General features: G+C 40.1%; 1 pseudogene; it reads left to right on the top strand.

Annotated features, from left to right (window-relative positions):
* The first annotated feature begins 10,951 nt into the window (after nucleotides 1–10,951).
* LOC145418131 (uncharacterized) lies at nucleotides 10,952–12,124 on the top strand (annotated as a pseudogene).
* Nucleotides 12,125–144,179: the final 132,055 nt, after the last annotated feature.

Here is a 144,179-nt window from a genome sequence, read left to right as displayed (position 1 = left end):
GTCCTCTTACTTCATGGCCAAACAGTAGTTCAAAAGGTGAGAAGCCCAGTGATTCATTTGGAGATTCTCTTGCGGCAAATACAACGAATGGAAGACCTTTATCTCAGTCTTTCTGATGTTCCAAACAGTATTTCTTGAGCATCGATTTGAGTGTTTGATGATATCTCTCCAACGCTCCTTGGGTCTGGGGATGGTAAGCTGAAGACGTGATCTGGGTGATGCCCAACTCTTTCAGAGACTGCTTGAAAACATTTGACATGAAATTACTTCCTCGGTCTGACTGTACCTCCTTGGGCAGACCAAACTTTGTGAAGAACCCTAGCATTTCCTTAACCACGTTCTTTGCTGAGATGTTTCTAAGTGGAATGGCTTCAGGATAACGAGTAGCCATATCAATCAGGGTCAACACATAAGAAAATCCTGAAGAAGTCTTAGGAAGAGGGCCCACAATATCCACCAACACACGGGTGAAAGGCGCCTCAAAAGGAGGAATGGGAACTAGAGGTGCAACCTTTTCGGTCTGATTACACTTCCCCACAACTTGACAGGTGTGACAAGACTTACAATACCAGGAAACATCCCTGAAGATACCTGGCCAGTAGAAGTGTTTCAAAATGCGTGCCACAGTCTTTCTCACTCCAAGGTGTCCTGCCAAACTGGAATCATGAGCCACTCTAATGATATCCTGCCTACAAACACGAGGGATGACAACTTGATGTACAACCTCCCATTCACAGTCGGCTGATGCTGTCGGGGGTCTCCACTTCCTCATAAGTACTCCTGACTTTACATAATAACAAGTAGAAGCACCGGCTGACTCTTCTTCACTGTAAGCAGAGTTAGCTAGACCTTTCAACTCAGGGTCAGCAACCTGCAACTCAACCAACTCTTGACGAGACAAATTATCAACACTACGGGGTACTGCCTCATCTGGTGAGTGGTCCAAATTAGCAAGAAAAGTGTCAGCTAGGATAACATCATCATCATCATTATCCTCTAAATCACCAGTAACTTTAGACTTAGCCCTAGTGACAGCACATGCAGGGAACACATCAGGGACATCACAATCCTGGGACGCAGCCACTGGCTCACTAGACAACTGAGGAGCTGGACACACTTGACTTCCACCAATATCATTTCCAAGTAAGAAAGTTACACCTGACATTGGGAGTGTCTCAACCAACCCAACCATAACAGAACCATTAACAAAACCAGACTCTAAATTCACTCTGCACAGAGGAACAGAGAAGTAATTATTCCCTACACCTTGTAAGATTACAGTTTCATCAGAGGAATTAAAATTAGAGCCTAGAACACTGGTCAGCATAAGGGATTGGCAAGCACCTGTATCACGATATATTTTAACTGATTTCCTGTCATTACTGTCCAGAGGACTGACAAAACCATCAGACAGGAAATTAGCACATGAACTCTTGAGAGTGTCACCCACGTTACTGCTCAAAAGAGGAGCTCCATCATGAGAATTTAAGTTACCCCTCAAAGCAGGTTCAGTTAACTCAGTTAAAGAATTCTGGGAACTCTCAAGAGTGGACACTAGACCAATTGAGTGAATATTTAAAGACTCCTTTTTGTTCACATCACTCTGTCTCCTGAAACATCTCTCCGTAGTATGACCAAGCTTACTACAATAAGTACATTTACTTTTCTGAACTCTAGAGGTGAAGCTGGTATTTACTTCCTGAGAAACATCATCCTTATTCTCTTTCCTGTTACCTGTACTCTGAGTAGAGGCAACGTACTTACTCTCAGCTTTCCCTTTTTCTCTAGAATATCTCTTGTGAGTGAGAACATACTCATCAGCTAAAACTGCAGCATCAGACAAATTATCTATTCTTTTCTCATCAAGATATAGGCTTACATCTTTACTAATACACCTTTTGAAGTCCTCCAGCAAAATCATCTGCTTAAATTTACCAAAATCAGAATCCACATTCTTAGAATTTAACCACTGGTCCAACAAATCTTCTTTGATTTTTGCATACTCAACATGGGATTGCTTATCTTGCTTGTAAGTTGTCCTAAATTTTACTCTATAAGCTTCAGGAACAAGCTCATAGGCCTTAAGAATCAAGCTCTTAACTACATCATAATTATCAGATTGATCCTGAGGCAAAGATGTATAAGTTACTTGAGCTTTACCGGTGAGAACAGTTTGAAGGAGTACTGGCCAATACTCCTTAGGCCAATTAAAACCTGTAGCTACCCTCTCAAACAACTGAAAATACTTTGTTAAATCAGATTCATTAAAAGGAGGGACAAGTTTAACATTTTTAGCCACATCAAAACCATCAGAGCAAGATGATCCAGTTCCACCTTGTTTCATGCGATACTCATGGTCTGCCTGAATCCTAGCAAGTTCAACTTGTGCCACAGCCTCCCTAGCACGGGCCTCCTGCAGGGCTAGCTGTAACTTCGCTAATTCAATCTGCGTTTGCTCATTTGGAGGAGTTACATTAAACAAGCTTTCATTAATCATGTCAACAATCTGATCTTTAGAATGATAAGAGCGAACAACAATTCCCAATTGTTGAGCAACAAGCTTAAGTTCATTCTTTGTTCTGTTTTCTATATCACACACTGTTTGCACATTTGACAAAAAATCTTTGGCTTCATCAAGTGTAGAAATAGTAGCCATCATGAATATATCACAGTCACAAAATATCAAACAATATCCTTATGATAATATCCTGAATATCCTGATATGAGGTCGCCAAATTTATGTTACGGAACAGAGAAAGATAATGTACACTTTAAGTGAGAATACGAAGAGTCACTACGGTCCCGTAAAGTTCCAGGTTCAAAACAAAAGAGTTAGGTAAAATTACAAGTTAAAGTTTAATGCTCAAACTAACAACAAAACATTCAGGACTCATAAGGATAATGTAATGGCAAATAAACAGGTTAAATATATGGTTAACTGCAATAGCCTCTATTAACACGAAATTAGCAAGAGTAAATTTATCTAAGTCAGCCCTGATAAAATGAGATACCAGATAATACTCAGTGAATGCAAGATAAATTATTACAGATACAAACTATTATCAAAAATGACTGACATAAAACCCAACATTAATCACAAAGACCTCACTAGGCCTAAGAACTAACCCTATGCTACACAGCACAAGAAAAAATACAACAGTTATACTCAAATTACACACAGCTGCTAGATGGTTGGAGACTTCTTGAGCACTCACAATAATAATATCTGTACAGAGGAGGACAGAGATGTGAACAAAATGAGGAGCAGATCTAAGTGGCAATGATGCAGAGACTGAGCTCATTATATAGGGGCTGGCAGAGCTTGATACAACTTGTAAGAGGGACGCGCAAATGAAGCCATGGGGACAGAGAGCTGAAAATCCCGCAAAGTATAACAGAGAGAACGACTTACTCTACTATAACGGTAGAAGGGGGGGACTGAGGCAGAACACGCTCGTGATCAAACATGCAGCAACTGTGCGTTAAAATTACACAAAGGATGATGAAATCATAGGCTATGTAACACCTTCCCACAAAGAAAAAAGAAATTTACAAAGGAAATTTCTTATTACTCTAAAACAATCTGTTTATGGCATTACAGATCATGCAAAGGTCTTTCCTAATGTTACAAAAAATGAGATCTCCCTAGCACGTTCAGTCATAGGTACTTGCCAGTATCCCTTTAACAAATCAAACTTACTTATGTACCTAGCCTTTCCGACCTTGTCTATGCAATCTTCCACACGAGGGAGAGGGTAAGTGTCTGTTTTGGTTATCTGATTAACACGTCTGTAGTCGATGCAAAGCCGCTGCGACCCACCTGGCTTAGGGACTAGAGTGACAGGAGAACTCCACTCGCTCTGACAGGGCTCAATCATCTTGTGGTCCAACAGGTAGCCAAGCTCCTTCTGGATGAGAGGAACTTTCACTGGGTTCACACGGTAAGGAGGCAATTTAATTGGCTTTGCTTCTCCAACATCGACATCATGCATCAACACAGTGGTTCTTCCTGGAGTGGCACGGAACACTTGCGGGTACTCCTGCAGTAATGCCGAAAACTCCTGCCCCTCCCCGGGAGGCAGATGAGAAAGCTCAGTCTGGAGATCATTCACGATATCAGGACTCTTCCCTAAACCATCACTCAGGCCCACACTGCATGGGAGAGCTTCACTTGCAGACTCGGGTGGAACAGCCACAGTGCAGACTGGATCATCCTCGTCCCGCCCGTGACACAACCCCAGCACGCTGACGTGACACAGCCGCTTGTTCCTTCTACGATCTGGTGTGGCGATGACATAGTTGACATCACTGAGCCTCCCCTCCACGAAACAAGGGCCACTAAACTTGGGTTGAAGAGGTTGCCCATGAACTGGTAGCAGAATCAAAACCTGATCTCCTGGCTGAAAGTGGCGCAACCTGGACTTCTCATCACACCAAGTCTTCATCTTCTCCTGAGCAGCTCCCAAACTCTCTCTCGCCAGCTGCAAAGCAGCGGACAGCCGCTCCCTGAACTTCATCACATACTCCAGCAGGTTGACGTCATCTTCCTCCGACAGCCAGCATTCCTTGAGTAACTTAAGGGGTCCTCTTACTTCATGGCCAAACAGTAGTTCAAAAGGTGAGAAGCCCAGTGATTCATTTGGAGATTCTCTTGCGGCAAATACAACGAATGGAAGACCTTTATCCCAGTCTTTCTGATGTTCCAAACAGTATTTCTTGAGCATCGATTTGAGTGTTTGATGATATCTCTCCAACGCTCCTTGGGTCTGGGGATGGTAAGCTGAAGACGTGATCTGGGTGATGCCCAACTCTTTCAGAGACTGCTTGAAAACATTTGACATGAAATTACTTCCTCGGTCTGACTGTACCTCCTTGGGCAGACCAAACTTTGTGAAGAACCCTAGCATTTCCTTAACCACGTTCTTTGCTGAGATGTTTCTAAGTGGAATGGCTTCAGGATAACGAGTAGCCATATCAATCAGGGTCAACACATAAGAAAATCCTGAAGAAGTCTTAGGAAGAGGGCCCACAATATCCACCAACACACTGGTGAAAGGCGCCTCAAAAGGAGGAATGGGAACTAGAGGTGCAACCTTTTCGGTCTGATTACACTTCCCCACAACTTGACAGGTGTGACAAGACTTACAATACCAGGAAACATCCCTGAAGATACCTGGCCAGTAGAAGTGTTTCAAAATGCGTGCCACAGTCTTTCTCACTCCAAGGTGTCCTGCCAAACTGGAATCATGAGCCACTCTAATGATATCCTGCCTACAAACACGAGGGATGACAACTTGATGTACAACCTCCCATTCACAGTCGGCTGATGCTGTCGGGGGTCTCCACTTCCTCATAAGTACTCCTGACTTTACATAATAACAAGTAGAAGCACCGGCTGACTCTTCTTCACTGTAAGCAGAGTTAGCTAGACCTTTCAACTCAGGGTCAGCAACCTGCAACTCAACCAACTCTTGACGAGACAAGTTATCAACACTACGGGGTACTGCCTCATCTGGTGAGTGGTCCAAATTAGCAAGAAAAGTGTCAGCTAGGATAACATCATCATCATCATTATCCTCTAAATCACCAGTAACTTTAGACTTAGCCCTAGTGACAGCACATGCAGGGAACACATCAGGGACATCACAATCCTGGGACGCAGCCACTGGCTCACTAGACAACTGAGGAGCTGGACACACTTGACTTCCACCAATATCATTTCCAAGTAAGAAAGTTACACCTGACATTGGGAGTGTCTCAACCAACCCAACCATAACAGAACCATTAACAAAACCAGACTCTAAATTCACTCTGCACAGAGGAACAGAGAAGTAATTATTCCCTACACCTTGTAAGATTACAGTTTCATCAGAGGAATTAAAATTAGAGCCTAGAACACTGGTCAGCATAAGGGATTGGCAAGCACCTGTATCACGATATATTTTAACTGATTTCCTGTCATTACTGTCCAGAGGACTGACAAAACCATCAGACAGGAAATTAGCACATGAACTCTTGAGAGTGTCACCCACGTTACTGCTCAAAAGAGGAGCTCCATCATGAGAATTTAAGTTACCCCTCAAAGCAGGTTCAGTTAACTCAGTTAAAGAATTCTGGGAACTCTCAAGAGTGGACACTAGACCAATTGAGTGAATATTTAAAGACTCCGTTTTGTTCACATCACGCTGTCTCCTGAAACATCTCTCCGTAGTATGACCAAGCTTACTACAATAAGTACATTTACTTTTCTGAAATCTAGAGGTGAAGCTGGTATTTACTTCCTGAGAAACATCATCCTTATTCTCTTTCCTGTTACCTGTACTCTGAGTAGAGGCAACGTACTTACTCTCAGCTTTCCCTTTTTCTCTAGAATATCTCTTGTGAGTGAGAACATACTCATCAGCTAAAACTGCAGCATCAGACAAATTATCTATTCTTTTCTCATCAAGATATAGGCTTACATCTTTACTAATACACCTTTTGAAGTCCTCCAGCAAAATCATCTGCTTAAATTTACCAAAATCGGAATCCACATTCTTAGAATTTAACCACTGCTCCAACAAATCTTCTTTGATTTTTGCATACTCAACATGGGATTGCTTATCTTGCTTGTAAGTTGTCCTAAATTTTACTCTATAAGCTTCAGGAACAAGCTCATAGGCCTTAAGAATCAAGCTCTTAACTACATCATAATTATCAGATTGATCCTGAGGCAAAGATGTATAAGTTACTTGAGCTTTACCGGTGAGAACAGTTTGAAGGAGTACTGGCCAATACTCCTTAGGCCAATTAAAACCTGTAGCTACCCTCTCAAACAACTGAAAATACTTTGTTAAATCAGATTCATTAAAAGGAGGGACAAGTTTAACATTTTTAGCCACATCAAAACCATCAGAGCAAGATGATCCAGTTCCACCTTGTTTCATGCGATACTCATGGTCTGCCTGAATCCTAGCGAGTTCAACTTGTGCCACAGCCTCCCTAGCACGGGCCTCCTGCAGGGCTAGCTGTAACTTAGCTAATTCAATCTGCGTTTGCTCATTTGGAGGAGTTACATTAAACAAGCTTTCATTAATCATGTCAACAATCTGATCTTTAGAATGATGAGAGCGAACAACAATTCCCAATTGTTGAGCAACAAGCTTAAGTTCATTCTTTGTTCTGTTTTCTATATCACACACTGTTTGCACATTTGACAAAAAATCTTTGGCTTCATCAAGTGTAGAAATAGTAGCCATCATGAATATATCACAGTCACAAAATATCAAACAATATCCTTATGATAATATCCTGAATATCCTGATATGAGGTCGCCAAATTTATGTTACGGAACAGAGAAAGATAATGTACACTTTAAGTGAGAATACGAAGAGTCACTACTGTCCCGTAAAGTTCCAGGTTCAAAACAAAAGAGTTAGGTAAAATTACAAGTTAAAGTTTAATGCTCAAACTAACAACAAAACATTCAGGACTCATAAGGATAATGTAATGGCAAATAAACAGGTTAAATATATGGTTAACTGCAATAGCCTCTATTAACACGAAATTAGCAGGAGTAAATTTATCTAAGTCAGCCCTGATAAAATGAGATACCAGATAATACTCAGTGAATGCAAGATAAATTATTACAGATACAAACTATTATCAAAAATGACTGACATAAAACCCAACATTAATCACAAAGACCTCACTAGGCCTAAGAACTAACCCTATGCTACACAGCACAAGAAAAATACAACAGTTATACTCAAATTACACACAGCTGCTAGATGGTTGGAGACTTCTTGAGCACTCACAATAATAATATCTGTACAGGGGAGGACAGAGATGTGAACAAAATGAGGAGCAGATCTAAGTGGCAATGATGCAGAGACTGAGCTCATTATATAGGGGCTGGCAGAGCTTGATACAACTTGTAAGAGGGACGCGCAAATGAAGCCATGGGGACAGAGAGCTGAAAATCCCGCAAAGTATAACAGAGAGAACGACTTACTCTACTATAACGGTAGAAGGGGGGACTGAGGCAGAACACGCTCGTGATCAAACATGCAGCAACTGTGCGTTAAAATTACACAAAGGATGATGAAATCATAGGCTATGTAACAATACCTTTTCAAAATTCAGTAAGATTCCTAGGTCTACATTTTGACTAGGCTCAGTTGGAGAACACACATTAATCATTTGCTTCTTGTAGTAAAAAAGTTAACATCCTTAAGTTTCTTTCCGGTAAATCGTGGGGAGCAGACAGAACGTCTTTATTGATGGTGTATAAGTCCCTTATCCGTTCTAAGCTTGACTATGGCTCACAGGTGTATGGGTCGGCATCGGATGCTGTCCTCCGTAGACTGGATGTGTTTCAGAACGTGTGCTTGCGCATATGTCTCGGAGCCCTTCGATGTACTCACGTGGAGCGGTTGGAAGTGGAGGCTAATGTGCCTCCCCTCCGTCTACGACGTGACCACTTGCTATTTTCTTACGGTATCACCACCCACCGTAAACGCTCACTTGGCCTTCCGACTTGTCGGATCCTCCTACAATAATACCTGCTGTATGCGGCCCTCAAGCCGGTGGCTGTGAGGCTTCACTTCCTCTGTGAGGCGTTAGGGTACGACCTTTCTACTGGGGATCAGGTTTTAACATCAAAAATAGAGCCCTGGGAGTCTCTTGCCACCACATTCAACAGTGACTGGCTCCCCATCGCAAAGTACAGGGCGCCGGAGGTTGAGGTACGACAATTATTCCGGATGATCCTCATTAGACACCTAGCGTCATTCCACTTGTACACCGATGGCTCTAAGATAGATGAATGTGTGGGTGCGAGTGTGTGGTCTAAAGAGTGCCGCATCCGTTTTCGCTTGCCCCCCCATACGTCCGTATTCACTGCTGAATTATTTGCCATAGACTTTGCTATAGACTTTGCTTTGCTTTCAGATCATGACAGTTTTGTCATTTTTTCGGACTAAGTCCGCCCTTCAGGCAATTCATTCCTGTGGGACTGATTCACATGAGGTCCTGGGCCGCATTATTAATAAGCTTCACACATGTGCTAAATCCTTCTCTCTGATCTGGGTGCCTGGTAATTGTGGTATTTACGGCAATGAGCAGGCTGACATACTAGCTAAATCGGCTGTAGAATTCGAGGAAACTTGGGACGTTCCTCGTGAGCTACAGTCTAGTCTCGCTTTCGGAAAGAAATCAATTAATCTTCTGTGGCAAAGTCAGTGGACCGACCTGGCAATTCCATTAGTCAAAAAGACCATATGTGACTGGTTCAGTTCCTCCCGAGGAAACAGACGAGAGGAGGTCGCTTTAGCAAGCCTCCGCATGAATTCCATCCTAATAACACATATGTTACCATATATTAACAGAAAATTTCCACCGCGTTGTACCACCTGTGATGCGGTGTTATCTATCAGTCACATCCTTTTGTACTGCAGTAGGTATGCTGGGGAACGTACTTCTCTGGGTGCCTACTGTAGGACAAATACGCTCCCTTTCACACTTGATTCTGTCTTGGGTGATGGGGACGTTGGTGTGACTAATAAATTGATGACTTTCCTGAGAGACCAGATTACTCAGAGTTGTGATTTATTTTATGAACTTGGTTGTGGTTTCCTTATTTATTATATATATATTTTTTTTGTATATAGGGATATGGTTTTTGTACATATGTAAATACGTCAATACACTTTTATATATTTGTGGACCCCAGGAGGAGGTTACATTCATATAAATGTGTATTTTTTTTTTCTTTTGTTCAGGACCAGTAAATTTGAAATTGTTCTTTTTCTTTATAAGTATTTCATTATTTTGTAGTAGAATAGTAATGAGTCTACATATGAGGTATAGATGGAAGTATTTGTCCTGGTAATATCTATGTATACTGATGTATTCTTTACGAGTATTACTTATGTTTCATAATCATGAATAATAACTTAATATTGGTATGAAATAGATGCAAATATTTCATATCATTATTTTAGCTTTCATGATTATCGATTCTTGCTGGCCTAATGAAGCTTCAGGGTGATGGCCATTAAAAAAAAAAAAAAAGTGTGTATCCAGTGCTTATTGGGTAAGTAATATCATCTGTCTTTCTTGCAATTATTGAAACGGTGTGTATATATATATATATATATATATATATATATATATATATATATATATATATATATATATATATATATATATATATAATGAAATTTAACTATATTAAAAATGTTTCATTACTTTTCATTGTTTTATGCTATTTATGGTATGACCGTGTAATCTATAATTTGACTACCTGGCAGTTTTACAGGACAGCTAACTGCCCTTCCAACATACTTTTCTGTATATCATCGCAAGCAGTGACTGTTACAAACAACCGATTCTGTAAGTATATAGGCTGCTCCTGAGATAAGACAAAATAAGAAACACACTCTTCTTACTGCAAAACAAGACGTGGCCACACACACACACTTTGAACACACACATCCAACGCTTCACTACACCACAACGCCCATAAACACGCCCACACATTTCTACTCTCTTACACTCCATATCTGCACCGCCTCTTTGCTACTAGAGTTATTCTCCCACCTTAATGATCCTTTGGTGTTAGGCCTATTGTGGGGTTTCGATAATAAAATATCTTCTGATTTGTTAAGTTATTATTAAGAAGCAAAGTCCTACAGCTAAAAAATCTGGCCTTCTGTCGATGAGCAACTAATCCAGTAGTCCAACCATTATGATATATACAGGCAAGCTAAATGTGTAAATAGAGAAAATAGGCTGTAGCTTAATGGTAACAGGGTAACAGTACTCATACTTTGATATTCGACGATTTGAATGAACCACTCACCCTTCATAAACTTCTTGTGGCTTAAGCAACACTTTATTAAAATCTGATAAAAACTAACCAATGCATAGATGTTACATATTTCTATTTTATCGCTTTATAGAAACAGTAATGGATGTACAGCCACGACGTCGTGTGAGGCCACCACGAACGAGGGCTAACCGTCCAGAGGTTATCTCCCATCGCACCAGGATTGTTGCTTATCAGGAGGCAGGGAAGGAGATACGGGAGATAGGTCGCCTCCTCGGTATCTCCAGAGATACTGTTAGGCTTTGGCTGAGACGATATCAAGAGGAGGGTCATGTGCTCACCCGGCCCCGACCAGGTGGACCAAGAGTCACCACACCTGAGGAGGATGAACTGATAATTAGAGAAGCAGAGAGAGCACCACTATCAAATGCCGTGAGCATAACAAATACAACCGGACTTCACTGTCACCCGATAACCACCAGACGACGCTTACAGGAGAGTGGGCTACGGTGTTTCATACCAGCCCACAAGGAAACCTTAACAGAGGCGCAGCGAGAGGCACGTCAAACGTTTGCCCAGACATATGTGAATGTGGGGGATGACTTTTGGAAATCGGTTATTTTCACAGATGAAAAGTGTTTCACGTCTGTCTCGACAGCCACTCGCCAGTGTTGGAGATTGCGTAATACGAGGTATGTGCGTAGAAACATTCAGGAGTTATCAAAAAGTGGGCGTGTGACAACCTCCCTCCATGGATGGATGTGGTGGGGAGGTGTAGGTGAACTGTCAGACACTGAGGGGCACATGAATGGAGAACAATATATAGAGAACAATATATAAATATATTAGAGACCTCCTTTATCCCATCGGTACGAGCTTATGCAATTCCTGAACCACAGCCCATATATATGGTGCAAGACCGTAGCCCAATTCATGTATGTCGTACGGTCAGGCGTTGGTTCGAGGCTCACCCAGAAATTATTCTGTTTGATTGGCCTCCTAAAGGAGCAGACTGCAATCTAATAGAGAATCACTGGGCATTTATGGTTCAGGAATGGGGTGTGGAGGAAAAAACTAGGGAGGCAGTGAGGCGCAAGGTAAGATTAGTATGGGAGGGAATAAGAAACAGGCCGAACATATGTAGCAATTTAGTAGAATCCATGCCAACAAGACTACAGAAAGTCATAGAAGCAAATGGAGGCTGGACAGAATACTAAACTAAGTCCAACAGGTATTTCAGCGATAGAGGCCTTGTCATGTAACTATATTACACATGATATGTTTGATAATGTTATTGTGTTGCAGGGCTGGTAGTTGCACACTGCATACTGGTTGTTTCTATTTTATGTCTAAAGTGTTTGGGATACTTGTAATTATTGTCTAAAATTTTGGGGATACTTGTAATAATTGTGTAAAATTTTTGTAAACTATATTTAATAAACATGACAAATATGAATCCGGTATTATCTCATTATCCAACGCTCGTGTTATACAACACTGTCGATTCTATATAATGTGAAATAATAATTTATATCTGAAAACCATCACCATTTTAATGAGATTATAATACATGGCAGAATGACTGGAAGAATGAAGAATGAGTGTAAAGGAAACACTGAGCTTCAGGAGGAATCACTATCATAATGAACTTTCACTAACGTTAAGCTTACCAGATTTTCGTGCTACACAATAGATACGACTAATCACATTAAAGAAACAATTACGGAGGAAGAATCTTGATGTTACAGTACACACACACACACACACACACACACACACACACACACACACACACACACACACACACACACTGAATACCTGTATGTTCACTGGGTGGTATGGAAGTGCTTCGTTTGATTCGTAATTCTTAAAAACTTATGGGTATATTCCTTTGTGTCCTTGTTTAAGGTAAATATTTGAGGAATTAAAATGCAGTAAAGAAATATATTGATATTTTTGCACCCAAAATATTATTGCATAGTATAACAACAGCAAGAGTTGTACGGTTTACATGACAGTGTCAAGACTCTTTTCTATTTTTCGACGCATATGTGTTCGTGCGTGTCTGGCCTTGTGATTGTTTGAGTGGGCTGTCGTCCAGAAAGGATCCGAGCCATATCTCCGGCCCAAACTCAGGTGGGCTAGAGATTGTGGTGCGCGAGTGTACCTCTTCGTTTTTAGGTTCTTTTCACGGCTCTAATCAGAGGAAACTCTTTGACCCTAAACCGTCCAAATGAAAGCAATCTTTACATTTGAATAGATTTCTATCTATCTATCTATCTATTGCCAGACGCCTCAATCCCGTTTGGGGTGGCCACAAACAAATCGCCTCCAAGTCGCCCTGTCCCCCGCCATTTCACTGCCCTGCTCCCAACTCACACCCCCCTCTCTCATATACCTCTCCACCCCATCCCTCCATCTCATCCTCGGCCTCCCCCTCCCTCTTCCCCCCTCCACCTCACTCACATACACTCTCTTCGTCAGTCTTTCACCCTCCATCCTCTCCACATGGCCAAACCACCTCAGTGTGTTCCTCATAACGCTTCCTATCACATCCACATCCACACCACAACGCTCCTTTATATCCTCATTCGTCAGCCTGTCTCTCCATGTGACTCCACAGGCTCCTCTTAAATAACTAATTTCTACTGCTCTCACTCTTGACTTGTGTCCTTCCAACAATGTCCAAGCTTCACTTCCGTACGTCAGAGTTGGTATCACAATACTGTCATGTAGTAACTTTTTCACTTCCATACTTCCCTGTTTCTTATCACTGCTTTCAAAGAACAAGCAACCTTTCTTCCCTGCTGTACCCTTTCAAGCACTTCACCCTCCAAACCTCTATCCTTACTCATCACACTACCCAAGTACTTAAACGAACTCACATTTTCCAATTCCTCACAATCCAACCTCGCTGTACATTCACTAACTTCACCTCTCTCAAAGACCATCACAACTCTTCCCTACATTCACCTTTAGATTCCGTTTCTTACACACTCTCTCAAACTCATCCACCAAGCCTTGCAACTCCCCTTCGTCTTCACTCAACAACACAGTATCATCTGCAAACGACAGTACAGGGAGTTTCCAAACACTATCCTCTCTCACCAGGGCCACTCCAACATCCACTACCCTACCTTGTACCTCTTTTATTACCCCATCCATGTACAGATTGAAAAACCATGGAGTCATGACACATCCCTGTTTCAAACCAACTTTCAAAGAGAAAAATTCACTTAGTTCACCATCCACACGCACTGCAGCCTTCGCACCATCGTACATACTCTTCACAGCATTCAACAACTTCCTATCTACTCCATATATTCTTAACACTTTCCACAATCCTTGTCTATCCACCCTGTCATATGCTTTCTCCAAATCCATGAAAGCCGCATACAACTTCTTTCCCTTCTCTAGAAACTTTTCCACTAAAGATCTAAGAATGAATATCTGATCTACACAACGTCTTCCCTTCCTAAAGCCTCCCTGTTCTTCTCCAACTAATTTCTCTGTTCTTTCTCTAACTCTGTCAATAAGTATCCTACCATACACTTTTCCTATTATACTAAGAAGACAAATGCCCCTATGATTACCACACACTTCTTTTTCCCCTTTTCCTTTGTACAAGGGAATAATTATACCTTACTTCCAATCCTCCGGGACTCGACCTTCTTCCCAGGCCAATCTGCACATCTTCCACATCCATTCTACTACTATCTCTCCTCCATGCTTCAGCATTCCACCACACACTTCATCAATTCCTGGGGCTTTCCCCGATTTAACTTTCTTCATTGCTTCCACAACTTCTATCCTACTGATTTCTTCCTGTCTTCTCAACTCCTTCTCCCAGCCATTCCCCAGCCACTTATACTCGCATTACTTCCATCCTCTACGTTCAACAATTCCTTAAAGTGTTCTCTCCATCTGCTCACTTTTTCTCCCTTCTCCACTAGTAATCTTCCATTTTTATCTTTCACTCCCCTGCTAACTTCACTTCCACCCTGTCTTATTCTTTTCACTTCTCTCCAGAACATTTTCTTAATTTACACTCAAATTCCTTCCCAATTCCTCATCCACTCTCTTCTTACTCTCTCTAATCTTTTCACCTCTCTTTCTTTCCACATATAACTCTCTTCCGCCTCTCAACTTCTTCCACGCCCCTATTTCTCATCCATTCATTGTATGCTTTCTTCTTTTGTGCCACAGCCTGTTTCACCTCTTCAGTCCACCACGCTGTTCCTTGCCCCCCCCTCCGCCTTCTCTTCCTTCCACACACCACATCACATGCTGCACATATTTCTCCTGTAAATATCTTACACCTTCCACGTCTCCCATCTGCTCCAGTTCATATTTGCCCAATCGTTCCTCCACTTCTCTCTTATACTCTGCCTTTTTCTCATCCTCTTGTAACCTTTCCACTCTCCTTGCAACTACTTCCTCTCGTCTTTCCCTTCTTCTATTCCTCCATCTTACTTGCATTCTAATTCTGGCCACCACCAAGTAGTGGTCAGAAAGTCCACTCCCCCAACCTCTATACACTCTTGCATCCTTTACACATCTTCGCATCCTTTCATCCTCACACACATAATCAATCATTGCCTTCCTTTCATTCAGTTCACCACCCACCCTTCTCATCACTCGCCATGTATACCTGTGGATCATTTTATGCCTGAAGAGGGTATTGGCTATCACCAACCCCCTCCCAGCACAAATGTCCACTAACGCACTCCCATTCTCATCTATCTCAAAAGGCACACCCCACTCACCAACTATTCCATCCACCTTCACATTCCCAACTTTACCATTCATATCACCAATCAAAAACACTCTCATTCCTTCCAAACTTTTCCATGCACACTTCCACATTTGTCCAGAACTCATCTCTCACTCTTCTAGCACGATCTTGCGTTGGCGCATACACACACACAATCGCCCACATTTGTATTCCAACTTTCAACTTTACCCACAGAATCCTTGACCCAACTGATCCATACTGTCTTATGCTCTTCCATCTTTTACTCACAACTATACAAACTCCTTCCTTTTGCCCTCTCATTCTCACCTACTCCTGCACATATACCCCATCCATACTCCCATTCTCTCACACTTTCTCCTCTCCATTTTGTTTCAGTTATTCCACATGCATCCACTTTCGCACCCTCAAGCACCTGGACAATCTCTCTCTCTTTCACCTCATCATTCGCTCCTCTTACATTCCATGTACTCATTACCAAGTCCTTTTGTCCGGTCCTGGGTCGTCATCGTTTGGTCAGTCCTTGTCCGAGACTTCTTGTTTTTTTTAGTTAGTTGTTTTCCGGGGAGGGGCACTAACCCTCCGCCAACCCTTTTAGTCGCCTTTTACGACATGCAGGGATACTGGGGGAGTATTCTTGAAAACCCCCCTACCCCCACGGGTATTAACTCATTTACCGTTGTTATCTTTTTTTCCGAGATGGTAGGTTCTCACAGTAAATGTGTTTAGAAATTTACATAGAATGGGGAGTGTATCCCACCTAATGTAGAGTACTTTTGTGTATGTTGTATATTTAGTTTTCTCTCTCAATGATACGTTTTCACAATTACTCAAGTATAATGTTTTTTAATTATTCCCAACACGGATGCCTTGCATTAAGTTCCTAGTACAATTGACGAAAATCAAAAATAATTTTGTACCAAACGTAAAAACCCAAGCAATCTCCATTGCTCCTTCAACCTGCAAATTTATTAGCTGTAATGCACTACATGTCCACGTATATACTGAATAAATTCAAAAAAGGTAATTAATTATATATATCTCGGTATTGCGATAGTATTAACACTTTCTCGTAGACATTTTTTGGTGAGTCAATGGTTTCTTAATATTCCTCCTCACTAGGTATGACGGTTTGGAGTGTTTAACTAACGAGTTCGGGTAAATGGTGTAACACGAACCTTCATAATGAGCAAATATTCCGATTTTTTTTTTTTTTTTTCACAAATTCGTAAGGCTCAATGTAACTTTATGGTACTAAAACTGCAAATTAAAAGGAAACCTCATTTTAAGTTTCACCCTTGTTTCTGTGACTCCCACGTCAATGTAAATTTACTGTTCTTTAATAACCTCAGATACAAGCTACCTGTACAGTCGTGGCCATAAGTAATCACTTATACTCCCGTACCCCGTGCCCTCAGGCAGGCTCCTTTGCGCGCGGCGTCACACTGGGGTAAGAGGGGCTGAGAGGGAGGGGCCAGGGAGAGAAGGGCAGGTGGGTGGGGGGACGAGCGATGGTGCAGGGTGGAGTGAGGGAGGGGAGGGAGGGTAGGTAGGGGAGGGAGAATGAAATGCGAAGTTGTGGCCACATAATTTGTTTATTTTCTTTCATTCAGGGCATCATATAAAGGAGTTATTATTCCGTAGATAATGCTGCATAACACCTTGTATAGCGGCGTCACATAACAAGCTTTAGGTAGGTGATGATATCAAGGAATGGCTCGTGAGAGAAATATACTGCCGTGACATTAATCATTTGTGCTGAGCCAGATATTTGTGTTTATCCGTGTATTTTGACTTCAGACCCAGAATGGAATCTGGATGACTTTGACTTCCGTAATGTTTGTGTAAGAAATGTCCTCTACCATTACATGTAATTAATTTTTGGAACTAAATATTATATGCAACCTTTGACATGGCTGTGTCCACAGTAACTATAATCACCCTCGCGGTATACACTCCCTCTATACAGTCACCATCATGTAAATTCAATAATTATTTAATGACATCTCTATATGAAAAGGCTATTTAAAATAACCGTGCGTGAAAGGTAAATAAATTTGATGTCTGTTCATGGGTGGATATAGTAACGGTATCTCTCACTACCTGTTAGAGGGAAAATGAAACAAACTCCTACCCAAACTCCCAAAATATATCTATGTCAATGTTTACCGACACTGGTCAAGCCATAGCAACCAGGAAAGCCTTAGCAAGTAGTCCAGTGGCCTCCTGCCTTACAAGCCTCATGAAGGCTTCGCGGCACCGGGCAAACAATGTTGTTGATGGTTTGCTGGTTTAGTCTGAACAGCTCCCACTCGTCTTTGGTGTGCTGGAGAAGGCGGGCCAGTGTCCTCTCGTTCTCTGACTACCACGCGTAAGGTGCCCAGATTTTTTGGAGCTAAAAGCGAGATATTGTCACGTGTGTGTGTGTGGTTATATATATATATATATATATATATATATATATATATATATATCTATATATATATATATATATATATATATATATATATATATATACAGAGAGAGAGATACACTGATTTAAATGCGAGTGACAGCGACGGCTGCTACGCAACACCTCACCCTGAGGCTGCTAATTAAACACTAATGTCTCAAACGAACTCCAATGACCAACATACAGTACGGTACGGTGAATGGGTCGACCAATGTTACCAGTTAGTATTACAGATTTTATATTAACAATTCGGTATTTTATTTGGTTTCGATTAGCCATAATTTTACCAATTCATCATAATTTCTTAAAAATGGTCATATTATATCTAATGTAATAGTAATTTTCAAAAAGCGGGATATTTTAGATAATTTGCACAAAAAGCATGACATTTTTCACAATTAAAAAAGAGGGACAGATGCAAAAAAAAAAGAAAAAAAAAAGAATAAAGAAAGAAAGAAAGCGAGACTGTCCCGCCTAAAGGCTGGACTACTCTGGTCGCCTTATCCACGTGTTTACAATCTGGGCCCACACAATCTTGATGGCTCTGCACTAATAATTGATCTGTCATGTTAGTATACTTGTCTCACGAGCCAGTCCTTGATATCACCACTTACCTAAAGCTTGTTATGTGACGCCGCTATACAAGGTGTTATGCAGCATTATCTACGGAATAATAACTCCTTTATATGATGCCCTGAATGAAAGAAAAGAAACAAATTATGTGGCCACAACTTCGCATTTCATTCTCCCTCCCCTACCTACCCTCCCTCCCCTCCCTCACTCCACCCTGCACCATCACTCGTCCCCCCACCCACCTGCCCTTCTCTCCCTGGCCCCTCTTACCCCAGTGTGACTTGCCGCGCGCAAAGGAGCCTGCCTGAGGGCACGGGGTACGGGAGTATAGGTGATTACTTATGGCCACGACTGTACATGTATATCCATTTTTTAAATGGTTCTTTAATGATAATTTTTCGTTCTCAGAAGTCTTTTCCGAGTTTTGGGAATAACTGGGACAGTGTCGCGAGTAATTTTGAGTCCATTTGTGAAAGTTACATATTTAGAGATTTCTACGTAAAATAGGTTCATATAGAAATCATTCCTGTAAAATAGTTATTTACTCTCCTAGAAGCTGATGCTATGAGCCCCAACTACTTCACAATAAGCACTACCTTTTATCTGAGAAGTCGCGGTCAGGATGTATTAAAGAGAAACTCGAAAAATGAAAATCCAGTTAATCTCAACACGGAAGAATCAACCTTTCTGTTCGACGCTCTGCAGAATGAATTGTTTTTAGACCAATCAACAATAAAACTGCGTATATGAGGAACCAAGTAATCTTTTTGAATTGTATATCTCAGTCCGGCTATGTATTTAGTTTTTCCTACTAATATATAACTGATAATCAGTACGTAAGAATTGTTGCTATAAACGAGGTATTGCCTGTCTGAACGATATTACATTGATAAATATGGATATTGATATCGCACGAACCTTCATACTGTGAAAATATTCCTTTTTTTTTTTTTTAACTAGCGGCTCAAAATGCCACTTTACTGCACTAGTTATATAGATGAAAATTTTATCCTGTGGATCTCTAAAATATGAAGATATTTTCAAGTCTCTAATCAGACGAAACCATTTTGGTTAAAACCATTCAAATGCCAGCCTTCTTTAGTATGAATCGACATCATCTCACATATTACCTCATTCAGTCATTTTACTGATTTATTTTTCTTTAAGGGTGTATTTTCACACAGGAATAAATGTTCTCTCAATTTTAGATACAATGAGAAGTATTTTCCAGCTGATTTTGAGTAGATTTGTTGATGTTGCATTTCTAGTGTTTTCGCCGTCAATTATGCACATGTAGGGCTGCTCAAGTTTAATTTTCCTAATGCAAATGCTTTTATCGTATTAAAACAACTTGGCCATCATGTTGTCTAATGTAACCACTACCAATTAAGAAAGTCACAAATGACCCTTAACCGAACGTAAAAATCCAAACAATCTCCAGACGTCATTAATACTTTCAAACTGTATTTTTTTTTTGCTGTCATTGTCTACGGAGATGAAAAATTTTCATAATTGGTATAAATTATTTTTCATAATTGGTATAAAAGTATATATATATATATATATATATATATATATATATATATATATATATATATATATATATATATATATATATTCCGACATTGTTAATACTTTCTCGTATACATATTTGGGATGGATTCAACAGTTAACCAATAATCCCTCTCACCAAGTATAACACTTGAGACATTTTCCCTAAGGAATTGCGGCTAATGCTTTAACACGAACTATTATATAATGGAAATATTTTTTTTTTCCTTTTTCCATGTATTATTCTGGCTTCTTGTAATTTTAAAGTGATTCTGCCCAGATGAAAAGGAATAATCATTCGAAGTTTCTTGCTTGACTCCGTGACCCCCAAATCAATGCAAACTTATTGTATTGTTCTTAAACACGTTAGATGCCAGCTCTTTTACGTGTCAACAGATTTGGTGTTATTAATTCTTAAATATTAAATATTCGACCCCAGAAAGGTCATTTATTTTTTTGATATAACTGTAACTGTCTCGCAATCAATAGAGAAAGAATTTTTGAAAGTTGCATATTTAGCGATAACACCATTTTTGAGTATACCGAATTCACTCCAGAAAAATAGTTTTGAACTCTCCTAGACGAGGATACTACTAGTCCTAATGACTTTTAACTCTCATTATTCCATTTACTCCTAACACGATAGAGACAACCTTTAAGTACGACGTTCTGCAACATGAAATTACTTTAGAAGAATCATGGGCATTAAAACTGTCGTATCTGAGGATCCAAGTTATGTGAATGAATTGTGCATCTCAGTACGGCTATATATATAGTGTTTCCTAGTAATAAATATATCTGATAATGAATACCTTAACAATATTAATGTAAACAATTTATTGTCTGTCGGAGTTATTTTACTTTGATAAATTTGCATAATGATATCACACGAACAAAATACTGCCAAAATATTCTATTTTTTAAATTTGAACAGGAATCTCCAAATGCGACTTTAAGGATGTTGTTATACAGATCAAAATTGTCTGTTGTACACCCGCGAACCAAAGTTTCGGTACCCCCCTCGATGGAAGGAAGTGGAAGTCAGGGTTAGGGAGAGGGCAGGTGAACGGACAACCGTGAGTGGTACTTTGGAACTGAGCTACGAGGCGAATAGTGAGAAACCTAATGACACTGGATTCGAAACATTTCCATGCAATTCACCTACAAAACATTATGCGTTCGTAACATACATATTGTAACATATAACATAGACTACTGTGTTATCATGGTGTCCTGTGATACTGACCCATCTGTTTCGGATCCTCATCACACAAATAAAGCACCGAGCCAGTTGTATATAAGTCGCAACGTCATTATAACTGCAGTCAATTTTTGTGAATGTTATCCCTGGATTGTCTATAGCTATAATAAAGAATGCTTGTGAATTTAATGTTGATTTTGACAGTAGTTGTGCGGATGGTTATAACTGTGGCAATTATTTTATGTGGACGACTAAACCACGTTGTGATGGACAGCGGAGAGCATTCGCCAATATTTTACTATAACCAGATGAAATTAGATGCAAACCACAAAATATTATGAGACAACGAAGACACAGCTGTGGTATCCTGCTCCGCCTTGTTATCAAGGCCTTAACTGTGGCTTCACCTCATACGTGCATTATTTTCCTTCAGTTTCTGCCTCTTTTATTACTCTTACTTCCCGGTATCCTCTTACTGCGAGTCGTCATATTCCTTGGAGGGTTTCTTGTCGTCCGGTCCTATAACCCCTACTCGCATCATCACTCCCAGACAACGTTAGCCCAAGACTGCTGAATCTGTTAGTACCATTATTGCCACTGCCAGTACTACTGTAATCCCCCTTTTCCTATTGTGTCTAATTTCCCTCAGTAAAACTACTGCTGCTCCTATTACTACTCCACTATAAATCTGTATAATAATAAATATGAATGTCCTTATGTCTGTGTATCTGTTAATCATAATTATTGTCCCTGTCCCACCGTCGACAACTCATCACTGACCCGGCACCGCTACTCCAGTTCCCACCACCATGGATTCTACTCCCCCACTCCGACACCACATTAACCCTTCACCTCATCCTTGGGCCAAAAGGCCTGTTGTTCACCCTTTACCGGTGAATATAAGTGGCATGCATTAATAATAAAAAAGAAGGCATTTGAGAGCTAAACGGTAATCGCCCTCTAAAATATTCTGTTTAAGTCCAAACTTTAGGCCATATTTTGATACCATGAGGTTTTATGTTGATAGCTCAAGCCATTCATGAGATTTAATGGTGGTAAAGGCAGGCACTAAAAACTAGTTGACCTTTAGCAGTTAGTTTGGTGACCTTGACTCTGACCCCGAGTTGCCATTTTCGAACTCCTCCAAGATTTTGCCCATATCTTGATACGCTGAAGGCTTCATGATAGCTCAAGCCGTTCATGAGATATAATAGGAACACACACACACACACACACACACACACACACACACACACACACACACACACACACACACAGATGCAGTTAAAAACATGATCGCTCCGTCTTCTTAAGGTTGGCGATAATAATAATAACAACATCGTAGATGTGTACTGTAGTGTTCCTAACATTACACTTAATAACTGCAGACCCAAACGTGCCTATATTACTGAGCACTGATATATTAACCACAAAACCGACCACAGACCGTTCTTATCATTACCACTGCACCTTCCCTATAGCACTTCACCTCTGTGAGATCGCTACACGTCTTTGGGAAAAATAACTGCACAACATGCCTACAAACCACTAAAATAAGCATATGATGTTTCACTGACATCCATCAAATAGCCTAGGAGAAGTTTGTGGACAAACAAACAAACGACTGGACACAGACAGACAGAAGCAGAATGTCTCGTATCGGTTTTTAACGACCTGACAAAACTCTTGTGATCTTGCATTGCAGGTGTCATCTCAGTAATAATAATAATAATAATAATAATAATAATAATTAATCATGTTATTAGGCACGATACTGAGAAGGACACACACTGGAATAGCATGTGTCGACGCAATGCAGAATCTGTTTGCCATGACAGAAGGTTGGGTTGCGGTCAAACATTAATTTAGTATTACTATAACCCTACCATTACAGCATATTATGGCACTGTTTGGTTTTATATGTCACAGCTGTTTTCACTTGTTTTATCAGGGAGATTATGGTGTTTGTCCTCTGTATCATGGATATTAACATGTGATTACTACTACTACTACTACTACTAACTACTGCTACTACTACTACTGTTACTATTACTACTACTACTATTACGATTATTATTATTATTATTATTATTATTATTATTATTATTATTATTGAGGAGATGGAAGGAGCACTTTGAGGATTTGTTGAATGTAGAGAGTGAGAGCAGTGTGAGTATAAGTGGTTGGGGAATGGCTGGGAGAAGAAGAGATGAGAGGAGGGAGGAAGAGATCAGTAGGTCGGAAGTAGTGGAAGCGATGAAAAAGATTAAGCTGGGAAAGGCCCCAGGAATTGATGGAGTGTGTGGTGAAATGCTTAGGTATGGGGGTGAGATTGTTGTGAAGTGGATATGGAAGTTGTGTACATTGGCTTGGGAAGAGGGAAGGGTTCCAGAGAACTGGAAATCAGGTATAATTGTTCCTCTGTACAAAGGAAAAGGGGAGAGAGAAGTATGTGGTAACCATAGGGGTATTTGCCTTCTTAGTGTGACGGGTAAAATATATGGTAGAATACTCATTGATAGGGTTAGGCATATGACAGAGGAGCTAGTTGGAGAAGAACAAGGGGGATTTAGGAAGGGAAAAGGGTGTGTAGATCAGATATTTGTTCTAAGATGTTTAGTGGAGAAGTATCTAGAGAAGGGAAGGAAAGTGTATGCTGCCTTCATGGACTTGGAGAAAGCTTATGACAGAATAGATAGGCAAGGTATGTGGAAGGTATTAAGAATATATGGAGTGGAGGGGAAATTGTTGAGTGCTGTGAAGAGTATGTACGAGGGAGCTAGGGCTATGGTGCGAGTGGATGGTGAGCTGAGTGAGTTCTTTGATCTCAATGTGGGACTGAAACAGGGGTGTGTGATGTCTCCATGGCTGTTTAATATATATATGGATGGGGTTGTAAAGGAGGTGCAAGGTAGGGCAGTGGATGTAGGGGTGGCCCTAATGAATGAGGGTGAGATTTGGAAGCTTCCGGTGTTGCTGTTTGCTGATGATACAGTATTGTTGAGTGAAGATGAATGGGAGTTGCAAGGTTTGGTGAATGAATTTGGGACAGTGTGTAGGAGGAGGAAGCTGAAAGTTAATGTAAACAAAAGTAATGGTGTTTGAGAGGAATGAAGTCTCAGAGTGTGCAGTGAGGGTGGATGGTGAGGATATGGAGAATGTCAAGTACTTGGGTAGTGTGATGAGTAAGGATGGAACTTTGGGGGATGAGGTAGGTGAAAGGGTACAGCAGGGAAGAAAGGTTGTTGGTACACTGAAAGCAGTGATGAGAAATAGGGAGGTGAGTATGGAAGTTAAGAAGTCACTGCATGATGGTATTGTGATCCCTACCCTGACGTATGGAAGCGAGGCGTGGACCTTGCAAGAGGGGAACAAGTCAAGAGTGAGAGCAGTGGAAATGAGTTACTTGAGAGGAGCATGTGGAGTGACGTGGAGGGACAGGTTGACGAATGAAGAAGTGAAGGAACGTTGTGGGGTAGATGTGGATGTGGTTGAAAAGATTAGGAGGAATACACTGAGGTGGTTTGGACATGTGGAGAGAATGGAGAATGAAAGACTGACTATGAGGGTGTATGTAGGTGAGGTGGAGGAAGGGAGAGGGAGGGGTAGACCGAGGATGAGGTGGAGGGATGGAGTTGAGAGGTATATGAGGGAGGGGGGTTAGTTGGGGGGAGGGGAGTCAAATGGTGGGTGACAGAGTGACTTGGAGGCGTTTTGTCTGCGGCCACCCTTTGCGGGATTAGGGCGTAGATAGATTATTATTATTATTGTTATTATTATTATTATTATTATTATAACTATGATGACACCTACAAAGCAGGATCGTAATACTTTTTTCAGGTTGTCATATACCGATGCAAGACATTCGGCATCAGTCTATGTCCAGCCGTGTGTTTGTTTGTCCGCTAACTTCTAGGCAATTTAATGGATGTCAGTGAAACGTCACAGGTGTATTTTAGTGGGTTGAAGGCATGTTGTGCGCTGTTATTTTTCCCAAACATGTGTAGTGATCTCACAAAGGACTTCAGTGGGTTGTATTACTATGGTGAAGTGCTACAGATAAGGTCCAGTGGCAATGATAGGAACGGTCTGTGGTAGGTTCTGTGGTTAATATATCAGAGCTCCGTAATATAGGCACGTTTGGGTCTGCGACTTTTATAATTATGTAATGTTCGGAATACTGCAGATGTATGTTGTTGCTGTCAATTTTATAATTATTCTTATTAATGCATGCCACGTATATTCACCAGTAAAAGGTGAACAACAGGCCTGGTGGCCCAAGAGGGAGGTGAGGGGTAAAATGGTTCGGAGTGGGGGAGGAATAGAGCTCATGGCGGGTGGAGAGAGGGGGGGTGGGGTGCAACTGGGGTAGCGGTGCGGGGTAAGTGACGAGTTGTCGACGGTGGGACAGGGACAATATGATTAACAGATACAGACATAAGGACAATCATATGTATTATTATACAGATTTATAGTGGAGTACTAATAGGAGCAGCAGTAGTAGTACTGTGAGGGGAATTGCAGTAGACACAGTGGGGAAAGGGGGAATAGTAGTGGCAGTGGCAATAATGGTATTAACAGATTCATCAGTCTTGTGCTAAAGTTGTTTGTCTGGGAGTGACGATGCGAGGAATAATGTAATACAGTACGGGTTATAGGACCGGACGACAAGAAACCCTCCAAGGAATATGACGACTCGCAGTAAGAGGATACCGGGAAGTAAGAGTAATAAAAGAGGCAGAAACTGAAAGAAAATAATGCACGTTTGAGGTGAAGCCACAGTTAAGGCCTTGATAACAAGGCGGAGCAGGATATCACAGCTGTGTCTTCGTTGTCTCATAATATTTTGTGGTTTGCATCTAATTTCATCTGATTATAGTAAATTATTGGCGAATGCTCTCCGCTGTCCATCACAATGTGGTTTAGTCGTCCACATAAAATAATTGCCACAGTTATAACCATCCGCACAACTACTGTCAAAATCAACATTAAATTCACAAGCATTCTTTATTATAACTATAGACAATCCAGGGATAACATTCACAAAATTATGACTGCAGTTATAATGACAAGTTGCAACTTATATACAACTGGCTCGGTGCTTTATTTGTGATGAGGATCCGAAACAGATGGGTCAGTATCACAGGACACCATGATAACACAGTAGTCTATGTTATATGTTACAGTATGTATGTTACGAACGCATAATGTTTTGCAGGTGAATAGCATGGAAATGTTTCGTTTCCAGTGTCATTAGGTTTCTCACTATTCGCCTCGTAGCTCAGTTCCAAAGTACAACTCACGGTTGTCCGTTCACCTGCCCTCTCCCTAACCCTGACTTCCACTTCCTTCCATCGAGGGGGGTACCGAAACTTTGGTTCGCGGGTGTACAGTCGCCAAACTTTCCACCTGGGCCATCTAGCCGCGAGAGGTGGGTAACGGGTGCTGGCAACAGTTTATCTGTTCGTTCTTGTGTAGATGCTCGAAGAAAGTTCGGATCATCAACCCTCATCTTCCGTAGTGAACCTCAGTCAGAGTTCATCCCAATTTTCTGTCGACAGTTTTTAGCCGATAGAATTTCAAAGGAACTTCTTGAAAGTATTGGATAATGCGAGTATTGAAAACAATAAGTAAAATAATATAAGCAATAAGTATAATAATATATAAGACTGCATCTTTACATATATTACATACTTATAAACGTTCTTTTTCATTATTACATGATAAGCCCATGGCTAATAATTGTCTGCTGAATATTGAGGGGACGAACCGTCGTGTGACCAGCCCTTACGATAGAATAATAGATACCGGTGTCTGACTTCGTTTTGCATTTCGCCAGTCCTGGCCCGGTCTCGGTTAACCCTATCGAAATACCATTCTTGATCCGAGACATTAGATAAGTTAGGTCATTAATCGTTACAGGATTACTCATTGGGCTGATATTAATTTAAACTAAGTAGGAGAGATAAGAACTGTAGATGTCGGAGGTAAATGTGACCACACACATAAGCGGCACCGCTAACAATCAGTTATACTTGTAACGTGTAATTCAGTAATTCGTTAGAATAATGGACCATTAAGGTGCGCTGTAATGACCATAGTCATAAGAAATGTTGATACGGTAAGTCATTATCATAGCTGATATAATAGCCACATTCGACAACGGTATGCATAAACTCTCTGCCTGTTAAGGTGACAGTATTTCAACCTCCTACGTCTTCGTGGTGCACCACAGAACACATAAAAACATCTACCTGAAGTACTACCAACGAGGAAATAAGCAACCGTTAACATTGAACATCATCCTAATGTTTATTGGTCAGTGTCATTCATGATGTGAATATGGCAGGTAATCTTACTTGCAACTGGGCGTAGATGTTAGGTAAATGCATTCCTCTTCAACCTATACTGATAATGGTGTCAAGCGATAACCCCGTGAAATGGAATTACTGATATAAGGAGACTGTGTGGGAGAGAAAGGCTTGGAGCGATTCCAGTATATAATTCATTAACTTGTTATGGTAACACTTTAAGAACAACATAGAAAATAAAATGTTTAGTATTGTTAAGAATGCAAACATTTAGTAGAATGCTAATGGATCTCAAAAACTAGTTCGGCACTTATCACTGGCGGTATGAATAACCTAACCCCCTCCCCTCGTCCGGCGCTTGCCCTGGCCTTCACTGTGCCATGCTTCCCCCTTAAAGCAGCTCTTCCATCGGCTCGACCAGTTCCAGGAAACCGGTCGCATGGAGTTGTTGCGTGCCACAGGTTGCACGGACCAAGGCTAAATTATTATATATTATTTTATTTTATACAATGGTGTATATTTATATCGTAATATGATTTATAATTATTATAAACTTAATGTAGTCATATTTATTTGGCCTTGGTCAGCTCGACCTGTGGCGCACAACATTTTCCCGTGCGACCAGTTTCATGCAACTGACCGATGAGAGAGCCGCCTTACTCCTGAGACAACTTTCTCCCCACCCAACTCCGTACCCTGCCATCTATGGGATGAACTCTGACTCTGACGGAGGTTCACTATGGACGAAGAGAGTTGATGATCCGTACTTTCGTCGAGCATATACACACGAACAAACAGATACGCTGTTGCCAACACCCGTTACCCGCTTCTCGCGGCTAGGTGGCCCAGGTGGAAAGTTTGGCGACTGTACCTCTTCGTTTTTAGGTTCTTTTCACGCCTCTAATCAGAGTAAACTTTGGCCCTAAACCGTCCAAATGCCAGTCTTTACATTTGAATAGATTTCATCCTACTCATTTACCGTTGGTATTTCTTTTTTTTCCGAGATGGTAGGTTCTCACAGTAAATGTGTTCAGAAATTTACCTAGAATGGGGAGTGTATCCCACCTAATGTAGAGTACTTTTGTGTATGTTGTATATTTACTGTTTTCTCTCAATGATACGTTTTCGCAATCACTCATGTATAATGTTTTTTTAATTTTTCCCAACGCGGATGCTTTTACCGTAAAAGAGAACTTGACCATGTTCTTTTTTTTTTTTGTTGAAAATAAAAAATAACCTTCTACCAAACGTAAAAACCCAAACAATCTCCAGTGCTCCTTCAACCTGCATATTTTATTGCTGTCATGCACTACATGTCCACGTATATATGGAATAAATTCAAAAAAGGTAATCATTTATATATATCTCGGTATTGCAATAGTATTAACACTTTTTCGTAGACATTTTTTGGTCAGAGTGAAATGTTTCTTAATATTCCTTCTCACTGGGTATGATGGTTTGGAGTGTTTTAACTAACGAGTTCGGGTAAATGGTGAAACACAAACCTTGATAAAGAGCAAATATTCCGATTTTTTTTTTTTTTTTAACTCCTAAGGTTCAATGTAATTTTATGGTACTAATGCTAAAATTAAAAGGAAACCTCATTTTAAGTTTCCCCCTTGTTCCTGTGACTCCCACGTCAATGTAAATTTACTGTTCTTAATAACCTCAGAGGCAAGCTGCCTGTTCATGTCAATCAAATTTTTAAAATGGTTCTTTAATGATAATTTATTGTTCTCAGAAAGGTTTTCCGAGTTCTGGAAATAACTGGGACAGTGTCGCAAGTAATTTTGAGTCCATTTTTGAGTCCATTTAGCCATTTCTACGTAAAATAAGTTCATTTAGATATCACTCCCGTAAAATACTCTCCAACAAGCTGATGCTATGGGACCAAACTACTTCACAATATCTGTGAAGTCGCAACTAGTATGGATAAAAAAAAAAAAAAAATGGAAAATAAAAATCCAGTTAATCACAACACTGTACCTTGACAGTTCGACGCTCTGCAACATCAATTGTTTTTAGACCAATCAAAAATAAAACTGCGTATAATAAATAACTATAAACGAATTATTGCATTTTTGAGCGATTTTATCATCGTAAATATGGATATTGATATCGCACGAACCTTCATGCTGAGAAAATATATATATATATATATATATATATATATATATATATATATATATATATTTTTTAAACAGGCGGATCAAAATGACACTTTAATACAGTACTTATACAGATGAAAATTATATCCTGTGGATCTCTAAAATTTCAAGATGTGTTCAAGTCTCTTATGAAACGAAACTGTGATAAAACCATTCAAATGCCATCCTTCTTTATATATGAATCGACTTACTCTTACATATTACCTCATTTATCAATTTCTCTGATATATTTTTCTCCAAGGGTGTATTTTCACACCAAAATAAATGTTCTCAATTTTAGGTACAATGAGAAGTATTTTCCAGCCGATTTAGAGTAGATTTGTTGATGTTGCATTTCTAGTGTTTTCTCCATCAAGTATGCACATTTAGCACTGCTCAAGAGTATCAATTTTTAATTTTCCTAACCCAAATGCTTTTACTGTATTAAAACAACTTGATCATTATGTCACAAATGACCCTTTACCGAACGTAAAAATCCAAGCAATCTCCAAACATCATTAATACAGTTCATTTGGTCATCTATCAACCTGCATTTTTTGTTCCTGTCATGTCTACGGAGATGAAAAATTTTCATAATTGGTATAAAAGTATATATATATATATATATATATATATATATATATATATATATATATATATATATATATATATATACCGACATTATAAATACTTTCTCGTATAAATATTTGGGATGGATTCAACGGTCAATCAATAACCTTCTCACCAGGTATAACACTTTAGACATATTTTCCCTAAGGAATTGCGGCTAATGCTGTAACACGAACCACTATATAATGCAAATATTTCTTTTTCCTTTTTCGATTTATTATTATGGCTTTTTGTAATTTTAAACTTGTTCTGCGCAGATAAAAAGGAAGTTTCTCGCTTGACTCCGTGACCCCCAAATCAATTCAAACTTATTGTATTGTTCTTAAACACGTCAGATGCCAGCTCTTTTACGCGTCAATTGATTTGGTGTTATGTTTCTTAAATATTAAATATTCGACCCCAGAAATATATATTTTTTTTTTATATATATAACTGGAACTGTCTCGCCATCAATATGGAGAGAATTTGTGAAAGTTCCATATTTTGCTTTAACGACCCCATTTATGATTATACCGAATTCACTGCAGAAAAATAGTTTTGAACTCTCCTAGACGAGGATGCTACCAGTCCTAATGACGTTTTACTTTCATTATTCCATTCACTCCTAACACGGCAGACACAACCTTTAAGTACGACGTTCTGCAACATGAACTTACTTTAGAACAATCATGGGCAATAAAATTACGTATCTGAGGATCCAAGTTATGTGTGAATTGTGTATACAGTACGGCTATATATATTGTGTTTCCTAATAATATATATATATCTGATAATCAATAGCCTAATTATATTAATATAAACGATTTACTGTCGTTCGAAGTGATTTTACTTTGATAAATTTGGATAATGATATCACCCGAACCGTGAAACTGCGAAAATATTCAATTTTTGACGTTTGATCAGGAAGCTCGAAATGCGAATTTAAAGACGTTGTTATGCAGATCCAAATTGTGTCTGTTGTACTTTCTCGTTTTTAGGTTCTTTTGACGGCTCTAATCAGACGAAACTCTTTGACCTTAAACCGTCCAAATGCCAGCCTTCTTTACATTCGAACAGATTTCATCCTACCCTTGTTAGTTATCTTTTTTTCAGTAAGAAATTTTCGAAATTTAGATAGAATTGGGAGTGAATCCCATCTACTTTTGTGTATGTTGTATATTTACTGTTTTCGCTATGCATTTTGTGGTTTTATATTCACTCGTAAAATAGTTTTAAATTATTCCTAGCGCAGATGCTTTTACCGTAAAGGACAACGACCATTTTTTTTTTTTTTTAATGAAGTTGCTACTAAGAATGATTAAAATCAAAAATAACCCTGTACCTAACGAAAAAATCCAATCTCCAGTGCTCCTTCAACCTGCATATTGTAGCTGTCATGCACTAAATGTCCACGGATATAAAGAATAAATTAAAAAAAGGTAATTAGTTATATATATCTCGGTATTGCGATAGTAATAACACTCGTAGAAATTTTTTGGTCAAATGTTTCTTAATATTCCTTCTCACTAGGTATGACGGTTTGGTGTGATTTTTCCTATCGAGTTGGGGTAAATGCTGTAACACGAACATTTATAAAGGGCAAATATTCCGATTTTTCTTTTTTTCACAGTCATAAGGATAGATGTAACTCTATGGTACTTATAATGCATATAAAAGGAAACCTCATTTATAATTTCTCCTTTGTTTCTGTGACTCCCTCTTCAATGTAAATTTACTGTTCTTAAAAACAGATGCAAGCTGCCCTTACCTGTCAATCTTTTTTAAAATGGTTCTTTAATAATAATTTTTCTTTAGAATGGTTTTTTGAGATTTGAATATAACTGGGACTGTATTGGGGGTAATTTTGAGTCTAATTGTGGAAGTTGCATATATAACGATTTCAACTTAAATATTTTTAGAAATCACTCCAGTAAAATAGTTATTTAGTCTCCAATAAGCGGATGCTATGAGCCCCAACTATATCTGTGTAGTCACGGCAAGTATTCATTAAGAAAAAAAAATGAAAAATAAAAATCCAGTTAATCTCAACACTCCCGTGTCCGTTCGACCCTCTACAACATGAATTGTTTCAAGACCAATCATCAATAATAAAACTCCGTATATGAGGAACCAAGTAATCTTTATGAATTGTATATCTCAGTCCGGCTAATATTTAATTTTTTTCACTAATATATAACTGTAAACGATTTATTACCTCTATGAGCGATTTTACCTTGGTAAATATGGATATTGATATCGCACTAATATTCATACTGAGAAAATATTCCTTTTTTTTTTTTTTTTTTTTAACTTGCGGCTTAAAATGAAACTTTAATGCCGTAGTTGTGTAGATGAAAATTATATCCTGTGGATCTCTGAAATTTCAAGATATTTTGAAGTCTAAAAGCAGACGAAACTATTTGTGTTAAAACCATTCAAATGCCAGCCTTCTTTACATATGAATCGACTTCATCTTACATATTACCTCATGAAGCCATTTTACTGATTTATTTTTCTCCAAATGTGTATTTTCACATCGGAATAAATGTTCTGTCAATTTTAGATACGATGAGAAGTATTTTCCAGCTGATTTAGAGTAGATTTGTTGATGTTTCATTTCTAGTGTTTTCGCCGTCAATTATGCACATTTAGAACTGCTCGTGTGTGAATTTTTAATTCTAATGCAAATGCTTTTACCGTATTAAAACGACCATTATGCTGTCTGATGTAACCACTACCATTGAAGAATGTCTCAAATGACCCTTTACCGAACATAGAAATCCAAACAATCACCAGACGTCATTAATACAGTTCATTTGGTCATCTTTCAACCTGCATTTTTTGTTGCTGTCATGTCTACGGAGATGAAAAATTTTCATAATTGGTATAAAAGTATATATATCTGCATTCCATCATTATTAATAATTTCTTGTATAAATATTTGGGATGGATTCAACAGTGAATCAATAATCCTTCTCACCAGACATATTTTCCCTATGGAATTGCGGCTAATGCTGTAACACGAACCTTTATATAATGCAATTTTTTTTTTCCTTTTTTTATGTATCATTATGGCTTCTTGAAATTTTAAAGTGATTCTGCGCATTTAAAAACGAATAATCATTCGAAGTTTCTCACTTGATTCCGTGACCCCCAAATGAATTCAAACTTATTGTATTATTCTTAAACACCTCAATCGATTTGGTGTTATGTGTTTCTTAAATATTAAATATTCGACCACAGAAATGTCATTTTTTTATATTTTTTTTATAACAGTAACTGTCTCGGAATCAATAGGAACAGAATTTGTGAACGTTGCATATTTAGCGATAACGACACAATTTATGATTATACTGAATTCACTCCAGAAAAATAGTTTTGAACTCTCCTAGACGAGGATGCTACTAGCCCTAATGACTTTTTACTCATTATTCCATTCACTCAAAACGGAAGACACGACGTTTTGCAACATGAACTTTTTTAGAACATTCATGGGCAATAAAACTGGGTATCTGAAGATCCAAATATTTTTTATGAATTGTGTATCTCGGTACTGCTATATATATATATATATATATATATATATATCTATATATATATATATATATATATATATATATATATATATATATATATATACAGTATATATATTGTTACGGAACAGAGAAAGATAATGTACACTTTAAGTGAGAATACTAAAAATCACTACTGTCCCGTAAAGTTCCAGGTTCAAAACAAAAGAGTTAGGTAAAATTACAAGTTAAAGTTTAATGCTCAAACTAACAACAAAACATTCAGGACTCATAAGGATAATGTAATGGCAAAAAACAGGATAAATATATGGTTAACTGCAATAGCCTCTATTAACATGAAATTAGTAGGAGTAAATTTACCTGTCAGCCCTGATAAAATGAAAATACACTGGGTAATGCTCAATTAATGCAAGATAAATTATTACAGATACAAAATAGTATTAAAACTGGCTGACAAAATGAATCCTACATAAATTAAAAAAAAAAAACTCACTAGGCCCACAAATCAACACCTTATGCTATACAGTACAAGAAAAAAATGCAATAAGTTATACTCAAATTACACAGCTGCTAGATGGTTGGAGACTTCCTGAGCACTCACAACAATAACTGTACAGGGGAGGACAGAGATGTGAACAAAATGAGGAGTAGATCTAAGTGCCAATGATGCAGAGACTGAGCTCATTATATAGGGGCCAGCAGAGCTTGATACAACTTGTAAGAAGGACGCGCATATGAAGCCATGGGGACAAAGAGTTCACAATCCCGCTCTGAACAACAGAAAGGACGACTTACTCTACTATAACGGTAAAAGGGGGGACTGAGGCAGAACACGCTCGTGATCAAACATGCAGCATACTGTGCGTTAAAATTACACAAAGGATGATGAAATCATAGGCTATGTAACACCTCCCCACAAAGAAAAAGAAATTTACAAAGGAAATTTCTTATTACTCTAAAACAATCTGTCTAAAGTCTAGATAAGCAATCTGCAATAACATTATCTTTCCCCTTGACATGTTGTATGTCTAATGAATACTCCTGAAGAAGTAGACTCCATCTTGTCAATCTCTGATTTTTATCTTTAAACTTACTAAGGAATTTCAGTGGGTTATGATCGGTATAAATGACTATGGGGTCAAAACCAGAACACAAATAAAACGAAAAAACTGTAAACCCAAAATCAAGGCCAAAAGCTCTTTTTCAATAGTTGAGTAGTTCTTTTGAGGTGGAGTGAACTTCTTACTGTAGTAAGATACAGGGTGTTCAATACCCTGATCATCCTCTTGCAGCAAAACAGCCCCAGCTCCTGTATCACTTGCATCAACAGCCATCTTAAAAGGCTTAGCAAAATTTGGAGAAGCGAGCACTGGCTGACTTAATAGGATGGCTTTAAGTTTGTTGAAAGAGGATTCACAGTTATCGGTCAGACAAATTTAACTCCCTTTTTCAGTAGGTCTGTAAGTGGTGATACAAGAATTGAAAAGTTAAGAACAAATCTCCTGTAATAACCTACCATTCCCAAAAATCTTTAGCTCTTTCCTACTTTTAGGTCTGGGAAGATCACTTATAACCTGAACCTTAGCTCCTGGCGGTGCAACATGTCCATCACCAATTACATACCCAAGGTACTGAACTTTAGCTTGACCAAACTCACACTTTGATAAATTAGCTACAAGATTAGCCTGAACTAAACGCTCAAGAAATTTACTGACATGGCATAGGTGATCTTTCCAGTTGTCACTGAAGATTAATACATCATCAATATAAACAACACACCCTGCCAAACTCTCTGTTACAACATTCATGAGCTTCTGAAATGTGGCTGGTGCATTCTTCATACCATACGGCATTACAGAACATGCAAAAGCCTTTTCTAGTGTTACAAAACATGAGATCTCCCTAGCACGTTCAGTCATAGGTACTTGCCAGTATCCCTTTAACAAATCAAACTTACTTATGTACCTAGCCTTTCCGATCTTGTCTATGCAATCCTCCACGCGAGGGAGAGGGTAAGTGTCTGTTTTAGTTATCTGATTAACACGTTTGTAGTCAATGCAAAGCCGCTGTGACCCACCTGGCTTAGGGACTAGAGTGACAGGAGAACTCCACTCACTCTGACAGGGCTCAATCATCTTGTGGTCCAACAGGTAGCTAAGCTCCTTCTGGATGAGAGGAACTTTCACTGGGTTCACACGGTAAGGAGGCAGTTTAAATGGCTTTGCGTCTCAAACATCGACATCATGCATCAACACAGTAGTTCTTCCTGGAGTGGCACGGAACACTTGCGGGTACTACTGCAGTAATGCCGAAAACTCCTGCCTTTCCTCGGGAGGTAGATGAGAAAGCTTAGTCTGGAGATCATTCATGATATCAGGATTCTTCCCCAAACTATCACTCAGGCTCATGCTGCATGGAAGAGCTTCACTTGCAGACTTGGGTGGAACAGCTACAATGCAGACTGGATTATTTTCGTCCTGCCTGTGATATAACTTTAGCATGTTGATGTGACATAGTTGCTTGTTCTTTCTACGATCTGGTGTGGCGATGACATAGTTGACATCACTGAGTTTCTTCTCCACGAAATAAGGACCACTAAACTTGGCTTGAAGAGGTTGCCCATGCACCGGTAGCAGAATCAAAACCTGATCTCCTGGCTGAAAGTGGCGTAACCTGGACTTCTTATCATACCAAGTCTTCATCTTCTCCTGAGCAGCTCCTAAATTCTCTCTCGCCAGCTTTAAAGCAGTGGACAGCCGTTCTTTGAACTTCATCACATACTCCAGCAGGTTGACGTCATCTTCCTCCGACAGCCAGCATTCCTTGAGTAGCTTAAGGGGTCCTCTTACTTCTTGGCCAAACAGTAGTTCAAAAGGTGAGAAGCCCAGTGATTCATTTGGAGATTCTCTTGCAGCAAACACAACGAATGGAAGACCTTTATCCCAGTCTTTCTGATGTTCCAAACAGTATTTCTTGAGCATCGATTGGAGTGTTTGATATCTCTCCAACGCTCCTTGGGTCTGGGGATGGTAAGCTGAAGACGTGATCTGGGTGATGCCCAACTCTTTCAGAGACTGCTTGAAAACATTCGACATGAAATTACTTCCCCGGTCTGACTGTACCTCCTTGGGCAGACCAAACTTTGTGAAGAACCCCAGCATTTCCTTAACCACGTTCTTTGCTGAGATATTTCTAAGTGGAATGGCTTCAGGATAACGAGTAGCCATATCAATCAGGGTCAACACATAAGAAAATCCTGAAGAAGTCTTAGGAAGAGGGCCCACAATATCCACCAACACACGGGTGAATGGCGCCTCAAAAGGAGGAATGGGAACTAGAGGTGCAACCTTTTCGGTCTGATTACACTTCCCCACAACTTGACAGGTGTGACAAGACTTACAATACCAGGAAACATCCCTGAAGATACCTGGCCAGTAGAAGTGTTTCAAAATGCGTGCCACAGTCTTCCTCACTCCAAGGTGTCCTGCCAAACTGGAATCATGAGTCACTCTAATGATATCCTGCCTACAAACACGAGGGATGACAACTTGATGTACAACCTCCCATTCACAGTCGGCTGATGCTGTTGGGGGTCTCCACTTCCTCATAAGCACTCCTGACTTTACATAATAACAAGTAGAAGCACCGGCTGACTCTTCTTCACTGTAAGCAGAGTTAGCTGGACCTTTCAACTCAGGGTCAGCAACCTGCAACTCAACCAACTCTTGACGAGACAAATTATCAACACTACGGGGTACTGCCTCATCTGGTGAGTGGTCCAAATTAGCAAGAAAAGTGTCAGCTAGGATAACATCATCATCATTATCCTCTAAGTCACCAGTAACTTTAGACTTAGCCCTAGTGACAGCACATGCAGGGAACACATCAGGGACATCACAATCCTGGGACGCAGCCACTGGCTCACTAGACAACTGAGGAGCTGGACACACTTGACTTCCACCAATATCATTTCCAAGTAAGAAAGTTACACCTGACATTGGGAGTGTCTCAACCAACCCAACCATAACGGAACCATTAACAAAACCAGACTCTAAATTCACTCTGCACAGAGGGACAGAGAAGTAATTATTCCCTACACCTTGTAAGATTACAGTTTCATCAGAGGAATTAACAATAGAGCCTAGAACACTGGTCAGCATAAGGGATTGGCAAGCACCTGTATCACGATATATTTTAACTGATTTCCTGTCATTATTGTCCAGAGGACTGACAAAACCATCAGACAGGAAATTAGCACATGAACTCTTGAAAGTGTCACCCACGTTACTGCTCAAAAGAGGAGCTCCATCATGAGAATTTAAGTTACCCCTCAAAGCAGGTTCAGTTAACTCAGTTAAAGAATTCTGGGAACTCTCAAGAGTGGACACTAGACCAATTGACTGAATATTTAAAGACTCCTTTTTGTTCACATCACGCTGTCTCCTGAAACATTTCTCCGTAGTATGACCAAGCTTACTACGATAAGTACATTTACTTTTCTGAAATCTAGAGGTGGAGCTGGTATTTACTTCCTAAGAAACATCATCTTTATTCTCTTTCCTGTTACCTGTCCTCTGAGTAGAGGCAACGTACTTACTCTCAGCTTTCCCTTTTTCTTTAGAATATCTTTTGTGAGTGAGAACATATTCATCAGCTAAAACTGCAGCATCAGACAAATTATCTATTCTTCTCTCATCAAGATATAGGCTTACATCTTTATAAATATACCTCTTGAAGTCCTCCAGCAAAATCATCTGCTTAAATTTACCAAAATCAGAATCCACATTCTTAGAATTTAACCACTGCTCTAACAGATCTTCTTTGATTTTTGCATACTCAACATGGGATTGCTTATCTTGCTTGTAAGTTGTCCTAAATTTTACTCTATAAACTTCAGGAACAAGCTCATAGGCCTTAAGAATCAAGCTCTTAACTACATCATAATTATCAGATTGATCCTGAGGCAAAGATGTATAAGTTACTTGAGCTTTACCGGTGAGAACAGTTTGAAGGAGTACTGGCCAATACTGTTTGGGCCAATTAAAACCCGTAGCTACCCTCTCAAACAACTGAAAATACTTGGTTAAATCAGATTCATTAAAAGGAGGCACAAGTTTAACATTTTTAGCCTCATCAAAATCATCAGAGCTAGATGATCCAGTTCCACCTTGTTTCATGCGATACTCATGGTCTGCCTGAATCCTAGCAATTTCAACTTGTGCCTCAGCCTCCTTAGAACGTGCCTGAAATTCAGTCTCCTTAGCACTTGCTTGAAATTCAGCCTCCTTAGCACGAGACTCCGCCTCCTTAGCCTGAGCCTCCTGCAGGGCTAGCTGTAACTTAGCTAATTCAATCTGCGTTCGCTCATTTGGAGGAGTTACATTAAACAAGCTTTCATTAATCATGTCAACAGTTTGATCTTTAGAATGATAAGCGAACAGCAATTCCCAATTGTTGAGCAACAAGCTTAAGTTCATTCTTTGTTCAGTTTTCTACATCACACACTGTTTGCACATTTGACAAAAAATCCTTGGCTTCATCAAGCGTAGTAATAGTAGACATCATGAATAAGTAACAGTCACAAAATATCAAGCAATATCCTTATGATAATATCCTGAATATCCTGATGAGAGGTCGCCAAATTTATGTTACGGAACAGAGAAAGATAATGTACACTCCAAGTGAGAATACTAAAAATCACTACTGTCCCGTAAAGTTCCAGGTTCAAAACAAAAGAGTTAGGTAAAATTACAGGTTAAAGTTTAATGCTCAAACTAACAACAAAACATTCAGGACTCATAAGGATAATGTAATGGCAAAAAACAGGTTAAATATATGGTTAACTGCAATAGCCTCTATTAACATGAAATTAGCAAGAGTAAATTTACCTGTCAGCCCTGATAAAATGAAAATACACTGGGTAATGCTCAGTTAATGCAAGATAAATTATTACAGATACAAAATAGTATTAAAATTGGCTGACAAAATGAATCCTACATAAATTACAAAAAAATCCTCACTAGGCCCACAAATCAACACCTTATGCTATACAGTACAAGGAAAAAATGCAATAACAGTTATACTCAAATTACACAGCTGCTAGATGGTTGGAGACTTCCTGAGCACTCACAACAATAACTGTACAGGGGAGGACAGAGATGTGAACAAAATGAGTAGATCTAAGTGGCAATGATGCAGAGACTGAACTCATTATATAGGGGCCAGCAGAGCTTGATACAACTTGTAAGAAGGACGCGCAAATGAAGCCATGGGGACAAAGAGTTGACAATCCAGCTCTGAACAACAGAAAGGACGACTTACTCTACTATAACGGTAGAAGGGGAGACTGAGGCAGAACACGCTCGTGATCAAACATGCAGCATACTGTGCGTTAAAATTACAGAAAGGATGATGAAATCATAGGCTATGTAACAATATATATATATATATATATATATATATATATATATATATATATATATATATATTTGATATTCAATTCCTTAACAATATTAATGTAAACGATTTATTGTCGTTCGGAGTTATTTTACTTTGATAAATTTAGATAATATCACACGAACCGTCAAACTGAGAAAATATTCAATTTTTTAGATTTTATCAGGAAATCGAAATGCGAATTTAAAGACGTTGTTATGCAGATCAAAATTGTGTCTGTTGTACCTTTTCATTTCTACGTTCTTTTCACGGCTCTAATCAGACGAAACTCTTTGTCCCTAAACCGTCTAAATGCCAGCATTTTTTGCATTCAAATAGATTTCATCCTACGTATTAACTCATTTACCCTTGTTAGTAATCTTTTCAGTAAGAAATTTTCGAAATTTAAATAGAATTGGAAGTGAATCCCAGCTACTTTTGTGTATGCTGTTCATTTACTGTTTTCGCTCTCCATTATGTAAATATTTTTATTTTTAGATTATTCCTAACGCGGATGCTTTTACCGTAAAGGACAACGACCATTTTTTTTTTTTATGAAGTTGGTCCTACAAATGAGGAAAATCACAAATAACCCTGTACCTAACGTAAAAATCTAAACAATCTCCAGTGCTCCTTCAACCTATATATTTTGTAGCTGACATGCACTACATGTCCACGTATATATGGAATAAATTAAAAGGTAATTATATATCTCGGTATAGCGATAGTATTAACACTCGCAGAAATTTTTTGGTCAGAGTCAAAGGTTTCTTAATATTCCTTCTCACTAGGTATGACGGTTTGGATTGTTTTTAACTATTGAGTTCGGGTAAATGGTGTAACACGAAACTTCTTAAACAGCAAATACCCCGATTTTTTTTTTTTTTTTCCACGTAGTAAGGCTCCATGTAACTTTATGGTATTTATGCTGCAAATTAAAAGGAAACATTTTAAGTTTCTCCTTTGTTTCTGTGACTCCCACGTCAATGTAAATTTACCGTTCTTAATAACCTCAGATGCGAGCTGCCTGTATCTGTCAATCGATTTTTTAAAATGGTTCTTTAATGATTTTTTTTTTCTCAGGTTTTCTGAGTTTTGGAAATAACTGGGACAGTGTTGCATTTAATTTTAAGTCCATTTGTGGAAGTTACATATTTATTGATTTCTACGTAAAATAATTTCATATAAAAATCATTCTTGAATAATAGTTACTCTCCCAGAAACTAATGCTTTGAGCCCCAACTACTTCACAATAAGCATTATCTTTTATCTGTGAAGTTGCGGTTAGGATGTATTAAAGAAAAAACCGATAAATGATAATTCAGTTAATCTCAACACGGAAGACCCAACCTTTTTGTTCGACGCTCTGCAACATTGTTTTTAGACCAACCATCAACAATAAAACTGCGTATATGAGGAACCAAGTAATCTTTTTGAATTGTATATCTCAGTCCAGCTACGTATTTAGTTTTTTCTACTACTATATGTGATAATCAGTACGTAAGAATTGTTCTTAAAACGATTTATTGCTTATCCATTTTTACCAAGGTAATAACCTTGGTAAAAATGGATATTGATATCGCACGAACCTTCATACTGGGAAAATATTCCTTTTTATTTTTTTTAACAGGCGGCTCAAAATGCCACTTTACTGCACTAGTTATATAGATGAAAATTATATTCCGTGAATCTCTGAAATTTCAAAATATTTTCAAGTCTCTAATGAGACGAAACTGTAAAACCATTAAAATACCAGCCTTCTTTACATATGAGTCGACTTCATCTTACATATTACCTTATTTAGCCATTTTACTTATTTACTTTCTTCAAGGGTGTATTTTCACACCGGAATAAATGTTCTCTCAATGAGGAGTATTTTCCAGCTGATTTAGAGTATGTGTTGATGTCGCATTTCTAGTGTTTTTGCCCCCAATTATGCACATTTAGGACTACTCAAGTTTATGAATTTTTAATTCTAATAACGCAAATGCTTTTACCTTATTAAAACAACTTGATTATGTTGTCTAATGTAACCATTGCCAATGAAGAAAGTCACAAATGACCCTTTACCGATCGTAAAAATCCAAACAATCTCCAGACGTCATTAATACAGTTCATTTGGTCATCTATCAACCTGCATTTTTTTGTTGCTGTCATGTCTACGGAGATGAAAAATTTTCATAATTGGTATAAAAGTATATATATATCTGTATTTCGAAATTATTAATACTTTCTCGTATAAATATTTGGGATGGATTCAAGAGTGAATCAATAATCCCTCTCACCAGGTATAACACTTTTGACATATCTTCCCTAAGGAATTGCGGCTAATGCTGTAACACGAACCATTATATATTGCAAATATATTTTTTTTAAAGTGGTTCTGGGTAGATAAAAAGGAATAATCATTCGAAGTTTCTCGCTTGACTCCGTGACCCTCAAATCATTTCAAATTTATTGTATTGTTCTTAAACACGTCGGATGCCAGCTCTTTTACGCGTCAATTGATTTGATGTTATGTTTCTTAAATATTAAATATTCGACCCCAGAAATATTTGTTTTTTTGATATTACTGGAACTGTCTCGCCATCAATATGGAGAGAATTTGAGTTGCATATTTAGCGATAACGACCCCATTTATGATTATACCGAATTCACTCCAGAAAAATAGTTTTGAACTCTCCTAGACGAGGATGCTACCAGCCTTAATGACTTTCTACTCTCATTATTCCATTCACTCCTAACACGGCAGACACAACCTTTAAGTACAGTCTTGGCCATAAATAATCACCTACCCTCCTGTACCCCGTGCGTCAGACTGGCTCCTTTATGCGCGGCAAGTCACACTGGAGTAAGAGGGGCTGAGAGGGAGGGGCCAGAGAGAGAAGGGAAGGTGGGTGGGGGGACGAACGATGGTGCTTGGGTGGAGGGAGGGAGGGTAGGTAGGGGAGGGAGTATGAAATGCGAAGTTGTGGCCACATAAATTGTCTATTTTCTTTCATTCAGGGCATCATATAAAAGAGTTACTATCCGGTAGATAAAGCTGCATTACACCTTGTATAGCGGCGTCAGATAACAAACTTTAGATAGGTGGTGATATCAAAGGCTGGCTCGTGAGAGAAATATACTGACGTGACAGATCAAACATTAGTGCAGAGCCAGATATTTGTGTTTATCGTGTATTTTGACTTCAGACGCAGAATGGAATCTGGATGGCTTTGACTTCCGAAATGTTTGTATATGAAACGTCCTTTACCCTTACATGTAATTAATTTTTGGAACTAAATATTATATGCAACCTTTGACATGACTGTGTCCACAGTAAATAATACCCTTGCGGTATACATGCCGCCTGTTCAATAATTATTTAATGACATCTCAATATGAAAAGCCTGTTTAAAATAACTGTGCAGAAAAGGTAAATAAATTTGATATCTGCTCATGGGTGGATATGAGAATGGTATCTCATAATAGGTTAGAGGGAAAATGAAACAAAATCCTACCCAAACTCCCAAAATACGTCTGAGTCAATGTTTACCAACACTGGTCAAGCCAAAGCAACCAGGAACGCCTTAGTAAGTAGTCAAGTAGCCTCCTGCCTTAAAACCCTCATGCAGGCTTCGCGGCACCGGGGGAACAATGTTGTTGATGGTTTGCTGGTTTCGTCCGAACAGCTCCCACTCGTCCTTGGTGTGCTGGAGGAGGCGGGCCCGTGTCCTCTCGTTCTCTGGTTTCCACGCGTTGACAATCTGGGCCCACACAGTCTCGATGGCTCTGCACTAATGTTTGATGTGTCACGTCAGTATACTTCCCTCACGAGCCAGCCCTTGATATCACCACCTATCTAAAGTTTGTTATCTGACGCCGCTATACAAGGTGTAATGCAGCTTTATCTACCGGATAGTAACGCCTTTATATGATGCCCCGAATGAAATTGGCCACAACTTCGCATTCCATTCTCCCCCCCCTCCCTTCCTCCACCCAAGCACCATCGCTCGCCCCCCACCCACCTTCCCTTCTCTCTCTGCCCCCTCCCTCTCAGCCCCTCTTACTCCAGTGTGACGCCGCACATGAAGGAGCCAGTCTGAGGCACGGTGTACAGGAGGGTAGGTGATTATTTATGGCCACGACTGTACGACGTTCTGCAACATGAACTTACTTTAGATCAATCATGGGCAATAAAACTGCGTATCTGAGGATCCAAGTTATGTGTATGAATTGTGTATCTCAGTACTGCTATATATAGTTTCCTAATAATATTTATATATGTGATAATCAATACCTTAACAATATTAATGTAAACGATTCATTATCGTTCGGAGTGATTTTACTTTGATAAATTTGGATAATATCACACGAACCGTCAAACTGCGAAAATAATCCATTTTTTAAGTTTGATCAAGAAGATCGAAATGCGAATTTAAAGACGTTGTGATTCAGATCAAAATTGTGTCTGTTGTACCTTTTTGTTTCTAGGTTCTTTTCACGGATCTAATCAGACGAAACTCTTTTTCCCTAAACCTTCCAAATGTCAGCCTTCTTTACATTTGAATAGATTTCATCCTACGTATTAATTCATTTACCCTTCTTAGTTATCTTTTTCAGCAAGATATTTTCGAAATTTTAGATAGAATTGGAATTGAATCCCAGCTACTTTTGTGTATGTTGTATATTTACTGTTTTCGCACTCCATTATGCGGTTTTTACATTTACTCGTAAAATATTTTTAAATTATTCCTAACGCGGATGTTTTTTTACCGTAAAGGACAACTTGACCATTTTTTTTTTATGAAGTTGCTAGTACAAATGATGAAAATTAAAAATAACCCTATACCTAACGTAAAAATCCAAACAATCTCCAGTGCTCCTTCAACCTGCATATATTGTAGCTGTCCTGCTCTACATGTCAACGGATATACGGAATAAATGAAGAAAGGGTATTGCGATAGTATTAACACTTTCGCTTAGAAATTTTTTGGTCATAGTCAAAGGTTTCTTAATATTATTTGTCACTTGGTATGACGGTTTGGAGTGATTTTATCTAACGAGTTGTGATAAATGGTGTAACACGAACCTTGATGAAGAGCAAATATTCCGATTTTTCTTTTTTTCACTCAGTCGTACAGTTAGATGTAACTCTTTGGTACACTTGCGAGCAGATAACTCGAGGCCCCCTAGTCCACCAAGATGTTGGTGTTTGATCTGGCAACAGTGGTAGTTGTGAATTTGACCGAGATTCAGTCAGCCATTCGGGCGAAACAAACCCAGTGATAATTTGTCAATGTGCTGTTGTAACTTGTCTCCAATCAATGTCATCCAAGTAAACGTATTATACTGATAATGATTAACGTGTCATACACGTTGTAGATATATTTATAACTATTACGACACTGGCATCCAAATAGTGGTGCGTTCATTCATGTGAGACACACGGGTATCGGTAAATTTATTTTGTTCGATTATCGTCGTGAACCAAACAACCTTTACCAGTTTTCAGGAGATATGTCGTAGGGTTATCAGCTTCCCGGCAACCTAGCATTATTATCACAAAAAACACAGTCATGCCAGTCATCCCTCACGGTTAACCTCACTTTCGTCGACCTCTGACTCCAAAGCAGGTGGGACAATTAAAGGTTCACACCACAGTAGGCGGAACAAGGGGAGGGGGATGTGGGAGTTATATGGAGGGTGGTAAGTAAGGAAGGGCGAGACGAGGTGGTTCGTGTGATTGGAGAGGGGTGAGGGGGCAAGTGGTTGGCTGCGGCATTGAACGTATATGAGATTAGAGGTTGTAATAGGTTTGTTTTGACAGAGAAAAATGTTTCTTTAATATTCGAGTGATAAAGTCGATTATTCTCTGTAAATGTTTATCATGAACGGGTCAACTAGTTCCACCCCCATACGTGACGTCAGGTGGTGCCTACGTCACAAACCAAGGTGATGATGGAGCTACATGATGGGAATTACCTGTGCGTCTCACATGAATGAACGCACCACTATTTGGATGTCAGTGTTGTAATACTGTGGTTATAAATATATCTACCGCGTGTATGACACGTTAATCATTATCAGTATAATAGGTTTACTTGGATGATATTGATTGGATACGAGTTACAACAGCACATTGACGAATTATCACTGGGTTTGTTTCGCCCGAACGGCTGACTGAATCTCGGTCAAGTTCACAACTACCACTGTTGCCAGATAAAACACAAACATCTTGGTGGACTAGGTGGCCTCGAGTCATCTGCTCGCAACTGTACTTATGATGCAAATAAAAAGGAAACATTTTAAATTTTTCCTTTGTTTCTGTGACTCCCACTTCAATGTAAATTTACTGTTCTTAAAAACCTCAGATGCAAGCTGCCTTTACCTGTCGATCTATTTTTTTAAATGGTTCTTTAATAATAATTTTTCGTTAGAACGGTTTTCTGAGTTTTGAAAATAATTGGGACTGTCGGGGGTAATTTTGAGTCCAATTGTGGAAGTTGCATATTTAACGATTTCATCGTAAAATAAGTTCATTTAGAAATCACGCCCGTAAAATAGTTATTTACTCTCCAACAAGCGGATGCTTTGAGCCCCAACTACTTAACAGTATCTGTGAAGTCGCTGCTAGGATGCATTTAGAGAAAAAAAAAAAAAAAATGAAAAATAAATATCACTAATTTCAACACTTCCGTGTCAGTTCTACCCTCTGCAACATGAATTGTTTTTAGATCAATCATCAATAATAAAACTGCTTATATGAGGAACCAAGTAATCTTTAAGAACTGGATATCTCAGTCCGGGTAATATTTAATTTTTTCTACGAATATATAACTGTAAAAGATTTATTGCCTTTTTGAGCGATTTTACCTTGGTAAATATGTATATTGATATCGCACGAATCTTCATACAGAGAAAATATTCCTTTTTTTATTTTATTTAAACTTGCGGCTCAAAATGAGACTTTAATGCTGTAGTTGTATAGATGAAAATTATATTCTGTGGATCTCTAAAATTTCAAGATGTTTTCAAGTCTCTAATCAGACGAAACTATATGGGTTAAAACCATTAAAATGCCAGTCTTCTTTACATATGAATCGACTTCATCTTACATATTACCTCAATTAGTCATTTTACTGACTTATTTTCTCCAAGGGTGTATTTTCACACCGGAATAAATGTTCTCTCAATTTTAGATACAATGAGAAGTATTTTCCAGCTGATTTAGCGTAGGTTTGTTGATGTTGCATTTCTAGTGTTTTCGCCGTCAATTATGCACATTTAGAACTGCTCAGGTATATGAATTTTTAATTTTCCTAACTCAAATGCTTTTACCGTATTAAAACTACTTGACCATTATGTTGTCTGGTGTAACTACTACCATTGCAGAAAGTCACAAATGACCCTTTACCGAAAGTAAAAATCCAAACAATCTTCTGACGACATTAATATAGTTCATTTGGTCATCTTTCAAAATGCATTTTTTGTTGCTGTCATGTCTACAGGGATGAAAAATTGTCATAATTGGTAAATAAGTATATATATCTGTATTCCGACATTATTTATACTTTCTCGTATAAATATTTGGGATGGAGTCAATAGTGAATCAATAATCCTTCTCACCAGGTATAACACTTTAGACATATTTTCCCTAAGGAATTGCGGCTAATGCTGTATCACGAACCTTTATATAATGCAAATATTTTTTTTCCCCTTTTTCCATGAATTATTATGGCTTCTTGTAATTTTAAAGTGGTTCTGCAGAGATAAAAAGGAATAATCATTCGAAGTTTCTCGCTTGACTCCATGACCCCCAAATCCATTCAAACTTACTGTATTGTTCTTAAACACGTTAGACGCCAGCTCTTTTACGTGTCAATCGATTTGGTGTTATGTTATCTAAATATGAAATGTCATTTTTTTTTTTTTTATATAACTGGAACTGTCTCGCAATCAATATGGAGAGAATTTGTCAAAGTTGCCTACTTAGCTATAACAACCCCATTTATGATTATTAAGAATTCACTCCAGTAAAATTTTTTTGAACTCTCCTTGACGAAGATGCTACCAGCCCTAATGACTTTTTACTCATTATTCCATTTACTCCTAACACGTCAGACACAACCTTTAAGGACGACGTTCTGCAACATGAACTATTTTAGAACAATCATAGGATATAAAACTGCGTATCTGAGGATCCAAGCAATGTTTATGAATGTGTATCTTAGTACGGCTATATATATAGTGTTTCCTAATAATAAATATCTGATAATACCTTAACAATATTAATGTAAACGATTTATTGTCTTTCGGAGTGATTTTACTTTGATAAATTTGGATAATGATATCACACGAACCGTCATACTGAGAAAATATTCCATTTTTTAAATTTGAAGAGGAAGCTCGAAATGCGACTTTAAAGATGTTGTTATACAGATCAAAATTATGTCAGTTGTACCTCTTCGTTTTTAGGTTCTTTTCACGGCTTTAATCAGACGAAACTCTTTGGCCCTAAACCGTCCAAATGCCAGCCTTCTCTACATTTGAATAGATTTCATCCTACGTATTAACTCATTTACCGTTGTTACTTATCTTTCTTTTCCGAGATGGTACAGTCGTGGCCATAAATAATCACTTATCCTCCTGTACCCCGTGCCTCAGACTGGCTCCTTTCTGCGCGGCAAGTCACACTGGGGTAAGAGGGGCTGAGAGGGAGGGGCCAGGGAGAGAAGGAAAGGTGGGTGGGGGACGAGTGATGGTGCTGTGGGTGGAGTGAGGGAGGGGAGGGAAGGTATGTAGGGGAGGGAGAATGAAATGCGAAGTTGTGGCCACATAATTTGTCTATTTTCTTTCATTCAAGGCATCTTATGAAGGAGTTACTATTCGGTACATAAAGCTGCATTACACCTTGTATACCGGCGTCAGATAAACTTTGGATAAGTGGCGATATCAAGGACTGGCTCGTGAGAGAAGTATACTGACGTGAAAGATTAGGTGGTCATATCAAGTACTGGGTCGTGAGAGAAACATACTGACGTGACAGATCAAACATTAGTGCAGAGCCGTCGAGATTGTGTGGCCCCAGATTGTCAACGCGTGGAAGCCAGAGAAAGAGAGGACACGGACCCGCCTCCAGCACACCAGGGACGAGTGGAAGCTGTTCAGATGAAACCAGCAAACCATCAACAACATTGTTTCCCCGGTGCCGCGAAGCCTGCATGAGGTTTTTATGACGAGGCCACTGGACTACTTACTAAGGCGTTCCTGGTTGCTTTGGCTTGACCAGTGTCGGTAAACATTGACATAGATATATTTTGGGAGTTTGGGTAGGATTTTATTTCATTTTCCCTTTAACAGATTATAAGATTCCGTTATCATATCCATCCATGAGCACAGACATCAAACTTATTTACCTTTTATGCACAATAATTTTAAATAGCCTTTTCATATAGAAATATCATTAAAAATTTTTTGAACTGACGTAATGGTGACTGTATAGAGGGAGCGCATACCGAGAGGTGGATCACCCTGACTGTGAACACAGCCATGTCAAAGATTGCATATAATATTTAGTTCCAAAAATTAATTGCATGTAAGGGTAGAGGACGTTTCTTGCAAAACATTACGGAAGTCAAAGCCATCCAGATTCCATTCTGCGTCTGAAGTCAAAATACACGGATAAACGCAAATATCTGGCTCCGCACAAATGTTTAATGTCACGTCAGTATACTTCTCTCACGAGCCGGTCCTTGATATCACCACATCCAAAGTTTGTTATCTGACGCCGGTATACAAGGTGTAATGCAGCTTTATGTACCAAATAGTAACTCCTTTATGAGATGCCCTGAATGAAAGAAAATAGACAAATTATGTGACCACAACTTCGCATTTCATTCTCCCTCCCCTACATACCCTCCCTCCCCTCCATCACTCCACCCCCAGCACCATCACTCGTTCCCCCACCTACCTTCCCTTCTTTCTCTGGCCCCTCCCTCTCAGCCCCTCTTACTCCAGTGTGACTTGCCGCGCATAAAGGAGCCAGTCTGAGGCACGGGTTACAGGAGGATAGGTGATTATTTATGGCCACGACTGTACGTTCTCACAGTAAATATGTGTCGAAATTTACGTAGAATGGGGAGTGTATCCCACCTAATGTAGAGTACTTTTGTGTATGTTGTATATTTACTGTTTTCGCTCTGCATTATGCGGTTTTTACATTCACTCAAGTAAAATATTTTTAAATTATTCCAAACGCTGATGCTTTTACCGTAAAGAACAGCTTCCCCATTTTCTTTTCTTTTTTTAATAAAGTTGCTGCTACAAATGAGGAAAATCACAAATAACCCTGTACCTAACGTAAAAATCCAAACAATCACCAGTGCTCCTTCAACCTGCATATTTTGTAGCTGTTATGCACTACATGTCCACGGATATAAGGAATAAATTCAAAAAAAGTAATTGCGATAGTATTTATACTTTCTCGTATAAATTTTTTGGTCAGACTTAAAGGTTTCTTAATATTCCTTCTCACTAGGTATGACGGTTTGAAGTGATTTTACATAACGAGTTGGGGTAAATGGTGTAACCCGAACCTTCATAAAGAGCAAATATTCCGATTTTTCTTTTCAGTCAGTCGTAAGCCTCGATGTAACTCTGGCACTTACGATGCAAATAAAAAGGAAACCTCATTTTAAGTTTCTCCTTTGTTTCTTTGACTCCCACGTCAGTGTAAATTTACTGTTCTTAAAAACCTCAGATGCAAGCTGCCTTTAATCGATTTTTTAAAATGGTTCTTTAATGATAATTTTTCGTTCTCAGAATGGCTTTCTGAGTTTTGGAAATAACTAGGACTGTCACAAGTAATTTTGAGTCCATTTGTAGAAGTTGAATATTTAGCGATTTCGATGTAAAATTTCATTTAGAAATCACTCCCGTAAAATAGTTATTTACTCTCCTAGAAGCGGATGCTATGAGCCCCAACTACTTCACAGTATCTGTCAAGTCGCGACAAGGGTACATTAAAAAAAAAAAAAATCTAAAAATAAAAATCCAGTTAAATTCAACACTTCAGAGTCAGTTCGACGCTCTGCAACATGAATTGATTTCAGACCAATCAAAAGTAATACTGCGTATATGAGGAACCAAGTAATCTTTATGAATTGTATATCTCAGTCCGGCTAATTTTATTGCCTTTTTGAGCGATTATACCTTGGTAAATATGGATACTGATATCGCACGAATCTTCATGCTGAGAAAATATTCCCTTTTTTTTTTTTTTTTTTTTTAACACGCGGCTCAAAATGCCACTTTAATTCAGTTGTTAAATAGATGAAAATTATATCCTGTGGATCTCTAAAATTTCAAAATGTGTTCAATTCTCTAATCAAACGAAACTAATTGGGTTAAAACCATTCAAATGCCAGCCTTCTTTACATATGAATCGAAATCATTTTACATATTACCTCATTTAGCAATTTTACTGATTTATTTTTCTTTAAGGGTGTATTTTCACACAGGAATAAATGTTCTCAATTTTAGATACAATGAGGAGTATTTTCCAGCTGATTTAGAGTAGATTTGTTGATGTTGCATTTCTAGTGTTTTCGCCGTCAATTATGCACATTTAGGACTGCTCAAGTTTATGAATTTTTAATTTTCCTAACGCAAATGCTTTTACCTTATTAAAACAATTTGACCATTATATTGTCTGATGTAACCACTACCAATGAAGAAAGTCACAAATGACTACCTAACAAAATTGGAAACAATCGTCAGTCGATATTAATACAGTTCATTCAGTGTTCCTTTAACCTGCATTTCTTGTATCAATCATGCACTATATATTTAGGGAGATGAAGAATAGTCATAAATATTATTTATATTTATTTCTGTAATGCTATAGTATTTATAGTTCTCGAATAAATTTTTGCGTGAGTCAAAAGCTCTCTAAGTATGACACTTCTGAGAGATTTCACCAAAGTAATCACAGCTAATGATGTAACACAAACCTTCATAATGTGCAATTATTATTTTTTTTTTTTACATTCATTCGTAAGGATCGATCTAAATTTTCAAGTGCTTCTTCTGCAGATTAAAAGTAATACTGATTCGAAGTTATCCGCCTGATTCGATGACCCCTAAACACCTCATATGCCAGCTCTCTTTACGTGTCAATTAATTTTTGTTATATGATTCTTAAATATGAATTTTTCGCCCCCAGAAAGATCTGAGTTTTGGAAAGAACTGGGAGTGTGTCGCAATGAATTTTGAGTACATTTGAGGAAGCTGCATGGTAAGCCATTTCGACCAAAAATGTTTATACAGAAATCACTCCAGCAAAATGGTTTTGAACTACCCCCAAGCAGATGCTACCAGCCGTAACTAGTTCCCAATTGGCACTACCTTTTGAAGTCACGGCTAGGGTGAATTAAAAAAAAAAAAAAAAAAAAGACATTGGAAATTAAAAATCCAGTTAATCTCAACACGACAGACACGGTAGTTCAAGTCGGCGGTCCTGCAACAAGATATTTTTAGACCCACGATGAACCATAAAACTGCGTATGTGAGGAACCAAGTAATGTTTGTAAATTGTATATCTCAGTATGGCTATGTATTTGATTTTTCCTAATAATATATATCTAATAATCAATACCTACACAATTTTCTAAACAATTTATTGCCTGAGTTATTTTATCTTGGAAAATATTGATAATATCACACGAACCGTTATATTGCAAGATTATTCTATTTTTACATTATGATCAGGAGGCTCAAGGTGCCACTTTAAAGCCATAGTTACAAATAAAAATAATATCCGTTTTATCTCTTAATTTCCAAGTTGATTTCACGTCCCTAATCAGACGGAACTCTTTAGGCTTAAACCCCTAAAGTGCCAGCCTTCTTTACCTGTTCATCGATTTCATCTTAAGTATTAGCTCATTTAGAGTTTTTACTTTTCTTTTCCGAGACGGTATTTTCGCACCGTAAGGAATGTTTTCTGAATTTTGGATACAATTGGGAGTATTTCCCAGCTAATTTAGAGTGCATTTTGGAAGTTGCATATTTAATGTTTTCGCTCTAAATTATACGGTCTTACGGATCACTGAAGTATAATCGTTTTGAATTATTCCTAAAGCGGATGCTTTTAGCTTAACAAAAAAAACTTTGCCATTTATTTATCTGAAGTTACCACTGCAAAGGAAAAGTCACAAAGGACCCTCTTCCTGACGTAAAAGTCCAATCTCCAGACGACATTACTACAGTTCATTCAGTGTTTCTTCACCCTGCATTATTTATAGTGGTCATGCACTATATGTCTACGGCGACGAGGATTAAAATTGTTATAATTCATTATAGGTCGTTATTGCGATACTCTTTATACTTTCTCGTATTTATGTTTGGGTGAGAGTCAAAACCTCATCAATATTTTTTCTCACGAGGTATCAAATTTCAAGAGATTTCACCTGAGGCCGTGGTTCTTAACCTTTTTCCTACCACGCCCCCTTTAGTAGTTGGTCCTTTCCTCCACGCCCCCATCGCATCTTCAACCAAATTGATAAAATTCCCTCCAAGAAAAACTGAAAAAGGGGTGTTTTTATTCTTTACTGAGCATGATTTCTATGCAGACAATATACCCAGCATATTTTATGAGGTTACTTTCTTACCAGTTTTATGCGATACTTGACACTGTTTCTTAGCTAAAAGATCTTGACTTCGTGGTCCAATGCCAGAGGGTGCACAACGTAAGTTCCCTTGAACGTTCAGCCGGTTTCTGTACTTGGTCTTGACAGCAACGAGCATGGAAAATGCAGCTTCGCAAAGATACGTAGAAGAATCCAAAGTGCTTGATGTGAGATCAAAGGGTAAACAGGAAGGTACTTGACCCAGAACATCTGAAGATCCAGTTCTTTGAAGTCATCCTTATCTGAGGAGTTGAACTTTAACTTAAAAAGCTCCTCATGCAGTTTATCCGAAAACATCAGTTACTTCACACTGACATTGGTTTCTGGTGAATTTCCAGGCTTCACGATTCTTACCTATATCTGGGAAGTATCTGATGAATTCTGCTTTCGTCAGATATATATATTTTTTTTTCTAAGAGTTTCTGCCCGGAATCGTGCTAAGTCTGTTCTTCGCTCTACTAAAAATAATTTCATCCATACTAAATGCTCTCAACTCTCCAACTCGAATTCTTCCCGCTCCTTCTGGCACCTTGCCAAAAATCTTTCTAACAACTTTACCTCATCATCCTTCCCTCCTCTTTTCTACTCTGATGGTTCTGTAGCTATTTCTTCTACTGATAAAGCAGATCTCTTCGCACAGACTTTCTCCTCCAATTCCACCTTAGACGATTCCGGTGCTGTTCCTCCATCACTTCCCCCCTCTGACTTCCTCATGGCTGACATTAAAATTTCTTCAGTTGATGTATTTTCTGCCATTACTGGCCTCAGTACTAACAAGACATATGGGCCTGATGGGGTCCCTCCTGTTGTTCTCAAAAACTGTGCTTCTGTGCTTACACCCTGCCTAGGCAAACTCTTTCGCCTTTGTCTGTCAACTTGTACCTTTCCTTCTTGCTGGAAGTTTGCTCTCATTCAGCCAGTCCCAAAGAAAGGTGACCACTCCCAACCCTCCAACTATCGTCCAATTGCTTTAACGTCCTGTATTTCAAAAGTTTTCGAGTCAATTCTTAATAAATAATTTTAAGGCATCTTTCCTATCACAACCTTCTTTCCGATCGTCAGTATGGGTTCCGTCAGGGACGCTCCACTGGCGATCTTCTCACCTACCTTTCAGACTCCTGGTCATCCTCCTTTCGGGACTTTGGCGAAAGCTTTGCCATTGCACTTGACATCTCAAAGGCTTTCGATCGAGTCTGGCATAAATCTTTAATTTCCAAACTGCCCTCCTACGGTTTCTATCCTTCTATCTGTGCCTTCATCCTTAGATTCCTTTCTGGTCGTTCTATAGCCGCTGTCGTAGACGGCCATCGTTCTTCTCCTAGATCTATCAACAGTGGTGTTCCTCAGGGCTCTGTCCTATCACCAACTCTCTTCCTTTTATTTATCAATGATCTTCTAAGCTGTACATCTAACCCTATCCACTCATACGCTGATGACTCCACCCTTCACCTTTCCATTCGGTTCCCGCAACGCCCATCTCAACAGTTACTTCAAGAAACAAGGGATGAGGCTATGGCACACCTAATGTCTGACTTGGCTCATATCTCTGACTGGGGTAAAAATAATATGGTTGTCTTTAATGCATCTAAGACTCAGTTCTTACACCTATCAACCCGACAAAATCTTCCACAGGTATACCCACTAATGTTTAATAATATTCAGCTTAATCCTGCATCATCCTTGAACATGCTTGGGGTTTCATTTACTCGGGACTTATCTTGGAAAGATCATATTACATCTCTTGTAAAATCTGCTTCCAAGAGATTGGGTGTGCTAAGCCGACTCCGCTCTTTCTTTACCCCTGCACAATTGTTGACTCTATACAGGGGTTTTATCCGCCCCTGTGTGGAGTACAACTCTCATGTGTGGGGAGGCTCCCCACATACAGCTCTTCTCAATAGGGTGGAGTCAAAGGCTTTTCGTCTCATTAACTCTCCTCCTCTTACTGACTCCCTTCAACCTTTGTCTCATCGCCGCACTGTTGCATCTTTATCTCTTTTCTATCGCTACTTTAATGGTCACTGCTCCTCTGAACTGTCTGCTTGCATTCCTCCACCTCTACGACGGGCGCGTATCACCCGTCTGGCAGCAAACTCTCATCCCTTTTCTGTCCAACTCTCTAATGCAAGAGTTAACCGTTACTCCCAGTCTTTCATTTATGCAACAGATCAGCTCTGGAACTGTCTCCCTCTGTCTGTATTTCCTCCTGCCTATGATCTCCAGTCTTTCAAACGTAGTGTGTCCAGGCATCTCAAAATGATCGGATCTTGTATTTGGCTCTCTATTGTATTTTGTTTTTCTCTTGGAGGGAACTGTTACTGCGGGCTCATGGCCTTTGGTTCCTTCTTCCTCGCATAAAAAAAAAAATAAAAAAAAAAATAAAGGTAACTGTGAATGAGAGCAGAATCCAAGTTACTAAAACTGGCTGTATTTCCATTCTGAATTCTGCATTTCCAGAGGTCGAGTTTGGCCATGAAGGCTCGAATGGGGTCGTGGTGCATGATGATGTTTTTCCCTCGTACTTTAAGGTTGACTGCATTCAGCTCTTCGAAGATGTCCACCAGGCACGCTAGAGATAGCAGAAAACCTTCAAACTGGAACTTATGGAGATCTGCCTTCTGCTGTGAATCTAGAAATATTGCTACTTCTTCTAGTAGTTCATAAAGCAGTCCAAGGATGTTATGTATTTTCTTCATAATCATCTCGATATTAGCCACGCTCTTGTTAAGAGAATTACATATATAATTAGAGAAATTCCTACTTTTTCCCCCGGGATTGCGCCCCCCCTAGAATTTACTCACGCCTCCCAGGTTAAGAACCTCTGACCGACACGAACCTTCATAATGTGCTAGTATTCTTTTTTTTTTTTTTTTTTTTTACATTCAGGCACAAGCCTCGATTAAATTTTCAAGTGCTTCACTGCAGGTAAAAAAGAATACTTATTCGAAGTTTCTCGCATGCTCGGGTGACCCCCAAATCAATTCATACTTATTGTTCTTGAACAAATCAGATGCCAGCTCTCTTTACGTGTCAATCAATTTCTTGTTGTATGTTTCCTAAATGTGATTTTCTGACTCAGAAATGTCTTCTGAGTTTTGGAAATAGCTGGGACTGTTTTGCGATCAATTCTGAGTACAATACATTTGTGGAAGTTCCAAATTTAGCGATTTCGACCATAAATATGTTTATACCGAAATCAATCGATCAATCAATCATTTCCTGTGACACCCCACGGGATGCATTGGGCCTCGATGAACTCTCTCCACCAATGTTTGTCTCTTGCCATCTCCTTCAGGTCCCACCAATACTCCTCTCCTGCTTCTCTTTTCATTGTCATCAACCAGGTTTCCCTCGGCCTACCTCTGCTTCTTCTTCCACTAGCAGTCTACTCTGGCACATTTTGTATTACACCGCCTTCTTTTCAATGTATGTGCATTCCAGAGACAGTCACATATTCATCAACTGGTTCCAGTTTTGTAATATCCCTTACTCTTTTATTTGTAACTCCGTCTGGCCACTTTACCCCAAAAATCCTTCTCAGTATTTTATTCTGAAATCCCAATACGTTTCGATCTGTTGCAGTTGTACTGTACCATGACTCATGCCCGTAAATTAAAATTGGTCTAACCATGGACTTCTAAATTTTTACTTTGGTATGTACGGAAAGCATGTTATTATTCCAAACAGATTTCAAGGTTCCGATAGTTCACCAAGCCTGTCTAATCCTCTCTTCAATTTTATTGTTTAATGATCCATTAGGTGATACAATCGTTCCCAGATAGTTAAAATTTTCTACATTCTTCACCACATTATTCCCAATTACACAATCGATGTGGTTCTCCATGTTCACATTAATAATTTCAGTCTTTCCACTATTTCTCCTTCTTCCACCGGACAATCAAGCACGCTCTGTATCTTGTAAATACTTCTGCAAATCAGTACAATATCATCAACATAGTCCAAATCCATCAGCCTCTTATTTTCTTTCCAGTTAATTCCTGCACCTGTTCTCCTTACAACATTTCTCATAACATAATCCTTAACCAAAACAAACAGCAAAGACGATAGAGCTCCTCCTTGAATCACTCCTGACCTAACTTCATAGGGATCACTCAAAGAACCACCCAGCATTACCTTACAAAAAGTACCTTCATGAAGGCTTCTAATAATATTTACAAACTCTTCTGGTATACCATAGAATCTCATAATTTTCAACACAGCTCCACGTGAAACACTATCAAACCTCTTTTCAAAATCCACAAAACACATACTAAGTGGCATTTTCATCTAATTAGTTTGTTGCATTAGATGCTTTACAACAAAAATCTGATCATTACAACTTCGACTCTTTCTAAATTCCGCTTGTTCTTCTAAAATTTTATCAATTACTGGCTCTATTCTGTTCAACAAGATTTTGGTAAAGACTTGCAACTATAGGTGTCAAAGTTATCCCCCTCCAGTTGACACACACACACTTAGATCTCCCTATTTTTTGGTATTTTTATATTTACTCCATTTTTCTACTCTTCTGGAATTTCACCATTATCCAAAGCCACATTAAAAAGTTTCAAAAGCGCATTCATCAACTCATCATTTTCCACCTTAAGCATTTCAGGAAATATTCCATCCTCTCCTGGGGCCTTAAATTCCTTTAATTTCTTTATAAATTTTGCTACCTCTTCGAAGGTTATATCCCCTGTTTCTATCTGTAAATCTCTCCTGGGTGGCAATATGTCCTCTTCAGCTGGGATTGGTCTATTTAGAACAGGTTCAAAATGCTCTTTCCACCTTCCAAATCTTTAATCATCTCGTACAGATATTTCTTTCCTTCTCTTTTCAATCCCAGTTAACTCCTTTATAGCTTGATACACTGCTCTTGTGCTCTGAGCCTCTGACCCTCATTTTTACTTAACTTTATTTCTGTCTCTTGTCTTTTCATCATACAACCTCCTCTTATCACGTCTAACGAGTCTTTTTACTCCAGTTTGTAAACTCCGGTACTTTGCTCTATTTCAACTACCTGGCCTTTTCTGAATTGTATTCCATGTTTCATCTGACATCCACTTTTTCCTTCTCGCTTTTCCCTTTTTCTTAATAGTAACCTTAGCACTCTCATGCAAAACCTCTTTTACTCCCACCGAAACTTTTCCTTCGTGTTCTCACCATTTATCAGCTCATCAAAATCATATTTATTACCTCCTGTACAATTACCATTAACGTTTCTCTTAAGTTCTATTCCTGCACCTGTTCTTAAGTTCTATTATAATCCTTTGGATGAAAGGATGCGAAGATGTGTAAAGGATGCAAGAGTGTATAGAGGTTGGAGGAGTGGACTTTCTGACCACTACTTGGTGGTGGCCAGAATTAGGATGCAAGTGAGATGGAGGAAGAGAAGAAGGGAAAGACGAGAGGAAGGAGTAGTTGCAAGGAGAGTGGAAAGGTTACAAGAGGATGAGAAAAAGGCAGAGTATAAGAGAGAAGTGAAGGAACGATTGGGCAAATATGAATTGGAGCAGATGGGGGACGTGGAAGGTGTGTGTAAGATATTTACAGAAGAAATATGTGTAGCATGTGATGTGGTGTGTGGAAGGAAGAGAAGGCGGAGGGGGGTGCAAGGAACAGCGTGGTGGACTGAAGAGGTGAAACAGGCTGTGGCACAAAAGAAGAAAGCATACAATGAATGGGTGAGAAATAGGGGCGTGGAAGAAGTTGAGAGGCGGAAGAGAGTTATATGTGGAAAGGAAGAGAGAGGTGAAAAGATTAGTAAGAGAGAGTAAGAAGAGAGTGGATGAGGAATTTGGAAGGAATTTGAGTGTAAAGTGGAGGGACTAAGAAAATGTTCTGGAGAGAAGTGAAAAGAGTAAGACAGGGTGGAAGTGAAGTTAGCAGGGGAGTGAAAGATAAAAATGGTAGATTACTAGTGGAGAAGGGAGAAAAAGTGAGCAGATGGAGAGAACACTTTAAGGAATTGTTGAACGTAGAGGATGGAAGTAATGCGAGTATAAGTGGCTGGGGAATGGCTGGGAGAAGGAGGGAGGTGAGAAGACAGGAAGAAATCAGTAGGATAGAAGTTGTGGAAGCAATGAAGAAAGTTAAATCGGGGAAAGCCCCAGGAATTGATGGAGTGTGTGGTGAAATGCTGCAGCATGGGGGAGAGATAGTAGTAGAATGGATGTGGAAGATGTGCAGATTGGCCTGGGAGGAAGGTAGAGTCCCGGAGGATTGGAAGTCAGGTATAATTATTCCCTTGTACAAAGGAAAGGGGGAAAAAGAAGTGTGTGGTAATCATAGGGACATTTGTCTTCTTAGTATAATAGGAAAAGTGTATGGTAGGATACTTATAGACAGAGTTAGAGAAAGAACAGAGAAATTAGTTGGAGAAGAACAGGGAGGCTTTAGGAAGGGAAGAGGTTGTGTAGATCAGATATTCATTCTTAGATCTTTAGTGGAAAAGTTTCTAGAGAAGGGAAAGAAGTTGTATGCGGCTTTCATGGATTTGGAGAAAGCATATGACAGTGTGGATAGACAAGGATTGTGGAAAGTGTTAAGAATATATGGAGTAGATGGGAAGTAGTTGAATGCTGTGAAGAGTATGTACGATGGTGCAAAGGCTGCAGTGCGTGTGGATGGTGAGCTAAGTGAATTTTTCTCTTTGAAAGTTGGTTTGAAACAGGGATGTGTCATGTCTCTATGGTTGTTCAATCTGTACATGGATGGGGTAATAAAAAAGGTACAGTCGCCAAACTTTCCACCTGGGCCACCTAGCCGCGAGAGGTGGGTAACGGGTGCTGGCAACACTGTATCAATTTGTTCGTGTGTATATGCTCGACGAAAGTTCGGATCATCAACTCTCTTCGTCCGTAGTGAACCTCAGTCAGAGTCAGAGTTCATCCCATAGATGGATGAGTACGGAGTTGGGTGTGGAGAAAAATGTCTCAGGAGTAAGGTGGCTTCCCCTGTTCATTTTGAAATGTAAGATTACTGGTAACTGAAATCTCACGGCTGGATACATCATGTCGGTCGATTCATGACTAGCTGACTCGAGGCAGTATTCTCCCTCAACGAACGAGTTTCAACCTCCGACATCTACAGTTCCTATCTCTCCTACTTAGTTTAAATTAATATAAGACCAATGAGTAATCCTGTAACGATAAATGACCTGACTTACCTAATCATGTGTCGGATAAAGAATGGTATTTCATTAGACTTAATCGAGACCGGCCCAGGACTGCCGAAATGCAAAACAAACAGCCAGACACAGGTATCTATTATTCTACCGTAAGGGCCGGTCACACGACGGTTCTTCCCCCCAATATTCAGTAGAAAATTTTTAGCCATGGGTTTATCATGTAATAATGAAAAAGAATACATTTATAAATATGTAATATATGTAAAGATGCGTTTTTTAAAGATTATTTTACTTATTGTTTTCAATACTCGCATTATCCAATACTTTCAAGATCTTCCTTTGAAATTCTGTCGGCTAAAAATTGGCGACTGAATATTGGGATGAACTCTGAGGTTCACTACGGAAGACGAGAGTTGATGATTCAAACTTTCGTCGAGCATGTACACACGAACAAACAGATACATTGTTGCCAGCACCCGTTACCCACCTCTCGCGGCTAGGTGGCCCAGGTGGAAAGTTTGGCGACTGTACAAGGTAGGGTAGTGGATGTTGGAGTGGCTTTGGTGAGAGAGGATAGTGTTTGGAAACTCCCTGTACTGTTGTTTGCAGATGATACCGTGTTGTTGAGTGAAGACGAAGGGGAGCTGCAAGGCTTGGTGGATGAGTTTGAGAGAGTGTGTAAGAAAAGGAACCTAAAGGTGAATGTAGGGAAGAGTAAAGTGATGGTCTTTGAGAGAGGTGAAGTTAGTGAATGTACAGCAAGGTTAGATGGTGAGGAATTGGAAAATGTGAGTATGTTTAAGTATTTGGGTAGTGTGATGAGTAAGGATGGAGGTTTGGAGGGTGAAGTGCTTGAAAGGGTACAGCAGGGAAGAAAGGTTGCTGGTTCTTTGAAAGCAGTGATAAGAAACAGGGAAGTGAGCATGGAAGTGAAAAACTTACTACATGACAGTATTGTGATACCAACTCTAACGTACGGAAGTGAAGCTTGTACATTGTTGGAAGGACACAAGTCAAGAGTGAGAGCAGTGGAAATGAGTTATTTAAGAGGAGCCTGTGGAGTCACGTGGAGACAGGCTGACGAATGAGGATATAAAGGAGCGTTGTGGTGTTGATGTGGATGTGATAGGAAGCGTTATGAGTAACACACTGAGGTGGTTTGGCCATGTGGAGAGGATGGAGGGTGAAAGACTGACGAAGAGAGTGTATGTGAGTGAGGTGGAGGGGGGAAGAGGGAGGGGGAGGCCGAGGATGAGATGGAGGGATGGGGTGGAGAGGTATATGAGAGAGGGGGGTGTGAGTTGGGAGCAGGGCAGTGAAATGGCGGGGGACAGGGCGACTTGGAGGCGATTTGTTTGTGGCCACCCCAAACGGGATTGAGGCGTCTGGCAATAGATAGATAGACAACATGTTGATGATCACTACCTATATCTGCCCCCGTCCTTATGCAAACATCTTGCAGATAACTCCTATGCCTTCTGCTAATTGCAATGTGGTCAATTTGGTTACAATATTTACCACATGGTGAAATCGAAATAGTTTTATGTATTTTTCTGTGCTCAAAGATAGTTCCACCAATCGTAAGGTCATTTGCCACACAAAATCTTCCAAATCGCACCCCATTTTCGTTTCTTATACCAACATCCTCCTTACCCATACAGTCTTCAAAGTCATCCCTCCTACTACCAATAATTGCATTAAAATCACCAATGCAAACTAACACATATCTTGCCACTCTTTTCACTACATCCTGCATCTTCTCAAAAGTCATCCCTCATTTCACCAGCAGCCTCATTTGTCGGAGCGTACGCTACCACCATACCGATATAACCATGGTCAGATATTTAAACGAGCATAAAGGAGACAATTATTAAATGGCTCAAACTCACATAGTGCTTTGCAAGCATCACGGCTCAACGGTAAGCCTACTCCTTGGTAATGAATTCCATCGCTCTGACCATAAACCAACAAAGTAATTCCATCTTCCAATACATATTATCAGCTCTAAACAATCTCGTTTCTGTAAGAGCACAAATATCTATACTGTATTCCTTGAACATTGAAATAAGTTCTTCCATTTTACAAGCCTGATTGAGAGTTTGAACATTCCAATTTAATATTCTTAAGGTTCCTTTTGGATGTATAAACTTATTCCTACACCGTGGAATTCTTAGCACCCCCTGCCCACTTAAGGTCTGCACGGAACTGAAGGCTATTGCTTCATAACCAGAGATCAAGATTTCTTAGGCAGAAAAATATTTTACCCTGGAGCCAATGCCAGTGGCTCGCAAGAACCAGACAGTTGAGAGAGGACATTACCTAAAAGAATAGAAAATGCAGAGGGTTAGGACAGACAAAGTACATGGGAAAAAGAGACAGCAAAAAGAATGTAGGTAAAAATGTCCCTTTTAGTTGCCTCTTACGACAAGCAGGAAATATTGGGGAAGTATTCTTTCCCCATTCTCCAGTAAAATAGTAAGAAAGTTTTGAACTACCCCCAAAGTGGATGCTATCAGCCTTAACTTGTTCTCAATTGGCACTACCTTTTATCCGTGAAGTGACGGCTGGGATGAAAAAAAAAAAAAAAAAAAAAAAAAATCATCGGTATTTAAGAATCCAGTTAATCTCTATACGGCAAACGCAGCACTTAAGGTCGACGCTACTGCAACATGATTTTCTGAGACCAATCATGAACAATAAAACTTCGTATGTGAAGTCCAAGAACTGTTTATAAATTGTATATCTCTGTATATTTAGTTTTTCCTAATATATATATATATATATGTATATTTAGTTTTTCCTAATATATATATATATATATATATATATATATATATATATATATATATATATATATATATATATATATATATATATTGTTACGGAACAGAGAAAGATAATGTACACTTTAAGTGAGAATACTAAGAGTCACTACTGTCCCGTAAAGTTCCAGGTTCAAAACAAAAGAGTTAGGTAAAATTACAAGTTAAAGTTTAATGCTCAAACTAACAACGAAACATTCAGGACTCATAAGGATAATGTAATGGCAAAAACAGGTTAAATATATGGTTAACTGCAATAGTCTCTATTAACATGAAATTAGCAAGAGTAAATTTATCTAAGTCAGCCCTGATAAAATGAGATACCAGATAATACTCAGTGAATGCCAGATAAATAATTACAGATACAAACTATTATAAAAAATGACTGACATAAAGAACCCTACATGAATTACAAAAACTTCACCAGGCCCACAAATTAAACTTATGCTATACAGTACAAGGAAAAATGCAACAACAGTTATACTCAAATTACACACAGCTGCTAGATGGTTGGAGACTTCTTGAGCACTCACAATAATAATATCTGTACAGGGGAGGACAGAGATGTGAACAAAATGAGGAGCAGATCTAAGTGGCCATGATACAGAGACTGAGCTCATTATATAGGGGCCAGCAGAGCTTGATACAACTTGTAATAAGGACGCGCAAATGAAGCCATGGGGACAAAGAGATGAAAATCCTGGTCTGAACTCCAGAAATGACGACTTACTCTACTATAACGGTAGAAGGGGGGAACTGAGGCAGAACACGCTCGTGATCAAACATGCAGCATACTGTGCGTTAAAATTACACAAAGGATGATGAAATCATAGGCTATGTAACACCTCCCCACAAAGAAAAAAGAAATTTACAAAGGAAATTTCTTATTACTCTAAAACAATCTGTCTAAAGTCTAGATAAGCAATCTGCAATAACATTTTCTTTCCCCTTGACATGTTGTATGTCTAATGAATACTCCTGAAGAAGTAGACTCCATCTTGTCAATCTCTGATTTTTATCTTTAAACTTACTAAGGAATTTCAGTGGGTTGTGATCGGTATAAATGACTATGGGGTCAAAACCAGAACACTGCTGTAAACCCAAAATCAAGGCCAAAAGCTCTTTCTCAATAGTGGAGTAGTTCTTTTGAGGTGGAGTGAACTTCTTACTGTAATAAGATACAGGATGTTCAATACCCTGATCATCCTCTTGCAGCAAAACAGCCCCAGCTCCTGTATCACTTGCATCAACAGCCATCTTAAAAGGCTTAGCAAAATTTGGAGTAGCAAGCACTGGCTGACTTAATAGAATAGCTTTAAGTTTGTTGAAAGAGGATTCACAGTTATCGGTCCAGACAAATTTAACTCCCTTTTTCAGTAGGTCTGTAAGTGGTGATACAAGAATAGAAAAGTTAAGAACAAATCTCCTGTAATAACCTACCATTCCCAAAAATCTTTGTAGCTCTTTCCTACTTTTAGGTCTGGGAAGATCACTTATAACCTGAACCTTAGCTCCTGGTGATGCAACATGTCCATCACCAATTACATACCCAAGGTACTGAACTTTAGCTTGACCAAACTCACACTTTGATAAATTAGCTACAAGATTAGCCTGAACTAAACGGTCAAGAAATTTACTGACATGGCATAGGTGATCTTTCCAGTTGTCACTGAAGATTAATACATCATCAATATAAACAACACACCCTGCCAAACCCTCTGTTACAACATTCATGAGCTTCTGAAATGTGGCTGGTGCATTTTTCATACCATATGGCATTACCGAACATGCAAAAGCCTTTCCTAGTGTTACAAAACATGAGATCTCCCTAGCACGTTCAGTCATAGGTACTTGCCAGTATCCCTTTAACAAATCAAACTTACTTATGTACCTAGCCTTTCCGATCTTGTCTATGCAATCTTCCACACGAGGGAGAGGGTAAGTGTCTGTTTTAGTTATCTGATTAACACGTCTGTAGTCAATGCAAAGCCGCTGTGACCCACCTGGCTTAGGGACCAGAGTGACAGGAGAACTCCACTCGCTCTGACAGGGCTCAATCATCTTGTGGTCCAACAGGTAGCCAAGCTCCTTCTGGATGAGAGGAACTTTCACTGGGTTCACACGGTAAGGAGGCAATTTAATTGGCTTTGCGTCTCCAACATCGACATCATACATCAACACAGTGGTTCTTCCTGGAGTGGCACGGAACACTTGCGGGTACTCCTGCAGTAATGCCGAAAACTCCTGCCTTTCCTTGGGAGGTAGATGAGAAAGCTTAGTCTGGAGATCATTCATGATATCAGGATTCTTCCCCAAACTATCACTCAGGCTCATACTGCATGGGAGAGCTTCACTTGCAGACTCGGGTGGAACAGCTACAGTGCAGACTGGATTATTTTCGTCCCGCCTGTGATATAACTTTAGCTTGTTGATGTGACATAGTTGCTTGCTCTTTCTACGATCTGGTGTGGCGATGACATAGCTGACATCACTGAGTCTCTTCTCCACTAAATAAGGGCCACTAAACTTGGCTTGAAGAGGTTGCCCATGAACTGGTAGCAGAATCAAAACCTGATCTCCTGGCTGAAAGTGGCGTAACCTGGACTTCTTATCATACCAAGTCTTCATCTTCTCCTGAGCAGCTCCTAAATTCTCTCTCGCCAGCTGTAAAGCAGTGGACAGCCGTTCTTTGAACTTCATCACATACTCCAGCAGGTTGACGTCCTCTTCCTCCGACAGCCAGCATTCCTTGAGTAACTTAAGGGGTCCTCTTACTTCTTGGCCAAACAGTAGTTCAAAAGGTGAGAAGCCCAGTGATTCATTTGGAGATTCTCTTGCAGCAAACACAACGAATGGAAGACCTTTATCCCAGTCTTTCTGATGTTCCAAACAGTATTTCTTGAGCATCGATTTGAGTGTTTGATGATATCTCTCCAACGCTCCTTGGGTCTGGGGATGGTAAGCTGAAGACGTGATCTGGGTGATGCCCAACTCTTTCAGAGACTGCTTGAAAACGTTTGACATGAAATTACTTCCCCGGTCGGACTGTACCTCCTTAGGCAGACCAAACTTTGTGAAGAACCCCAGCATTTCCTTAACCACGTTCTTTGCTGAGATATTTCTAAGTGGAATGGCTTCAGGATAACGAGTAGCCATATCAATCAGGGTCAACACATAAGAAAATCCTGAAGAAGTCTTAGGAAGAGGGCCCACAATATCCACCAACACACGGGTGAAAGGCGCCTCAAAAGGAGGAATGGGAACTAGAGGTGCAACCTTTTCAGTCTGATTACACTTCTCCACAACTTGACAGGTGTGACAAGACTTACAATACCAGGAAACATCCCTGAAGATACCTGGCCAGTAGAAGTGTTTCAAAATGCGTGCCACAGTCTCCTCACTCCAAGGTGTCCTGCCAAACTGGAATCATGAGCCACTCTAATGATATCCTGCCTACAAACACGAGGGATGACAACTTGATGTACAACCTCCCATTCACAGTCGGCTGATGCTGTTGGGGGTCTCCCCTTCCTCATAAGCACTCCTGACTTTACATAATAACAAGTAGAAGCACCGGCTGACTCTTCTTCACTGTAAGCAGAGTTAGCTAGACCTTTCAACTCAGGGTCAGCAACCTGCAACTCAACCAACTCTTGACGAGACAAATTATCAACACTACGGGGTACTGCCTCATCTGGTGAGTGGTCCAAATTAGCAAGAAAAGTGTCAGCTAGGATAACATTATCATCATCATTATCCTCTAAATCACCAGTAACTTTAGACTTAGCCCTAGTGACAGCACATGCAGGGAACACATCAGGGACATCACAATCCTGGGACGCAGCCACTGGCTCACTAGACAACTGAGGAGCTGGACACACTTGACTTCCACCAATATCATTTCCAAGTAAGAAAGTTACACCTGACATTGGGAGTGTCTCAACCAACCCAACCATAACAGAACCATTAACAAAACCAGACTCTAAATTCACTCAGCACAGAGGAACAGAGAAGTAATTATTCCCTACACCTTGTAAGATTACAGTTTCATCAGAGGAATTAACATTAGAGCCTAGAACACTGGTCAGCATAAGGGATTGGCACGCACCTGTATCACGATATATTTTAACTGATTTCCTGTCATTACTGTCCAGAGGACTGACAAAACCATCAGACAGGAAATTAGCACATGAACTCTTGAGAGTGTCACCCACGTTACTGCTCAAAAGAGGAGCTCCATCATGAGAATTTAAGTTACCCCTCAAAGCAGGTTCAGTTAACTCAGTTAAAGAATTCTGGGAACTCTCAAGAGTGGACACTAGACCAATTGACTGAATATTTAAAGACTCCTTTTGTTCACATCACGCTGTCTCCTGAAACATCTCTCCGTAGTATGACCAAGCTTACTACAATAAGTACATTTACTTTTTCTGAAATCTAGAGGTGAAGCTGGTATTTACTTCCTGAGAAACATCATCTTTATTCTCTTTCCTGTTACCTGTACTCTGAGTAGAGGCAACGTACTTACTCTCAGCTTTCCCTTTTTCTCTAGAATATCTCTTGTGAGTGAGAACATACTCATCAGCTAAAACTGCAGCATCAGACAAATTATCTATTCTTTTCTCATCAAGATATAGGCTTACATCTTTATAAATACACCTCTTGAAATCCTCCAGCAAAATCATCTGCTTAAATTTACCAAAATCAGAATCCACATTCTTAGAATTTAACCACTGCTCTAACAGATCTTCTTTGATTTTTGCATACTCAACATGGGATTGCTTATCTTGCTTGTAAGTTGTCCTAAATTTTACTCTATAAGCTTCAGGAACAAGCTCATAGGCCTTAAGAATCAAGCTCTTAACTACATCATAATTATCAGACTGATCCTGAGGCAAAGATGCATAAGTTACTTGAGCTTTACCGGTGAGAACAGTTTGAAGGAGTACTGGCCAATACTCCTTAGGCCAATTAAAACCTGTAGCTACCCTCTCAAACAACTGAAAATTGTTAAATCAGATTCATTAAAAGGAGGGACAAGTTTAACATTTTTAGCCACATCAAAATCATCAGAGCAAGATGATCCAGTTCCACCTTGTTTCATGCGATACTCATGGTCTGCCTGAATCCTAGCAAGTTCAACTTGTGCCTGTATCTGTGCCTCCTGAATCCGAGCCTGAGATTCCGCCTCCTTAGCCTGAGACTCAGCCTGCTTAGCATTTGCCTGAAATTCAGCTTCTTTAGCACGAACCTCCTGCAGAGCTAGCTGTAACTTAGCTAATTCAATCTGTGTTTGCTCATTTGGAGGAGTTACATTAAACAAGCTTTTATTAATCATGCCAACAATTTGATCTTTAGAATGATGAGAGTGAACTGCAATTCCCAATTGTTGAGCAAGGAGCTTAAGTTCATTCTTTGTTCTGTTTTCTATATCACACACTGTTTGCACATTTGACAAAAAATCTTTGGCTTCATCAATTGTAGAAATAGTAGCCATCATGAATATATCACAGTCACAAAATATCAAACAATATCCTTATGATAATATCCTGAATATCCTGATATGAGGTCGCCAAATTTATGTTACGGAACAGAGAAAGATAATGTACACTTTAAGTGAGAATACTAAGAGTCACTACTGTCCCGTAAAGTTCCAGGTTCAAAACAAAAGAGTTAGGTAAAATTACAAGTTAAAGTTTAATGCTCAAACTAACAACAAAACATTCAGGACTCATAAGGATAATGTAATGGCAAAAACAGGTTAAATATATGGTTAACTGCAATAGCCTCTATTAACATGAAATTAGCAAGAGTAAATTTATCTAAGTCAGCCCTGATAAAATGAGATACGAGATAATACTCAGTGAATGCCAGATAAATAATTACAGATACAAACTATTATCAAAAATGACTGACATAAAGAACCCTACATGAATTACAAAAACTTCACCAGGCCCACAAATTAAACTTATGCTATACAGTACAAGAAAAAATGCAACAACAGTTATACTCAAATTACACACAGCTGCTAGATGGTTGGAGACTTCTTGAGCACTCACAATAATAATATCTGTACAGGGGAGGACAGAGATGTGAACAAAATGAGGAGCAGATCTAAGTGGCCATGATGCAGAGACTGAGCTCATTATATAGGGGCCAGCAGAGCTTGATACAACTTGTAATAAGGACGCGCAAATGAAGCCATGGGGACAAAGAGATGAAAATCCTGGTCTGAACTCCAGAAATGACGACTTACTCTACTATAACGGTAGAAGGGGGGAACTGAGGCAGAACACGCTCGTGATCAAACATGCAGCATACTGTGCGTTAAAATTACACAAAGGATGATGAAATCATAGGCTATGTAACAATATATATATATATATATATATATATATATATATATATATATATATATATATATATAATGATAATACGTAACAATTTTCTTGTAAATGATATATTTCCTTTGGGAGTTATTTTACCTTGGTAAACATGGATACTCTTATCAGACTAACAATCATACTGCGAAAATATTTTATTTTTAAATTTGATCAGGAGGCTAAAAATGAAACTTTTAAGCTCCAGTTATAGTTAAAAATTATATCCGTCTTATCTTTAAATTTCCAAATTGTTTTCATGTCTATCAGACGAAACTTTCTGGGCTCAAACCGTCAAAATGCCAGCCTTCATTACCTGTGAATCGATTTCATTTTACGTATTTCCTCATTTAGACTTGTTACTGATTTTTTTTTTATCCAAAACGGTGTCAGGACTCCATATTATAAATACATATCATATCATGATGGATAGATAGATAGATAGATAGATAGATAGAAGCAGCAAGTCAGGGGATGAGATAAGTAGTGTGTAAGCGAGATTCGAGCAATGGTAAACATGCTTACACATTCTTACTCAAGGAATGATTGATAGGCACACGACAGCACCTCGTGACCATACACACATACACACATACACACAGGCTTCTGGAAACTTCACCAATTTATTCCACGTGACACAACCCCGGCTAAAATGAGAATATAGGAACCAGAGCTCAGAAGGAGACAGCCCATAAAGACGAAAGGAGTAGGGAGAAGGTGGCTAGCAATGTAGGACCGGCAGGTAGTGGAGAGAGTGAACAAGAAGAGGGGTCCAGCGCTGCTCGGATTAGACTTTCTCTGAAGATAATAAATCAAGATCAACTCCCTGTATTCATCTTTAACTCCTCCTGCTCTTCACTTAACTCAAGACTCACCTATTACAAGAATTAAGAGTTACATTAAATGGTGGCATCCTACGAGTCTACAAGCCTGCGAGTCCACACGCCTACGAGTCTACGAGTCTACAGTAGCAATGACGAGTTATGAGTGAGGATCAACAATCTCTACGATTAATTACAAATAACAGGTCTACAGTACAACTCTATAATCTTCACGCAACTTCAAGCAACAGCAAGAAGAATAAAAAACAAAACAAAAAGCAAGTAAAGGAAAAGAAAGACCAGAGCAACAAGCACAAAAAAATTCAACACTCTCCCGCCTACCTCCATCGCTGACACAGAGGTCAAGACACACAGCAAAACACCAGAGCCACATTTATAACGCATCTTACCTTTCCTCACCCAGGTTACTCATCGCTACTCAGTAACTCACCACAGCTACCAGTTCTGGAAGCCGACGTCACCATGTGTATCTGCTGAGACGACATCACCATGAGAGTTTGCTGAGACAACGCCACGCCAATCAACGTGTGACTAACACCAGGCACTTCTCACCCACTACTCATTAATCATTATTCACATAGCTCCTACTCATACTCATTTATTTCCACAGTATTGTTGGAAATTCGACGTTCTATGATGAGGTTCGCCTGTGACAACTGTTAAACACTACATGCACCAGGCCATGGAATTTCCTGAGTAATATCGTCCATCAACATAGCCCTAGAATTCATTCAACCCTGCATATCTTCCGAAATCGACAGTGCGTCGACACTCCTCTCAGATCTGTATCAAGTGGGTGTAATTATACCTACTCATTTCTTCTCAGTGCTAATATTAGGTATATGCAACTCCTTTACTTATTTCTATATATACACTTATACACTCACTATCTATCAATTATTACAACTCATTTACTCATCTATTTACTAAAGGATATATACAAAAAAAGTATTTCATAACGCTATACCTTAGCAACATGAGTTCTTTTTAGATAAGTGATATGACAGGGATATTTTTGCCCCCACCCGTGTTAATACCAGGTGATACACAATTAGGAGAGCAGCAAGGCAACATACCCATTGTACAAACCTCAACACAATCTAAAGATCAAGAAACAAATACGTCAGTTCTAGATGATGAGTGGCAAACCTCCTCTGACGTAGCGTGAGGACTTTGTCTCTGACTTGCATACCTTTGAAAATATACTTAACAGGGTTCATCGCTCCGGCAAATCATTTTCCACCATCCCCTCACACAACGACAAACAAATCCAAGTTAAAATAACAGAGCAACCAGTGAAAATGAACACCAGAGATCAAGCTCAGATATTTGTTTATCATGAAGATAAAACTACCCCAAAATTCTCTGCCACAGAGAAAGATCGTACTGACGTCATTTCATTGGTAAATCAGTGCGGACAAATTTACATCAAACGTCATGTCAAAGATGAACAAGAGAAAATTGCTATTTTTCCATCATGCATAAGCCAGGAAAGATGTCCGGCAAGAGACTTACTAAGGTCAGATCGCTCCTCAAGGCTAAGACATATGAATTTAAAACTGAATTTTTGAAGAAATTTTTCTGGAGGTATGAGCTTCTTGCCAGGTATAATCCCAGAATTACAGAAGATTGTAGATCTTGTAAGGGATCACACTACAAATCATGTCCTCAGTGAAATAACTGCTGATGTCTCCACGATCAAAAGGACATTACTAGCTACCTTAGAAAACTCAAACTCGATAACAGATGGAAAGATGTCCCCAGACCTCGTCGTGGACATCATTGGTTATATAGCTGCCTTGTGTAAATTATCTGATAGGACCCTTAAGATTGCCAAGACGATCGCGTACACTCCAGGCATGTGCTTACTAGACTTAACGAACGAGGTAGAAAAGCAGGGATTGTTGAAAATCAAATTCTAGTAGAATGTGTCTGAGACAGTATCAGCTGTGAAAACAGCTACAACTACCCCAAACAGAGAACAACATCAATCGCGAACCGAAGGCAAGCAGAGCAAACACCTAAACGTGTCAAGGGTACAATCACAAACACAAGGCTACAGGCAGTTTCATAAGTTTCCGCGCAGCCCAAGCATATCTCGCGCCACAGACACCACTAAATATGGGAAGTCACCTCGTAGATCACAGTATGTCATTACTGGGCAAAACCAGGACACACTAGGAATGAATGCTTTATCAAAACAAAAGAAGATAGACAAAAGACACAAGGATTTGGTCACTACTGTAGACATCGTAAGTGCCAAGTAACTGCAAAACATTAGAAAAATTAGTTTCTATGTTCAAATCGGGGGAAGACCAAGTCATGACATAAAACGAGCAAACGTAAAGAAAAGCAAGTCTAAACTGCCCCTCTCCCGGTGAACTCGAGGTGCCTGGAACCACTGTCTGACTCTCTTCTTCTTCATTTCTGCAACATTCGCGGCCTTTCATCTAACTTTTGCTCTGTTGAGCACCACCTCTCCTCCTCTAAACCTCACCTTCTTTTTCTAACGGAGACTCAGCTGTCTGAGGCAACTAACAGCAAACCCTTTTCTGTATCCTCCTACTTTCTCTATACTCATTTCAAAGCCAAAGGTGGCTGTTGTGTATACATACGCAACGACTTATCTTGCTCTCGTGTTCCTGAACTTGATTCTTCTGAATTCTCCACACTCTGGCTTCGGCTTTCCTGTCATTCTCTGACTAAATATATCTGTGCTGTTTACTTATCCCCTAATTCTACTGACTATCCAAAATTCTTCGACTATCTTACTTCTACGATGGAACACATTCTGTCCATTTCTGCTTTCTCTGAAATCTCCATTCTTGGAGATTTCAATGTTCACCACCACCTTTGGCTCTCCTCTCCTTTCACGGATCCACCTGGTGAACAAGCCTACATCTTTTCTATCCTTAATGACCTAGAGCAGCTTGTACAGCACCCTACCCGTATCCCTGACCGCCTTGGAGAGAGCTCCAACATATTTGACCTCTTCCTCACAACTAATCCTTCAGCTTACTCTGTTAATCTTTTCTCTCCGTTGGGCTCCTCCGATCACAACCTTATTACCTTAACCTGTCCTATCACTCCGGTACGGCCTGTGGACCCTCCAGGGAAAGGTCGTCTGTGGCATTTTGGAGCCGCAGACTGGGAGGCCCCAGGCAGTACTTCTTTGATTTTCCCTGGAATGATTATTGCTTCCATGGCCGTGAGCCATCTGAGTGTGCCTTGCGCATTACGGAGGTTATTCTCTCGGACATGGAAGCATACATTCTTTTCTCATATCCTTTGACTAATGCAAGAAAGCCTTGGTTTAATCACGCTTGTTCTAATGCTGTCCGCAACAAGGAGAAGGCCTACAAAAGGTACCGGAGCCAACCCACCCCTGAATCACATAATCTTTACGTTTCTGCCCGGAATCGTGCTAAGTCTGTTCTTCGCTCTACTAAAAATAATTTCCATACTAAATGCTCTCAACTCTCCAACTCGAATTCTTCCCGCTCCTTCTGGCACCTTGCCAAAAATCTTTCTAACAACTTTACCTCATCATCCTTCCCTCCTCTTTTCTACTCTGATGGTTCTGTAGCTATTTCTTCTACTGATAAAGCAGATCTCTTTGCACAGACTTTCTCCTCCAATTCCACCTTAGACGATTCCGGTGCTGTTCCTCCATCACTTCCCCCCTCTGACTTCCTCATGGCTGACATTAAAATTTCTTCAGTTGATGTATTTTCTGCCATCACAAGCCTCAGTACTAACAAGGCATATGGGCCTGATGGGGTCCCTCCTGTTGTTCTCAAGAACTGTGCTTCTGTGCTTACACCCTGCCTAGGCAAACTCTTTCGCCTTTGTCTGTCAACATGTACCTTTCCTTCTTGCTGGAAGTTTGCTCTCATTCAGCCAGTCCCAAAGAAGGGTGACCACTCCCAACCCTCCAACTATCGTCCAATTGCTTTAACGTCCTGTATTTCAAAATTTTTCGAGTCAATTCTTAATAGAAAAATTTTAAGGCATCTTTCCTATCACAACCTTCTTTCCGATCGTCAGTATGGGTTCCGTCAGGGACGCTCCACTGGCGATCTTCTCACCTACCTTTCAGACTCCTGGTCATCCTCCTTTCGGGACTTTGGCGAAAGCTTTGCCATTGCACTTGACATCTCAAAGGCTTTCGATCGAGTCTGGCATAAATCTTTAATTTCCAAACTGCCCTCCTACGGTTTCTATCCTTCTATCTGTGCCTTCATCGCTAGCTTCCTTTCTGGTCGTTCTATAGCCGCTGTTGTAGACGGCCATCGTTCTTCTCCTAGATCTATCAACAGTGGTGTTCCTCAGGGCTCTGTCCTATCACCAACTCTCTTCCTTTTATTCATTAACGATCTTCTAAGCTGTACATCTAACCCTATCCACTCATACGCTGATGACTCCACCCTTCACCTTTCCATTCGGTTCCCACAACGCCCATCTCAACAGTTACTTCAAGAAACAAGGGATGAGGCTATGGCACACCTAATGTCTGACTTGGCTCATATCTCTGACTGGGGTAAAAATAATATGGTTGTCTTTAATGCATCTAAGACTCAGTTCTTACACCTATCAACCCGACAAAATCTTCCACAGGTATACCCACTAATTATTAATAATATTCAGCTTAATCCTGCATCATCCTTGAACATGCTTGGGGTTTCATTTACTCGGGACTTATCTTGGAAAGATCATATTACACCTCTTGTAAAATCTGCTTCCAAGAGATTGGGTGTGCTAAGCCGACTCCGCTCTTTCTTTACCCCTGCACAATTGTTGACTACACAGGGGTTTTATCCGCCCCTGTGTGGAGTACAACTCTTATGTGTGGGGAGGCTCCCCACATACAGCTCTTCTCAATAGGGTGGAGTCAAAGGCTTTTCATCTCATTAACTCTCCTCTTACTGACTCCCTTCAAGCTCTGTCTCTTCGCCGCACTGTTGCATCTTTATCTCTTTTCTATCGCTACTTTAATGGTCACTGCTCCTCTGAACTGTCTGCTTGCATTCCTCCACCTCTCCGTCGGGCGCGTAGCACCCGTCTGGCAGCAAACTCTCATCCCTTTTCTGTCCAACTCTCTAATGCAAGAGTTAACCGTTACTCCCAGTCTTTCATTTATGCAACAGGTCAGCTCTGGAACTGTCTCCCTCTGTCTGTATTTCCTGCTGCCTATGATCTCCAGTCTTTCAAACGTAGTGTGTCCAGGCATCTCAAAATGATTGGATCTTGAATTTGGCTCTCTATTGTATTTTGTTTTTCTCTTGGAGGGAACTGTTACTGCGGGCTCATGGCCTTTGGTTCCTTCTTCCTCGCATAAAAAACAAACAAACGTAGGAGGCATGTTGGGAAATGAGTGTATCTTGATACCAGCTGTTTGTGAGGATCAAAACGTTTCCTTATTTTTAGACACAGGCTCTCCAGTGAACTTAGTAACACAAGAAGAAAAAAATAGAAATTTTAGGAATAAGAAAGTAAATTTTCTGGAAGAATCTGATTTAGATTTATATACAGTAGACAGAAAAAAAAATCAGTAAAATGTATGATACGGTTAAACATCAGTTTCACAGAGACTACAAGACCAATCTCTGCATTTTTCTATATCGTTGAAAACTTAGCAATTAAAGCGCATATGTTACTGGGCTTAAGATGCATGAGAACAGAGAAAAGAACTTTACTCCCATAAATGAATGGAATAGACTTTGACAATGAAGTCATAGAGGAAATACCGTCAGAGCCCTCACCAATTAGTAAAAGAGAACAAAAAAGAATTGGTAATATTAAAAGCTTAGTCATACACAGATGAGTGTATAGATCCACTCACACCACCAGCCCTAGCCTCCATGATTAAAGACCCAGATAACAGTACTAATTTATCAGTTTTTCCCGCCCATCTCACCAATGATTTAGTTATAACACCTAATTCCTATATGAAAGTTACCATAAAAAGCAAATTACGGAATAGTACTGTTCTTGTCTTAGAAGAATTATGTAAAGTAAAAGGATTGTCAATAGAAAATGCATTATGTCAGATGAACAACGAAGGACAAACTCAGATATTCATAATTAATCACATGAATAGGGAAGTACACTTGCATAGTTAATATCGAAAAATGTCCCTCCCCTGTGAAGGAAATAGTTATAGCTGGAGTGACAAGTGAGATAAAATCTACGGATAGAGAAAGCATAAAAGAGAATTTAATTCACTCAGGTGAATTTGATGAAGAAAATGATTTCTTAACCCTGTTGGAGACACACAGGGACTCCGTAGCATTACCCGTGAACAATTAGGGTGTACTAACCTGATTAATCATAACATTAATGTGCACCCTGAAACACAACCAATCTTCGTACCAGCCTACCACATCCCACAAGCTCAGCGTGCACTTGCAAATAAGTATGTCGATGAAATGTTAAAACTTAGAATTATTGAACCATCAGTCTCTCCATGGAATACCCCCTTATTCTTCGTGCCCAAACGAACACAAGTATTAAGTTGACCTCACCTAAGTTTGAAACTATGCAACTGATCAATGAAACAATGAAGCCCTGGGAAGATTTGAGTCTGAGTATGTTCAACCCATATTATGTGTATAGCCCAGCACCTACTGTCTTTATAATCTTCTGTATTGTATTTGCAATAGTACTGTTCGCAATGCACAGAATGCATGCAAGAATTGCAAATTTGGAGTCAGTATTTAGCATACAAGCCAACCCCCCTGTATGAAGTGTACATATATTGTATATGGTATTAATTTTATATTAAAAAAAAAAAAGAAGAATAAGAAGAATGACCCATGATATAAAAGTATACAAGTAACATTATTTCAATATGAAATATTAATAACTTACCATAATCTTCACTTTGATCTATTTTTTGTTTTTGTTTTGCATATATGCATTTTACTATTATACATACACATTTTACAAGATGTAATACAATAACCAATTTAACCATATGCATTTATGTATACAACTTGTTTAAAATGTATTATTACTGAATCATTATAATATTATACCTATACAATATTATAATCAATATATGTATTAAGAGTTAGGAAGAAGACTATTATGTATTAATAGATTAGAATATGTCAATGATGATTGCTGTCGGAGGACCTCCAGCGGCGTGACCAAGCAATGTCAGGACTCCATATTATAAATACAAATCATGATAGATAGCATGATGGATAGACAGATAGTTAGATAGATAGATAGAAGCAGCAAGTCAGGTGATGAGATAAGTAGTGTGTCAGCGAGATTCGAGCAATGGTAAACATGCTTACACCCTCAAGGAATGCTTGATAGGCACACGACAGTGCCTCGTGACCATACACACACATACTCACACACAGGTTTCTAGAAACTTCACATCAGTTTATTCCACATGACACAACCCCTGCTAAAATGAGAATAAAGGAACCAGAGCTCGGAAGGAGACAGACCATAGAGACGGAAGGAGTAAGGAGAAGGAGGCTAGCAACGAAGGACCGGCAGGTAGTGGAGAGAGTGAACAAGAAGAGGGGTCCAACTAGACTTACTTCGTATATTAAGTCTTTGTAATACATACACTGCTCAAATCAAGATCAACTCCCTGTATTTATCTTTAACTCCTGCTCTTCAATTAACTCGACTCACTTGTTACAAGAATTAAGAGTTACATATATAAAAATGTTGGTTACACAGCTTTAACAACGGTATTTTTTCACCCTAAGAAATATTATCTGAATTTTAGATAGAAGTGGGAGTGTTTCTCAGCTAATTAGAGTGCATTTGTGGATGTTGCATAATTAGTGATTTCTCCCTCGATTATACGGTTTTTTTTTTATCAATCAATTATAATAGTTTTGAATTATTACCATAAAACGACTTAACCATTTATTTATCTGAAGTTACCACTACAAATGAAAAGTCACAAATGAACCTGTACCTAAGGTAAAAATCAAAATAATCTCCAGACGACATTTATACAGTTCATTCATTGTTCCTTCAACCTGCATTTTTTTGTAGCTGCCATGCAGTATATGTCTACGGATATGAAGATTTGTCATAAATGGTAATTTTATATCTCGCTATTGCAATGGTATTTATAAATTCTCGTATAAATGTTTGGGTTAGAGTCAAAAGCTCATTCATATTCCTTTTCACGAGGTATCAAATTTTCGAGAGATTTTACCTAAGGAATTGCTGCTAATAATGCAACACGAACATTTATAATGTGGAAATATATATATATATATATATATATATATATATATATATATATATATATATATATATATATATATATATATATATATATATTTACCATCAGACATAAGGCTCAACGTAATTTTACAGTGCTTCTACATATGTTGAAGTTGCATATTTAGCGATTTCTACCAAAAATAAGTTTATACAGAAATCACTCCAGTAAAATCGTTTTGCACTACCCTCAAAGGCGTAATTAATTCATAATTGGCACTACCTTGTATCTGTGAAGTCAAGGCTAAGATGAATTAATAAAAAGTCAATAGATTCATCGAAAATTAAAATCCCAGCTAATCTCAACACGGCGGACACAACAGTTCTGGTCGACGCTCCTGCAACATGATTTTTTTTAGAACCATCACGAACAATCAAATTGCGTATATGAGGAACCACGTAAATTCAAATTCAAATTCAAAAGATTTCATGACAAAGATTTACATCAAAAGGGGTGTATTAGCATGTTAATACACCCACCAACACAGTAATATATATATATATATATATATATATATATATATATATATATATATATATATATATATATATATATATATATATATATAATTTAAGACTATATCAATATTCATATTCGTTGCATCCCTAGCCAGTTTCATGGTCCCCAGAAAAACTTTACAAAGTATCCATGCCCTTCTATCACATTTACTAATTCATTACATTGAGCAACTAAGTGTCGACAGGTCTTTTACTATTAAGGGCAAACAAGGCACTTTGAGGTTCCGGGTTACCGTCTTGGCCAGCGTTGCCAACGTTCTGTGATGTACCTCGCGGCAGTACACATTATTTGTAGTTACATAACTGTAATAATTGCAGTCCTGACATATGCTGCGGTCGATGATATGATGTGCCATGCCACTAGCTTATGGAGACCTTTTGCTTTTTTTGTTTGTAGTTTGTGGTATTTTGACATTTGTAGTAACACATACTTATTTTCATTTGTTTATGTGATTTTTTTTTGTATGTATTGATTTTCTATAGTTTGTTTTTCTTCGCTTGTGTACGCTTTTTCTATGTTGTTCATGGTTGCATAATTACTGGCTAATTTCCTTGGGATACTTTTTTAAAGTTTAGTTTATATTGCAGATATTTTTGAAAATGATATTATATAGTCCCATATTCTATTTTATATAAAAAAAAGTATATATATATATATATATATATATATATATATATATATATATATATATATATATATACAGTATTAACTATATACACTGACTTGTTGTTCACTTGTACCTATCGTGGGCAATATATGTGTCAGCACTGTGTGGAAATCATTGTCTTCACGATTGTGTTGAAGATGTTCACTCTTGCTAACGTCATTTGTGTTGGCCATTTTTTTTTTCTGGTTTTCCTTGTAACTTAATTTGTCTGTTTCCACTATGTAGCTTTAATTAATAAATGTTAAATACAATTCTTTTAATCGCTCACTGAGTAACTGTGATGGTATATTTTCTTTATTACTTTGTAGATAAAATAATGTATAGCTGTATGTATGAAACACGTATTTTATATAGGTATAAATGGTAACACTCGTTGGTATTAAATAAATGTTATAATAAATGAATGAATATATAGTGTAGAATATTTATTGTTGGTGATTAGTGTTTGAGTTATGCAGACAACTGAAGTATGTGTATTTAAGCTGTAATTATACAGCACGTTTTATATGTTTGTGCAGAAGCTTATTGTCTATCACTGTGTATTGTATAAATGAAGTAACTATGTAACTCACTAATTTTTACCGTGGTGGGAATGGTGTGAGTGGTGGTGCAGGTGGTGTGTTGACCGACGTGGCGTCTTTTCAGCAAGCACGCATGATGACGTCGACTTCCCACGCTGGTAGCTGTGGTGAGTGAATGAGTACCGATGAGTAACTTGAGTGAAGACGAGTAAGATGAGTTGTGAATATGGACTTGGTATTTGCTTCGTCGTCTTGACCTCTTCACTCCTGCGTGAGCGGTGGAGGTTGGGTGTATGTACCAGAGAGAGGAGGGTGAGGTCTGGTGGTTATGAGTTATGAGTCGTGTCTCACTCTTCGTTTTTGTTTTTCTTTGTCGATGTTTTCTCGGTCCTTTTCTCTTGTGATTTACTCGTTGTAGGATGAAGACTGCCGCTACTTGTAGGTGCGTGTAGAAGATTATACAGACGACTCGTAGAGTTGTTACTTGTAGTTGATTGCAGATGGTTGTAGTTCGTTGGTTCGTAGAAATTTCAAGATTGTATCAATATACTGTATTGTTAAACTACTTGCAAGGCGTCCTGTGACCTCTTCACCTCTACATCAGCGTGATGATCGGGGAGACGGAGGGGCTGGTTGGAGAGAACTGTCAGGAGCTGGTTGTAAGTTGTTGGTTGTGAGAGGTATTCTTTTCAATCGATATTTTGTAGGAATTCACTGTTGATTCGTAGACGAGGTTCGTATACGTTCGCTGCTACCAAATGTCATAAAAAACTTTGTAATTACTTGTAGAGAAGTTATATATATATTAGACTTGTGGACGAGCGGTTGTTATACTTGAGTAGCTTTGTAAGTAGATAATCTTCTTTCCCATTTGTCATTCAATGACAAGGAGAGGTAAAGAATAGTATGGAACTATTTTTATTTGTCTTGGAAATATTAACAAGTCTCTCATACAGAGCGAAGTATAGAGTCCTGGGAGCTATCTCCCTGTCTCGCTCTCTCTGTCTCTCTCTCAAATTGCTAAGCCCTTCTCCCTGTGACCTGTCTGTTCTATGGCTAGCTTCCTTCTCAGCTCTCTTTCCTAAATTCTGGTGAAACAGGAGACGTATCACGTGTGTTCCCTGTGATTGGAAAGTTCTAGAAGCCTGTGTGTGAGTATGTGTGTATGTGTGTGTATGGTCACTAGGAGCTGTCGTGTGCCTATAAAGCATTCGTTGAGTTAAGAGTGTGTAAGCATGTTTAGCATTGCTCGATTCTTGCAGACAGTACCTTCTCATCATCCGACTTCCTGCTTCTATCTATCTATCTATTTATCTATTATGATTTGTAATTATAATATGGAGTCCTAACACCATTATCCATTTGCATCATTGTTTCTCTACAACGATTTTCACCCCGATTTTTGTCCAATTACTTTGAGCTTTTCGTAGCAATTTGCTCCAACCCTGAACACTGTTTTTTTTCCGTAGTTCTGTTACGATTCTGCTTAGGGGCATCTAAAATACCATCAACCACAGAAAATAAATCATGAAATTTGTTTTCATCATTACCATGACCATTAACATATTTATAATTTCTATACCACTCGCCAGTCTTCTGTATGAATGCAGCTTTTATTATATGTTTTCAAGTTATACCTTTTTCGTCTTTTATTATGAGATGTCTTACTTATGCCTAAAGAAACTTCAACTGCAAAGTGATCACTCACAAGTTCACCAACAACAAAAGCATCACGTATATATTCACACATGTTAAAAAGTAGGGCATAATCAATCCTGCCACCTCTTGCATGTATGGGTTCTCCGTTCCCTAAGACTCGTACATTCTCTAATGAATTAAGGATGTTATTCAGTATAAGACCATTCCTATTTTGACGATCTCTGCTTCCCAAATTATGATGTCGGGCGTTCAGATTACCTACCAATAAACAACACTCATCAAAAATACACAGGCAAATTCTCGAGATCTAACTTGCCTGCATGTACAGTACATACATATTGATTATGTAAAGCACACTATCCGGCAAATGTAACAACACACAGACATTGAGTACCATTGATTGCCATAGCTGTAAATATATCAGAAGGAATACAGTTCTTAACCAATGTCATCAGACCTCTTGTATTATTTGTATTATCTGCTTGCAGTTCAAATCTTTGATATCTTGCTAGCTGAAAACCTATACCAATAATACCAACCTCTTGGAAAGTTTGTGACTCTTCGGTCTAGTAATATGTAAATCATGAGATTTGGTTAAAGTTATTGTGCTAGTTGAAGGCAGGAGAAGTCAAAAATGAATACAGGGAGTTGATCTGGATTTATTATCTTCAAGGAAAGTCTAAGTTGAGCAGAGTATGTATTACACAGGAACATAATTTACTAAGTCTCGTCGGACCTCTCTTCTTATTACTTTTCTCCACTACCTGTCGGTTATATGGCTAGCCCCTTCCTAATCTCTGATTCCTACATTCTCGTTTAGCAGGGGTAGTGTCACGTGGGCTACACTGTCGTGGAAGCTTCTAGAACCCTGTATGTCTGTGTGTATGTAGTGCTTCCGGTGTCTGCTAGCACAAGTTTATTAAGCATTTGCTGAACTCATATCCTTTTGGTCGATTCTCACTGACACAATTCCTATCTCACACCCTGGCTTGGTGCTTTTATCTATCTATCTATCTGTCTATCTATGAGTTGTATTATTATGGAGTCCTGACATCGCTCGGTCAAGCCTGCTGGCGGTCCTCCGACAGCAATCATCATTGACATATGCTGATTTATTAATACATAACATTGATTATAATAGTGCATAGATATAATATTCATGTTAATATTGCAATGATCCAGTAATATTACATTTTAAACAAGCAGTATATATAATTGAACAAATGCAATATGGTTAAATTGGTTATTGTATGACATATTGTAAGATGAGTATGTATAACAGTCATATGCATACTATCTATCTATCTATCTATTGCCAGACGTCTCAATCCCGTTTGGGGTGGCCACAAACAAATCGCCTCTCTCTTCGTCAGTCTTTCACCCTCCATCCTCTCCACCTGGCCAAACCACCTCAGTGTGTTCCTCATAACGCTTCATATCACATCCACATCCACTCCACAACGCTCCTTTATATACTCATTCGTCAGCCTGTCTCTCCATGTGACTCCACAGGTTCCTGTTAAATAACTCATTTCCACTGCTCTCACGCTTGACGTGTCCTTCCAACACCGTCAAAGCTTCACTCCCATACGTTAGAGTTGGTATCACAGTACTGTCATGTAGTAACTTTTTCACTTCCATGCTCACTTCCCTGTTTCTTATCACTGCTTTCAAAGACCCAGCAACCTTTCTTCCCTGCTGTACCCTTTCAAGCACTTCACGCTCCAAACCTCCATCCTTACTCATCACACTACCCAAGTACTTAAACGTACTCACATTTGCAATTCCTCACCATCCAACCTTGCTGTACATTCACTGACCACTTCTCTCAAAGACCATCACTATACTCTTCCCTACATTCACCTTTTGATTCCGTTTCTTACACACTTTCCCAAACTCATCCACATGCATACATGCAAAAAAAAAAAAAAAAAAAATTCTGTTATTATGGTAAGAGCTATTAATATTTTGTATAGAGATAATGTTACTGGTATACTTCTATATTATTCATTTTTTTAAAAATAAAATTAATACTATATACAAAATATGTACACTTCATTCAGGGAGGTCTACTTGAATTCGACTCCGTTTGCAATTCTTGCATGCATTCTGTGCATTGCGAACAGCACTATTGCAAATATAATACAGTAGATTATACAGTAGGTGCTGGGCTATACACAATACGGGTTGAACATACCCAAACTCAAATCTTCCCAGGGCTTCATTGTTTCGTTGATTAGTTGCATAGTTTCAAACTTAGGTGAAGCCAGCTTAATACCTGTGCTCATGTTTAAGTCCATATTAGGTAGTAGGTCGAAATGTTTGTGTGTATGAGGATGACGTAGTGATTGATGGTGGATAAAGTAGACATGGATGGTGTAAATACCGCATAGTAGTCTGGTGCTATGTATAATCCTGATGCTGATATATGAGTGATGCTGAAATATGACAGACTATGTAAACTGATGTGTTATGAGTGTCCGATGCGTTGATGATGTACAAGCTTATCTGGAGCAAAAGTGAAGTTGCAATGATGATGAATAGTCATTTCTGATGATAGCCATTTCACAAGGGACTGTATCAGTAGGCTGAAACGTGAAAATGTACGCAGGACAAAGGTGAACAGCATGTAAGGAAGTACGGCACTTTCGTTCAATCGTTGATTCACTGGGGAAATTGACAGTGTTCCGTCTCCTGGAGACCATGATGAGTTCGGTGTCTGTGTTGATGTTGATGATGACCAAAGTGTTATTATTCTTAGAAAGGCAGGGGTGTATTTGGTATCCTGTGAACAGGTTACATGAACTACTACTGATGTTGGTGTTATTGCTTCTAAATATGGTTAATATTCCATGAAATCCCTACTTCGGAACAAAGGCCTCTATTTATGTTCATGTATGCCTTGACTAATTATCTGACGTAGCTCAGGAACTGGAAGTAAGGCAATTGTGATCTTGCCATTACCGGCATTCGAAATTCCTTGCATAAGTGCCCTGTAACGAAATATAGTGTTGTCTAATTGGAGTAGAATTGTGTCAATGTGTTCCCTGATGATGGAGAAGTGTTGGAAAAGTGTTATGTTCCCTTCCATGGCATTTATTTTATCTACGCTTTGGAGAGCTATGTTTTCCGCCTTTTTCTGATTTTTCATGATTGTCTTCATTGCTGAGTTATGCCCGACGATGAATTTATCTTGGTATGTTAATATCTGAGCTATTTTATTAAATTTGTTTATTTCTTGAAGGCCTTGGCGAGTACCTGTAATGTTGTTCGTGGCGCTCAATACCTCCGTTCCATGAGATGGGAGATCTTGGATCATGAACATAGTTGACAGCCTGTTCTATCTTCCATTTCGCTAACCACTATTTCATCCACTTCCTGTGTATGTGCCTGTGAAACATAGTCTACTACCATGAAGTCCAGGGTCCTCATGGGTTTGGCGATGTTCTCTAGATAAGAAGGTAATTCGTATAAGTAATCCAAACTGATTTCAGTACGCATGACATCTTTTACGATTGAAATCGTGGCCGTTGGAGCTATGAGGCATCCTTGCCGTTCTGTGTGTTGGAGGTCTAAGTGAGCATATCCTTGCTATGTAGAGGAGATTCCATAGCATAAGTCCCTTCATCGTTACCTACCGACAAAGAAATATATATATTAATTTTCTAATATGATCATGCTGTGGTCGATGATAGTACGGAGAACAATAACTTTTTTGTTATTCCATTTATATGAGTTTAAATCGATATAAATCATGTAAATGGTGTACTGTAGATTTTTCTGGAAGTTGCACATATGTTTGATTGTTTGGTTTGACCTAAATTATTTTTTTGATTATTGTTGTTTTCTTGATTGGTTTCATGAGTTACGTTCGTTTGTTCGGTGGTATCTGAGGCTGTATAATTATTGGATAGTTCCCTTGAAACACGTTTTAAATGGTCAATATGAACTTGTTTCTCTTGGCCACTTGACAGTGACTTAATTTTTTTTATTTGCTTTTATGTTAATTACTCTGTATGGGCCCTCAAATTCTGGGGATAATATATTGTCTCTCGTAATGTCTCTTAAGCTGATAGGCGAGTCTCTTGCATTTTTATTAAATGCCTCCGTCATTTCTTCCTTGTACATCATTTTTCTTTTTTTTTTTACTCTTTTATGTATGTCCTGGAGTTCACATAACGGAGTTTAGAGTAATCATCGTAGTTGTATATGGGCAGATTTTCACCTTCTAGAATTTCATATGGTAGTTTTTTATTATTTCCATATATAATGAAATTTGGTGTGTCTCCTATAGATTTATTTTTAGATCCATTAATTGAGGCTTCTACTCTGGGAATCCAATCATCCCAGCTTGGATCATTATCACTGAGAATGTGTCGTAGTACATCTAATATTTTTTTGTTTTGTCTCTCTACTAACCCATTAACCTTTTTGATATTGTATTGTTTACATATTTCTTATATCAGAATTAAATTCACCTCCATTATCGTTTATTAGTACCTTCGGGGCAGTAAAGCGACATATTACATTCTCTACAGTATTATTGCCTTTGCTACTGTCTCTGCTGTTTTATCCTTAATTTGGGGCTAAAATTACATAACGGGAGAAATGATCCGTTGCTACGAATTGGTGTTGGTTATTATTGTATGATAATGGTATCTTTAGTAAATCAACCACTACAACGTCCTACGGTTGATGTAGTACAGGGTAATTACCCATCGGTGCAGGTGTGATTGGGTATCCTTTGTGTTTTGCACATGATCCGCATCTGTCTATATGATTGTTTATATCTTATCGCAATGATGGCCAGTAATATAACAATTGGTCTTGTTTGAATGTCCTATCCTTCCCACGATGTCCTGCATGTGGGCTATCGTGTATCGTTTGTAATACTTGGGATATCATGTCAATAGGTACTACCAATTGTTTATTATTTCGTCGGCGTTTTGGTTGTCCTGGCTTGATCCTGTATAAGGCATTACTGATTACTGTGAATTGTTCTAGTGGTACATGTAGTTTGGGTAATTGTATGTCATCTCCACTTTCTTACTTGTATATAACTTTAGACCATGTTGGATCAAGTCTTTGTGCTTTAGCGATTTCATCGTGGTTTGGGATGTCTCCTTTGAGATCTAATGCAGCGACATGAATCGTCTTTGGGTTCCTAGATAATGTATCGGCTACTAGATTCATTTTGCCTTGTATATAGTGCATAATTATGTACATTGTAGTTTTCGACTGTACATTTCCATCTTGCTCTCCTCCCAGAAAGGAGTTTTTCTTTAAACATACACACTAGAGGTTTATGGTCGGTGAATAAGTGTATTTCGTAACTATATACCAAATCTCGAAACTTTTTAAATGCAAAAACCACTGCAAGTGCCTCTAAGTCTGTAATGCAATAATTTTTCTCTGCACCTTTTATTTGTCTGCTGGCAAATGCAATTGGTTGATTCTGTCCTCTTTTATCTTCTTGCATCATTACAGCCCCTAATCCTTTAACTGATGCATCTGAACAAATAATAAATGGTTTTGTGAAATCCAGATATGCCAAACATGGTGCATTTGTAAGTTTATTTTTTAATTTTGTAAATGCTTGTTTTTGTTCTTCCATTTGGAATATAGCATCTTTTCCGAGTACTTGGAACAGAGGAAAGGCTATATGAGAGAATTGTTCTATGAAAAACCTATTGTACCCTGCTGGACCTAAAAATTGTCTAACTTCTTCAGTCGTAGTGGGTTCAGGGTAGTCTCACTGCATGTATTGTCATCGGAGGTGTGAATACCTTCAACACTTAATCTGTGGCCTAAGAATTTTATTTCCTTAAAGCAAAATTTGCATTTAGTAAGCTTAATTTTTAAAACCAGCATCACCAAGCTTTTGTAAGAGTAGGTCTAATTTCTGGAGACGTTTGTGATATCATTTTTCGTTGCGATGATAATCATCAAGATAAACAAATATTCCTTGTCCTAAAATTCCGGACAATACGTAATTCATAAGATGCTGGAGTGTGTCCGGGGCTGTCTTCAGTCCCATTGGCATTCTCCTGTACAGATAATGTCCTGTATTTGTGGAAAATGCAGTGTATTTATGTGACTCCTGATCAAATCGATCGTGGAAAATACATTATTCTCTGGTCCAATATACTCTAGGATGTCACTTAATGGCATGGGAAATCGTTCCAGGATTGTGTGATTGTTTAGTTTACGGTAATCTACTGCCGTACGCATTTCTCCATTTCGTTTGGGCATGAAGAATAATGGGGCATTCCATGGGGAGACTGATGGCTCAATAATTCCAAGTTTTAATATTTCATCGACATACTGGTTTGCGAGCATATGTTGAGATTGTGGGACTCGATAGGCGGGTACGAAAATTGGTGGTGTATCTGGGTGCACGTTAATCTTGTGATTAATCAGGTTAGTACACCCTAATTGTTCTCCGGGTAATGCTACGGTGTCACTATGTTTTTCCAACAGGGTTAACAAATCATTTTCTTCATCAAATTCACCTGAGTGAATTAAATTCTTTTATGCTTTCTCTATCCGTAGATTTTATATCACTTGTCATTCCAGCTAAAACTACTTCCATCACGGGGGCGAGACATTTTTCAATATTAACTATACGTCCCGTTTTTCAACTGTACTTCCCCATTCATGTGATTAATAAGGAATATCTGAGTTTGCCCATCGTCGTTCATCTGACATAATGCGTTTTCTACTGACAATCCTTTTACTCTACATAATTCTTTTAAGACAAGAACAGTACTATTCTGTAATTTGCTCCTTATGGTAACCTGCATATAGGAGTTAGGTGGTATATCTAAATAATTGGTGAGATGGGTGGGAAAAACTGATGAGAGTACCATTACCTTGGTTTCTAGTCCTGGGAGCTGCGGGGGGGGGGGGGAGAGTGAATCTATACACTCATCTGTTTGTATATGTTTGTTTAAGCTTTTAATATTACCAATTCTTTATGGTTCTGTTTTACTAATCGGTGAGGACTCTGATGGTATTTCTTCTATGAATTCATTATCAAAGTCTATTCCATTCATTTGTGGGAGTAAAGTTATTTTCTCTGTTCTCACGTATCTTAAGCCCAGCAACATATCAGCTTTTATTGCTAATTTGTCAACAATATAAAAAAAATGCAGAGATTGGTCTTGTTGTCTCTGTGAAACTGATGTTTAACCGTATCATACCATTTATTGCAATTTGTTTGTGAGCTACCGTATATGTCTAAATTAGATTCTTCCAGAAAAGTTTCTTTCTTCTTATTTCTAAAAATTATATATATTTTTTTCTTGTGTTATTAAGTTCATTGTAGAGCCTGTGTCTAAAGCCGCATTTTCTCGGGCCACTTTGGTCCGGTTTAGATCGGTCTGGACTCATAAATGATCGCGAGAACGGGCTAATGTTGGTCCGATCCCATCTGAGCCTGCTATTGGCTGCATGAGTGACTGGGCGTGGCCTAGAAGAAAGTAAACAAATGTCGGGGGATGGCGCTGATTAAACAAATTTCATGCTTCCCCTCGATTTTTATCTCGGTCATTAATCTATCTATCTATCTATTGCCAGACGCCTCAATCCCGTTTGGGGTGGCCACAAACAAATCGCCTCCAAGTCGCCCTGTCCCCCGCCATTTCACTCCCCTGCTCCCAACTCACACCCCCCTCTCTCATATACCTCTCCACCCCATCTCTCCATCTCATCCTCGGCCTCCCCCTCCCTCTTTCCCCCTCCACCTCACTCACATACACTCTTCGTCAGTCTTTCACCCTCCATCCTCTCCACATGGCCAAACCACCTCAGTGTGTTCCTCATAACGCTTCCTATCACATCCACATCAACACCACAACGCTCCTTTATATCCTCATTCGTCAGCCTGTCTCTCCATGTGACTCCACAGGCTCCTCTTAAATAACTCATTTCCACTGCTCTCACTCTTGACTTGTGTCCTTCCAACAACGTCCAAGCTTCACTTCCGTACGTTAGAGTTGGTATCACAATACTGTCACGTAGTAACTTTTTCACTTCCATGCTCACTTCCCTGTTTCTTATCACTGCTTTCAAAGAACCAGCAACCTTTCTTCCCTGCTGTACCCTTTCAAGCACTTCACCTTCCAAACCTCCATCCTTACTCATCACACTACCCAAGTACTTAAACGTACTCACATTTTCCAATTCCTCACCATCCAACCTCGCTGTACATTCACTGACTTCACCTCTCTCAAAGACCATCACTTTACTCTTCCCTACATTCACCTTTAGATTCCGTTTCTTACACACTCTCAAACTCATCCACCAAGCCTTGCAGCTCCCCTTCGTCTTCACTCAACAACACGGTATCATCTGCAAACAACAGTACAGGGAGTTTCCAAACACTATCCTCTCTCACCAGGGCCACTCCAACATCCACTACCCTACCTTGTACCTCTTTTATTACCCCATCCATGTACAGATTGAACAACCATGGAGACATGACACATCCCTGTTTCAACCCAACTTTCAAAGAGAAAAATTCACTTAGTTCACCATCCACACGCACTGCAGCCTTCGCACCATCGTACATACTCTTCACAGCATTCAACAACTTCCCATCTATTCCATATATTCTTAACACTTTCCACAATCCTTGTCTATCCACCCTGTCATATGCTTTCTCCAAATCCATGAAAGCCGCATACAACTTCTTTCCCTTCTCTAGAAACTTTTCCACTAAAGATCTGAGAATGAATATCTGATCTACACAACCTCTCCCCTTCCTAAAGCCTCCCTGTTCTTCTCCAACTAATTTCTCTGTTCTTTCTCTAACTCTGTCAGTAAGTATCCTACCATACACTTTTCCTATTATACTAAGAAGACAAATGCCCCTATGATTACCACACACTTCTTTTTCCCCTTTTCCTTTGTACAAGGGAATAATTATACCTGACTTCCAATCCTCCGGGACTCTACCTTCCTCCCAGGCCAATCTGCACATCTTCCACATCCATTCTACTACTATCTCTCCCCCATGCTTCAGCATTTCACCACACACTCCATCAATTCCTGGGGCTTTCCCTGATTTAACTTTCTTCATTGCTTCCACAACTTCTATCCTACTGATTTCTTCCTGTCTTCTCACCTCCCTCCTTCTCCCAGCCATTCCCCAGCCACTTATACTTGCATTACTTCCATTCTCCACGTTCAACAATTCCTTAAAGTGTTCTCTCCATCTGCTCACTTTTTCTCCCTTCTCCACTAGTAATCTACCATTTTTATCTTTCACTCCCCTGCTAACTTCACTTCCACCCTGTCTTACTCTTTTCACCTCTTTCCAGAACATTTTCTTACAGTCCCTCCACTTTACACTCAAATTCCTTCCAAATTCCTCATCCACTCTCTTCTTACTCTCTCTTACTAATTTTTTCACCTCTCTCTTTCTTTCTACATATAACTCTCTCTTCCGCCTCTCAACTTCTTCCACGTCCCTATTTCTCATCCATTCATTGTATGCTTTCTTCTTTTGTGCCACAGCCCGTTTCACCTCTTCAGTCCACCACGCTGTTCCTTGCACCCCCCTCCGTCTTCTCTTCCTTCCACACACCACATCACATGCTACACATATTTCTTCTGTAAATATTCTACACACACCTTCCACGTCCCCCATCTGCTCCAACTCATATTTGCCCAATCGTTCCTCCACTTTTCTCTTATACTCTGCCTTTTTCTCATCCTCTTGTAACCTTTCCACTCTCCTTGCAACTACTCCTTCCTCTCGTCTTTCCCTTCTTCTATTCCTCCATCTTACTTGAACTTTAACTCTGGCCACCACCAAGTAGTGGTCAGAAAGTCCACTCCCCCAACTTCTATAAACGCTTGCATCCAATATACATCTTCGCATCCTTTCATCCACACACACATAATCAATCATTGCCTTCCTTTCACTCAATTCACCACCCACCCTTCTCATCACTCGCCATGTATACCTGTGGATCATTTTATGCCTGAAGAGGGTATTGGCTATCACCAACCCCCTCCCAGCACAAATGTCCACTAACGCACTCCCATTCTCATCTATCTCAGCAGGCACACCCCACTCACCAACTATTCCATCCACCTTCACATTCCCAACTTTACCATTCATATCACCAATCAAAAACACTCTATCATTCCTTCCAAACTTTTCCATGCACACTTCTACATTTGTCCAGAACTCTTCTCTTACTCTTCTATCACGATCTTGCGTTGGCGCATACACACACACAATCGCCCACATTTGCATTCCATTAATGCTTTAATAATATTATTTCGTGCGATCTGTAGTAATACAAAGCCTCTACTTTATGGCAAGATTTATTTGGATCATGGGCTCTGCTAGCGTTAAAATTGTAATTTAAAGCAAACCTTACTACATAGTCCGCGATTGTTGACCATCGATGTTTACACCCTGCCACGGACGCTCCTCGCCTTCTTCTTGGCTGTTGCTGACGCACATACATTTGTGTGCAGACCGGTCTCGCCTAGGCTAGCTTTTGGGGCAGGACTGCTTTGGACCTGTCTCTGTCTGTACTGGTCTAATTGTCTCCCCAGAACAGCAATAAGACCGGTCTAAAAGCCTCGCGAAAACACGGCTAAAAAATAAGGAAACGTTTTGATCCTCACATACAGCTGGTATCAAGATACACTCACTTCCCAACATGCCTCCTATGTGAATTTTAAACTTGCTTTTCTTTGCGTTTGTTCGTTTCTTGTCGTGACTTGGCCTTTCCCGGATTTGAAAATGGAAACTAATTTTTTTCTATTGTCTTGCAATTACTGGTACAAGGCCCTTGGCGTCGATGATGCCTACAGTAGGGATCAAATCCTTGTGACTTGTTTTGATAAAGCATTCATTCTTTGTGTGTCCTGGTTTTGCACAATAATAACATAGAATGGACCTATCTCCCTACCGTGATCTGTGAGATGTCTTCCCATATTTAGTGGTGTCTGTGGCGCGAGATCTGCTCAGACTGTGCGGAAACTTACGAGACTGCCTGTGGCCTGGTGTTGGAGATCGTTGCCTCGATGCGTTTGGTTGTTTGCTCTGTCTGCTTTCGGGTCGCAATCGATTTTGTTCTCTGTTTGGGGTAGCTGTAGCTGTTTTCACAGCTGATACTGTCTCAGACACTCTCATTCTACTAGAATGCGATTGTTTTGATCACCCCTGCTTTGCTACACTGCATCTCTACCTCGTTCATTAAGTCTAGTAAGCACATACCTGGGGTGTAGGTCTGGGGACATCCTTCCATCTCTTGTTATCCAGTCTGAGTTTTCTAATGTAGCTAATAATGTTCTTTTAATGGTGGAGACATCAGCAGTTAGTTCGCTGAGCACATGATTTGTTGTGTGCTCCCTTACAAGATTTATAATCTTATGTAGTTCTGGGATTATACCTGGCAAACAGTTCATGGGCTACCTCTAGAAAATTTATTCAAAAATTCAGTTTTAAACTCATCCTATGTCTTAGCCCGGAGAAGCTTATCAGACTTAAGTAAGTCTCCTGCCGGGCATCTTTTCTGATTAATCCTAGAGGAAAAAATAGCAAAATTCTCTTGTTCATCTGTTATATGCCTTTTTACGAAGATCTGTTCACACTGATTGATCAATGAAATAACATCAATACGATCTTTTTCTGTGACGGAGAATTTTTGGGCAGTTTTATCCTCATGATAAATGTAAACATGAGGTGAGGATGTTTGATCTGTGGTATTGGTTGCGTTATTCATTTTCACTGGTTGCTTTGTTAATGTAACTTGGACTTGTTTATCGTTGTGTGAGGGAATAGTGGAATAGGTTTTCCCTGAACGATGAACTCTGTTCAGTATATTTTCATAGGAATGCAAGTCAGAGGCAAAATCCTCACTCGCTACATCAGAGGGGTTTGCCAATCATCATCATTATCGTCTAGAATTGAGATATTTGTTTCTTTGTCTTTAGAGTGCGGTGAATTTTGTGGGGTGGGTGTGTTGCCCTGGTGCTCTCCTGATTGTGTATCTGCAGTGGGTGCTAACTGTGTATCATCTGTTACTAACAGGGGTGGAGGTGAAAACATTCCTGTCATATCACTCAGCTAAAAAGAATTCATGTTGCTAAGGTATGGTGTTATGAAATACGTCTTTTGTTTATTTCCTAACTAAATAGATGAGTATATGAGTTGTAATGAATGATATAAAGTGAGTGTATAAGTGTATATATTAAAATATGTAAAGGAGGTGATTGTACCTAATTTAAAGCACTGAGAAGAAATGAGTAAGTATAATTACCCCCACTTAATACAGATGATGTCAATCGGAGAGGCGTGTTGATAGCAGATGTCGATCTCGGAAGATAAATTCAGAGTTGATGAAAAATTTCCCTCTCGATAATTCTAGGGCTTTGTTGATGGACGATATTACTCCGAAAATTCCATGGCCTGATGATTTCAGTGTTGATTGTAATGGTTAACAGCTGTAGTCATAGGCAAACCTCACCATAGAACGTCGAATTCCCACTCAATACTGTTGGAAATAAATGAGTAGGAGTTGTGTGAATAAGGCTGAGTAACAAGCAGTGGGTGAGAAGTGCGTGGTGTCAGATACACGTTGATTGATGTGGTGTCGTCTCAGCAAACACGCATGGTGACGTCGTCTCAGCAGATACACATGGTGACGTCGGCTTCCCACATTGGTAGCTGTGGTGAGTAAATGAGTAGCGATGAGTAACCTGAGTGAGGAAAAGTGAGTAAGATGCGTTATAAATGTGGCTCTGGTATTTGCCGCGTCGTCTTGACCTCTGTGAACCAGCATCAGCGGTGGAGGTAAGGGGGTGGTAGGAGAGAGTGTTGGGGATCTAGTGCTTATTGCTTTGTTCTTGCTTTTCATTTGTTTTGTTTTTATTCTTGCTAATATTTGAAAGTTGCGTGAAGAAGATTATAGAGTTGTTTTGTAGACTTGTTATTTGTAGTTAATCATAGAGCTTGTTGATCCTCACTCGTAACTCGTTGTTGTTATTGTATGCTCGATTGTGTTTCATTGATTGTAGAACTGATGGTTCGTAGGCGTAGAGCCGATCGTTGCTGCCACCAACTATAGATATGTGACTCTTTGGCCTTGTAATATGTAAATCTTGAGATTTGGTTAAAGTTATTGTGCTAGTTGAAGGCAGGAGAAGTTAAAAAGGAATACAGGGAGTTGATCTTGATTTATTATCTTCAAGGAAAGTCTAAGTTGAGCAGAGTATGTATTATATAGGAACATAATTTAACAAAGTCTCGTCGGACCCCTTTTCTTATTTCCTCTCTCAACTACCTGTCGGTTCTATGGCTAGCCCCTTTCTGATCTCTGATTCCTACATTCTCGTTTAGCAGGGTCGTGTCACTTGGGCTACACTGTCGTGAAAGCTCCTAGAACCCTGTATGTCTGTGTGTATGTAGTGCTTCCGGTGCCTGCTGGCATACTGTTCATTAAGTATTTGCTGAACACATTTCTTTTTGGTCGATTCTCGCTGACACACTTCCTATCTCACACCCTGGCTTGGTGCTTCTATCTGTCTATCTGTCTATCTATGATTTGCATTATTATAATATGGAGTCCTGACAAGTTATCACATCAAGATCATGGGAAAGAAAGTAAGCATGGCCATCAGTTGACCTTTTTTGGAGACTATTAAAAAACATTCCAAGATAAAATTTTAAGATCCGACCCCTCCATTTACTATAATCTCCTCCCTAAATTTCCTGGCAAATGTGACTACATTTGTTTTCAGATCATCATTTGGCCGCTGCATATACTCCAATACTGTATCTAACAAGGAAGCCATACTATTAACCAGCTTGTTATTAATTTCTTTCCTTTTCACTGGCAAAGTATTCTTTATTTCACATTGATTCACATCCATAGAAAGTACTTTAGTTTGACGAACCACATCTGAACTGATACCCTCATCACTCCACCCAGAAGCATTCTGTACATCAGTACTCTCACATGCTCCAACTGCTTTACGTGAATGGTTACCCCAACACTTTCCCTGGAAGATAAACATTCTAGAAATCACCACTATTACAAATTCCAATAGAAGGCACTTCTTTAACATTACAAACTTCAGTGATCTTATCCTGCATACTCATAATTACCTTTTTAAGTTCCCTGATCTCTGCCTGAAGTGCATGAATAACATTACTGTTATGTGTATCACAAGCCAAGTTAAGGTTAGCTCTCATTGGGTTGACCACTCCTTTCTGTTGCTGCCTTTCTTCTTCTCTGTGTTCCCATACATTAACAGATGGTGTAAAAAGATTGTTTACTTGCTTACTTGCTAATGAATACTGCACTGAGATCACTGATCTGTTGCCTTCCATAGCTGGTCTCATTTTACACAGCCTTGAATTTGCATTGTGTTCACCGCCACAGTTACAACATTTAGGTACTGTAATGCTAAGTGTTTTAGGGTCGGCTTCCCGTCCCTCTAACGCCTAGTGTGTAGCTGGGTTCTCTTTCTAGACCGGAGCTTAGACAAATGAGAGGCAGGACACAAAAACTCAAGGCAACAACCTTACATGCGTATTGCTAAATTCTACAGTGGAACGGGCAGATGTCAAATAGTTATGCTGGACAATTATAATTCTAAGGCTTAGATATTGGGTGTTGGTATCGCACAGGATACTACTTAAGACACGATTGGGTAAGGTGAATAGCACTTAGGGCAGAGAAGCTAAACACTATTATTTGGAGAAAGTCTAGGTTCTGTATATTTGTGGGGTTTGTGGCACTATTTTCACTGTTGGCAGGCTAACTGGTTTGTCGGTCGGGTCGTTATTACTCTTGCACTGGGGCCTCTGTATGATCTTAATGTAAGGCAGTGTCACTATCTGGTAGCGTGTTCACTGAGATACTCTTATTTTACTGCCTTGCCGTGTTCATTGTTTCGTTACCTTACTTATTCCACCTTTCTTTTATATTATTACTGATGTTTCGTGCACTGACTTTCCATATTCTGACACTCACTGTTCTACACTTACTTCACTATGTCACGGACACTGTGCTTTCACAGTCACTCACTGTCGGGACTGGGCGTACTGGTGGTCAGGTACAAGGATGGTAGAGATGACAGCCTCACTACTGATGGGGCTGATTTCCGCCAGGGGCCTCCGTATTCAGGGGCCACGGGATCATGCGTAGGGGCATCGTCTCTCATCCGGAGCTACTGATGACGAAGTGTCCCGCACTTTCAGGGCTTGGGGCGGGAGTCTGGCCCTCAGGGCTGGGGCCGAAAAGCTGCCTGAACCTCTTGCTCAGGCGCCTGATGGAGGACGAAGATCTCTGGCGTCGGGACGAAGGGATGTCCCGCCCGGGGGTCCTGGTGGCTGCGGTCTCGAGCAGTTGGAGACACCGTCAGGATTGGGCTGCGGCATCAGCATCTGTCGGGGTCCGTCAGGTGGGTCCTCTCAGGAATTGGTTGCAGTACAAAGAGCCCGGTGGTAGTTACTGGACCTCTCCAATACTCCTCCAGGCTGGGGTCTCCCTCCAGGTTGTAGTTTCGTGGACAGGAGTCAGCACCTGATGGAGGAGCGGCTACCGGCCGTCTCCTGCCGTAGGGCCCGGCTACTGGCCGTGGCCTTTCTAGGGGCACGGCTACTGGCCGTCACTAAGGCCCGGCTACTGGCCGTTGCCTGGGGAAGGGATTGGCTATAGGCCGAGCTCAAGGACACCTTCAAAGCGGCTACCGGCCATCTCCTGACGAAGGCGGGAGTGGCTACCTGCCGTCTTCTCATTACCTCCAGAGCAGCTGCAGACCATCTCCTGTAGGAGGGTCGAGCGGCTATCGGCCGTCTCGTTTAGGGCACCTTCAGAGCGGCTTCTGGCCGTCTCCTGAAGAAGGCAGGAGTGGCTACCAGCCGTCTCCTTGTTACTTCCAGAGCAGCTGCAGGCTGTCTCCTGTAGCAGGGTTGAAACGGCTACCGGCCATCTCAGGGGTGCTGACTGGAGCTAGAGTAATAGCTCCACCCCGTGGTTGTTGGTGGTCAGCTCGTCCAGAAGGTAGTTTCGCTTTGCTTTCCTGCTATGGTGGTGGCGGGCAAGCTCCGGGTCATTGGGGCGTGCGGCCCGGGCGGACTTATGTCCCTGTCGCCCAGAGTCCAGTTGCGCTGCATATGCTCCTCTGTGGGCTCCTTCTGGGGTTGTTGTTGCCCTCGGTGATACTATACGGCATTTTAGGTACAATCTTCATATTTTCCTTGATTTTATCCAAACATTCTTTTGAACTATGTTACTGCAAAACCTACATCTACAGTTGTTTTGACATTTAAATGCCATGTGACCCCATCTACATGTACATTTAAAACATAAAACAGGACTTTCCTCATATACAGACACTTTCCTAAACCCAATGCAAGGAACAAACGGTCTCTCTGGAATATCACCTCTTATGAGTGCAATCACCTGCGGTTTAACACTAGTTTGACCATTATGTTTATGCTCTCGGTGCTTGGCCCAAACAACTCGCTCATCAACAAGCAAAACTTCCGGATCCAGACATATTGAGCAGTTGAATACAAGCACTTTGGTAAACTTTCCATCATCTCTAGGTTTCTCCAAAACAATGTCTTCCAAACCAGTGGTAGTTAGAAACTTAACTGCCTTATCATCCTTGACAGTTACATACGGCCTATATTTACCCTCCTTAAATAAGACCTCAAAATCAGGATACTTCTTAAAAAGTCTTACCGTCCACTGCATCTTGCTATGGTAGTCCATATCAAGCACACTGGGGAAATACAGGCGCTTTCTTTGGCCAGAGTCCTCATTAGTGTCATTCGGGTTGGTGAAGAAATGGGCTGTATCCGTGTCTTCCTTATCCATATCCATGACTGCTCCAGATCTAAAGTTGTCCACCACACATTCGTCATTGTTTACTTTTTCTTCTTGTTGGTTAAGATTTCATCGTCATTACTACTCTTCGCTGCATCAGCTGTATGTATTTGGCAACCCTACTACTTTTTCTTGTTCTTCCTCTTCTTTCTAGCCGTGAATGGAGCCTCACTCGTTTCTCTCATTTCACTAGACAATGCCAAGTTCATCTGTGCTACTGAACAGCTCAATTCACCTCCATGCTTCACTCCAATGCCTCGAGGCCATGTCGATTCGCCCGCCTTGCCCGTCCGGTTTGTATTTGGCTGGTTTTGAATTCGGCAATTTGAATTTTGAATGTGCAGTGTTCCGGGATGTCTGGCTGTAGTTTTCGAACTTTGTAGTCCTCCCGAGATGTTCACGCAGTTATAACAATCGGATATAACAGCCACTTGGTCAGTGCTCTAGGAAGGAATGTCTTATAAAAGACTGAGCAACGTAATCTGGGTTTCCAAGGGGATCAAAGACAGAGCGACCCCCAGCACATCCTCCTTCGGAAGTCAGGCTCAGACTGAGGAACCATGTAATGTTTATCCAAGGTTTGTATAAAGAGAGGTGTCTTCACTCCCACTGAGCTCTGTAGTAACATATTTTGAAAATGACTTTTTTCCTATGGACTTTTTAAGGTTTAATGGTAGATTGAACACTTCGTTTAAGTAAATAAAGAAGGGGAACTTTTGTTTTATTCATGATACTTTTATTAACACCGAATAAATAATAACAATAATTCTCTATATAGCAGTATGTGGCAGTGCCATCTGTGTCCTGATTGGCAAGCCATTATGACGTCACTAGCTTACCACACGTCTCTTGGCGGGAAAGCGGTTTGTTTGTGTTTACAGTCTATATTTGTAGCAATGGTGTATTGTGCTGTCGCTACACGCAAAGTCAATTCGAGAAAGAGAAGGAAGTTTGTATCTTTTCATGTATTTCCACGAAACCAACACGAAAGTGGCTATAGATGCCTGCAAAAGAAAAGATCTATCGCACGTCAAGCAAGTAAAACCATGGCATTTCATTTCCTCTATGCATTTTCCCCCCAGGCGTTTTAACTTTCACCTGTCATGTGACAATGTCAAGCTCTCTTTAAAGCACAGTTCGTGCTCTACCTACCAAGACTAGGAAACAACGTTCCCAATCCTGTTTCGCATGAGGATCACACAGAGTATTTTACCAATGCCGACTTTTTGCTTTCAGAACATTAGATTTTTATTGGAAATAAAAGATTTAAGCTTTCGGTACCTTTTCAGTTATCCATTAAGTGACGCTGTTAATAACTATCAGTTTCAGCATTACTTGATAGTTCTCTAGATTTTGTTGTCATTGCTGTAGAAGAGCAGTACTTTCATCAGCCTAGACTACTGCTTTCATTGCACAGAATGGGCTACTGAATATACAGGTTGTTTAGCAAGTTTTGTCATTAATGTTATGTATAAAATAATGTATTGTGGTTAGTGGGTGGCACCCACCATCTACTCACTTGATGTAGGGCTGCTCTCGGGTGTCTGCCCTTTCCTCTCCTCCATCCTTCTTTCCTTCCATCCCCTTCTGTCTTTCTTTCCTTCAGTCTTTCCTCGTCCTTCTGCCTACGGGTGACTTTACACTCCCTCTTCTGTCTTTCATTCCTTCATTCTTTCCTCTTCCATCTGCATGTGGGTGACTCTGCACTGAGTGACAAGCAAAATGGTTTCCTGTACACCAGGAAACCATTTACGGTGCTGGGTGGTAGCCATATAACCAAATTTTTGACGCCTGGTGGTTGAGAGGGTAATTATTGCACTCCAATCGGATTGAGCAGGTGAAGGTTTGTATGCAAGGGGTGGTTGGGGTTTATTGCTCACGTAATGCCACTCAGGGATGAGTGAGGCTGGTCACTCTCATCTTAAATGTCAGGACCAACTGCCTAGCCCCGGGCTCCTACGCTCCTCATGGGGCAACGTAGGATTGGATAATGGATGGATGAATGGATAAATTAATGTATACATGGAATATTGCATTATTTTTCCAATATACTTAAGTTTTCTTTGTTTATACGATAGACAATTTTCTGTGAATAACAATACTGTAATGCTAGGTGTTTTAGGGTCGGCTTCCCGTCCCTTTAACGCCTAGTGTGTAGCTGGGCTCTCTTTCTAGACCAGAGCTTGGACAAATAGGAGAGAGGCAGGACACAAAAACTCAAGGCAACAACCTTACACATGTATTACTAAATTCAACTGTCACGAATACAGATACACTGGACAATTATAATTCTTAGGCCTAGATATGGGTTATTAGTATCGCGCAGGATACTACCCAGGTCAAGGTCGGGCAAGGTGAATAGTACTTAGGGCAGAGGTTTATATATTTTTATTGCAGGAAGTCCAAGTTTTATATATTTGTGGAGTGGGTGGTACTATTTCACTGTTGGCAATTATTACGTTAACACTGGGGTCTGTGTATGATTTTAGTATGATGCGGCGTTATCAGATGGTAGCATATTCATTGTAATAGACCCATATTTCACTGCTTGGCCGTGTTCATGGTTTCACTGTTACGTTTATTCACTCCACCACTTTTATATTATCACTGATGCTTCTCTCATTGACTTCCTTAATATGGTTAATTCACTGCTCTGCCTCACGTCACAAAGTCACGGACACTGTGCTTTCACTGTCACTCCTTTCGGGTCTGGGCGTCATGGTGGTCAGGTACGAGGGCGGCGGAGGTGACCCAGCCTCACTACTGAAGGGACTGGGTTACGCCGGGGGCCTCTGTGTACAGGAGCCACGGGATCACGCATAGGTGCGTCCTCTCTCATCTGGGGCTGCGGGTGGCAAAGGATCCCACACTTTCAGGGCTTGGGGCAGGAATACGGCCCTAAGGGCTGGGGCCGAATAACTGCCTGAACTTCTCACTCAGGCACCTGCTGGAGGATGAAGATCTCCGGCATCTGGGTGTAGGGAGGTCCAGGCGGGGTCCTGGGGGCGGTCTGGGGGTCCCGAAGGCTGTGGTCCCCAGTGCTTGGTGGCACCGTCAGGAAGGGGCTGTGGCACCGGCCTATGTCAGGGTCTGTCAGGTAAGTCCTGTCCAGATCCGGCTGCAGGAAGAAGAGGCCAGGGGAAGTCACAGAGCCTCTCCAGTACTCCTCCAGGCTGGAGACTCCCTCTGAGTTGTAGGTTGGTGAACAGGAGTCAGCACCTGATGGAGGAGTGGCTACAGGTGCCGTAGGGCCCAGCTACTGGCCGTGGGCTTCTAGAGGCGCGGCTACAGGCCATCGCTAAGGTCTAGCTACTGACCGTGGCCTGGGAAAGGGAGCAGCTAGAAGCCGACTCAGGGGCACCTTCAGAGCGGCTACAGGCTATCTCCTGATGAAGGCAGGAGCGGCTACAGGCCGTCTCCTGATTTCCCTTAGAGTGGCTACAGGCTGTCTCCTTCAGGAGGGTTGAGCGGCTACAGGCCGTCTCGGGAAGTGCACCTTCAGAGCAGCTACAGGCCATCTCCTGACAAATGCAGGACCGGCTACAGGTCATCTCCTGTTTTCCCCGAGTGGCTACAGGCTGTCTCCTTCAGGAGGGTTGAGTGGCTACTGGTACAAGGCCCTTGGCGTCGATGATGCCTACAGTAGGGATCAAATCCTTGTGACTTGTTTTGATAAAGCATTCATTCTTTGTGTGTCCTGGTTTTGCACAATAATAACATAGAATGGACCTATCTCCCTACCGTGATCTGTGAGATGTCTTCCCATATTTAGTGGTGTCTGTGGCGCGAGATCTGCTCAGACTGTGCGGAAACTTACGAGACTGCCTGTGGCCTGGTGTTGGAGATCGTTGCCTCGATGCGTTTGGTTGTTTGCTCTGTCTGCTTTCGGGTCGCAATCGATTTTGTTCTCTGTTTGGGGTAGCTGTAGCTGTTTTCACAGCTGATACTGTCTCAGACACTCTCATTCTACTAGAATGCGATTGTTTTGATCACCCCTGCTTTGCTACACTGCATCTCTACCTCGTTCATTAAGTCTAGTAAGCACATACCTGGGGTGTAGGTCTGGGGACATCCTTCCATCTCTTGTTATCCAGTCTGAGTTTTCTAATGTAGCTAATAATGTTCTTTTAATGGTGGAGACATCAGCAGTTAGTTCGCTGAGCACATGATTTGTTGTGTGCTCCCTTACAAGATTTATAATCTTATGTAGTTCTGGGATTATACCTGGCAAACAGTTCATGGGCTACCTCTAGAAAATTTATTCAAAAATTCAGTTTTAAACTCATCCTATGTCTTAGCCCGGAGAAGCTTATCAGACTTAAGTAAGTCTCCTGCCGGGCATCTTTTCTGATTAATCCTAGAGGAAAAAATAGCAAAATTCTCTTGTTCATCTGTTATATGCCTTTTTACGAAGATCTGTTCACACTGATTGATCAATGAAATAACATCAATACGATCTTTTTCTGTGACGGAGAATTTTTGGGCAGTTTTATCCTCATGATAAATGTAAACATGAGGTGAGGATGTTTGATCTGTGGTATTGGTTGCGTTATTCATTTTCACTGGTTGCTTTGTTAATGTAACTTGGACTTGTTTATCGTTGTGTGAGGGAATAGTGGAATAGGTTTTCCCTGAACGATGAACTCTGTTCAGTATATTTTCATAGGAATGCAAGTCAGAGGCAAAATCCTCACTCGCTACATCAGAGGGGGTTTGCCAATCATCATCATTATCGTCTAGAATTGAGATATTTGTTTCTTTGTCTTTAGAGTGCGGTGAATTTTGTGGGGTGGGTGTGTTGCCCTGGTGCTCTCCTGATTGTGTATCTGCAGTGGGTGCTAACTGTGTATCATCTGTTACTAACAGGGGTGGAGGTGAAAACATTCCTGTCATATCACTCAGCTAAAAAGAATTCATGTTGCTAAGGTATGGTGTTATGAAATACGTCTTTTGTTTATTTCCTAACTAAATAGATGAGTATATGAGTTGTAATGAATGATATAAAGTGAGTGTATAAGTGTATATATAAAAATATGTAAAGGAGGTGATTGTACCTAATTTAAAGCACTGAGAAGAAATGAGTAAGTATAATTACCCCCACTTAATACAGATGATGTCAATCGGAGAGGCGTGTTGATAGCAGATGTCGATCTCGGAAGATAAATTCAGAGTTGATGAAAAATTTCCCTCTCGATAATTCTAGGGCTGTGTTGATGGACGATATTACTCCGAAAATTCCATGGCCTGATGATTTCAGTGTTGATTGTAATGGTTAACAGCTGTAGTCATAGGCAAACCTCACCATAGAACGTCGAATTCCCACTCAATACTGTTGGAAATAAATGAGTAGGAGTTGTGTGAATAAGGCTGAGTAACAAGCAGTGGGTGAGAAGTGCGTGGTGTCAGATACACGTTGATTGATGTGGTGTCGTCTCAGCAAACACGCATGGTGACGTCGTCTCAGCAGATACACATGGTGACGTCGGCTTCCCACATTGGTAGCTGTGGTGAGTAAATGAGTAGCGATGAGTAACCTGAGTGAGGAAAAGTGAGTAAGATGCGTTATAAATGTGGCTCTGGTATTTGCCGCGTCGTCTTGACCTCTGTGAACCAGCATCAGCGGTGGAGGTAAGGGGGTGGTAGGAGAGAGTGTTGGGGATCTAGTGCTTATTGCTTTGTTCTTGCTTTTCATTTGTTTTGTTTTTTATTCTTGCTAATATTTGAAAGTTGCGTGAAGAAGATTATAGAGTTGTTTTGTAGACTTGTTATTTGTAGTTAATCATAGAGCTTGTTGATCCTCACTCGTAACTCGTTGTTGTTATTGTATGCTCGATTGTGTTTCATTGATTGTAGAACTGATGGTTCGTAGGCGTAGAGCCGATCGTTGCTGCCACCAACTATAGATATGTGACTCTTTGGCCTTGTAATATGTAAATCTTGAGATTTGGTTAAAGTTATTGTGCTAGTTGAAGGCAGGAGAAGTTAAAAAGGAATACAGGGAGTTGATCTTGATTTATTATCTTCAAGGAAAGTCTAAGTTGAGCAGAGTATGTATTATATAGGAACATAATTTAACAAAGTCTCGTCGGACCCCTTTTCTTATTTCCTCTCTCAACTACCTGTCGGTTCTATGGCTAGCCCCTTTCTGATCTCTGATTCCTACATTCTCGTTTAGCAGGGGTCGTGTCACTTGGGCTACACTGTCGTGAAAGCTCCTAGAACCCTGTATGTCTGTGTGTATGTAGTGCTTCCGGTGCCTGCTGGCATACTGTTCATTAAGTATTTGCTGAACACATTTCTTTTTGGTCGATTCTCGCTGACACACTTCCTATCTCACACCCTGGCTTGGTGCTTCTATCTGTCTATCTGTCTATCTATGATTTGCATTATTATAATATGGAGTCCTGACAAGTTATCACATCAAGATCATGGGAAAGAAAGTAAGCATGGCCATCAGTTGACCTTTTTTGGAGACTATTAAAAAACATTCCAAGATAAAATTTTAAGATCCGACCCCTCCATTTACTATAATCTCCTCCCTAAATTTCCTGGCAAATGTGACTACATTTGTTTTCAGATCATCATTTGGCCGCTGCATATACTCCAATACTGTATCTAACAAGGAAGCCATACTATTAACCAGCTTGTTATTAATTTCTTTCCTTTTCACTGGCAAAGTATTCTTTATTTCACATTGATTCACATCCATAGAAAGTACTTTAGTTTGACGAACCACATCTGAACTGATACCCTCATCACTCCACCCAGAAGCATTCTGTACATCAGTACTCTCACATGCTCCAACTGCTTTACGTGAATGGTTACCCCCAACACTTTCCCTGGAAGATAAACATTCTAGAAATCACCACTATTACAAATTCCAATAGAAGGCACTTCTTTAACATTACAAACTTCAGTGATCTTATCCTGCATACTCATAATTACCTTTTTAAGTTCCCTGATCTCTGCCTGAAGTGCATGAATAACATTACTGTTATGTGTATCACAAGCCAAGTTAAGGTTATCTCTCATTGGGTTGACCACTCCTTTCTGTTGCTGCCTTTCTTCTTCTCTGTGTTCCCATACATTAACAGATGGTGTAAAAAGATTGTTTACTTGCTTACTTGCTAATGAATACTGCACTGAGATCACTGATCTGTTGCCTTCCATAGCTGGTCTCATTTTACACAGCCTTGAATTTGCATTGTGTTCACCGCCACAGTTACAACATTTAGGTACTGTAATGCTAAGTGTTTTAGGGTCGGCTTCCCGTCCCTCTAACGCCTAGTGTGTAGCTGGGTTCTCTTTCTAGACCGGAGCTTAGACAAATGAGAGGCAGGACACAAAAACTCAAGGCAACAACCTTACATGCGTATTGCTAAATTCTACAGTGGAACGGGCAGATGTCAAATAGTTATGCTGGACAATTATAATTCTAAGGCTTAGATATTGGGTGTTGGTATCGCACAGGATACTACTTAAGACACGATTGGGTAAGGTGAATAGCACTTAGGGCAGAGAAGCTAAACACTATTATTTGGAGAAAGTCTAGGTTCTGTATATTTGTGGGGTTTGTGGCACTATTTTCACTGTTGGCAGGCTAACTGGTTTGTCGGTCGGGTCGTTATTACTCTTGCACTGGGGCCTCTGTATGATCTTAATGTAAGGCAGTGTCACTATCTGGTAGCGTGTTCACTGAGATACTCTTATTTTACTGCCTTGCCGTGTTCATTGTTTCGTTACCTTACTTATTCCACCTTTCTTTTATATTATTACTGATGTTTCGTGCACTGACTTTCCATATTCTGACACTCACTGTTCTACACTTACTTCACTATGTCACGGACACTGTGCTTTCACAGTCACTCACTGTCGGGACTGGGCGTACTGGTGGTCAGGTACAAGGATGGTAGAGATGACAGCCTCACTACTGATGGGGCTGATTTCCGCCAGGGGCCTCCGTATTCAGGGGCCACGGGATCATGCGTAGGGGCATCGTCTCTCATCCGGAGCTACTGATGACGAAGTGTCCCGCACTTTCAGGGCTTGGGGCGGGAGTCTGGCCCTCAGGGCTGGGGCCGAAAAGCTGCCTGAACCTCTTGCTCAGGCGCCTGATGGAGGACGAAGATCTCTGGCGTCGGGACGAAGGGATGTCCCGCCCGGGGGTCCTGGTGGCTGCGGTCTCGAGCAGTTGGAGACACCGTCAGGATTGGGCTGCGGCATCAGCATCTGTCGGGGTCCGTCAGGTGGGTCCTCTCAGGAATTGGTTGCAGTACAAAGAGCCCGGTGGTAGTTACTGGACCTCTCCAATACTCCTCCAGGCTGGGGTCTCCCTCCAGGTTGTAGTTTCGTGGACAGGAGTCAGCACCTGATGGAGGAGCGGCTACCGGCCGTCTCCTGCCGTAGGGCCCGGCTACTGGCCGTGGCCTTCTAGGGGCACGGCTACTGGCCGTCACTAAGGCCCGGCTACTGGCCGTTGCCTGGGGAAGGGATTGGCTATAGGCCGACTCAAGGACACCTTCAAAGCGGCTACCGGCCATCTCCTGACGAAGGCGGGAGTGGCTACCTGCCGTCTTCTCATTACCTCCAGAGCAGCTGCAGACCATCTCCTGTAGGAGGGTCGAGCGGCTATCGGCCGTCTCGTTTAGGGCACCTTCAGAGCGGCTTCTGGCCGTCTCCTGAAGAAGGCAGGAGTGGCTACCAGCCGTCTCCTTGTTACTTCCAGAGCAGCTGCAGGCTGTCTCCTGTAGCAGGGTTGAACGGCTACCGGCCATCTCAGGGGTGCTGACTGGAGCTAGAGTAATAGCTCCACCCCGTGGTTGTTGGTGGTCAGCTCGTCCAGAAGGTAGTTTCGCTTTGCTTTCCTGCTATGGTGGTGGAGGGCAAGCTCCGGGTCATTGGGGCGTGCGGCCCGGGCGGACTTATGTCCCTGTCGCCCAGAGTCCAGTTGCGCTGCATATGCTCCTCTGTGGGCTCCTTCTGGGGTTGTTGTTGCCCTCGGTGATACTATACGGCATTTTAGGTACAATCTTCATATTTTCCTTGATTTTATCCAAACATTCTTTTGAACTATGTTACTGCAAAACCTACATCTACAGTTGTTTTGACATTTAAATGCCATGTGACCCCATCTACATGTACATTTAAAACATAAAACAGGACTTTCCTCATATACAGACACTTTCCTAAACCCAATGCAAGGAACAAACAGTCTCTCTGGAATATCACCTCTTATGAGTGCAATCACCTGCGGTTTAACACTAGTTTGACCATTATGTTTATGCTCTCGGTGCTTGGCCCAAACAACTCGCTCATCAACAAGCAAAACTTCCGGATCCAGACATATTGAGCAGTTGAATACAAGCACTTTGGTAAACTTTCCATCATCTCTAGGTTTCTCCAAAACAATGTCTTCCAAACCAGTGGTAGTTAGAAACTTAACTGCCTTATCATCCTTGACAGTTACATACGGCCTATATTTACCCTCCTTAAATAAGACCTCAAAATCAGGATACTTCTTAAAAAGTCTTACCGTCCACTGCATCTTGCTATGGTAGTCCATATCAAGCACACTGGGGAAATACAGGCGCTTTCTTTGGCCAGAGTCCTCATTAGTGTCATTCGGGTTGGTGAAGAAATGGGCTGTATCCGTGTCTTCCTTATCCATATCCATGACTGCTCCAGATCTAAAGTTGTCCACCACACATTCGTCATTGTTTACTTTTTCTTCTTGTTGGTTAAGATTTCATCGTCATTACTACTCTTCGCTGCATCAGCTGTATGTATTTGGCAACCCTACTACTTTTTCTTGTTCTTCCTCTTCTTTCTAGCCGTGAATGGAGCCTCACTCGTTTCTCTCATTTCACTAGACAATGCCAAGTTCATCTGTGCTACTGAACAGCTCAATTCACCTCCATGCTTCACTCCAATGCCTCGAGGCCATGTCGATTCGCCCGCCTTGCCCGTCCGGTTTGTATTTGGCTGGTTTGAATTCGGCAATTTGAATTTTGAATGTGCAGTGTTCCGGGATGTCTGGCTGTAGTTTTCGAACTTTGTAGTCCTCCCGAGATGTTCACGCAGTTATAACAATCGGATATAACAGCCACTTGGTCAGTGCTCTAGGAAGGAATGTCTTATAAAAGACTGAGCAACGTAATCTGGGTTTCCAAGGGGATCAAAGACAGAGCGACCCCCAGCACATCCTCCTTCGGAAGTCAGGCTCAGACTGAGGAACCATGTAATGTTTATCCAAGGTTTGTATAAAGAGAGGTGTCTTCACTCCCACTGAGCTCTGTAGTAACATATTTTGAAAATGACTTTTTTCCTATGGACTTTTTAAGGTTTAATGGTAGATTGAACACTTCGTTTAAGTAAATAAAGAAGGGGAACTTTTGTTTTATTCATGATACTTTTATTAACACCGAATAAATAATAACAATAATTCTCTATATAGCAGTATGTGGCAGTGCCATCTGTGTCCTGATTGGCAAGCCATTATGACGTCACTAGCTTACCACACGTCTCTTGGCGGGAAAGCGGTTTGTTTGTGTTTACAGTCTATATTTGTAGCAATGGTGTATTGTGCTGTCGCTACACGCAAAGTCAATTCGAGAAAGAGAAGGAAGTTTGTATCTTTTCATGTATTTCCACGAAACCAACACGAAAGTGGCTATAGATGCCTGCAAAAGAAAAGATCTATCGCACGTCAAGCAAGTAAAACCATGGCATTTCATTTCCTCTATGCATTTTCCCCCAGGCGTTTTAACTTTCACCTGTCATGTGACAATGTCAAGCTCTCTTTAAAGCACAGTTCGTGCTCTACCTACCAAGACTAGGAAACAACGTTCCCAATCCTGTTTCGCATGAGGATCACACAGAGTATTTTACCAATGCCGACTTTTTGCTTTCAGAACATTAGATTTTTATTGGAAATAAAAGATTTAAGCTTTCGGTACCTTTTCAGTTATCCATTAAGTGACGCTGTTAATAACTATCAGTTTCAGCATTACTTGATAGTTCTCTAGATTTTGTTGTCATTGCTGTAGAAGAGCAGTACTTTCATCAGCCTAGACTACTGCTTTCATTGCACAGAATGGGCTACTGAATATACAGGTTGTTTAGCAAGTTTTGTCATTAATGTTATGTATAAAATAATGTATTGTGGTTAGTGGGTGGCACCCACCATCTACTCACTTGATGTAGGGCTGCTCTCGGGTGTCTGCCCTTTCCTCTCCTCCATCCTTCTTTCCTTCCATCCCCTTCTGTCTTTCTTTCCTTCAGTCTTTCCTCGTCCTTCTGCCTACGGGTGACTTTACACTCCCTCTTCTGTCTTTCATTCCTTCATTCTTTCCTCTTCCATCTGCATGTGGGTGACTCTGCACTGAGTGACAAGCAAAATGGTTTCCTGTACACCAGGAAACCATTTACGGTGCTGGGTGGTAGCCATATAACCAAATTTTTGACGCCTGGTGGTTGAGAGGGTAATTATTGCACTCCAATCGGATTGAGCAGGTGAAGGTTTGTATGCAAGGGGTGGTTGGGGTTTATTGCTCACGTAATGCCACTCAGGGATGAGTGAGGCTGGTCACTCTCATCTTAAATGTCAGGACCAACTGCCTAGCCCCGGGCTCCTACGCTCCTCATGGGGCAACGTAGGATTGGATAATGGATGGATGAATGGATAAATTAATGTATACATGGAATATTGCATTATTTTTCCAATATACTTAAGTTTTCTTTGTTTATACGATAGACAATTTTCTGTGAATAACAATACTGTAATGCTAGGTGTTTTAGGGTCGGCTTCCCGTCCCTTTAACGCCTAGTGTGTAGCTGGGCTCTCTTTCTAGACCAGAGCTTGGACAAATAGGAGAGAGGCAGGACACAAAAACTCAAGGCAACAACCTTACACATGTATTACTAAATTCAACTGTCACGAATACAGATACACTGGACAATTATAATTCTTAGGCCTAGATATGGGTTATTAGTATCGCGCAGGATACTACCCAGGTCAAGGTCGGGCAAGGTGAATAGTACTTAGGGCAGAGGTTTATATATTTTTATTGCAGGAAGTCCAAGTTTTATATATTTGTGGAGTGGGTGGTACTATTTCACTGTTGGCAATTATTACGTTAACACTGGGGTCTGTGTATGATTTTAGTATGATGCGGCGTTATCAGATGGTAGCATATTCATTGTAATAGACCCATATTTCACTGCTTGGCCGTGTTCATGGTTTCACTGTTACGTTTATTCACTCCACCACTTTTATATTATCACTGATGCTTCTCTCATTGACTTCCTTAATATGGTTAATTCACTGCTCTGCCTCACGTCACAAAGTCACGGACACTGTGCTTTCACTGTCACTCCTTTCGGGTCTGGGCGTCATGGTGGTCAGGTACGAGGGCGGCGGAGGTGACCCAGCCTCACTACTGAAGGGACTGGGTTACGCCGGGGGCCTCTGTGTACAGGGAGCCACGGGATCACGCATAGGTGCGTCCTCTCTCATCTGGGGCTGCGGGTGGCAAAGGATCCCACACTTTCAGGGCTTGGGGCAGGAATACGGCCCTAAGGGCTGGGGCCGAATAACTGCCTGAACTTCTCACTCAGGCGCCTGCTGGAGGATGAAGATCTCCGGCATCTGGGTGTAGGGAGGTCCAGGCGGGGTCCTGGGGGCGGTCTGGGGGTCCCGAAGGCTGTGGTCCCCAGTGCTTGGTGGCACCGTCAGGAAGGGGCTGTGGCACCGGCCTATGTCAGGGTCTGTCAGGTAAGTCCTGTCCAGATCCGGCTGCAGGAAGAAGAGGCCAGGGGAAGTCACAGAGCCTCTCCAGTACTCCTCCAGGCTGGAGACTCCCTCTGAGTTGTAGGTTGGTGAACAGGAGTCAGCACCTGATGGAGGAGTGGCTACAGGTGCCGTAGGGCCCAGCTACTGGCCGTGGGCTTCTAGAGGCGCGGCTACAGGCCATCGCTAAGGTCTAGCTACTGACCGTGGCCTGGGAAAGGGAGCAGCTAGAAGCCGACTCAGGGGCACCTTCAGAGCGGCTACAGGCTATCTCCTGATGAAGGCAGGAGCGGCTACAGGCCGTCTCCTGATTTCCCTTAGAGTGGCTACAGGCTGTCTCCTTCAGGAGGGTTGAGCGGCTACAGGCCGTCTCGGGAAGTGCACCTTCAGAGCAGCTACAGGCCATCTCCTGACAAATGCAGGACCGGCTACAGGTCATCTCCTGTTTTCCCCGAGTGGCTACAGGCTGTCTCCTTCAGGAGGGTTGAGTGGCTACAGGCCATCTTGGAAAGGACACCTTCAGAGCAGCTACAGGCTGTCTCCTAACAAAGGCAGGAGTGGTTGCAGTCCTTCGCCTGTTTTCCCTCAGAGCGGCTACAGGCCGTCTCTTTCAAGAGGGTTGAGCAGCTGCCAGCCGTCTGAGGGGTGCTGACTGGAGCTGGAGTAACAGCTCCACCCCAATGTTGATTGGGGAAGGCTCGCCCGGAAAGTAGTCTTGTATTCCTGCTATGGTGGTGGCGAGCGAGTTCCGGGTCATAGGGGCACGCGGCCAGGGCGGACTTATGTCATTGTCACCCTGAGTCCCGGCACGCTGTTGTTGCTTCGCTGTAGGCTCCTTCTGGGGGTTTTAGGTTGCCCCCTGTGGCACTATACTGCATTTTACCACTGTCTGCTGGGAAAAGTCACGTCCCTGTGACTGGAGGTGGTAAATTTGGTGTCATAGGTGTGGCAGACTGGCTGTAGGTGTTGGAGGAGGGCGTGCCAGGTTGTGGTGGCTGAGTTCTCGTCTAGCTGCTCATCACAGGTGATGAAGAGGGTGGATGAGTCGGTGGAGGGGCGGAGGAGTCGTAGGAGGTAGTGAGGTCCTCAGACTCGTTGTTTCCATCCAAAGGTCGGTGCTCATATGGCTCATCGAATCCTCATGGTGCTAGGTGTTATCCTCTGTGCAGGGCTGTGTTGAATGCTGGAGATGGATGGTGAGTGTGGGGTTTTATGCTGGAGTAATGTGGCATGGCGTCTCTGGGAAGTGTAGGTGGCCGGGATTTGTGCTGGGTGTATCATGAGTGTGAGATGATTTAGGGCAGGGGTAGGGGTGTGAGGAGGGTGGGGTGGGAGAGCGGATGTATCGGGCGGGTGGGCAGGAGAGGCGGCCGGAGTGTATGATGGTTGTTTTAAGGGTGGGTGTGAGTGGTGATGTGAGTGTCCAGTGTCGGCATGTGTGTGAGGTGCGCGGGGCACGCGAGGGCGGCTGTGGGGTGGTAGGTATGTGGGCAGCATGGCGCAGGGAGCAGGGTGTAGGGTGAGTGGGTGGTGGGGTTGTGAGGGCATGGGCGGTGCAGGTGGAGTTGGGGGCAGGGGACAGGGAGGGTAGGGTTGAGGGGACATGTGTGGGTGGCAGGCTGGGAGACGTGGTGGCAGTGGTGGGCGACGGCTGGGGCGGGGGTGTGGTGGGCAGAGGGGGTGCGAGGGTGTGGGCAGGACTTGCAGTGCTGGGCGTGGGAGAGGAGGTGGCAGGTGGTGAGAAGGTGAGGGAGCGGCAGGGAGTTGGTGGGTTGTCAGGTGAGATGCGATGCGGAGTGACGGAAGGTGAGGTGGAGGCGAAGGGAGAGGGGGAGGAGAGAGATGACAAGGGGAAGATGTAGCAGTTGTAGAAGGTAGAGGGAAGTGGCGCGGGGGTAGTGGGTAGGATGGGTCACGGGGCCGGGGCGGTGGGGCAGGAGTGTGAAAAGGGTGCACATGCCGGTTTCGGAGAGTGTGGGGAGTGCTGTGGTACTCGACAATCACCTGAGAGGAGTTGGGGATGTGGATGATGGTGTGGGGCCCCGTGAAGCGTGGCTTGAGCTTGCGGGGGGTGAGAAGCTGCACTATCCCTTTAACAAATCAAACTTATGTACCTAGCCTTTCCGATCTTGTCTATGCAATCTTCCACGCGAGGGAGAGGGTAAGTGTCTGATTTGGTTATCTGATTAACACGTCTGTAGTCGATGCAAAGCCGCTGTGACCCACCTGGCTTAGGGACTAGTGTGACAAGAGAACTCGACTCGCTCTGACAGGGCTCAATCATCTTGTGGTCCAACAGGTAGCCAAGCTCCTTTTGGATGAGAGGAACTTTCACTGGGTTCACACGGTAAGGAGGCAATTTAATTGGCTTTGCGTCTCCAACATCGACACCATGCATCAACACAGTGGTTTTTCCTGGAGTAGGACGGAACACTCGCGGGTACTCCTGCAGTAATGCTGAAAACTCCTGCCTTTCCTCGGGAGCTAGATGAGAAAGCTTAGTCTGGAGATCATTCATGATATCAGGATTCCCCAAACTATCACTCAGGCTCATGCTGCATGGGAGAACTTCACTTGCAGACTCGGGTGGAACAGCTACAGTGCAGACTGGGTTATTTTCGTCCCGCCTGTGATATAACTTTAGCATGTTGATGTGACAAAGTTGCTTGTTCTTTCTACGATCTGGTGTGGCGATGACATAGTTGACATCACTGAGTTTCTTCTCCACGAAACAAGGACCACTAAACTTGGCTTGAAGAGGTTGCCGATGCACCGGTAGCAGAATCAAAACCTGATCTCCTGGCTGAAAGTGGCGTAACCTGGACTTCTTATCATATCAAGTCTTCATCTTCTCCTGAGCAGCTCCTAAATTCTCTCTCGCCAGCTTTAAAGCAGTGGACAGCCGTTCTTTGAACTTCATCACATACTCCAGCAGGTTGACGTCATCTTCCTCCAACAGCCAGCATTCTTCAAAGGGTGAGAAGCCCAGTGATTCATTTGGAGATTCTCTTGCGGCAAATACAACGAATGGAAGACCTTTATCTCAGTCTTTCTGATGTTCCAAACAGTATTTCCTGAGTATCGATTTGAATGTTTGATGATATCTCTCCAACGCTCCTTGGATCTGGGGATGGTAAGCTGAAGACGTGATCTGGGTGATGCCCAAGTCTTTCAGAGACTGCTTGAAAACATTTGACATGAAATTACTTCCGCGGTCTGACTGTACCTTCTTGGGCAGACCAAACTTTGTGAAGAACCCCAGCATTTCCTTAACCACGTTCTTTGCTGACATATTTCTAAGTGGAATGGCTTCAGGATAACGAGTAGCCATATCAATCAGGGTCAACACATAAGAAAATCCTGAAGAAGTCTTAGGAAGAGGGCCCACAATATCCACCAACACACGGGTGAATGGCGACTCAGAAGGAGGAATGGGAACTAGAGGTGCAAACTTTTCGGTCTGATTACACTTCCCCACAACTTGACAGGTGTGACAAGACTTACAATACCAGGAAACATCCCTGAAGATACCTGGCTAGTAGAAGTGTTTCAAAATGCATGCCACAGTCTTCCTCACTCCAAGGTGTCCTGCCAAACTGGTATCATGAGCCACTCTAATGATATCCTGCCTACAAACACGAGGGATGACAACTTGATGTACAACCTCCCAGTCACAGTCGGCTGATGCTGTTGGGGGTCTCCTTTTTCTCATAAGTACTCCTGACTTTATATAATAACAAGTAGAAGCACCAGCTGACTCTTCCTCACTGCAAGCAGAGTTAGCTAGACCTTTCAACTCAGGGTCAGCAACCTGCAACTCAACCAACTCTTGACGAGACAAATTATCAACACTACGGGGTACTGCCTCATCTGGTGAGTGGTCCAAATTAGCAAGAAAAGTTTCAGCTAGGATAACATCATTATCCTCTAAGTCAACAGTAACTTTAGACTTAGCCCTAGTGACAGCACATGCAGAGAACACGTCAGGGATATCACAATCCTGGGTCGCAGTCACTGGTTCACTAGACAACTGAGGAGCTGGACACACTTGACTTCCACCAATATCATTTCCAAGTAAGAAAGTTACACCTGACATTGGGAGTGTCTCAACCAACCCAACCATAACGGAACCATTAACAAAACCAGACTCTAAATTCACTCTGCACAGAGGGACAGAGAAGTATTTATTCCCTACACCTTGTAAGATTACAGTTTCATCAAAAGAATTAACATTAGAGCCTAGAACACTGGTCAGCATAAGGGATTGGCAAGCACCTGTATCACGATATATTTTAACTGATTTCCTGTCATTACTGTCCAGAGGACTGACAAAACCATCGGACAGGAAATTAGCAAATGAACCCTTGAGAGTGTCACCCATGTTACTGCTCAAAAGAGGAGCTTCATCATGAGAATTTAAGTTACCCCTCAAAGCAGGTTCAGTTAACTCATTTAAAGAATTCTGGGAACTCTCAAGGGTGGACACTAGACCAATTGACTGAATATTTAAAGACTCCTTTTTGTTCACATCTCACTGTCTCCTGAAACATTTCTTCATAGTATGACCAAGCTTACTACAATAAGTACATTTACTTTTCGGAAATCTAGAGGTGAAGCTGGTATTTACTTCCTGAGAAACATCATCTTTATTCTATTTCCTGTTACCTGTACTCTGAGTAGAGGCAACCTACTTACTCTCAGCTTTCCTTTTTTCTTTAGAATATCTCTTGTGAGTGAGAACATATTCATCAGCTAAAACTGCAGCATCAGACAAATTATCTATTCTTTTCTCATCAAGATATATGCTTACATCTTTATTAATACACCTTTTGAAGTCCTCCAGCAAAATTATTTGCTTAAATTTATCAAAATCAGAATCCACATTCTTAGAATTTAACCACTGCTGTAACAGATCTTCTTTGATTTTTGCATACTCAACATGGGATTGCTTACCTTGATTATAAGTTGTCCTAAATTTTACTTTATAGGCTTCGGGAACAAGCTCATAGGTCTTAAGAATCAAGCTCTTAACTACATCATAATTATCAGATTGATCCTGAGGCAAAGATGCATAAGTTACTTGAGCTTTACAGGTGAGAACAGTTTGAAGGAGTACTGGCCAATACTTTTTGGCCAATCAAAATCTGTAGCTACCCTCTCAAACAACTGAAAATACTTTGTTAAATCAGATTCATTAAAAGGAGGGACAAGTTTAACATTTTTAGCCACATCAAAATCATCAGAGCTAGATGATCCAGTTCCACCTTGTTTCATGCGATACTCATGGTCTGCCTGAATCCTAGCAATTTCAATTTGTGCCTGTGCCTCCTTAGAACCTGCCTGAAACTCAGCCTCGTTAGCACGAGCCTCTTGCAGGGCTAGCTGTAACTTAGCTATTTCAATCTGCGTTTGCTCATCTGGAGGAGTTACATTAAACAAGCTTTCATTAATCATGTCAACAATTTAATCTTTAGACTGATGAGAGCGAACAGCAATTCCCAATTGTTGAGCAACAAGCTTAAGTTCATTCTTTGTTCTGTTTTCTACATCACACACTGTTTGCACATTTGACAAAAAAATCTTTGGCTTCATCAAGAGTAGTAATAGTAGACATCAGGAATAAATCACAGTCACAAAATATCAAGCAATATCCTTATGATAATATCCTGAATATCCTGATAAGAGGTCGCCAAATTTATGTTACGGAACGGAGACTAAAATCACTATTGTCCCCCAAAGTTCCAGGTTCAAAACAAGAGTTAGGTAAAATTACACGTTAAAGTTTAATGTTCAAACTAACAACTAAACATTCAGGACTCATAAGGGTAATGTAATGGCAAAAAACAGGTTAAATATATGGGTAACTGCGATAGCCTCTATTAACACGAAATTAGCAAGAACAAATTTATCTAAGTCAGCCCTGATGAAATGAGAAAACCGGATAATGCTCAGTTAATGCAAGATATATTATTACCGATACAAAATATTATTAATAATGGCTGACACCTAAAACACATGAATCACAAAAACCTCACTAGGCCTAAGAATTAACACCTTAAGCTATACAGTACAAAAAAAAAACAAATTGTAATAACACTTATACTCAAATAACACAGCAGCTAGATGGTTGGAGACTTCCTGAGCACTCACAAAAATAATAACAACTGTACAAGGGAGGACAGAGATGTGAACAAAATGAGGATTAGATCTAAGTGGCAATTAATGCAGAGACTGAGTTCATTATATGGGGACCGGCAGAGCTCGATACAACTTGCAAGAAGGAAGCGCAAATGAAGCCATAGGGGACAAAGAGTTGACACTCCTGCTCTGAACAATAGAAAGAACGACTTACTCTACTATAAGGGAGGGAAGGGGGGAGTGAGGTAGAACACGCACTATGGAAGCCACGAGGCGAATCGTGATCAAACATGCAGCATACTGTACGTTAGAATTATACAAAGGATGATGAAATCATAGGCTATGTAACAATATATATATATATATATATATATATATATATATATATATATATATATATATATATATATATAATCTATGTATATAATCTATCTATCTATCTATCTATCTATCTATATATATATATATAATCTATCTATCTATCTATCTATATATATATAAATATATATATATATATATATATATATATATATATATATATATATACATATAAATACATATATATATTATATAGATACAGTACATATATATACATATATTTTTACATATACATACATATATTTATACATATATACACACACATATATATATATATATATATATATATATATATATATATATATATATATATATATATATATATATATATATATATATATATATATATATAATCAACTTGTGACTGACACCTGGCACTTCTCACCTACTACTCATTACTTATTATTCACATAGCTCCTGCTCATACTTATTTATTTCCACAGTATTGAATAGAAATACGACGTTCTATGATGAGGTTTGCCTGTGACTATAGCTGTTAACCACTACATTCAACAGGCCATGGAATTTCCTGAGTAATATCGTCCATCAACAGAGCCCTAGAATTATCGAGAGGTGATCTTCTTTCATCTCTGCATTTATCTTCCGAGATCAACAGTTGCTTCGACACGCCTCTCCGATCTGTATCAAGTGGGTGTAATTATTCTTACTCATTTCTTCTCAGTGCTAAAATTAGGTATACTCAACTCCTTTACTTATACACTCATTATCTATCATTTATTACAACTCATTTACTCATCTATCTAGTAAGAACATAAACAAAAGACGTATTTCATAACACATACCTTACCAACATGAATTCTTTTTAGCTAAGTGATATGAAAGAGATATTTTCTTCCTCACCCGTGTTAATACCAGATGATACACAGTTCACGCCCACTGCGGATACACAATTAGGAGAGCACCAAGGCAACACACCCATTGTACAAAACTCACCACAAACTAAAGATCAAGAAACAAATACGTCAGTTCTAGGCGATGAGTGGCAAACCCCCTCTGACGTAGCGTGAGGACTTTGTCTGTGACTTGCATACATGTGACAATATACTTAACAGGGTTCACCGCTCAGGCAAAATCTATTCCACTATTCCCTCACACAACGATAAACAAGTCCAAGTTAAATTAACAGAGCAACCAGTGAAAATGAACACCACAGATCAAGCTCAGATATTTGTTTATCACGAGGATAAAACTGCCCCGAAATTCTCTGGAACAGAAAAAGATCGTATTGAGGTCATTTCATTGGTCAATCAGTGCGAACAGATCTTCATCGAGACATTAAAGATGAACAAGAGAAAATTGCAATTTTTTTCTTTTCCATTAGCCAAGAAAGATGTCCGGCAGGCGACTTACTAAGGTCAGATAAGCTCCTCAGAGCTAAGACATATGATGAATTTAAAACTGAATTTTTGAAGAAATTTTATGGAGGTATGAACTTCTTGCCAGGTATAATCCCAGAATTACATAAGATTGTAGATCTTGTAAGGGACCACACTACAAATCATGTCCTCAGTGTAATAACTGCTGATGTCTCCACAATGAATAGGACATTAGTAGCTACCTTAGAAAACTCAAACTGGATAACAGGAGATGGAAAGATGTCCCCAGACCTCGTCGTGGACATCATTGGTTATGTAGCTGCCTTGTGTAAATAACCTGATAGGACCCTTAAGATCGCGAAGACGATCGCGTACACCCCAAGCATGTGCTTACTATACTTAATGAACGAAGTAGAGATGCGGTGTAGCATGATAGTGTCTGAGACAGTATCAGCTGTGAAAACAGCTACAACTACCCCAAACAGAGAACAAAATCGATCACGAACCGAAAGCAGGCAGAGCAAACAACTAAACGTGTCAAGGGTACGATCACAAACACCAGGCTACAGGCAGTTTCATAAGTTTCTGCGCAGCCCGAGCAGATCTCGCGCCACAGACACCACTAAATATGGTAAGTCACCTTGTAGATCACAGTCAAGAGATAGGTCCATTCTCTGTCATTATTGTGCAAAAGCAGGACACACTAGGAATGAATGCTTTATCAAAACAAAAGAGGATAGACAAAAGACTCAAGGATTTGGTCCTTTCTGTAGACATCATAGGTGCCAAGGGCACTGGACCAATAACTGCAAAACAGTAGAAAAATTAGTGTCAATGATCAAATCGGGGGAAGACCAAGTCATGACGAAAAACGAACAAACGTAAAGAAAAGCAAGTCTAAAATTCACATAGGAGGCATGTTGGGAAATGAGTGTATCTTAATTCCAGCTGTATGTGAGGATCAAAATGTTTCCTTATTTTTAGACACAGGCTCTCCAGTGAACTTAATAACATAAGAAGAAATAAACAGAATTTTTAGCAATAAAGTAACTTTTCTAGAAGAATCTGATTTAGACTTATATACAGTAGATGGAAAACAAATCACAGTAAAAGGTATGTTACGGTTAAACATCAGTTTCACAGAGACTACAAGACCAATCTCTGCATTTTTCTATATCATTGAAAACTTAGCAATTAAAGTTCATATGTTACAGGGCTTAAGATGGATGAGAACAGAGAAAATAACTTTACTCCCACAAATGAATGGAACAGACTTTGACAATGAATTCATAGAGGAAATACCATCAGAGCCCTCACCCATTAGTAAAGGAGAACCAAAAAGAATTGGTAATATTAAAAGCTTAAACAAACATACACAAACAGATGAGTGTATAGATCCACTCACACCACCACCCCCTGCCTCCAGGATTAGAGACCCAGGTAACAGTACTGATTTATCAGTTTTTCCCTCCCATCTCACCAATGATTTAGTTATACCACCTAACTCCTATATAAAAGTTACCATAAAGAGCAAATTATGGAATAGTATTGTTCTTGTCTTAGAAGAATTATGTAAAGTAAAGGGATTGTCAGTAGAAAACGCATTATGTCAGATGAACGACGAAGGACGAACTCAGATATTCATAATTAATCACATGAATAGGGAAGTACAGTTGAAAAAGGGGACTTCCATAGTTAATACTGAAAAATGTCCCCCCCCCCCCCGAAAAGAAATAGTTATAGCTGGAGTTACAAGTGAGATAAAATCTACGGATAGAGAAAGCATAAAAGAGACTTTAATTCACTCAGGTGATTTGAAGAAAATGATTTGTTAACCTTGTTGGAAACACACAGGGACACCGTAGCATTACCCGGAGAACAATTAGGGTGTACTAACCTGATTAATCACTAGATTAATGTGCACCCAGATACACCACCAATTTTCATACCGGCCTACCGAATCCCACCGCTGCCACCATTTAATGTTAAAGCTTTGTAGCCAACATATTTATATATGTAACTCTTAATTCTTGTAATAGGTGAGTCCTGAGTTAATTGAAGAGCAGGAGGAGTTAAAGATGAATGCAGGGAATTGATCTTGATTTATCTTCAGAGAAAGTCTAAGTTGAGCAGCGTATGTGTTATATAGAGACTTAATGTACTAAGTCTAGTTGGACCCCTCTTCTTATTCTCTCTCTCCACTACCTGCCAGTTCTATGGCCAGTCTCCTTCTGATTTCAGAATCCTACATTCTTGTGTAGCAGGGGTCGTGTCACATGTGTTACATTGTTGTTGAAATGTTTTAGAAACCTGTGTGTGTATGGTCACGAGGCGCTGTTCGTGGGCTATTTTGCTGGTGAGAGGCATTCTGGAGAGATGCTAACATCATTTCCTTTTGGCCCCTAGGTTTGACATTGACCTAACCTCTAGACTATATATGTATGTTGCTAGCTATTATGTATTAAGATATTTGTCCTTTTTTTTTTTTTTTTTCGTTGATGTAGTTTAACAAAATTTTGATACAAACAATATTGCATTTTCTATGACGAACTAACGAACTATAACCATTTACGATCAGCTACAAGTATCAACTTTACAAGTCGTCTGTATAATCTTCTACACCCACCTACAAGTAGTGGCAGTCTTCATCCCACAACGAGTAAATCACAAGAAAAAAAAGGACAGAATATATAAAGAAAAACAAAACAAACAAACGAAGAGTGAGACACAACTCACAACTCACAACCATCTGACCTCACCCTCCTTCCTCTCCAACCGCCCTCAACCTCCACCGCTGACACAGGAGTGCGAGAAGGTCAAGACGACAAAGCAAATACCAAGCCCATATTCACAACTCATCTTACTCATCTTCACTCAAGTTACTCATCGCTACTCATTTACTTATCACAACTACAAGTGTGAGAAGTCGACGTTACCATACGTGTTTGTTGAGACGACGCCACGTCAATCAACTCACCACCTGCACCATCGCTAACACCATTCCCACCACGGTAAAAACTAATGAGTTACATAGTTACTTCATTTATACGATACACAGGGATAAACAACACATTTTGCAGAAACATAAAACGTGCTGTATAGTTACTACTTATGTACACATACTTCAATTATCTGCATAAATCTATCACTAAATAATCACCAACAATAAATATTCTACACCGTATATACTCATTCTTTTATTATAACATTTATTTACTGCCAACGAGTGGTACCATTTATACGTACATAAAATACGTGTTTCATACTATACATTATTACGTCTACAAAGTAATAAAGAAAATATATCATCACAGTTGCTCAGTGAGCGATTAAAATAACTGTATTAAACATTTATTGATTAAAGCTACCTAGTGGAAACAGACAAATTAAGTTACGAGGAAAACCAAGAAAAGAAAAAAAGCCCAACACAAATGACGTTAGCAAGAATGAACATCTTCCACACAATCATGAAGACAAAGATTTCCACACAGTGCTGACACATATATTGCCCACGATAGGTACAGTCGCCAAACTTTCTACCTGGGCCACTAGCCGCGAGAGGTGGGTAACGGGAGCTGGCAACAGTGTATCTGTTTGTTCGTTTGTACATGCTTGACGAAAGTTCGGATCATCAACTCTCGTCTTCCGTGGTGAACCTCAGTCACAGTTCATCCCAATATTCTGTCGACAATTTTTATCCGATAGAATTTCAAAGGAACTTCTTGAAAGTATTGGATAATGCAAGTATTGAAAACAATAAGTAAAATCATCTAGGAGACCGCATCTTTAAATATATTACATATTTATAAACGTATTCTTTTTCATGATAAACCTGTGGCTCATCACTTAATCATTACGTGGATCACTGTGCTTGCAATGCAAACGCAGCAATTGTTTAGATAGTTGATTTATATTAAATATGTGAAACTACTGTGGGTGACGTGGTAGTTAACGCTTCCGCCAGCCGATCCGTGTGACGTGGTTCCACCTCCGTCAGAAGAGATGGGTTTCTCCTATTAAACACCAAGCCCTTATCTTATGACTAGGTCTTAGTACCAGCCAGTCAGCAACCAACATCACATATCCTCGCACTCCGGGCCTCGGTGACGGGCACTAAAACTCCTAGGTTCTTGGGATCAAAATAATAATAATGATAATGATAATAATAATAATAATAATAATAAAATAAAAAATCAGTGTTCCAGCCTGTAATGATAATTTCATGTTCGTTATGTTGCATTTACCAACCACATAAGTTATATCACAGGCAATGGTGATATAAATGTCCCAACAATTCATGAATCAATAGCAATTGTGCTTAAAAGACTGGAAGCTTTTGCATACTGTGATGTGGCGGTGGTGTCTTCATCTTGCTATGATGTGAGATAATGTTGTTCGGTGAATAATCGATGAGCGTGTAAATGTGTGACCTCACACAAAAGAGGCACCGCTCTCAATCAGTTTTCCTTGTAATGTATAACTCAATCATTCGTTAGATGAATGAACTACAAAGGTGTGCTGTAATGACCATAGTCATATGAAATATGATACGGTAAGTCATTATCATAGCTGATATAATAGCCACGTTCGACAACAGTATGCATAAACTCTTTTCCTGTTGAGGTGACAGTATTTTAACCTCCTACCTCTTCGTTGTGCACCACAGAACACATAAAAACATCAACCAAAGGTACTATCAACGACGAAATTAGTAACCGTTACCGGTGTCTGAACATCATCCTAAAGTTCATTGGCCAGTGTCATTCATGATGTGAATATGGCAGGTAATCTCACTTGTAACTGGACGTAGATGTTAGGTAAATGCATTCCTCTTCAACCTATAATGATAATTGTTTCAAATGATAATCCTATAAAATGGAAATACTGATATAAGGAGAAAGAGAGAGAGAGAGAAGGACTTGGAGCAATTCCAGTAGGTAGTGCATTAGCATGTTATGGTAATGTAAAAGCATAAAAAAAAAATGTTTAGTATTGTTAAGAATGCAAATATTAAGTAGAATGCTAATGGATCTCAAACACTAGTTCGGCAATTATTATCACTGGCGGTTTGAATAACGTACCCCCCCCCCCACACGTCCGGCGCCTGGCCTGGCCTTCACTATGCCAAGCTGCCCCCTTAAGCAGCTCTCCCACCGGCTCGACCAGCTGTAGGAAACCGGTGGCGTGGAATTGTTGCGTGCCACAGGTTGCACGGACCAAGGCCAAATAAGTATAGTATAATAAATATTGTATTATATACAATAGTATATATTTATATCATTATATATATTACCTTATTATAAAATTACTATTGTCATATTTTTGGCCTTGGTCAGCGAGACCTGTGGCACACAATTTTCCGTGCGACCAGTTTCATGCAACTGGCTGAGCCGATGGGAGAGCCGCCTTACTCCTGAGACATTTTTCTCCCCACCCAGCTCAGTACCCAGCCATTTATAGGATGAATGACTCTGACAGAGGTTCACTACGGACGAAGAGTTGATGATCGGACCTTTCGTCGAGCAAGTACACACGAACAAACAGATACACTGTTGCCAACACCCGTTACCCACATCTCGCGGCTGGGTGGCCCAGGTGGAAATTTTGGTGACTGTACAAGTGAACAACAAGTCAGTGTAGACTGAGTGTATATATATTTTTTATATAAAATAACAAAATATGGGGCTATATAATATCAATTTCAGCAATATCTGTGCAATATAAACTAAACCTTAAAAAAGGGTCCCAAAGGAATTAGCCAGCAATTATGCAACCTCGAACAACTCCAAAAAAGCGTAGACAAACGAAGAAAAACAAACTATAGAAAATCAATATATACAAAAAAAAAAAGAAAAAGAAAAAATGCAGTAAAATCACATAACAAACAAATGAAACAAAAAAAAAAAAGCTTGTGTTACTACAAATGCCGAAATACCACATAAACTCCTTCTATAAGTGAAACAAAAAGCAAATTAGTGTTCTCCACAAGCAAGTGGCATGGCACATCATCATATAAACTCCTTCTATAAGTGAAACAAAAAGCAAATTGTTGTCTCCACGAGCCAGTGGCATGACACATCATCACTATCATCGACCGCAGCATGACCGGATTCGATGTCAGGACTGCAATTATTACAGTTATGTAACGACAAACGATTGCATTATGTTACACTTGCTACAATTATGTAATTACAAACGATATGCAACAATTATGTAATGACAAACGATTGCATTATGTTACACTTGCTACAATTATGTAACTACAAACAATATGTAACAATTATGTAATGACAAATGATTGCATTATGTTACACTTGCTACAATTATGTAACTACAAACAATATGTAACAATTATGTAACAACAAACGATTGCATTATGTTACACTTGCTACAATTATGTAACTACAAACAATATGTAACAATTATATAACGACAAATGATTGCATTATGTTACACTTGCTACAATTATGTAACTACAAACAATATGTAACAATTATGTATTGACAAACGATTGCATTATGTTACACTTGCTACAATTATGTAACTACAAACAATATGTAACAATTATGTAATGACAAACGGTTGGATTATGCTACGCTTGCTACAATTATGTAACTACAAACGATATGTAACAATTCATACAATGTTACAATTATCCATTACCACAATGTTACAACAATATTATGCAATAATTCATACAATATTATGTAACAAGTCATACAATTTTATCACAATTCTGTATTACCAGAATCATCATACAAGTTAGGTGAAGTATTAAACATTACTAAAGGGACACCTCCATATGTAATGTAATGACCTAGCAGTATTACCATTGCACAATTATATGTATATGTTATACATACACATCTTACAAAATGTCATACAACAACCAATTTAACTATATTGCATTAATTTTGTTCAATTATGTATACAACTTGTTTAAAATGTAATATTACTGGATAAGTACATTATTAGCATGAATATTATGTCTATACAATATTATAATCAATATTATGAATTAAGACTGAAGAAGATTATTATGTATTAATAGATTAGCATTTGTCAATGATGATAACTGTCGGAGGACCGCCAGCTGCATGACCGAGCGATTTCAGGACTCTAAAATATATTAATACATAATAGCTAGCTAGCAACATACATATATAGTCTAGAGGTTAGGTCAATGTCAAACCTAGGGGCCAAAAGGAAATGACGTTAGCACCTCACCAGAATCTCTCACCAACAAAATAACCCACGAACAGCGCCTCGTGACCATATACACACACAGGCTTCTAGAACATTTCAACAACAGTGTAACACAAGTGACACGACCTCTGCTACACCAGAATGTAGGATTCTGATCAGAAGGAGACTGGCCATAGAACCGGCAGGTAGTGGAGAGAGTGAATAAGAAGAGGGGTCCAACTAGACTTACTTTGTACATTAAGTCTTTGTATAATACATATGCTGCTAAACTTAGAGTTTCTCTGAAGCTAATAAATCAAAACCAACTCCCTGTATTCATCTTTAACTCCTCCTGCCCTTCAATTAATTCAAGACTCACCTATTACAAGAATTAAGAGTTCCATATATAAAAATGTTGGCTACAAAGCTTTAATATATTTTATATATATATATATATATATATATATATATATATATATATATATATATATATGTGTGTGTGTGATTGTGTGTGTGTGTGTGTACTGACTTCATATTGTATAATTATACATAATGAGAGAGAGAGAGAAGCTGATATGATTAATCCCTAAACCTCGGGGTTGTTTTTGCTTGACTTGCGTGTCTCGTGGGCATATTCGCGCTCCTACAGACTCACTAAATATATTTGCCAAAAATAATTTATTAGTCCTAGAATATTAAAATTACATATGCATATGGCACATACCTTCACCTTTCTCCTGGGATGTTTGTTGAGCCTTTGTCGAGTACCGTAGGACTTATGGAGACCTCTGAAGTTGGGTAACGAAGTCTCCACTTTACACTTCCCGACAACCAGTAATATGATTACCACAGTCTGATATTATCACTAGAAACACTATTCTTTGATTCTCAAATACTGTAGTTTGGAATCCATACTCAAAAAAAAAAAAAAAAAAAAAAAAAAACTGAAAGCAATGAAAATTATGAGCGCGTATGACCTTCCCACTTGCGATCATTCGCAGCTGGTGTTGTCATTTATTATTCATAAAAACACACTTTATATTTCTATTATTATATAACACATATATATCTACAGTCTTTATCCATAAGCTTCCTTCACTAATAGTAGTTTATTGTTACCGTAGGCATTCAATTCCTCTTTCAGTAAAATACGTAGCATTCACTTTCTCGTCCTGTATACTAGCGTTGAGAGTGAATCTGTCACTTTCACTTTCACAACTCATAGTATTCATACATGCTAGAGTGAAACTTTTACTTTCATTACTCCTAGTATATATACTCGTATTCTTATATTACTACTCATTTACATTTCTATTTACATTCTCTATTTTATTTATATTATTTACATTTCTATTTTATTTACACTGTTATGCACTGTTACTTGTAGTAACTTATAAAACTATTTTCCACTGTTCACTTCTGTTTACATTCATTGCTTTCACTTGCTGTTTACACATTATTTACACTTGCACTGTTTTACTCACCAGAAAGATCGTAGTCACTGTCTATCATTTTCATTGACAAATTAGCCAGTTCACGTTCCACAGCAGTCACTTAGCCATTTACCCCTTTCCACATGAGGTTTAGTAGGGAATAGAGGTCACAAGGCCCTTTGCACGAGGCTAAAAAGCGGCGGAATTGGACATGCGCGAATCCGACATGCTTTCACCTTGAAAGACGACAGTAAACTGAATACAGTGTGGTGGCCTGCCTAGGGGGAGTGCAATGCTCCCAGTGTCAGCCTGGTGACAGCTGCTAATTTATACGCTATGAAATGATTGGCAGGAAATCTAGACAATACATAATAAATTAGGTAGTTCCAGGTTAATGTAAATATCACTTAGGCTTCTCCCTTCCTTTCATATATATATTTTTAGTACGAGAATAGATTATACGGCATATTTCAAGGGGAAATAAACAGCAAAAATTAACGAACGAGTGCACGTGAGGTGTTGTCAGGCGATAATTAGCCAATTCCAGGTGTATGGCACTAGCACTTACCTTTTTTCTTTTTTGTATATATTATTTGGTATAAAAATAGGGCATAGGGCTTATTTCAATGGATGAAATCAGTGGAAAATTCCAGGGAAGATTTACTTAGCGTAGCGCAGCTGGGCAGGTGAGAGGAGAGGGTAATGGAGGGGAGGCAGGTAGGAGAGTCAAGAACGGGGAGAAATGGCTAAATTGTCAACAATGGATGGGAGTACAGATGAGATTAGGAGTAATGACTACTGTTGGACTTTGGCAGTACTGACATGATACAAGCCACCACTTGAAAGCCCGGGCGAATTCAAAATAACACAGCATCACAAAAGTGACGCCCCACGGTATGATCCCTTTCTCCCAGGCATCACAAAAGTGACACCCCTCAGTTAAGGGGATAAAACAACAAGCACAGTGACGATCGGTGGAAGGAATAGCTTACTTCAGTTCCAGAATGGGCTTGTTATTTTTCAAAATCATTTCCTAAACTATACTGAATGGTGAAGGAAAAGTTTGACATCGTATCTCCTGTCTTATAGATAATCACAGTATGGCTTAGAACAATTTTTTTGCTAGTATTAGGCAAATGGGAGCCACTATGATCATCCTTCTCCTGTTAGTGTTAACCCACCGACTTCCCACACGTTTTGTTCGTGACTCCCATTGACGTATATAAACATGCAGCAATTGCAAGGTCCCTAATTTGCACAAGTTTAAAATTTCACGCGTGATTTTTGGTACATATACAGGAGACACCTTCCTATACAAAATGCCAGGCAGGGTCAATGCCTTACCCCGCATGACCTCCTCCCCCCTCACGCCATTGTCTCGGCTATTCACCTGTTACCAGTGACCTGGTCAGTAAAGACGTCATGCTACGGTACAAAATTCAAGGCCAGAGTGATTCCCCGATCGATGACAATGTGGAGGACAAAGTTTACGTAGCATTAGAGGAAGAAACAGTCAGAAATGATGATCAGGTAATGTAGCCAAAAAAGTAAGATGTTGATGTGTTTGGTGAGTGAAACAGTGCTTATATTCCTGTTTTACTGTGTGAAAACCTATATACTCATACTACATATAAATTCGTATCAAATAAATAAATAAATATCTTTTATGAGTGGTGTGCAATAGTTACCCTCCCATAGAACTCGTTTTCTTTGGAGCCAGCCTGACAGAAAACTCAGTAAGGTAAGGGGTACTGCTAGTTGTATCCAGTATTTTAAACCTCAGGTGAGCGATTTCTCTATGATTTTTCGATGTTTCTCAACAAAAGCGGAAGTTTAAGCCAAAACAATTTTTTTCCAAATTGGTCAGGATTGGGGGGGGGGGGCAGTGGTGGAAAATTGGTCAGGTCGAGGCGGGTTAAGAATCGTGTATGAATGCATCTCTTGGGTAAGGATATTACCCTTGTGGGTGAGAAGTATAACTATGAAGGAGAATGCACTGACACAAGCACATCTCAAGGCTCATTTCCTGAGAAGGGGGATGCTACTGGCAACGAACAAGTAGAGTCCTTTGACTGTGAACTGTGTTTGTCTGCCATGGTATTTTCCACTTTAGATATTGAAAAAAACAATAGTAAATGAAACAGACAAGCCAGAGTCTGTAGATTTTGAGCATGAGGTAGAAAACGAAGGTTTGATGTACGTTGGTGGCTACATAACGAATGTTTCAACAATATGAGTTCTCAAGAGAAGATGGTGAAAGATATAATAACAGTAACTGGGTAGACTTATAAGCAGGCAGGTAGAAAAATTATTAGTACCCAGTGAAGAGTTTCAGAAGCATTTAAGTGGTGAAAACTTTGTTTCAGTGTTACCATGGGAACCAGCTAGGAAAGGGAGCCATGAAAGTTCTTAAAGAGAATATTGGTAAATTTGTTGCTTTGCCTTCAAATATTGTTCAGTACTTTGTTGCTGCATATTGTTTAGAATGTGCATTCCACACAATTGTAAAAACTCGAGGCATTATAACCAAAAAGTAAAAAAGCTAGTAATGTAGAGGGCAACAGTATGCATTTTTTTTTTTTTTACCCGCCCCGTCCCGACCGATTTTCTACCACTGACTCCCCCCAATCCCAACCAATTTTTTATTTTTTTTATTTTTTTGCTCAAACTTCCGCTTTTGGTGAGAAACATCAAAAATTCATAGAGAAATCGCTCACCTGAGGTTTAAAATACTCGAGACAGCTAGCAGTACTCCTTACCTTACTGAGTTTTCTATCAGGCTGGCTCCAAAGAAAACGAGTTCTACGGGAGGGTAACTAATCCACACCACTCATAAACGGTATTTATTTACCATATATATTTCGTACGAATTTATATGTAGTATGAGTACATTGGTTTTCACACAGTAATATAGGCAATATGAGCATTGTTTCACTAACACATCAATATACCTGACCTTTTTTGGTGACATTACCTGATCATCACTTCTGACTGTTTCTTCCTCTAATGCTACGTAAACTTTGTCCTCCACATTGTCATCGATTGGGGAATCACTCTGGGCCTGAATGTCTTTATTGGCCAGGTCATTGATAGGTGAATTGCCGAGCCAATGGCGTGGGGGGGGGAGGTCATGCGGGGTAAGGCATTGTCCCTGTCTGGATCTTGTAGAGGAAGGTGTCCCATGTATACGTACCAAAAATCACGCGCGAAAATTGAAAATTGTGCAAATTATGAACCTCGCAATTGTGCGACATACTGCTACATCAATGGGACTAGCTGTGACAAAACGTTGCGACGTGCCCATACATCGACGGGACGCCTCGGGTTAAAACCTATATAATGTAGAGAAAACAGAGCTGTCACTGAAGGCTTAGGAGGGTGTACATCACAGAAAATGGAATAGACAGGAGAGGTAAAAGTAGGGGAGAGATCTGGAGAGAGACAGGTAGGCCGCGTAATGTCGGCCACTTGCGCACGGTTAGACCTGTTGTATTCTTTAGATCTTGCATGAACCAACCTGATATGTGCATCTATAACCGTCATACTCCCACTCTCCATAGATTTGATACAGTTTCGTCAGCCATCTAAGAACCCCCTGGAAACCGTCCTGCAAACCCCAGGTCTAAGTGCTCAGTGGATGAGGAATAAGACAATAACAGTCGAAAGATGTTCCATTACAGGTTTTTATTGTGAAGGAAATACTAGTACACCCATTAACTTGCTTAGGCTACAATTCACAAACGTAATAGCAAACACAAATAATATTTTTAGTGTAACACACACACACACACATATATATATATATATATATATATATATATATATATATATATATATATATATATATATATATATATATAAAACATTTACCACTAAGTGCCGAGAACACTGAGACTCTCATGCAAAAATTATGTATATAACTTGTATTGTCACAAACTCAATAATAATCTTTAGACAACTATTAGAGAAATATCTTATATATCTAAGAATTTAACATGATACTGGAAAAGCTAAAAACATCTCTCACCAGGAAAAATTAAGGCTCATAAATAATTACACAACCTTAAACTAGAAGTTAACAACAGGAGATACTGGATAGGCGGAACTGTCACGTTCTTCTAGCTGCTTTTTAAATGTAGGTGACATGACTTCTAACAGGCAAAATCATGATAGGACCACCATACCATGCCAAGCCCCGCGATTTCAATGCACATCCCTACCCAAGCAGATATGATTTAATAGGAATCCTAGAACAGCTAGGTACAAAAATAATACACCATATTTCACAGAATGCAAGGGATTACAGGAAAAAGCTCATTTGTATAGTACAGTACATACATTAACAACACTATTGGCTGTTAATGAAACCTTGCAAATGCAATACATGAATGACGACACTAATGACTTCAAAAAACCTTGTGGATCTGGTATTGTACATGCATCATAAGATGCTGATGACCTCAACAGAAATTTACAAATACATTGCATCCATCACAATATGCTCGAGACTGCAGGTCAATCAATCAGTCAAGAAGCAGCAAACGTCATGGAGCGCATAGCCTCACTCCCTCCGACCCCACCCACACAGGTCCCTTTGTGCAACCCTCTAGGCAGTGACTCTTCCTCCTCTAAGTATCTCCCGACATGAGTGATTGACCTGCGCCAACCATGAATTACATGGCCTTTCCCTTGGCTGCCTCTACCCTGGGTTAACTCACTCAGAGATCACTCTGTCAGCAGGATTAAGCTCAGGAAAGCAGGACAAGTGCCCATATAGGTGGAGTTGGCGCTGATGTAAATAAGCCTCGATTCAATCTCATAGACTAGTCGCTCATTATGAACCTGGTTGTACCAGCGATATTCCAAAGGAGTCAATTCGCTGCTTCGTCACTGTATAGTGTCCATGTCTCACAGCCATAAAGTAAGACAAGGAGCACCAGTGCCTTGAAGATGCTAACTTTCGACCTTCTACACAAACAACGACAACGCCAAATACCCGAACTGAGTGAATCCCTAATCCCATAGGCCAGACCATTGCAACTAATCTACTGTTGTTACGGACAACACTACTAAGATAAGTGAATCTTTCCAAGATCTCTATATCCTTGCCACATGCTTGAACAGACTGAGCTGCATCATACGACAAGCCACCAAATGTCTGGACCTTGGTCTTGGCTCAAAAAACCTTTAATCCTAATGGCTTTGCATTCTTGTAAAATTCCTTGAGGGCACTCAGTATTGTCCTCAGCAACTCCACTTGGATAGCTGCATCATCAGGAAAATCAAAGTTGGTAACCCTGAATTGACACTTGATACCCCACAGTGACTTCGACTTACATCCCAGTCCAGTACCCAATCCATATATGTGTCAAAAAGTGTGGGGGCAAGGACACATCCCTGTCTTACACCAGAATTTACTGGGGAGAAGTCGGATGTTCCCCCTCCCCCCACACACTTGACAGCACTCTCAGTGTTGGCATACATGCCAATAATCAGTCAGATTATCCCTGCTGGGATCCCACAGAGTTGCAGGAGTTCCCATAGTACCTCCCGATTTACTAAGTCAACTGACTTCTTCAGATCCACATAGTCTGCTAGCAGACATTGTTGTAACTAAAGATGGCATTACACAAGAACTCGAAGAGATAGGATACGGTCAACAGCAGTCTTCTTGGGTGTGAATCTGGATGGGTCGTCTCTGAAGCTTTAGCAAATGATCCTGGATATGCATCAGGATTAGGTGAGCAAGAACTTTGCCGGGCACACTGGGCACTGTAATACCACGGTAGTTACTACAGTCACCGATTCCATTTCATTTCCAGATAGGGGTGACGAAACCAATGGTCTAGTCAGGAGGAATGATACCAGTCTGCCAAATGGCTTCTATGACTGCATGTAACCCCCTGATCATGGCTTTGCCCCAGCTTTGATAAATTCTGCTGGGATGTCACAAACACCATCTGCTCTACCACTTTTCAACTTAGCCACTGCCTTCTTTATTTCATCTAGAGAAGGCACAGCATCATTAATTAGTGGGACAGCTGTCAATGTTTGTACCAGCCGACAGGAACTGTCCACTGGGGGCCACAGCAATACAGAGCTGCTCAAATTACTCAGCCCAACGAGCTCTATACTCCATCTATACAGCCATCCATCTGCTGTTTGAACTGAGTTAACCTGAGAAGTGGGTCTGGAGTGGAGCTTCTTCAGGGTTCGGTACGCAGGTCAAAGGTCATTTGCATGAAAACTGCCTTCCATCTCCTCAGTGATTTCCCTGACATACCTCTCCTTGTTCCTGCTCAATGAAACTCGTGCCCGTCTAGACAGAAGTCTGTGCTGTTCCCAGTCCCCAGTCAGTGTGGCAGCTTGACTCTCCTCAGTTGTGGTCAGCATCGTTTGAGAGATAAATCCCCTCCTTGTTCTTAGGTGGTCTCCAGTACACTCATCAGCTGCTGCCAGGGTAGCATGATTAAAGGTATCTCATTGTTTAACAGGAGCCTCAACAGTACTGAGCATTTCAAAATGATATGAGACGCCACTGCATACTCATATGCACACTCCTCATCCCTAAGTTTCTCAAGATGGAACCTTTTTTTAGTAACATCTTGAGAATCTGTCAGTTTTGATTTGTAGCCTTAGAGTAGCAGCAACAAAAAGTCTTTGATCACCAGCAAAGAACTCTGCAGTCCTAAAAATCCTGCAGTTCTGAAGGATCCACCAATGAGTACTAACAAGAATGTGATCAGTCTTCATAGCAATCCCTCCGGCATTGGGATATCAAGTCCAACAGTCAAGATTTGGCTGCTGGAACCAGAATCCAGCAATTCTTAACTTACGGGATTTTGTGAAATTCAGAAGGTAAGAACTACTGAAATTCCTGGTTCCAGAGCCATGGGGACCTACACAATCCCTGAAGCCCTCCCTGCTAATGCCAGTAACTGCATTAAAGTCACCCAAGACCAGAAGTGTATCCCACAAGTGACACTGTTCCACAACAGAGTCATGTTTGGTGTACAGTAAAATAGATCTTTCTCTACAAGATCACTCATCTTTGGTGGAGCATTCACTGCAATAAGAGACTTGAAGCCCAAGGAGTGCTTCGATCTCACCAGCACTATACGCTCATCAACCGGAGTAACCCCGTCAACACAAGAGACAGAGTGAGCAGCAAGTGCCACAACGACACTCGTGAGATGGGCATCATTGTCACAGCCAGACCATATATATGTGTGTGTGTGTGTGTGTGTGTGTGTGTGTGTGTGTACAGTACACCCAGTGTGTGATTTATGAAGAGACTAGCTATTTATTCTTAGTTCTATACATACAGATTTTGGATTTTATTCTTTAGTCCTATATATATACAGAGTATATTTCCTGAACAGAGAATATAGCCTAGTCAACCATAACCGGATGTTCCTGATGTACATGATTTTCTGTGTTAATGGGATATCTTGAAGGAGCTGGTACAATATGAAGTGGAGGTATTTTGGGAAAAAATGTTATCTGGAATCAATGAAAATATGACATGCAGTTGGTGTCGCTGAACTAAAAAGTTTGAATTAATGAATTAAAGCGTAACAGATAAATTTAATTAGTTTTGGATGGGACTTTAATTGGAGTTAACCCATGTTTGTTTATTTGTGGGGTCTGCTGGAGCAGGTCCATTGCATACTGTGGAAGTCTATATTTTGTGAAGGAGTCATGTTTCATTACATATACTGGGATTTACTGTGTGACCTAAGTTGTTTATGCCTATGTTTAATTATAAATGTTATGTTTCTGTGTTTTGCTAATCAGTAATGTTTTATTATAAATACTGGGATTTTGTGTGTGGCTCCATGGTGCTTATACCCTTATGTATAATTCTTTTTGTGCTTCAGTAATTGTGATAATAAACTTGTAATGCTACTTTATGTATTATTGCAAAAAATACCAATATTCTATTATTACAGTGTGTTGTATATCATGATTCCCTGTATTGTGCAAAATATATATATATAAATATCCACTGCAGGATAATTACATATATACCTCTTATACAGTCAAGAGATATGTAAATATCCTGCAGTGGATATTTATATATATATTTTGTACAAGAAATTCATGGCATATAAACTCGTTGAAGTTCCATGTAAAGATACACGTGAAATAGTTCACCAGATATTCACGTGTATTTCACGTGAAAGAATTACACGTGAATTTCACGTGTTGAAATAACGTGAATTCAATTTTGCATTTTAGATGAAATATCCACAAGTAATTCACATGTCAAATTCACGTGTTTTGCAAGTGATTAACTCGGATTTTGCCAACTGGGCAATAGTATGTGTAACCATCGCTACTGATCTCACCATGTCCACATCGCCTCACTTCAGAGAGTGCAACCATGCCGACTTGCAATTGCTCCAGTTCTCATGACAACAAAGGAAGCGAACCCTTGCAAATGCTGTACATATATTACAAAATATTGGCTACTACAAAAAGTTTTCAAATACAGTAAGTGTTATAATGTGGACGTCGATATTGAAGTCACCACTGATGGCTTCAGACTGATTGTTATTAGACAGGCTTTTCGAACTGGAAGGGTTAGACAGTTACAGCACATCCCTTCACTGCAAGAGGTCTTTTCCCTGCTTGTCGTACAAGGTGACTAAAAGGGTTGGCGGAGGGTTAGTGCCCCTCCCCGGAAAACAGCTAACTAAAAAGACGAACAAGAAGCCTCGGACAAGGACTGACCAAAAGATGACGACCAAGGATAGGACAATGGACATGGTACTGATCGCAACATGGAATGTAAGGGGTGTGAATGATGAGGTGAGAGATTGTCCAGGTGCTTGAGGGTGCGAAAGTGGATGTATGTGGAGTAACTGAAATAACTGGAGAGCAGAAAGTGTGAGAGAATGGGACTATGGATGCAGGAGTAGGTGAGAATGAGAGGGCAAGAGAAGGAGTGTGTATTGTTATGAATACAAGATGGAAGAAGAACATGAGAGTATCGATCAGTTGGGTCAAGGATTGTGTGGGTAAGATTGAAAGTTGGAATACAAATGTGGGTAATTGTGTGCGTGTATGTGCCAACACAAGATCATGCAAGCAGAGTAAGAGAAGAGTTCTAGACAAATGTGGAAGTGTGCATGGAAAAGTCTGGAAGGAATGAGAGAGTGTTTTTGATCGGTGATATGAATGATAAAGTAGGGACTGTGAAGGTGGATGGAATAGTTGGTGAGTGGGTTGTGCCTGCTGGGATAGATGATAATGGCAGTGCATTAGTGGACATTTGTGCCAGGAGGGGGTTGGTGATAGCCAATACCCTCTTCAGGTCACGAAATGAACCACATGTATACAGGGCGAGTGATGAGAAGGGTGGGTGGTGAACTGAATGAAAGGAAGGCAATGATTGATTATGTGTGTGTGGATGAAAGGATGCGTAGATGTGTAATGGATGCAAAAGCTTATAGAGGCTTGGGGAGTGGACTTTCTGACCACTACTTGGTGGTGCCCAGAATCAAGATCCAAGTAAGATGGAGAAATAGAAGAAGGGAAGGACAGGAAAAAGAAGTAGTTGCAAGGAGAGTGGAAAGGTTACAAAAGGATGAGAAAAGGGCAGAATATAAGAGAGAAGTGGAGGAACAATTGGGTAAATATGAACTGGAGCAGATGGGGGACGTGGAAGGTGTGTGCAGGATATTCACAAAAGAAATATGTGGAGCATGTGATGTGGTGTGTGGAGTGAAGAGAAGACGGAGGGGGGTGCAAGGAAGAGTGTGGTGGAATGAAGAGGCGAGACAGGCTGAGGCACAAAAGAAGAAAGCATATAATAAATGGATGAGAATAGGGGCGTGGAAGAAGTTGAGAGGCGGAAGAGAGAGTAATATGTAGAAAGGAAGAGAGTGATGAGAAGATTAGTAAGAGAGTAAGAAGAGAGTGGATGAGGAATTTGGAAGGAATTTGAGTGTAAAGTGGAGGAACTGTAAGAAAATGTTCTCGAAAGAGGTGAAGAGAGTAAGAGAGGGTGGAAGTGAAGTTAGCAGGGGAGTGAAAAATAAAAATGGTCGATTACTAATGGAGAAGGGAGAAAAAGTGAGCAGATAGAGAGAAATCTTTAAGGAATTTTTGAACATAAAGAATGGAAGTAATGCGAGTATAAGTGGCTGGGGAATGACTGGGAGAAGGAGGGAGGTGAGAAGACAGAAAGAAATCAGTAGGATAGAAGTTGTGGAAGCAATGACGAAAGTTAAATTAAGGAAAGCCCCTGGAATTGATGGAGTGTGTGGTGAAATGCTGAAGCATGAGGGAGAGATAGTAGTACAATGGATGTGGAAGATGTGCAGATTGGCCTAGAAGAAAGGTAGAGTCCTGAAGGATTAGGAGTCAGATATAATTATTCCCTTGTACAAAGGAAAAGAGGAAAAAAGAAATGTGTTGTAATCATAGGGGCATTTGTCTTCTTAGTGTAAAATGAAAAGTGTATGGTAGGATACTTACTGACAGAGTTAGGGAATGAACAGAGAAATTAGTTGGAGAAGAACAGGGAGGCTTTAGGAAGGGAAGACGTTGTGTAGATCAGATATTCATTCTTAGATCTTTAATGGAAAAGTTTCTAGAGAAGGGAAAGAAGTTGTATATGGCTTTCATGGATTTGGAGAAAGCATATGACAGTGTGGATAGAAAAGGATTGTGGAAACTATTAAGAATGTATGGAGTAGATGGGAAGTTGTTGAATGCTGTGAAGAGTATGTAAGATGGTACTAAGGCTGCAGTGCGTATGGATGGTGATCTGAGCGAATCTTTCTCTTTGAAGGTTGGGTTGAAACAGGTATTTTTCATGTCTCCATGGTTGTTCAATCTGTACATGGATGGGGTAATAAAAGAGGTACAAGGTAGGGCAGTGGATGTTGGAGTGGCCCTGGTGAGAGAGGGTAGTGTTTGGAACCTCCCTGTACTGTTTGCAGATGATACTGTGTTGTTGAGTGACGACGAACGGGAGCTGCAAGGCTTGGTGGATGAATTTGAGAGAATGTGTAAGAAACGTAATCTAAAGGTGAATGTAGGGAAGAGTAAAGTGATGGTCTTTGAGAGAGGTGGTCAGTGAATGTACAGTGAGGTTGGATGGTGAGGAAATGGAAAATGTGAGTACGTTTAAGTACTCGGGTAGTGTGATGAGTAAGGATGGAAGTTTGGAGGGTGAAGTGCTTGAAAGGGTGCAACAAAGAAGAAAGGTTGCTGGTTCTTTGAAAGCAGTGATAAGAAACAGAGAAGTGAGCATGGAACTGAGAAAGTTGCTATATATTGTGATACCAACTTTAACGTATGGAATTGAAGCTTGGACGTTGTTGGAAGGACACAAGAGTGACAGAAGTGGAAATGAGTTTTTTAAGAGGAGCCTGTGGAGTCACATGGAGAGACAGGCTGACAAATGAGGATATAAAGGAGCGTTGTGGTGTGGATGTGATAGGAAGCGATAGAAGGAACACAGGTGGTCTGGCCATGTGGAGAGGATGGAGAGAGACTGACGAGGAGAGTGTGAGTGAGGTGGAGGGGGGCAGAGAGAGGGGGAGGCCAAGGATGAGTCGGGTGTGAGTTGGGAGCATGGCAGTGAAATGGCGGGGGACAGGGCAACTTGGAGGCCATTTGTTTGTAGCCACCCGTACAGGATTGAGCGTCTGGCAATAGATAGATAGACAGAAAAAAAAAAAAACATTTTAAAGTAGGTTTTGTAGAGGCTGATCCAATTTTTTTTTTTTTCTTTTTTAGAATTAAACAAAACAGCCAGTTCAGTATTAAAGAAAATCGGAATATCGAAATCCAACGTTTATGAACATGTCAAAATGTAATAGGGTTAAAAAAAAAAGGGGGGGGCCTATTATGAATTAAATTTATTAATTTACCCTCACTTCTTTTAGGACCAACACTAAACAGAGAAAACATAGCATGGAAGAAGACAACAACAACAAAGGGATCCAGTCACAACAGACACGAGAAGATGCTGCCGAGGCTAACGAAATCACCATCAGTCATTTTCACTACAGCATCCAAACCATCCTACCTCTTCATCTCGTCCATTATTTTCTGCACAATATCAGTAACGCATTATGGTAAGGGTAGACATTTTATTAGAACCCACAAGAACTAGTCATCAACACCCTCGGTCTCATAGAAATAATAGTATTCAACTTCTGAAGACGATTATTATTATTATTATTATTATTATTATTATTTTATTATTACCATTATTAGCTAAGTAAGTCCTAGGAACCTGAGTATAAAATTATACTGTCACCATTAATTCGTTCACGGTCGGGAAAATGCTAGTATTCTGTTACAGTTCACCTCAGACAGTTTTAATCAGCTGGGAGTATGATAGAAGCCAGAAAGTGTAAATTCTGGTACCTTTAACTTCATGGCTGAACAACTCACGTGTTCTGTTCCAGCCAATGCCAGGTAATATTATTCACCTGAAAGTGACTAACAGAAGTCTGAGTGTTGATTCTGTCACCATTAACTCTCTCATGGTCGGGAAACTGACATTCTATTTCAGCTGACACAGCCCATATTTATTTAAGCTCGAGTACGAAAAGAATCATGATAGTGTTAATGATTTAAACTACTGTACTCCGTCTCATACATTGTTTTCAGTAAAACGCCAGTAATTTAGTACGAAAGTAAAAGGTTACTAAGATCCACAAGAACAGGTTTGAAACAATTATCTTAAAAGACAGTGTTCAGTTTCAGTTTCATGTTTTGAGAATTTAGTACACCGACGATGTTTTGGTTCAAAATCTTTATATTATCTAGGCTGAAATCTCAATGGTTTGAAGTAGGTAAGGCCTCGTGCTTGGTAATTTATTTTGGATTCTGCACGATATTATACTGCAAAAAATCTTTAAATGTCATCATAGTTTGCTGCAATCATATAAAGAGGGTATCAGGGTTTAGCAGAAGAAACAAAAAAACAACACTCAAAGAACGTATATTTCTTTCATTTATACCAGACAACTCGGAACACCAACAAGATTTAACAAACTCTTCCTTGCCCCATGACCCACATTTCTAAGAAATTTCGTTGAAATGCATCAATATTTTTTTAGATATCTTGTGGACAGAAAAAGAAAAGTCGTAAATTGGGGCTGTAACTCGGATAACCACCAAAATATAATGAATTCTTCCTTGGCCTATAAACCACATATTCACAAAATTTCTTTGTAGTCTATGAATATTTTTTGAGATATCTTGTGGATAATCAAACAGACAAACAGGGATGAATATATAGTCTCCAAATCCGTTGATGGAGGTAAATTAATCGCTTAAGAACGAGTCTTGTGAAATAAAAGAGAGCGAGAAAGTGGTTCTTTGCCACCAGAAATAAAGAGATATAGTTGAGGAGATGAATTCTGATCCACTCAGTCATGAAATATAATGAGGCGACAATCCGTGATTTTCGAAACTCACTAATTCTTCAGATTATTATGTAAGAACTATATAATAATTAACGGACTAATAAATGGAGCGATATTATTGTTAACAGCTGTGCGTTATCCAGTGTCATTCACATTAGGTAAAAGTATACCGTCAAACATTTTTGGTTATTAAATGGAAGGATCAGTTAAACAAAATATATTCCTCATGTTTTGGGATAATCCTTTTCTATTAAATGAATACATAAGTGTAAGAGTTCCCCCAAAGAGATACTTGTATAATTACGTAACCTTGTTTATTAACAGCCACAATGGTCGTATGTTTATGTTCAACTGATTGTATCCACGGTGATTCTGAGCAACTCAAAAGGAAGCTAATATATTAACTTTTCACTTACAAAACAGCAATGAGTAATGCCAGATAAATCAGCCCTTAGATCAACCGCAAGACGCAGGTATTGCACTCACTCAGTGCTGCTCCTTATTCCGTTTATTTTCTTCTTCTTCTCTCCTAATTTCCTGATGAGTGATCCCATGGGTTGTGTCATAACACCACTGCGTCTCTTACCCACTGACATACTGAACGTGAGAGTAGAAGATGCAGGTAGAATATAATACTCTCCCTCCTAAAGCTGCAGCACGAGCGTGGCAGTCATTCAATACGATCATAACAAGGATTGACGGATATCTTTTTGGCAAGGATCCAGCTATATCCAGTAACTCTAGTGGAAGAGTTTCAAGAGAAAAATGTTGTATCAAGACAGCAAAAAGAACAGATTGCTTACTCTACCCTCAACCACACACGTATCAAAGTGTATTCCTGACCATTGGAAATGCCACCAGAAAAGATCGAATATTTTTCATACAAACAAAACAATGACCTGTCAGATTAATGTCCTTCACAATCTTGATTATATTTTGTCTATGCAGTCTTAGAATTACAGTCATGCACATTTTCCCATACATTGTCAGCAGCAGCATATGGGGGCCTCCACCTACCGATGCATCAACACTCCAGTTATTTAAAGGCAGCAACTTTCAAACAATTCATCTTCACATTCTTCCTCACTCACAGCAGCCTCAGCCAAAGATCAAACTTAGGTAGCTCAACTAATCCCTTCGAGAGGCTGGCATCACCACTCGGTGCTGTGCCTGTCCAAGAGTTAGTCAACTTAGCCAGAAAATGACAGAGTAACTGGAAAGATTATTGTAATGTAACTGATGGCTCAGGAGTGTATTAATATGTAGCCTAGTGGAGGAACGACTATAGATGTTATTGTACATCTGATCAGCGTGCAGTGTTAGACAACAGTCATCAGTAATAGCCAATTGCAAGACGTTACATCTTTGTCACTTGCTTCAGATACATTAAGTGTTCATCTTTTTGATTTTTTGGTCGTTGTTAAGCCTCACTCTCTCGCTCTCTCACTCACACTTATTCTCACTCACTTTCACTCACTCTTACTCTCACGTATTCTGTCTGTCTGTCTGTCTGTCTGTCTGTCTGTCTGTCTGTCTGTCTGTCTGTCTCTCTCTCTCTCTCGACATATATATGACTGTTCGATCCGTGAGGCCCAGCAGTTTACTGTGTCACATTCAGTCACAAGTCAGCACTACCATTAATACACACGGTTGATACAAAATATTGTGGTTGCCATTTTCATGGCTGGTATGACTGCATTAACGGGGGTGATTTTCTTACATGTCGATGCGTCTTGCCGAAGGTCAGTAATGTAAAAACCCTCATACTGCTTCTCTCCCAAGCCTGGGATCACACTCAGGTCATTTGAA

Source organism: Coenobita brevimanus, chromosome 112 (assembly GCF_032717465.1).
Source record: "Coenobita brevimanus isolate Jiangsu-jjx chromosome 112, ASM3271746v2, whole genome shotgun sequence".
NCBI classification, from domain to species: Eukaryota; Metazoa; Arthropoda; class Malacostraca; order Decapoda; family Coenobitidae; genus Coenobita; species Coenobita brevimanus.
This window is presented reverse-complemented; position numbering and strand designations above follow the sequence as displayed.